The sequence below is a fragment of the Melanostigma gelatinosum genome, assembly GCF_949748355.1.
Source record: "Melanostigma gelatinosum genome assembly, chromosome: 24".
NCBI lineage: Eukaryota > Metazoa > Chordata > Actinopteri > Perciformes > Zoarcidae > Melanostigma > Melanostigma gelatinosum.
The window spans coordinates 4,798,462-4,942,640 of NC_136657.1; the positions used below are offsets into that span (position 1 = coordinate 4,798,462).

Below are 144,179 nucleotides of genomic sequence, written 5' to 3' on the forward strand. Positions count from 1 at the left end.
CCATCTACCAATCTATCGACTGATAATATCTTTTACCAGCGAGATAAAAAATGAAAATGGAAAGGATCGTCTCCAGGATCTACCAAACACTGATGTCGACAGCAGGAAAGGCCAACGTTTCTATGCAGTGGACGTACTGTACAGGAGCTTGAATCACTCGTCTGGTGTTAGTCAGCAGACGAGTGACGAAGCCAAAGTAACAGAAGTGTGATTTTGAAAAAAAAAGAAGCCCGAGTCCCGTTGCAGGCGCATGAATCATGCTGCGTTGCCATGCGGACTGCCCTTTGCCCCCCTCGCTTCCTCTCCTCCTCTCCTCTCCGGTCCATCTCTCCCTCCATCCCCATCTCCCCTCTCCATCCACGCTTAAATCTTCTGAAGCGCAGATGTGGGCTGACAGCGGTTATTTGTCATCACGCCACGACAGCTTTATGCGTCGCAAGCGCTCCATACACATCGGGCAGAAGCGGCACAGGGTCATTCCGAATCCCAGCAGCTTGGAGGGGGCAGACGAGGACCGGGGCCATCCCGGGACCTGTCGATACTGTCATGTTTTATATTCGCCCCCCCCACGCACATCCAGAGTGTGCACATGCGTGTGTGTGTCAGCCAAAGCATTTAGCATGACAGTGTTTACTTTTGCCTCCGCGCTTAAACCCGGACACATTTACATAATATAACTAAGACGGAGGATTCTTCAAGGGAAGTTTGGTTTGGAAAGTCAAATTGAGCGAGTAATTCAATCAATTAAGGCTTCAGCCAGGCAGAAAAAACACCCCCACTTCATTTGGAAAGTAAAAGCAAATGCTACACAGTAGATACACTGTGGGCTGTATGGGACCATGCATTTACCCATATTCATAATTCATATGCTGAACGCTTCAGTGGGAGAGTTTTTATGCTGGAATTGCTCGAAATTTCAGTAAATGTAGTTTATGGGAAAAAAAACATCTGCAACACATTCCAACTTTATCTCCTCTTCAGATAACCGAGTATGTAACCATACTCGTTTTTCTGACCAACAGAGGACATACGTGCACAACTGGGGACATGCTTGTAAACGAGCACACATAAGGTAGAGGTAAGCATGCACACACACACACACACCTACCACTCCGTGATAAGCACACAATATCCTCCCCAGTAAAAGAAACGATCCCTTCACTAAGCCATATACCCAACGGCGCACACAAGTGCACCCAAATGCCCCGATTCCAATTTGGAGCCGCTTCTGCACACGAAGAGACTCTGCTTATGATACACGTCGGCCTCGCCGACCGTGGAGATATAATATCCGCTGTGAGTCATCTTCGGTGGAGGGGAAAACAGCAGCCGTTTTCTTTCTATTTGGCTGCAGGTACATTGAAGTGCATTAAATTCCCATTAGGGGACCTTAGGTCTGTGTTTTCACCCGTGGTGGCTGACTAATGGGAGAAGCAGGCCAAGATGAATCTGTCATGGTTTAGCTGCACCGAGGGTCCGCCGTATATCTCAGCCTTGGCGAATGCAGTCACAATAGGGCCTCTGCTTTGCTCAAAGGCCGCTATTGACCTGCGAATGGCTGGGAATCAGAGGAACGTGGAGGGAATCGTAAGGCTGGCAGGGCAATCTCTGCCTTAGCTCCCCACAACGTCTCCCCTGCAGCGAGAGGGACCCCTGCTTAGTGGTCCGGGCTCCTGCCAGAGGAGCTTCTGTCCCGGAGCCTGGAGGCCTGGAACCCCGCTTTTTGTAATGTGAAACTGGGGTTCTTTTTTTAAACCCAAATCTGCAGATGGCCACGGTGGTCTGGTGTTGATTGGAGCAACACATTGGAGATTTCCTTGATTATGCATTTTTCTAAGCAGGTTGACCAAACTCATATATGGGAAACAGCAACACATTAGTCAGCGTGCTCACCGCAGCCTGGACCACCCGCTCCATCTGTTTTCTTTTCATTCCCATCGCATTTCTCACCCTCCATTAATAATGAGCGAGGATGAGGTGTGTGGTCCTGTCCTCTCGCGGCCGTCTGCGTGTGTGTGTGTGTGTGTGTGTGTGTGCGTGTTGCTAACTGGTTGTCTTGCAGAAATAGGTCCTGAGGACGTCCACCGACTCGAGACAGAAAGTGGAGGTCCAGCATTGTTAGAAGAGCATGTACAAAGAATCGCAAAGGAGGGGCACTTTACGAGTGGGGATGGTCGACAGATAGTAATTATTATTTATTTCAATAATGCAGTAAAAGAATATTTTGGTTCGCAGTGTTTCCTTCAAGGGCATTGTAGCCCCGTCTCTACTCACGTCTTTGTCCAGATGGAGCGGTTGGATAACTCGCCCCCCCCCCCCCCCCGTGTGACAACACAGCCAGGAAAGTGCTGGTGAAAGGGATGCACACTGACACAAAAGCAACCCGAGGAGCCTTATCTCTGCTGTCAGACAGAGCCATTGTCCACGGATGTACTCCTGGAAACAGAAGCAGAGATTCTTGTTCCAAGATGATATTTACGTGGAAGAAAATACACATAAAAGTCGAACAAAAGGGACATTGTATCAAGGGATGCTTCTGACATTTGGAGACTTTCTAAGAGGTTTGTGAAATGGATCAGGGCAGGATGAACTGAGTCATTCAATTTATCATTTGGTTTGACTGATAGCAATTCAGATCGCAATTGTTTTTCTGCCAAATTGCACATATTCGGAACCTGTCATAACTCATAAATCTCATGCAAGGACTCGCTTTCAGCAGTTATCCTTCATTCTCTTCGTCCTAATCACTTTCATTTCCGGGGGTTCCAGCGAGCGATGTTTCAGGAATCAAATCAGCCTGTGAAAACGACAGCAAAAACTTGGACATTTCTTTAAATACGTTCAACTTAATAAAAAGGTACATGTTGATGTCAGAGATAAACGAAACAAACCCTCAACTGACTAAAAGCCTGGGCTGTGTAGTCGTTGAATCCTCAGCATCCACAGATCTTGGCAGAAAGTGAAAATATGTCTGAGTAGAACACGCGCAGTGAATACAGACAGAATAATAATCCATTTCTGTGCTCGCATAAAATCCACTGAATCCTACAGGTGCTTTGATATGTCCTCCAAGTTATTCAGTCTGCAGCCGAAGTTGAAAGAATAGACAAACAAATATGACAGCCAAGGGCGGATTGTGAGGCGATGGACCCCACCACCTGTCCACCTATGGAGCCTCTTTACGTTGTTTTATGCTGCTGACTTGCAATCATGTATCATGTAAAGACAAGTAAAAAGAGATGTTAAGTATCCATTCAGCCCCTGATTGATACCCACAGTAACACACACACACCAGGGAACATATACAACGCCTCACCCACCTTTCCACTCATGCAGCGAGGGAAAAAAGTGGTTCGTCTCTCATGCCAGAGCACTAAATGACTTTCTCTTTCAGGGATTAAACTCGACACGAAGCGTGTTGACAATGGCTGTCATTTTCTGTTGAATTAAAGATAGAAACACCATACCTCTCCATCTCGTCGGTAAAACTACTAAAGACTTCATTGTGTTTCCGTGACAAGCGATGATCTCTTTTGTGCGTCCACGTTCTTTTCAAGAGGACGGTAATGGGACTTGTAATTGTACGTTTAGTTGTCTAAACAAAAGCGCTGGTGTTGGGTGCATTCATCTGTGAAGAGCAATGCAATCAGGTACACTTAAAGAAAAAAAGGCTTGTCATGACGATCCAGCACATGTCTCTGAAGGAAAACTTCTTTTAGCCAATCACATGCCCCTTTGCCTCTATCAAGCCAAACAACGGCAACCACGTTTTGCCAATTTGTCGAACATTGAACACTTTGGGTTTTCATACACTGGAGACAGTTCTTTTTTGTTAACTCCCATCTGTGTTGATTGTAAAATAACTTCCAACTTTCACTTTCCGTCCTGCGCTGATTTCAATTACCGGGAGCTTGCAGCTCACTCAGTAGCTTCTCATTGGTTTTTTTCCCCCTTTCACCCCAAAAGTGTTTCTGTCCGACTGCTGTGTCTTTTTATTTCTCTCTTTCTGATGGTCCTCCGTCTTCGTGATTGCGCTCAATAATGGCTGATTATGGCTGAGTTTTGGGGGCCAGTTTGGGGCCCGTGCTGGGTCGGTGATTGTCACTTCTCCCGCTGGGTCTGCTGATGGCGGGAGAACCCCCTCCGCCCCAGAATCCCTGTCACCTTGCTCGCCCACAGCCCCGTCCCGCCTTAATCCCGGCCCGCGGCTCCAGATTGATTATCCCACGCTGAGTCACGGCTGGTCAGGCCACCGTCCCGCTGAGGCCTCGGCGTCGGACAGTGCGAGGAATAGCTCTACCTGGTTACTGTTTCTCTGAGTGTTTTGAAGCGGGCGTGTGCTTCTGAGGTTCTAACCCTGATTACACTCCGGTCTGGCTTCCATGTCGGGAAAGTTGTTTGGCTTGGCTTGCAGACACGGCCTCACATGGGAAGGACGGAGGCTGGAATAAAGATACGGCGTTCAGCAGCTGCACCAATCAGACGGAGGTTAAAGGAGACGTGCGTGATGTTTGGAGTGGGCACAAAAGAGGACTGTTCTGAAAATGGCGAATAGGAGCTGAAAGCGGGCGCCACGTGAAGTGCGGCAAATTGCAGGTTGAAAATTCTTCCCCAGTTTGTCCAGATTCAAGCATGAATTGTCCTCCGCAGGACCCCGTTTACGGCAATTCAAAGCATGAAACTACTCTTTACACAAAGCCATCTCCTCCCGTATCGGTTAGAAAGTGAACTTCAGGCAAAGAGCATACATCTGCAACCCGTAAAATGCTGTTTTTAAATAAAAGTCTTGCCAGGTAAAAGACAAAATCAACAAAACAAATAAAGTGAGTTTGTTGAGTCAGTGGGAGCCCTATAGGCGCTGTGCTTCTCCCTGCGGCTGTGACACCAGTATTAGGCAGACAGAGTGGAGGCTCGCCGCCCCACTGGGCCCATGTGACAGGGCTCTAACTCCTCCATCCCATTCCAGACCCTACTGTCTAGGCACCCTAATTGAATCCCGGCGCAGAGAGCACGAGGCCCTATACATTAGACTTCTGTCAGCGAGGCCGGGGATAGTGGCCGAGCTGCATCACTGCCTTATAATAGGCCAGTTACCCATGCCAGCCATGATGTGTGTGCGTGCATGTGTGGATGATGCTTACAAGCAAGAGAAAGAGTTATGAATGCATCCAGTGGAGTGAAATATGTGCGTACTGTACACCATCTCTTGGATCCACACTGTTCTTTGCCACACACACACACACAAAACACACAGACAGCAAGGCACCGTTTTGATTGTGCGTAAAGGGTTGCGTCTTATTTCCATCTCTATTACACGTTTCAAAGGCGGGTCCAATCGTTGTTGCGATATAGGCGCACACGCCTGCGGGGTGATGTCACTTCAAAACCTGTAGAGGCGGCATATTCCAGACTCGCACCGAGGGGTATTTCAGAGCGCAGAGGCATGCATTTAAATCAGACATGGTTTTTAATTATTTCGTCGCAGTGTAATTTCCGAGCTGAGGGCAGTCAATTCCTTGCTGAGGTTGCATTTCCATAATTCCCCCGGCATCTCCGAGACGGCACAGTTTCAAAGTCTTCGGATGATACGCGGCATATATTAATTGAAATTGAAATGTCAGCTGTAAAGGCCCCACCTGTGTTCCCGTGTGATGTACAGCACGGCCCCCCCCCCCTTTTTTTGCATTAGAAACAGCAACACCAAATCATAAAAAAATCCAAATAATATTCCAATTAAATCACAAACATCCAATAAACAAAAGAGCGGACGGCTCCAGACGAATGCAGTCTAGAGTTGGAGTTGATGAAATGTAAAGAGATTGCATTGTTATCCACATGATTGTGCTGTTGTGTTCTTTTGAAGGGGGTGCAGCCCAATGGTATTCCCCACTCCCTGTCTTCAGGGTGCTAAGGAGCAGCATGTGTTCGTTTCAGGAGTCTGAATAGAAGTTAGAAGCCCCAGGGTCCTCCTTAATCCTCCTGCATTGATTTCAGATGCTCTTCTACTTATCTCTCCTCCACAGTGAAGTAAAAGACATTATTAGTCATGCTCACAAGCAATGACTCCAAATTAAGACAGCTTGAGAAAAAATTAAATAAAATGGAAGCGGGTCAGAAAACGTCGATGGTGCTCAACGTCTCTCTCAAGGGAAGTCAAGGATTTTACACCAAATGGAATTTTACGGTGGAAAAAGTACCTTGACATAAGGGCTACTAAAGGTTCGGAGCATGAATAACTCGAGGTAGTTAAAGTTTTCTGGCTGGTTAAATCAAGCGCACCCTTCAAGTGGCTCAAATATAGGACATCCATTTTCAGAGCCATAGATTTTTTGGGCCAGGTCTGAGCCGCTACCTCATCATTTTGTGGGAATCACAAGGCTGAGCGAGCGTACTGGCAGTAAACTATACGGCTTTAAAATGCAGGAGAAGGAGCCGGCAAGAGGCTGGCTAATGGGCCGTGTACATAGATGGAAGGTAAAAATGATAATTAAAGAAAAAAAGAAGACGAAAGACACTGCAGTCAGATGAATGTTTGACTAAATACACGACAGACATTTACACATTTTCTGCTTTCTTAACTTAACACAGATTTGTCTTGGGGCCTCTGTGTGTGGGGGTCCCTACCCTGACTCAAAGTGACATCATCTCACAATCTTTAATGTCCAAAAGTCTCATTTTATATTCTAAATTTATACACTTGCTCTGAGAAAAGAACCTTTATAACCTCACTATATTTTACTTCTTTGGATTAAATGGACGATATCAAATACAATTAAGGCCTGGGCGAGCAGCATAGTTTAATATCCCGATTGAATATGAGTGAATTCAACATAGAGCGTTCTGTCGACCAACACTGAAAAGCCAAATGGGTTTTTATGACGTTAACAGTGAGACTAAAGCATCAACTACCAGACGTGAAGTTTCCACTTTCTCACCGTTCTGCTGACAGAAGAGAACCCCCCCTCCCCCCCCCCCCCCCCCACAGTCCTCTAATCTATTGTAGAACGCAATCTCGGGAGGTGTGTTGAAACAGATCAATTTGGCTGAGAGATTTCACCTCCTGATAGGATCCAATAGACTGTGCGACTCTCTGAGCTGCATTCTAATGCGAGTCCGCTTTGACTGCCGTCGGCTGCGCTCTCCGCGGTAGCTTGGTTCACGAGCAGAAGGTAATCATCCAAATAATGGATTTCCTAAGGCAACCAGAGACTTGGAGAGATCTGTATGTTTTAAGTCGATCTAGAGTCCATCTTGTTTCCACACGATATCCCCTCTGTGTTCACGATCTTATCAGAATCCACCTTTTACACAATGATTTAAACCGGGAGAGCTCGTGGGAGTTATACAAAGGTAAAGACGTCACCTAGAGGATCAGAGGCTGGTATGGAAGCCCGTTTGTGCCAAGAAAAGACAAAAAAACAACTGTTAGGAATGAAATGTTGAGAAATAAAAATGACCAATATGAAAAATATCCATTGGGTGCGTTTAAATTACGAGATACTACGTCATACATACAAGGGTCTAGCGTCATGCTAGTGGCTCGGAGCTTAATGCTAACGGCAGAACGCGCTGGTGTTTAGCTGGTACGACGTTCACCATGTTTGCCATAGTTTTGCGTGTTAGCGCGCCAACTTTTTGCAAATCAGCACTAAACATGCAGGGGGAGGCTAACAGGAACACGTTGACCTCCTGGTGGAGCTCTGGATGAAACAGGGGATCCCCCAATGAGATTAGGATTCATCTCGAATATCTAGACGAAATTTAATGACGTCCAGAAGATGAGATATTTCAATCTGAACAAAAGTGGTGGAACGAGCGACCTCGCCAGCCACAGAGCCGGTCAAAAGTATGAATAGCATCTCCTCGTTGTGACCTGTATGAATTTAGATTTTGATCACTCCTGACTTTTCATTCGTTTTGGTCTTTGTCCTCTTTTCTTTTCTGCTTTCCCTCTCCATTGCTGCCGTGACTTCCCTACACGTCCACCAGCCTCACGCCGATGGCCACAATCACAAGCTCGCTAATAGAAATGCCAACAAGGATCGGCGTAGACCCCCGGGTGGCCTGGAGATAAGTGAACGGAGAGGGTGGATGAAGACTGAGGAAGCCAGTGACAGTCCGCCTTGGAGGGACCGGCTTCCACGGGAGGATAGGAGGAAGGCGAAGAGCCTCACTGATCGTGTTTAATCCCAGTTTTTATTGGCTGAAGGAAGCCGTTGTTACACACCGGCTGGTAATCATCACACGGGCAGAAGAAAGGCTGTGCACACAACAGACAGGGACAGTAAATGAGAAATACTACGACAGGCTCGGCTGCACCCTCTCCACATCTCCACCTCCCGCAGTTCTTCTCTCCGTTTCCCTGAAAAGCTATTTCAACAAACTTTATACGCTCAAACTCGGGTGGACAAAACCGACAGGCGTGCATTCAAGTGTTTTGATTTCGGGAGAGCACACAGCACGAAAGCACCTGCGGCAGAATGACACGTTCTGCCTTGAAAAAGGTACATTTCTTTCACTTGTACTTCACCCTACCGTCGAGCGTCATCCAAAGCTTATGGCTGTGTTTGAAACTGTCAATTTGTTTTCAGTAATTCCGTGGCTGAGACCAATCGGAGCAGATCAGATTTGCTCCCAACGGTTTTGTCTGTTTGCAGGTTGGGGAGTACTACTAAACAGGTTGTGTACATACTGTATATTGTGACACATTACATTCCAACCAAACTCTCCTAAAGAACCTGCTGCATGTGACAACTTCGACTCGAATCTGCTTTTTCCATAAACCGATCTCCTCGTGGCTCAATAGGAACTTCCTCTGCCAACGTGTTCATTGTCCATCATCCCATTACAGTGTACGCGACTAGATGCTGCGCACCGATTCATTACGGAGGGCTATGAGCTGACATTTCCCCTCCGGAATGGATCATTTATTTGGAGCACCTTGATGGCAGCAGCAGCAGCCGTTAAAACCGGCGAGGCAATTCACAGACGGGGGAGCAAGTTATTGTGACAGCCAGCCGCCTAATTGTTCATTTGAGGTAATCACCCGACAAGTCAGAGCAATTTGAAGCACAATGCCAGAGACTAATGGAGGCGGATGTGCTCGCTTGATGAGATCAGAAGCAGGGGGCCGCACGCCTGCAGAGTGCCAGGGGCCCCTGAGAGGCCATCTTCCTTGATACTCAGGAAATTATCTGCACCTCTGTGGCATGACTGAGTACTCACTGGGGGGTATTAGCAGGGGGAGCGTCGGAGAGTGATAATATTGGTCTTTTCCAGAACAAAAGGGGCGAAAAATAAAAGAAAGTGCCAGAGATGGAGAAGGGAGAGCCATCTTGTTCTTTTATCGCGGTGGAAAGTCCACTCAAGAGGACCAGAAATACGTCGGCTGCTGCCCAGGCTGAACATTTATATTCACACCCCAATCAAGATGCTTTTGTGGAGCTGCCGGCATGAGCGGCATACCGCCCTCTTAGCATGCAGGAAGACGCTCTCTCTCTGTGTGTGTGTGTGTGTGTGTGTGTGTGTTTGGGGGTGGATGTGATGGATGACCGTGCAGTGCCTGGACGTTCTCGGTTTAATTGTGATGTCAGCGCATGTCTGTGGCAAGCCTCGCGGTGACAGACAGGAGTGTGCAGATGTGCGTCGATACATGCGTGTGTGTGTGTGTGTGTGTGTGTGTGTACATGCAGAGATGGGCAATATTTCTATTACTTGTATTTGAAATACGTATTTCAATTACTTTTGAGTATTTTGTAATTTGTATTTGATAGGGCCGATACAAATCAAACGTAATTTGTAACTAAAATGCTAATGACGCTAGCATGCTGTCTAGGCTAGTGCATGGCCAGTGTTTAGCAAGTTAACTTATCAGTGGAGTAGCTAGCTATAGAAGAGGGAGATTGGGAGCTTGTATGTTCATGATAACCTTATCAAGAGACGTCTGGCCATCTAATCTTGCACTGTAAAGGTTATGCTGTATCTTCTCAATGTGGATGTCATAATGCCATATCAATTACTGGCAGATAATATAGTTCACAGTTAGCCAGGCTATGACAGTAGATGTCCATTTGTTAAAAAAAACTAAAAACATGAAATATCCAATTTATTTTATTTAAAAGGCATATTATGAAAGTATTCTTAATTTCATTATTTCATACATTCTACAGTTGGCCAACATGTCTGAGCAAGATGATGTTCAAGGAGGACCATCAACAAGCACAGATGTGCTGAGTTACACTGACATCCTGTGACTGTTCTTCCTGTGTTCACCAGAGCTTTGTGTACATTGTACATAATTATATTATATTATTATTATTATTATTATAATAGAGCCCAAACCGGAAAATCCAGAAAAAAGTATTTCCTGTATTTGAAATACAAAATACATGGATTGTATTTTGTTACATTTTCTGGCACCAGTATTTTATTTGGATACATTTATTGGAGGGGTATTTTGTATCAAAATACATTTTGATGTATCTTTGCATGCATGTCTCTAGTGCACGGAGGGAGAGCACAGAGGAACTCTTGACGTGATGTTTCTTTTTTCTTTTAAGGCCCTCAAGCGGACTCTCAGGAGACGAGTTTGAGGAGTTTGTTGGGGCGATACCGGCTGATCGGGGAGCGGATCGTGTGTCAGACTTGCTCAGTGGGAAGTGGCAAACTGCCTCCTTGGTGTGTGTTTTTGTGTCTTCTAGCTCCTGGAAACACACGATACTCACCCCGTACTCTCGAGTGAGTACATCGTTATCTTACATTGCCAAAGCTCTGCAGGAAACCGTCAGAAACACCTCCAACATCCCAGAACATCTGAATAGTACAGGCTGTAATGTTTTGCTTTTTTAGCTTGACAGAAAAGCCAAAGCCTCCACACTCAACACTTTCAACTATCACTGATATCACTGATACTTATCCTGGGTGCATAATTTGGTTTATGACTCATACATGGAGACCACCTGCAGCTCCTCCTGGCGGTCAGAGGGTGGTGCTGTTGGACCTGAACTTCCGAACCGTCCCTCCGTTCCCTTAAGAGCAAATAGATAATGCATATTGCATTACATGGGGGGGTCATTATTTACTCTGAGGCTTATTGGGTGGGACACATTGTGTAATTTCAGAAAATATCCCATTTTGCCCAATCTGCTCGTGGAGGTGAGGCTGTGACAACTTACATCTGATGTGTTTGTTCGATTTCTTTGCAAAACCTTTGCAACATTTGCAACAAATGCCAGATCCTCTCAAACGCCAAATACAACGGTAAGCTACCATTTTCTATCATGTGCATCTCCTCCCTTCTTGCTATTCTGCTCAGGTTTTGGGAATCCAGGAGTCCTGTTGTTTGTAAGAGAGCGAGTCGGTCTGTCTCTGGAGCCAGAGTTTCCAGTCAACACAGTGTGGAGTTCTTCAGGGGGAATATGTAATAAGGAACAGAGCTGCAGCTCCTCTCGCTTTCTGGGGACGAAGTTGTTGTCGACGCACAGATAAACAAGCCGGGAAATAGAGCTGACCAACATGTGCTCATCCTGTGCCAATTTAAGATTACGGACATGAAAAAAAAAACAGCAGATGATGCCAGATGTGGAGGGGAGAAGTGTGTCTGATTCCCACCAGACAGCGAAATGAATCTCGGCGTCTTCATGAGTTCATTTGAAACGCAACCCGCCGTCGCTTCAAACAGGGGCTGCGATTTTCTCCGAGAACATTCGCCGACCTGCAGATTTACTGTTGCACAGTCTCTCAGACAGCTGTAGCCCACGGAAGGTCATTTAAATACACAAGAACTGCGGTGACTTTACAGTCACAGAAGTGTCAACGTCTTGATGCTCCAAAGGGGCCAATGGACTCGAATGTGATTTGAACACAAAAGGCCAAACGTAAGAGGCTGAGATGCGGCCCGGAAACCAGGTTAGAGCGTGCCGGCCAAAATCTATCCGACCGTGAATAGTTTGCCTCAATCCATTTACCGCCACGACCCACCCGCTGTGACAGAATGAGGTGTTTGAAAATCCCTCGCGAAGGACCGTGTCCTCTACACGGATTTGTTTTGGTGTGTAGCGACAAAGAGTGGCTTGCACACAGTTGGTTTAGCTCAAGGTGGTTTCATTTCCCGAGTCAGCGACTCGCGCTCGTGGATCTTCGCCGCGGCGCCATGTGCGATCCGTCACTGGCGCGGCTTTGGCACTCGCGGCAACGACTCGGGTGACGAACCGAGCTCCCCGGGGGAAAAGAAAAAGGAAACAGACACAGGAGACGTCGGCTCCTTGCGTCCTCGCGGCCAGCCTGATCCCGCTAATGAATTCGGCCTCACAGTGTCTGGGCCCGGAGTGGCAGCATGGCACTGGTCGCTGAGTGGGCTCAGGGGGATATAGCGAGGGAAGCCATCTGTTGTGCCACCGGGCTCTCCGTTTCCTTTTGCTCCCACTCAACAGGAGAGAAAAAAAAACAAATCAACAATGAAGGACCCCGTGAGCGTGGGTAAGACCTCCTCTGCTTTTGTTGAGCTTCAGAACAACCAGAAAGGAGTTTGCACGTCTGAAAACTGTTTAGCACAGATTTCGGCTGGCAATTCCACTCAACTCCTTTCTGCGCGGGATCAATATGAGCTGCGGACATCGAGTGATTTTCAATAATTGCAGAGACCGCTGGCGATTGTAATTTTGACTCTGTCTGTCATGTCTGTTGTTTGTAAAGCCTCCAGAACAAATGACCTGATTGTGCATTCCTGTGCAGTGTTAGAGTTCCTCCCTAAAATATGAATCCCGCTTGAGTCAGCTTCATTTTGTTTGGAGGTAATTCCTTTTGCCTCATCTAAACAAGCAATTTTCATCTTCTTCCTGTCAGGACGAATACGACTCATCGAGCATTTCTTACACGAACTTTTTGAATGTACTGTTAATGGAAAGCTCAACTTTTCTCTTTTGAATCAGAAACCAAAACACAAGGAAATCATGAAGGTTTTTGTCATTTTTAACAAAGTTCTTCAAACAAAAAGCCTCACTGAATACTTAAGTGGAGAGCTCCAGATTTCAGCTTTCCTGCACAGGTCAGCCGGTAGAGATTGACTAAAACAAAGCAGAACTGTCTGTTGCCGCTGCTCTGCAGGCCTCAAAAGGAAATTCTGGAAAAACAAATAGATGTGGATCCGGTGAAACTGACTTCCGACTGTCAGAGTCCATCCTTAAAAGCTAAACTCACAAAGCCTCTGTATTGACTGGGTGACGAAACCTTATTCAGCCGTTTTTCTTGTCTCGGATAAGTCCGTGTCTCCAGGCAGGTTACTGTAAGAACCTCACTTTCAAATGAAATGTCAGCGTTGCCGAGCGAGTCAACAGCAACAAACGCTGTTCAAAATGAGGCTAACGACTGAATGACTTGCAGAAGTTAAAGAAGCAAGAGCGACATAAAGTACCTGCAAGAAAGAGTTATTGTTGTGGGAAAGGTCTCCAACACCCGCAAGCAATAACATATCAATCAATTTGTAATTATGACGCAATGCAAATCCTCGGAAAAAATCAATTCCACCATCCTTTATCGCTAATTACCGCCACATTTGTGTTCCGAGTCATGGAGCAGGCAGCAGCCTTTGAACTGCTTGTAAGTGTTGCACAGGCTGGGCCGCGGAATGCGCCGAAACTTGGCTGCATTTCAGACGAGCGTGGAGGAGGATGAAGGCTCGCTTGCTTTTTGCCTCTTTCAACCGGAGAGCAAAGGGCCCGGGTGCACTCTCAGCCCACATCTGTAGAAGGGAAGCGAGGCCCAGGCGAGACGCCCACGCGCCGACCGGAGATGGCAGAGGAGGCACCAGACGCGCTGTACTCCAAAGCGTTTGTGGGGGCTATTTGTTTCACAATCAGAGGTTTCTTTTTTTCAGAGAGGTGGAAATTATGTTTCCTTCCCATGATGATTATCTCTGCATTACCTTCAACATTATACCTTTTAATGCATCAAGAGTCCAATCATAAAAGCTGGAAACTGGTCTTGAAAAATCAAATTCCATCTCTGAGCTCAGGCATAACGATGAAACCTAAACATAAGTGTTTCTGTTTGACTTCACAACTTTAACCACGTGTTGACTGGCACCGTGTGGAGCTTCAAAGCGCGGTAGAAAGAGACACCAAGGAGCCTGACAAAGCGTCAGCGTGATGAAAATGTCCAACCGTGCACGCACAACACAGCCGAACGGTTGCCAGTCGAGTTGCATTTTGGGTAATGTGGGTGCCAGGATTTGACAAGGAAGACGACTAAACGGACTGCTCTTTTAATTCAGCAAGGTTTTACAGAATTCAACAAAGCTAACGTGATTAAAAGCCTTTCCTTCATCACTACCAGTTTACCCTTGAGCAAGGCAGTTATCACCCATAGGCTGGTTTGGCTCGTGTTCTTCAGGAACAAAAGAACCATTGTGATTGACTGACCATGAGCTAGCCTGGTTCTACTGCGCCTCTTCCTCTCTTCCTCTCATCTCCTCGGAGTGTTTATTGGCATTAATTACGCCATTAATCAAGTTAATGGAATATCCCTGAACGGACCAACTGCACCGCTCCCTCAGAACAGTCTCACGTTATGAGGTGTTGTGTTGTGGGTTCATTTGCCTGATTTGCAGCAAATCGATTCCTTCCGTCACTCCAGCCGTGCTCGATCAACAACACACGCATTAGAATAAAAAAGAAATGCATTGTAAAAAGAACCCCGTGTTGTGCTTGTGGTTGTCTCACCAGCGTTCTCCCCTCTGGCCATTTCCGTCTCTCTGGAGTATTCCATCCTCTCCTCCGCCAGCCCACCAGAGCTCATCCTGACCTGCCTCCCGAACAAGCTGCGGTGTAATTGCTTGTCAGAGCTGTCTGCATGCCTGTTTTTCTTCCCGCGCCCGCCACGCACCACAGCTGACAAGAAACACATATTTACACAAAAATGAAATTACAGGCAATTTGAGAGCAAGGAGCTTCGGGGGCAACGGCCGCTATCGAGCCGTCCGAGTCGATGAACTCCTCTCAACCCCTTGGATCTAGATCAAGCTGAAACAAAAAGAAAAGAGGAGGAGGAGGAGAAGCTGCACCCGTTAAGACGTTTGATACTGACGCACTTTAAGCGACTTTGATGCAAACTGGAACTAATGCATCACGGCGGTGTGTTTTTGCCGTTATAATGACCTACTTTAACTAATGACAGATGAAGGAGCCGCCTCTGGAGCATTTATTGTAAATACTACAAATCAGCACGAGCTCTCTCATTGACACCCTTTCACTTTTCCCATTGATTTCACATTATGTTTGTTGAATGGATTCATAACCCAATTAAACAGATTTTAAGGACGCTTACTCAGACTACACGAAGCGTAACAGCACAGTGTTCCAGGTCTGTTTGGTGCTTTTCGTCCGTGGAGACGCTCAGACTCCTGTCGATCAGAAACACTTCAGCCCCCACACAAGTGTTTCCACTGATGTGGACTGACTACACCTGTTGTCAGGACTGCTTGGGGGCGTGTAGCAATTATGGTTGATCCGCTTGCGTTGCACCTGTTAGGATCTAATATGATCCACCGTCAGACATCCGTGTGGGTGTTCAGGGACTATTCGAATATTTGAAGGTATTTTGATGAACATTGTGAAATATGTGTAGTATTTGGAGTCAAATAAAAAATGGAATGAAATGACATGGTATGAATATATATATATATATATATGCAGGTGTAAAGCTTTTTTCCCACTTTACTGCATAATGCTGTACTTATTTTTTCTATTTCTATTGCTCAGTTTATTTCCATTCTCATATTTGGTTTCCTACTTATGAATTCCTATCGCCCTTCGTTGCTGCAAGCACTTCATCTTCCCTACAGACAGTAAAAGCTCATTATTTTCTTTTGTCCACAAAGGCTCATCACCTTGTCACAATGAACACACTGTATCTGAACACAACAGCTGGAAACATCTGTAAAAAAAAAACCCAGCAGCAACCGGGCGCCTCGGCTCAGAGGGAAGAATCGCACTCTGTATGGCAGCCGCGTTTGCGGGTGTTTACTCCCGAGTCGAATTGTGTTTGACATTTGTTCCAGACAGATCTGTTCGGGCCGGGTGGTATTTCGGGATGAGAAGTCAAGAGAGGCGAGATGAGCGGCAAAGATGTGAGAAGGGTCGTGATTGGGGAAGCCTATGATTGATATTCCCATTAGCCACCTGACAAGGTGAGGACAAGGCTCCGATAATGAATTGTGACACATTAATGAGCTCGTCTAGCACAGACTATACCTGAGCAGCTCTCTTACCATTTAACCTTTCATACCAATGAGGGAAATTGCAGGCAAATAAGGGTTTTGTGTCACTTGCGAAGACAGAACAGGACTTGTTTGGAGCCGAGGTGGCTGCAAGTTCATGGGGAACTAATTTGATGGCAGTTAAACTCCAGAGTTGTACTTCTTGAAAACTTCTTTCTTGTTTCTGTCTTTTTCCTACGGGACGAATACGACTCTTCGAATTCAGCAGAGATTTTCAAGGCAATTTTACACGTCAAAATGTCTACTCCGACACCTGCTTCACCTTGGTTCAGTTCTCGTGCAAAGGATGTGTTTACAAGTTGTCACGTGACTTAATTAGTGTATCCTTCAACGGATATCCTCCCTCGAGAGAAAAAAGGACAGAACGTATGACTGGTTTGCAATACGAACACGACCCGCTGTCTTCAACTGAACGCAAAGCGGCTCAGCACCAGATTCAGTCGGTCGAGACCCCGATCGGTCAGTTACTGTTCAACCGATTCACTGAAATCCTGTGAAGGATCAAATTAGTTTGTCAGGAAAGTGTCGAAGAATTCGAAACACAACGGTGAAGCTAGCCCACACATACAGTGATACACAGTTTTTCCAGGATAAAGTCAAAAGATTCCTGTGAGGAATCCGAAGGGTGCCGGTACCTTGATGGGAAAACCATACCCCGCATCCGGACGGACGTGCCGAAAAACTATTTTTCTCTATTTTACAGTGGGTAGTGGATACACCTCCCTGTGCTGAGGTGTGTGCAATGTTTGTGCGAGTGTATTGAAATCGCCCCCCCCCCGCCGGTGCCTCATTGGGACGCTGGCCGCCTAAGTCTGATCCCGGGGGAGCTCATTAGAATCAGCGGAGAGGAGAGGGCCCCAGACAGGGTCAGGACAAAGTGCACTGCTGAGCTGCATAGTGATGCCCTCCGCTCTGTCTTCATGTCTGTTCGGTTTGGCTGCATGTCATGTTGATGTGAGCGAACGGGCAGATGAGAAACTGGCCCGCTCAACCATGTTGAACACCCCCACATGCACAGGTAAACACACAGACACGTGCATGAACTCGAACCGTGTGTGTGTGTGTGTATGTTGTTCTCTGAACACGTCTTAAATAGAGACGTGCGATCAGGCACACGCACACTAAGCAGACTTGTCGTGCTGTCATGCTACAGTCAGCAGCTTCCTGTGTGTGACAACAAGAGAGGCGTGTGGGCGAGGACAGACACTCATTAAATGCTTATGAATCTCAAGTGGAGTCCTGCAGATGTGTGCGTTTGCGTTTTTAATTAATTCATGCTTGTGTGTGTCAGTGTGTGTGTGTGTGTGCAACAGATGTGTGATCTGTGAAGCAGTGGCTTGCAGCAAAGTAAAGGGAACTTTTGGTTCAACTAGTAACAACATCTCCAGGGGTCCATGTCAACCCCATTTCTATTGGTATTCAGATCCTTAACTTGAATAGAAGTTGCACGACCACACTTTGCAAGATTTTTTACAAGTTGTATCGTTAGGATAAGGGTGTGTGTTCTTTTTCCTGATTAATGCCGCATTATGAATAGACGAAACAGCAGGACGGGAGGCTTGATTGGATGCAACCGGAACCTGTTTGTTGTTTCAAAAGCCCTCTCTCTCTGTTTATGCCTCTCTCCTCTGCTCTTTCCATCAGTGTGTAATTAGGCTGCTGGCTGGAAGAATGATCAGCTGTCATCCCCAATGGTGGCCTTCCACTGCCTGAATGTCAACACTGTCTGAGACCTCCTGTCTGAGTGAGCAGCACACTCAATTAGAGACACTCAGTCACCGCAGGAGCCGGGCAGGACAAACACACGGACACATTTACAAAGCCTCGAGCGCGCACGCACACACACACACACACACACACACAGCGGGCCACTTTTATGCTCGAAGTGGAGATCCACGTACAGGAAAAAGAAGATCAAACCCACGCACTCGTCACAGGGCCGTCGTAGCCCTTTACATTCATTAAAACGTGGCTTTTCAGGACTTAGAAGTAACTATTGCTTACACTGCTTTTGCTACCCTGAACATGCTCAGGGACACACTTTTGCCCGTTTGGCAAGCCGAGAGCACCAACGTGGTCACTGTAATGAAGGAATGAGTCGTGCTTGTGGGTTAAATATGAAGCTCGGGCCAGCAGGAGGTCAAAATATGCATACTAGCATCTCTAAAGCGCACTATAATCATGTTAAAGTGAAGTATGGGGATTTTCTTCGCCTTTTGACAAAGCCGGGCTTACCGCAATAACTGTTGTTAAGATTAATTAACTTGTCTTCATTTCTTTTCATGGCAATCTCGCATACAAGAAAAAGGTGAAACATTGGCGGCGTTCCACATCAAGTAAAGGGAAGGAGCGCTTTCTGCCGGTAGTTGCTTAATTTCTTACACTGTTCAGCATCTCTTTTTTTTTGGACAAATTATAGAGCTGCTATACGGACCATCTGGACGTCTCCGGGCCTTTTTACATTTAGCTGATGCTGTTATCCACAGCGATGTAGTGAGCAGGTCAGGGGGTTCAGTGCATTCGCTAAAAAAACAAAAAAACCCTGGTTGTGAATCTGTGCACTTACACGTCGAAAGATAAGAGATTTCTCTGCTGAGATCATCTTCATGCATGCTCTCACGAGTGCACGTTTGAGTCTATACTGTATGTGTGATAACTGTTGCGAGCGTGTTTAGCTTCGTGAGAGTGAAAGGGTGGAGATTGAGTTGAGAGTGATGGAAAGACTTTGCGGGCCCGGTGGAAATTACAGCTCTCCATCTCTGGCCTCAGGCTAGAGATGTGTCTGTGTGTTGTTGTGTGGGTGCAAGTGTGTGTGTGTTGCTCAGGGTCACTGGAGGAATAAAGAGAGAAAAGTCAGATACCGCTCACTGAAAATCCTCACTAGGCTGTACAAAAAGAACACTTTCACCAAGCCATCAACTTGCACCTGATCCTGACACACTTAACACGCTTATTTGTTGCTAGAAGCAAAAATAGATGCATTCAAGACCTGATTGGGCAGAGTAATCAACTGCTGAGGAAATATGGATCGTAAAGTGAGTATAAGAACACAACAAATAGCTATTCATTCGAAACAGTTTGTAAAAGGTGTGCCCACACACACGTATCTGACCATTGCAGCCCTGCAATAGGTTGCAGAGTGTATTGCAACCATAATGCACACAGCAACGAGAGCAACAGAGCACATATTTGTGCATTCATGTCACGTTCGCCTCATGGATCTTTGTGAGTAAACAGCTTGTCGCGTGACTAAGACGACTGCCAAACACTTCCTCGCGTAATCTTGCACAGAATGAAGCGTGGACATACTGAATTACGTTTAGATGTGGTGCAAATCTTTTGAAAAACATTTTATAAACTCATCCGGCAACAGCTTTAGTTATCGGAGTTGTTTAGTCGAGCTACAGCATCCGCTCTCTGTCTCCCCTGCTCCTCTCGTCTCCCTCTCACAGGTGGTTTCGTGCATCGCTCTGCCCTCGACAGGCTGCCTCAGGCTGTTGTGCCCAACCATTCGGCCTGTTCTCTCTCTTCCCCCTCACTCTCCTGCCTCCTCAGCCGCCTTCTCAGCCCTGATTACTATGCTGTGTGGAAAAGTTGCCTCACAGGAAGTTCTCGTCTCCTCCTCCTCCTCCTCGGTAATCCTCAGATACAGACTAGACTCCGTGTGTTCATTGGCTGGCTGCAGGTAGGTCCCTTTGGGTCTGCGTCCCCCCCCCCCCCCCCCCCAGACTTTTTGTCCCAGCCTCGGGTTTGGAGATAATGTGCCTCACAAGTTTTGACTCAGGCCAGTGCTGGGAAAGAAAATGTGGACTCTACTTACAAATGGGCTTTCCATTCAACATGTTTAGAAAGTTATTGAAATAACCAGTTGCAGATAGTCAATGCAAATCGTTTCAGGAGATCCACATCACTTAGAGTGTAGATCTTACGACTGCAAAGGTGCTGTGAGTCTGGTGTTAAATGAAGGAGGAAGAGATTAAAAACCCAAACCACGATGACGTGTCAATATATTGGAAATTAGGCATAATGGCTAAATTGTAAGATCTCAGTAAACATCTACACGTAATTATTATCGGGGAGATATAGCCTCATGGGAGGAGATAAGTGTGATTTATGCGTCGTATCTTTAACTACATTACGGAAGCAACATAATGGACACAACTTAATTGCACATTACGGCACCATGGGGGGCATTTTCCATGTTATTAGAATGCAAATATACCGCCTGAAGTGATGTGATATGTTGGAGTAATGATGTCAAATTCGCGATGACACGATGAAGAGAAGTGCAATAAAGCAGCAGATTAAAAAAAAAACGGTTTCCAACAGACAAGACGCTGTCAGCCTCGCTGTCGCAGCTTCAATACGGCAAAGTCCGGTCATTTAGAAAAAAATAAGTGACTAACTGAATACATTCATGGCTAACTCACCCTTTGATGGATGTTTAAATGTTGTGTTTGGAAAAAAGCTGTAAGTGTAATTGCTACAGGCCTCCGGGACGAGGCTGAAACTCATCTTCTGCCGGCGACGGCGGGCGTCTCACGGGAAGATCAGCTATAAAGGAGACTTGTGACACAATGACAAATGGTTATACAGCAGCCGCCAAATTAACAGTGACCCCCCCCCCCCCTTGCTGTCTGGTGAGGACGATAATGTGCAAAGTCCTGTCGGGGAAGTGCGCTTAATGTTGGAGATAATCTGTCTATTATGAGAGTTCTACGTCGGGAAGGGAGTGACCGAGTATCAATTAAATTGCCTTTTACGGAGAAAATAGGAGTCATAATGTTTCTGACAGGATTCAAGCAGGCATGATGATATAGATGTGTAGCTACAGGGATTGTGACTTTGGCGGGAAATAGTTTAAATGGCGCTTCTCTGCAGCGGAAGCCCCCTCTCTACATCACAAAGGTGGAACTCCTTACTAATTGAGCCTCGGAGGAAACCAAAGAGGGAAAGAAAGGAGGGTTTCTGTTCATAAACAATGTTTACTTAAAGCACTTAAAGATGGAGGAGCGCTGCATAGCAAACGATGTTGCCTATGCCAGTTTACAGAACCGACACTTTGGGTAAACAGCGGATTGAGCGCGGCGCGGGGCAGGAGAAAAACGAGAGCAAAGTGTGATACCCACACATTCGCCTCTTCGAAAGGATGACCGGAGGAGCGTTTGATGCAGCATGGTCTTCATCTGCAAGTCCGTTTGAGCATGAAAGCGTGTACACGGCGCAACTTCTGCAATGTTGATCTTTTATAGGCAGTCGGGTCAAAACAAGCGCGCTGGAACTTGAGAGCTCCTCGCCTTAATTAAAGACAGCATCTGTTAAATTGTATTATTAAAGCGCTTCGAGCGAGCAGTCGACGGGGGCCTTTCGTTTCCCGCTCTATTTACGAGCAGCGGGGTGCCATGTCGAGTAAGGGAGTGTAGGTTTAGGGCTCCAATGCTCCCCTGCTGCGGTGTCTTTGAGCAAGACACAGAACCGGGGTTTCAGTCCCTGATGGAGCGGAACTACCCAGATTCACTACTTCGAAGCCTAACAGGGAAAAAAAACATAAAAGGTATTTTTCTAAACATCAGGTATAATCCTTCTCCAAAACTTACTTTGAGGATCATTTTCTCTGCAAGATTTGTGTTTACTCAAGTGTGCGAAAGAACATCCACAACTTTCCCTTTTTTGCAAACTTTCTGCTCGACTAGCAAACCCAAACGTGAGATGTTTTTTTTTAGCTGCAAGACACGCAAGCAAAGCACCACGAAAAACCAACAGATACTGAATCAATCTTTATTTATATTAAATTAAAAATATACTTTTGACAGATTCATGTAACAAACACGAGGAACGGTATTTCTATGATATAAAGCTTTGGGTATGGTTTCAAATAGCTCGGAGAGACGGTCAGCGGTGAGATTCTGGGATTACAGGGGGACACGCTAACGTCGGCGAGGAGGAGTTCCTGCCTTCTCTCTACGATGTCTCCTCTGAAAGCATGCAAAACCATTCAGAAAGGAAGTGACAACAGGGCGTACTGAGACGGCCGTGTCCAGCAGAGAGGAGGAGGTCGGACGTGGCTCTGTGACGTTTCCAGTAGAAAGTCATTTGTTGGCTTGTTCTCATTACTGGAGACTAAATGAAATGGTAGGCATTGGGGACGCGAAAACAAAGAGATCCCCCCCCCTCACCAACCAACCCATCATCACCACCTTTACAGTGAAACAATACGTGAGGACAGCCACAAAGCTCTGGACGGCTTTACAAGAGTTTCACACGAGAGAGGGGTCAACAAGCACTTTTAAAATCAAAGTCCCATTGGTCAAAAATTACACTTACATAAAGCAAATATGTACGGCTCTTTTTGTACAACTCGTCATAAGCGGGAGAAAAAACGGCGCGAAGACCATATGAATTCAAAAGCATCGACCTCCTTATTTACAAATTCACCACGTCGGCCATTTCAGTGCTTTATAAAAATACTATTCACATTTTGTTGTTGAAGTATGTTGGAGAAGTTCTGGAGGGAAAACCCCCAAAAGATTCTCTACATTTAATCTGATCTGAATCATTTAACAACGAAAGCGATGATTTGTGCAATTAACGGCTAAACATGTGCAGCGAGCATGGCAACCATGTTAAATAATGTGCAGGGAACAACAACGAAACAGTGGGAAAATAAATCATACAGATTGAAGTCTTTTTTTTTTTTTTTCCCTTGAAGAAAAACATCCTCGATAATATGGAAAACAACTCAACAATAAAAGACTATATAGGGTACTGTACACAAAAATATCCCATGAAAGATGTCAGAAATAAGGTTTGTGCTACTGAATTCAGTAAAAAAAAGGAATCTCCCACAATGAAAATTGAATATAATACTGTCATCAATGTAGGGATACAAAGGTGGAGGGCGGTAAAACACTCACTTTGGGTACCATGCAAGGTGATATTGTACTATACATTAGACTCTAACGCAGCCTCTATTGTAAGGAGCTGACGATGAAACATCGGAGGATTCACTTCAGTACGACATGGCTACATGCCTCTGCACCGTGGCTCGGAGGAAACAGTAAAAAGTAGAAGTGAAAGACGTGATCAGTGTCTTAACGGTGTGTTCTTGGACTGCCACGAGAGTGTTTAGGGCCGAGACACATCGCGGCAGGTAACAAGGGTCCAATGCCAGATGTGTTTGAAATGAGATATTAGCCAGCATAGAGGAAAATTGATTGCTTCCAAGAAAAAGAAAACGAATTGAGGTTAGTAAAAATAAAAAAGGGCATTTGGATGAAAAAAAAACAAGATTTGCAATGAACTCTCGAGACGATTCAATTAAAAGCGGAGGGTTGCGAAGTGTCTTCGGTTCTCTGAAGTGCTCTCGAGAACATGCAAGGCCAGTCGTCTCGCCAGCGTTTCGGTCGAATCCAGTCTTGATTCAAACACATATTTTGAGTTTTGCGGGTACATTTAGGCCAACGAGAGGACCCGATCTCATGGCCGCCGTCGTGCCTTTCTTTTTTCCTTCCATCTGAAACACAGATTTGCCAGACGCTTCCGTCGCTCAGTACAAACAAGCTCAAATGCTCGATAAACGCTTTCTCTAGTTCATTGAATCAGAGCTCCAAAAAGGGACTACAAAATACTCCATCAAATAATCATGATGTCATCAAAGCAGCATTATGAATAGTGTTTATAGCAAAAACGAGGACATTCTTGAAGCTGGTCAGTAGCACCGACAAGGTGTTTTCCTCCCTCTGACTTTTGCTGGAGATTTTGCCCTCTGAAGTGGTAAATTACCAGATAAACAAGTTGAACATTTTCAGTAAAGAAGAGTGGATATCATCTCTTTGATCAAAGTGCTCCACGGGGAGGACAAACATATACAGCTTACTCCGACGAACACTTTCACACACAGACATTGAAATACACAAAATAAATATCCTAGATAAGAACGCCGCTTGGGGAGGGCTCTGCGACGGCAGAATGACGAAATAATTACATGAATAAAAGATTATGGATGGAAAGAAAAATGTTTTTAAAGGCTAAAAGGTTCAGAAACTAAAAGATTCTGTTCTGAACTAAGATGTGATTCTTGGAAGAGGACCTCTGAGGCAAACCCATCATTACGACATTTTATTCTTCATCTTTGAAGTTTGGCAAAGCGCGGTGGTGTTTTCCCACCCACAGGTCTCCTGTATGGCTCGGGCGGATGAGATAATGGCTGTAACAGCAGCGTTTTCGCAGCGTTGACTGGCAGTTTTGCCTGCAGAGGCATCAGCAGTGAGGGTTAAAGCGATTCTCTTGAGACTGACGGGGCAATCCGCGCTCTATTGGTGATCTCAAGAGTAAAACTCAGGTGGGAAAGAGACGCTAAGCCTCGACGGATCAGGAGCATAGACCAACAGTGGCCAGACTACTAAATCAGTGTCGGGGAAAAGTTACAGCTGCACTGGAAAATAAGAAACAAAGAATAATTCACGAGTACTGATTTGTTGTCCCGGTAATCACTGTATTATGTAAAGAGCAGGACTTTGCCTTGAAACGCATTTGCTGTGGCAAATTAGTTGTAAACATCATTTCAAAGAGACGAGGTTGGCGGGTTGGTAGTTCATGAGTTACGACTTCCGGGCAATAAGGTCCTTCAAGATATGTAACAATTTGGTGCCAACTGAAGCAGCCAAAGTGCAACCGACAGCACCATTACTACAAACACAGATGTGGTCTTGATCTTTGTTGGCGATCCTTTGTCTAAATGAAACAACGTAATGGTTTTAAATTGTGCAGGTCGCTTCGCCACCTTAGACCAAACCAAATAAATCCTTACTGCAGGGCGGTCAGGCTTGCAAAACAGGCTCCTGAGTTACAAGGTGCCACTAATGAATGGAGAAATGATGGAATAAACGACATGGGAATGCATCCATTTCCGTCAGCTGGAGACGATTAGGGTCCAGCAAAAGAGCTCAGGATTGATCACTTCACAAGAACTAGTTCCAAGCGAACAAAACAGTCACGTTTCTTATGATTGAACTGTGACAGAGACAATTCAAGACCTTCAAAGTGTTTTCTACTCGGCAGTAGTCATATGGTGGAAACCTTTGAGGTCGGATCGGTGTTGCCGACCATCTCTTCACCGACTGCTGCCCCATCTCTTATTCCACAGACATCCCTGGCTCGCTAAAATGTGAACGCACACACCCGCTCGTTCCATTCGCACCGACACAAAGTCTGCTTTTACTGTGCTCTGCTGGTGCCGTCTTGTTTATTCCTCGAGGTCTTCATTAGGCGGCTTGTATCAACTTTCCCTCCCCTCTCTGTAGAACCTTTTTGCTCTCTTGCCTCACACTCTTGTCTATATAATCACTATTTTAGTTCAGCTGCTTCATGGATGGTCTTATCGTACTAGTCAGCAGATACAGGAATCTATACTCTTGTGGCAAGACACTCTTTACGCATCTAAGTTAGCTTCATGGTCCGAATGGGAAAACCAGTGTATACAAATCCATTTTCTCAGCACTGCAACCAGTGTTTTTAAAAATGTTTACAGTGTTTTATTCCCTTAGGCTCGGTAAAAAGGCTGCTTTTGATCAGCTCTTCCAAGCAGACGGCAGTCCGCCAAAGAAACAACAGTTGCCTTGTGTGTTTCCAGGCAAGTCCATGGTCGAACTACAAATGTAGCACACTGTAGTTTTGGCCATCACAGTATCACAGTTACAGTAGAAAGATGAGATTCACATATTTGATGGAAAATGCTAGAACGTAGGGTTTAATACTATCGGCAAAAAGATTGAATATGATTGATCGGCTTCCAGTGCTCCGTCTGTTATGTTGCTGGAAGTCTTGACTGAACCATTTTAGTCCTTTTATCCTCGAGTACATATTTGCTGTTGTACTTCACTCCACAAAGTCATTCACAAAACAACATATCTTGACATGTAATAGACTGTATTCGCTCTGTCTGTTTGCTTATTTCAGAAACCCTTAGAAGCGTATTGTTCATCCTCAGACTTTTATACTGGAAAAATAACAAAACATCTTGATCCTCCCATGAATCTGACAACCGCAGTGGCTGGCAGTGAGTTCGGGTCCCCTTAAGCCAAATGCATCTTGTTGAAAGCCATTGTGGCGTCAACACGGTGCGTCCACTGCTGTGTGACAGTCATGTGTCCGCTGCTTGACAAAAACAAAACACACCGTAACCTTCACGTTCTCACTGACGTGGAGCGCAGTCTCTATCTACAGGACAGAAATGGACTGGATTGGATATAGTGAAGGTGCGTGAGTCTGCTTGGCTCAGTCCACCTCCGTGTCGCTACGGTCTAGAGCGGATGGCACGTTGTCTGGAAAGAGTTTGGGGCTCTGGTTGTGGCCGCTCCCCTCAGTGTGGAACAGTGGAACCGGAGAGGATGTCTGGATTGCGGGAGGCGGGGTGTCAGTTTGAGGAACGTTTGTCAAGTGGAACGATTTAGACCACAGTGTTCCGCTGCCGGTAGGGCGGGGGCGGCAAGACGGTACCAGACTTCAGTGAAAACTCAGACATGTATTCGGGATTTTCAGCTACCGCCGGCCGTACGTGTCCGTTCTGTTTATAGAAGAGCGTGGCGTTGGTGGAGCCGCCCTGGGCGCCCTCAGGGGCCGTCTGGTTTGACGATATTGGAGGCAAGCTGTGCTGCCAGTACTCTGGATTGTCAAAGGTCACCTTCAGCTTTTTCCCGCTGACTTTACCCGACGTCAGTCCGTGCTTCAGCAGGCTGGCGGGGTGCATGGTGGCGTGGATCTGGTAGGCTGGCAGGCTGCCGTGCCCGATGGTGGCCGAAGTGGAGAGGGCTCCTGACTGGCACACCTGGGCTTGGGCAGTAGCTCCTGTTTGGCTCTGGCTGGCGGAGCCACCGCCTGGATTGCCAGGTTGTCCTGCAAGTTTGATGGTGTGGTGGGCGTGGAGGACGTGGGTCGGCGGGCCATGGTGGCAAGGCATGCCAGATGGAGAGGGCTGGCCAGTGGGGAGGGGGTAGTGGGGCAGGCTGGTCTGGATGGTAAGCGGGAGGTGGGAGCCTAAAGAAGAGATGGACGAAGGGGGCTGGGTGGGTAGTGGCAGACCATTTCTCCTGAGGACTTCCAGGCCTAGATCGCCGGGGCTGTGGAAGGTGTTGAGGTACAGCGGCTCGTTGATGTACTCATCCTCTTCTTTGGACTGACTGTTGGGTGTGCTGTGGTAGCCCGGGTTATCCAAGGCGTGGACCTCGCCGTTCTTACGTCGGGAGACAAACGGGTTCTCCTCAATGGGACTCAGATATTCTGTAGCACGGGTCAGAAAAGGGAGGGATGGTGGGAAAGCGGAGAACAAGAGAAAAGGAGTTTATGAGAGAATAAGACAGAGAAACAAAAAACCCCACAGAAATCCAATCAAGAGAAGCGCAAACAAAAGAAATGGAAATTGAAAGAGAGAAGGAGAAAGTGATCACTCGCTAATGAGGCGAGAAGATGGAGATGATAATGGCGATAATGGCAGCCACTCAGGACCAGACGGGCAACACGCCAGCAGTTCGTTGGCACTGGAAACTCCATCTGCCAGGGGTGAAAATGCCAGCAAATGACCCCTCTTCGCCGCTTCCAAGCGCTGTAACAGTGGGGTGTGAAACCTATTGATTTTGCCCACTCTTCCGCTCCTTGACATTGCATCAGATGCATTTTGCTGCAGGCTTTGTTATAATTTTGAGCTGCTCAAAAATCAAAGACGGTAGTGCAAGAGCAGGGCTGATGGACTGAATTATGATCAAAGGCAAAACATGACTCTGGAGTAGCTGAGATACACCGGTGACAGAAACTGGGTCGGAATTTGAATCAATGAAATGAAATGAACAGGCTCAATGACAGGCAGAATACAACACTAAAGATCACATATACTCTGATGACAGGAAAGAGGTGCAACTCGAAGTACACACTGTGGAGTATGCGCTTATTTAAATTGTCTTTATTTGTATTTTTCTATTGCACTTATGTTGTGTCGCTTGGTGAGAAATGAATATAATGAGGTGAGGTTATTTCGAATTGTATTATCGACACTGATTGAATACAACTCCTACAATGCGTCATTCCAACAATTAACCTGACTTGTGTTTTACCTAGAGTGCCTGAGGAGCTCTTGTCCTTCATGGGTGTCATGTATCCGTCCTCGTCAGTGTCCCCTCTGGGCGCCCTCTCCCCCAGGAAGATGGTGGGGTCGGCGCTGTACCTCTGGCCCCCGCTGTCCTCTCCTCCAGCCTGGCTCAGGCTCTTCTTATGCAGGCTCCCGTTGCAGCGCTGGTCCTCCAGGGACGGACCCGGTCCGCCCGTGGCTTCCGGGTTCAAGCAGGCTTGGGCACCCGTCGAAGAGGCCTCTGCAGAGTTCGGACCACCGTCTCGATAGCCAAACTGGTTCTGAGGTAAACAGTGGGTCGAGACAGGAAAAGTGGTTTCTGACGTTACTGAGCAAACTGTAGTTTCTTTTATTCTAAGCGACTCAGGGAAACTTTAAAGCATGTTTTGGATGATACTGTGCAACTATTTTGTAATAAAAGAGCTGGAAGATTGTTTAACAAACTAAACTAAAGATGTCAGCAGTTCAATTGAACCACAACACATTTTCAAGAGGCGAATGCGGAAAATCCTAAAGTTTGAGTCAGTTTAAGCCACCTGCGGCGAAGGAAGGGAGACTTTTAACCCGTGCATCTGCCTGTTGAGGGTAAAATTCTCCAACAAAGTTCTGACAGTGGAGTCATCCGCCTTAAGGGACCGTTGAAGGGCAGCCATGCAGAGAGCTGTGATCCAAACACCTGAACCTCAAAAAAAGAACAAAACAAAACCCACAATAAAATACAAAACATGACATGTGAAGCAAAGGGCTTCTTGAGGTGCTGTGTTGGCTTGCCGTGGGCTATTTAACCCAGGCCTACTCCTCGGCACTCTTGCCAACTGCCAGCACTTCGGCAGCAATTACAGGAAAACACAACAGAAAACAAAAAAAGTAAAACGTCCTGAGGTTTTTATCTGTCCACCTACTCCCACCTTCTTCCCTCCATTGCCATCAACTGCACCCCTCCTCCAAAACATCTCTGTTCATCCCTTTTCTTCAAAGCCAGTCATTATCCGCTCCTCTTTTCAAACACGAGCTTGAGAGCAAATCAGCCCAGATTAGACAACCGTCTGTATCGGACTGCGTCTGAAGAACTAACTTCCCGTGGCAAAGTCAGCCAGCCGATGGATTTCAACAACGACTTGTTTCCCCCGTGTGGGAAATCCATCAGGACCCTGAATGGATTGCTGTGTGTGTGTGTGTGTGTGTGTGTGTGTGTTTTGGGGCTACGTGTTAGGGAACAAAGAGTCGCTGGCAAACGGGTAGGTCACGGGGGTAAAGGTGCATACGATGCAGAGCCGTGGGCAAAGCGGCTCGTGGGGCACAGCAAACAGCCGAGCCTGCGCCTTATTGTCTATTAGTAAACGGCTCCGGCATTTTAAGAGAGCGTCTGTTATTTGCTTTTCGAAGCTCTGAGTAATGCAACATGGGGCCTGGGGGAGCTAGCGCACAAAGAGCCCAGGTTTAAGCCACACACGCTGGGCTGGGAATGATGGAGGGGAGCCATTAGCAGAGGAAAACCATCAGTGTATTGGAAGCTCTTAACCACCTTGAGCCCTTATGGAGGACAGAGAGCTGGGCAGTCTTAATATTATATTTTGAGGTTAAAGTTAAATCAGTAAGGGTTTTATGAAAAGATGTTTTGTAATAATAAAGTATTTATTAATAGAAGCGTTCTGCTCAAACACCTGGCGATTTTGAAAGCAGTTTGACACATTGATGAAGACTACTGCAAAATACGTGATTCAAAAATGATGAAATGTGTTTTTGAGCGCGGAAGCCTTACTCGGTTGGAGTCGACGCGAGGCCTGGTGGTGTATGACGGAGGGGCCACGTTGAAACCCCGCGGCACCAGATACTCGTCAGCATCCATCAAGTCATTCAGGTCCTCCTCGTCCAGGAGGCTCTGGAAGAACTTGCTGTCGTTGGGGCTGGGAAGCTTCATGCGGTCGTCTCCCTAAAAGTGGCACAATTCATTGTGGTACATTTCTTTTTAGCGCCTGCTTTGCTGAGGTTATACTCCATAAATATCTTGGACGATGGAATTATTTTCCTTCAGATATGTTAAAAGCCTTATTATCGGGCGCTCCGAGAGTGAGGCTTGTTGAGGCAAACACACCTGGATGACGAGGTATCGCTGGGGGTCCCGGGCCATTCTGCAGAACTCGGCAGCCAGCTCCTTGAACTTCGGCCTGCTGTCTGCGTCAATCATCCAGCCTGGGGAAGAGACAGAGAGAGAGATGGAGCAGAGGAGGGCTTTAAGGGTCGGTACAGCTACAGCAAAGCCCTGCAGGTGAGGTGACAGCCAGGTGGTGTCTCAGCTCAGATTAGACAGCAACGCAAACACAGTTGCTGACTTCAGTGTCTGCATTACATATTCTATAACAGAGAGGCTAAAGTGGGGACTTGGTGCCTCTGGCAATCCTAGAGGGAGGCTCCATGGATCAGCAGCAGAATATACGTGTTTCCATTTACTTTATTTAAAATGTTAGTGGCTACCACAGTGACATATCCTCACTACATTTGTGCAGCCGTTTTCAGAATCTGTGGCCTGATGTATGTTTCCTCCAGTCGATCTGAAGCCGTCTTCGCTCGCTGCCTCTAATTTTCGCTCTAGCGCCACACGCGGGCACATTAACTAAATGAGCTGCAATTACTCCAGCAATCAAACTCTGTCCCATCTTTATTGGGGCGACGCTGAGATGGCAGGGGGGGGGGGGGGTCACGTAAGCGTGACAGCACCAAGTCACAAACAACGGCTCGGAGTCAACGCGCAATTAGATTTAATGCGGCCATTTGCTGAGCTTCCTCGTGGCGTCCGGCGGGGCGGAGCGACCCTCCCGCTAGTCGGACTCGGTGCTTGACCTGCTTTGGACCATTTCTGAAAAAAAAAGCCATTGGCAGTATAGTTTTCTCTTTTGGAAAAAGAACAATTATATCTCATGACATTTCAGATCGGATGGACATTTTTTTTGTCATGGGACTATGTTTTGATATCAAGCTCCAAGCTGGATCACATCATTCTCTTTCAACACGTGTGGCATTTCTGCTGTTCTCCTCATGCAGCTCATAGGGCATGAAGCAGCCAATAATAAGAGGGATATTCATAGTGCAGATACAATATTTGTGCAGATACAATATTTGTGCAACAAAAGAAAGAAGTAAGAACGGCAATGACAAGGGGAAAAAAATAAAAAATCAGTGGAGAAGTTGGAGTTTTATGAGATTTTCAGCCACCACCAGAAGACAGGGAGGGACGGCACCATAGTTGGGTTCAGGGTGGAGCGATGACCAGACTGGTGCGAGGAAAAAGGATAGCCAAGCAGCCGTTAGCTGGCAGATCTCATAGCACGGATTGGCTGGTGCGTCTGGACCGTGTCCTGGAAATATGGGAGGACGGCACCACAACCAGGGTTCTGAATTCTGAATCCAGCCAGGGGGACGGAGCGCAAGATGGCAGAATTTGGGGCAGGATGAAGAGAAGTGCTGGGTTTTTTGGACGAGCTGTGTGGGCTGGAGGGAGGTGTGCTCGTCCAGATGGAGGATGGCACGAACAGGGCTGCAATGCATGCTGCAGACCATAAACCAGCATCTCTTCAATTTCTCTGTCTCTGAATTGTTTTCATCTCTCCGCTTTACATATCAACCCTCTCTTCCAGAATTGGATCGAAAGCCCCTGAGCTCTGAAAAACACCTTACCAGGTGCATATTAAAAGCACCGACGCTTTTATTAAAACTACAGCTCGTCCGTGACACCTCAAGTTGCGTTGGAACGCGGTTTTAAAATAAGGTGGTGTGCGCCACATGCCTCACGTTGGAGTTGGAGTGCTGCTCCGTGACATTGTCTTTAATGTCGCCTCCTGTAGCTGGGGCAATGTGTGATATGTAGCAAGGGACGAGCTTTTTCTATTTCACTGATGACTAACTTTTATGGTTAAATTCTGTGGACGTAAAATTTGGTGATATGTACCCCGAGAAGATTTAACTGTGTTAATATCTCCCTTTAATATCTCTGGGAGTATTTGGCCTTGTCGGCCATGTTTTAAAACAATGAGCAACACTATTGACATTGGCATTGCATTTGTGCATGTTTGCAGTATTTGGATTTGTCAGGTATTTCAATAGCTTCATCTGGTTTTCATCTAGAAAGAGAGTGAGCCGGGAAAGATCAATACCACTCGTTCATCCAATAAACCACATTTTGCACACACACCTTGTTTGTGAGTGCATGCATGTGTGCTCGAGGACTTGTAAGTGTGTCTCCTCACATTTGACCATGACCATGTAGACATCTATGGTGCAAATGGGCGGCTGGGGCAGACGCTCCCCTTTCTCCAGGATGTCTGGGATCTCTCGCGTGGGGATGCCGTCGTACGGTTTGCCTCCGAATGTCATCAGCTCCCAGATGGTCACTCCTGGAGGATAGGGGAGGGGGAGGGGGGGAGTGGGGGGGAGAGCCAAAGAGCCAGAGAACAAGATGAGCAGAAAGATAAGAAAGGATTTCAGGTCAACTGACTTTTTTCAGTGACGTCCACGTGAATCAGTGACGTCCACGTCCACACACACACACACACACACACTGATGAGCGATAATGCACGTATAGCACCCACCATAACTCCACACGTCACTCTGATGAGTGAACTTCCTGTAGTGGATACATTCCAGAGCCATCCATTTAACGGCCATCTGAGGAGAGAGGGACGTGTACGTAAAGACGGGGATTTCCGCATGAACCGAGCAAACAAAGACAGAAAAGACTCAGAATTAGGAAGCTTCACACCTATTACACCTGAGTGGAACACTTTCCCATTGTGCTGTTTTGCTCAACAGCCGCCACGTCTTTTTAAATCAAGCGTTTGTGAAGTATTGGGAAATCGACAGTGCTTTCAAGCACACTTTGCTCAATATTACCCAAGTACCTTGATTGATTCGCTTCAGTCGAGCCCAGGGATCATAGCGAGCGTGCTTTTTAAAAAGGTACTAAATGAGATCGTATTGACCGATTGTCTCACATGATCTCAATGAAGTCGGTTTACAGCGGCCAGTGGGTGAAATTGTAATAAAAACGGGCCCTTTGACATTCCTGACAAGGACAACGGCACACATCGCCATATCCTAACTGCCAAAAGATTTCCATATTGACTGTAGGGGGGGGGGGGGGGGGGTGATTTTCAGCCGTGGAGTCCACTGAACAAGGCAATTATCTGGCCTTTTGCATGTGATTTGCATGTGATTTGCAGAGTACATCTCAAGCGAGGGAAAAAGAAGGGACTCCTGATTAACATGGCCTAGGTCCCCAAACAAAACAAACTGATTGGAACCGTGGCTGCATTATTCCCTTGGATGAATTGCTTCGAAATTGTATACTGTTGAAACTAAGTTCACCGGGCTTTGCCTGACCAGAAAGAGTTTCACAGCTCTTAAACTGGTCGAGATGTCGTTCCATGTCACGTCAAATTCAATCTGTTCTTTTATGTTATTAAAATGATTATTTGAGTCGTTGCATCTTTCAAAAAGAAACAACAATGTATTTTTTGACACATTTCTATGCACACACACACACACATTCAGAGACACACAAATGCTTTTGGCCCTGAAGACCGAACAACCTTCCCTGGACCTTTTGTTTTATTACTTTTTGTACACAGTATTTACTACTTATGTCAACCGTTTTGCTGTAAGCTGTCCCTGTCCTTTGGGTAAGCACTGTACACACACGCAGCAACAAGACACGCTCACGCCTCCACTTACACCAACCTTGCCCCCGTCTGCGTTGTACTCCTTCTCGTTGGCGTCCAGCAGCCGCGCCAGGCCGAAGTCGGTGATCTTGATGTGATTGGGCGACTTCACCAGCACGTTGCGGGCTGCCAGGTCCCTGTGGACCAGCCTCCTCTCCTCCAGGTACATCATCCCCTGAGAGAGAGAGAGAGAGAACAAGAGAGAGAAGGTGAGATGATGAATCATCTCTTGGAGCCGTTAATCATTTCTTATTCCATGATCTGTGCGGTCCGAGATCGTCGATGAGGTAAATGTCACCCTCTTTCAGAAAAACATTGCCATCATCATTAATGGCACGCCCGCCAAACATTTAGATTCAATCTTTCATCGTTATCATACATCACTTTTATACGACTATAGGAGGCAGAGACTCTTTTATAGCATCCCAGATATGTCAGAAAGTCAGAAATTCTAACTTTTGACAATTAAAAATACAGTAGAGATGAGTCAGATTCTAAATTCCTGCATGGTGAAACATACATTTGGAATGTAGCAGTAAGATTGTTAAATATCCATGCAGATTAAAGGACATATTGCAGGGGTGCCTTTCTCTCCACTGTTACTGGACACGGCAGCTCGTACAACTAGAAGATGAAATAAGCTGTGTTTCTCCAAGTGTATACCATCAATATCTACTTCTTGTAACGTGTCCAACTCCAGTGCGATCGTGTTCAGTCATAACTGAGATTGTGTCCCTGCCATGTGGCCTCCTTGTCCCCCCGGTAATTGGGGGCCATTTTCAAGATGGCTCGGCAGAGGGAACAATGGAAGTCCTTCCAATTTGTTAACGTTGATTATGAACACCAAAACGAGCAGAGCACGTATAACGGGGGAAAACAAACAGAGCCTTGGGCGGAGAGAATAGCAACTTTGCTTTGCCGCCTTAATGCACTGCTCAACGGGCTGAATGGAGCACTAACTCTCGACAGTGGCACAAAAAAACCACGATTATATTTCATACGATTTATCCTAAAACACACACGCCGCCACACGAGTCGTCACAGACGCAAACGCACACTCCTCTTTCACGAGCTCAACAAAACAGTCAGACGAGGAGGCAGCCAGACCGGGCAAGGATGGGGCCAATTGAAGTGTATTAGACTGGATGTTAAACAAGTGGATGCCACTTTGCAAGCGGATCAATAAAAACACCTTGATGAGTAGGGAGGCACTCATTGCGCTCAGCAGACAATGGAACAATTCCAACCAATGCCCATGCCTCAGCTGGCGCGAAAGAATAGCTGTCCGTTTGAAATGCTGCGAAAAACACTGTACGTATGTGTGTGTGTGTATCGACGCTCGTTGACCAGCGCCGCCGCCTCCTACCAGACAAATGTGAGGATAAATCGATAGCGCCGACGTCTGGCTCGCCGCCGGCTGAGCCCTCATCCATCATCCGCCGGCCTTCGCGGAGACAGACGCGCAGACAAACGCGCGCTGACAGAGACCACCCGGAGACCACCTATATGTTGAAGCAAGCCATATTTCACAGAGCATACTCGGTCACGCTCGCAATATTTCTATCTGTCAGTCTGTCCGAATGTCTCTCACTCTCTCTTATATCTAGCTCGGGACACTTCCTACCCTCTTATCCTTACAGTCCCTGTGCCTCTGTCCTCGCCAAAGTACTGGGACAAGGCCCCCGAACACCCCCCTTTTGCTGAACGTGTATTTAAAATAGATTACTTCTGGGGGGCTCGGGCAGGCGATCGATAACAATGCTGATTACAATGAGCCTGAAGACGACCGTGCCGCGCAATATTTATCCCCGATGTCAACGTCGAGAGGAATTAGGAATCAATGGCCCACACAGTCCATTAATACACTTCGACTTAAAGTGACAGCACAATGAGGTGAGGCCATCGCACTGACAGGGGGAATGTACAGCAGCTCAAGGAGCCAATTAGTTTCCAGCCACTCCGGGCGGTGAACAGCAGCCTCCCAGAGGAGGATGTGGGGCCAGCGTCGGTTTCAGGCCGAGAGGGTCCCGCTGATTTAACACTGCTTAAGTGTTACACTCCCCGGAGTCCTTGAAAATAGAAGTGGAATTGGATAATTTGTGATTACATAACTTGTATATAGTAGATCATACAGGAACTTGCAGGGAAAGTAATTAAACCTGCCAACTTTGGTGAATAACATTACTGTTGTGCTCTTTTTGTGCACTGCACACGATTACCTGTGTATGATTGACAGGTAGAGATGGCTACCTGTCCTTCCCTGATTGCTTGTGTAGGGTTCAGTTTGTTACAGACACGAATGCATGTTGGTCATCTCATGAATTATGGATGAGGTTTGAGGAAAATCCAAACAAAAGTTTAGTCGCGAACTGCAAGCAGCAACACCAGCTTGAATGAATAGTGAATGTGTGAAGTACCTGCCCGGAAGGCAAATTCACTCTGTGCTCTCTGTCAGCCCTTATTATTGTTGTTTTTTCTGTGGAGAAAGCAAAGCCCTCTGCCTCGGAGGAAGAGCCACACTTGTGCCGTGCACCACTCCAAAAGTTTCCAAGAGTTCAAAGTATATGTTTACGACTGACCTTTGACGGCAAGATGAAGTGTGTTTTGATGGACAAAAATGGAGGGAAAATGCATCCTTGCCTGAGTCTCTTTTCGTTTCCTGACAAGTACAAAAAAAATACTGAAAACGTACAACACCTTAAACACCACACATGAAAATGTATACGTGTGATGCACTGAGCACAGCGGTAACTTATGCTCAAGTTCTTTTCGAAAGTCGGCAGGTTTGCAAACGCTAACTATCTGCACAAAGGCTCCTAAAGTTCACGTCAAGAGCCCTTAAGCACTCGCTGAATTCGCAGCGAGACAGGCCTAAGCCCTTGTGGACTTAACAGAAGTGCATCTGAAAGTCTGTGACACCGTGAGACCGACCGGTGAAATTGCGACATTCAACCTCGGGGGAACGTCACCGGGGGAAAAGAGAAACAAGGCGGCAGTCAGCGCGCGGAGATTTCAAGGGTGTAGCATTGCATTCGACCAGAACTTGTACCTATGAAAGAGACAATTTTTCAAACTTATTGAAGCGAAAACTTTTCTTTCTGTATGACAGCTTGACAGGTCGTGAAAAATGAGCTAAAATACAATGTCAACGCTATAGTTGGTACCTTTGATAAAAAAGTCTTTTGGCATATTCGCTCAAACTGTCACCACATCCTGACAGTAGTATATGAGACAGATAATCAAAAAAAAAGAAAATCCGATTTTTATTCTGTTGCTCTGTTGCCTGTTTCTCACCTCAAATGTTTTCAGAAACATATTCCAGTTACTTTTTAGCCGTAAAATGATGCAAACTTTCACATTTTACAGCTAAGCATCTCACGGAAATATGTTTCTGGAAAACATTTGAGGTGAGACGTATTTGATCAGAGCTGCCGTTTGACAGTTTGATCGGACAGCAGCGTGAGAGAGTCCCCTGCTCTGATTGGTTGTTTTTCTGAATCTTTCAAATGCCGTAAGGAGCACCAAAAAGAGGCCAGAAAGTCGTTTATTTCCGTTTACGCATACCTTGATGCTCCAAAATGGCACATAATCCACCTCGGAAAAAGTAACTGAATCCTGAATTTGGATGGTGGGTTAGCCTGTTTACATGAGTTCAGAATAAAAAGATGCTGCGTTTAAAGGCGAGCAGTTAGACGGTAAGTGGAGAAAGAGGCAGACGGACGTGATGGAGTACAGCAGGTGATAAATTCAACTCAGGTCTTCGGCGGATCTGGTGTTTGTCTGTGATATTGCCAACATGAGCTTCACACTGACATGAAATAGCTATTCAGAAAGACTGTTCGGTTTTTGTTGCCAGGCAACATGCTCTTCCAGGAACCATCGGTGGGTCAATTGTTTGCAGGGCACAACACTTGGGTAGAAACGCCGTATCCATAAGCTATGCAGTTTATTTGCGAATTCATGTCAAGAGAAGGTGGAAATTAAAGGCATGCACACTGAGTTTGGTACAGGAACCAGAGGGGTGAGGTGTCTGTTTCCAGAGGGAGTGATAAGAGCGCCGCATGTGGTGTACCCCCCCCCCCCCCACCCCCACGCTGAAACCCCCAGGCAGCAACAATGTGAGCAATGTGGGACTGTCCGCACGCCGAGAACCGGGACCGGTGCGATAAGGAGCGTGCACAATGGGCCCGCTCAGGTGGTGCAGGTGGTCGTCTGTCACGCGCTGTGTGCCGCGCCGGAGACAGAATTCCCCACCGAGCTGGCGGTCCCCAAAGCATGTGTGTGTGTGTGTGCACGAATGAGCCAGTCAATGTCCAGATGCTGCTCTCTCTAATCAGGTGAATACTCACACAGATTTCATTCTGAAACACATCTCACGTCTCACATCTCGGTTCAGCACGGAGCAATTTGCATAAAGAAAAGAAAGCAATAAGAAAGCAATAAGCTCCAAAGTGCGTCACCGGATGGTTTGGACGGCTAATGGACGACTCAGCTGAACGTGACATAATGTGACATATATAACGACGGCTCCTAGTGGCGCAGCTGTCGGGCTACAGGCCCATTTACTACGCATTCAGCCGTTTGGGAACCACAGAGCAGCAAAAAAAGCAACCTGAGCAGAGTGTGTTTATGAGTGTGTGTGTGTGCGCATCTGTGAGCGATAACGCGAGGTTTGCGACCCCTCTGAGGGAGTTTAAATACAATGTCGCACGACAATGATCAGTGCGTGCTTGCTTTCGTTCTTAATTCCCTCCACCTCAAGAGAGGGAAGCGAATGTAAAATTATCCAAGCTCTGTCGCCATGATCTCAACTCCCCTGCGGGACATACGGATCCATCCGAAATGTCACTGTGCAGGCAATAAAAGACCGCTGCTGGCAAATTTACATGAGCAAATGTCAATCGTTTTTGGGCTGCTGCAGTGGAATTATAAAGGAGGAAACAGCAACTTGATCAGCGAGATGAATTCACGGTCTTTCGAGGAAAGACGCTGATGTAAAGTTGCAATCCCTTAAAAGTTAACCGGGAACCAAAACAAAGCACTTCTGGCCATATCGAGTCGATGATGAGCTCTGACAAAAGAGGACATTTGCAGCGATGCGGCTAAATGTCCTTTTCTGGGTGACGACGCTGTCCCAAGCATCAATTATCTGCGCTCAAGCGAGATCCTGTGAAGTTGGAGGGTGCCTGTGGGTGAGGACGGTAATGATGGGTCTCATCGACAGCTCAGCAGCCTCGGAGGTCGACAGGTGAAGCAAACAGAGAGGAGGGAGAAGAAGAAAAAAAGAAACAAAGAAGAGATCTGATCCTTAGTTCAATCTACTGAGCACCATGGCTATAGGCCTACGCACAACCTTCACGCTGACGCCTGTAATTTGCCCACTACTTGCTGTGACAGTGAGACGCTATGTTAGAATAATATATAATGTTATTATCACGCCGAGAAGCCGTCGGACATGATTCGACCAGCATTCGGGCTCACGATTGCATGTGGGCACACAAAGGAGTATAATTTCCCTTTGTTTGTTCACAACATGTCTGTTATTATGTAGAAAATGGAAGCTTAATTGCACCAAATCAAACCGGAACGCAGGCGGAATTTCTTGTTTTCTGAAAATTACATTTGTAGGACTTGATAATGGAAGAAAAGGCAGTGAGCAGATGACAGAAACCGAGTTGCAGCAGAACCGCCGCGAATTCCCGCCGCCGCTCATCTGCCGCCGTGCATACGTCTGCGGCTAATGAGCCTCGGCTCTCGGCTTCTGGCATCACCGGTAACGGGTGTGTGCGGAGAGAGGTGACCGATCCAATCAGGCCTTCCCACCCAGTGGATCTGGCAGTCAAATCCCTCCCCTTATGCATCCTTGAGCACTGCTGATCCTTCCAGATAATTAGAAAGACCCGGGGGGGGCTTATCCCTCCACCTCAAGCTCTCCTCCTCATCACCTCGCGCTCTTCCTCCACCCTATCTCCTCGTTTTGTTGCATCAGCAGGGACATGTGCGGACTCCTGGGGACTGGTCTGTGTGTGTGTGTGTGTGTGTGTGCGGAGGAATTTGTGAACGTGTTTGGAGAAAGGGGAAAACTGCTCAGGGTGCACATTAGTTGGTTTTGGGGTTTTTTTTTACGACGTAGAATAGTATTATGGGTTGCACTGTTTGGTAATCACGGCGTGATGTGCTCTCCCGACAAGCTCTCAGATGCAAAGAATTGTGGGACTGCATTATTAATGAAGCCCCCGGGAAGTGAAGTGCTGAACATGGATCACTATACCATAGAGCCTGCTGACGGTATTAAATTCACTCTAACTTAGTATTTGTTTTAGTAGAAAATACAGACTGGAATAAAGTGAATGTATAGTGTGGCACTGAACACATCAATCATTCACTGTACTGTATACATCATGGATGCTTACTGTTTAAAAGCACTATATATGTATGCATTACACTCTGTTTCATCCACAGCACTTTCAGGAGTTCTTCTCCGCGTTGGCTTTGCAAGGGTTAATATTAACTATTCCAACCAAAATTATAATGAAACAGTATTGGCCACTGCAGCTTGAAGCAACAGAAAAAAAAGCAAGTAAGAGGGCCATGAGTTGCAACTGTTTTATCAAATGACTAATTCCAAGCTCAAGTATCAACTTGTAAGCCAACACAACAAGAACGTGTCACCTTTCAGCTCCATCTGCTGAAGAAGACCATTCAAAAGGTCTGGAAACAGCTAAGCAGTGCTTGAGTTGGGATTGTTTTTTTTTACACCCAATAGTTGCATTCGACATGAGCACGTGGATAAAGGTATCCATCCTTACACTGAAACGTTGGTTCTCACGTTCTCCAACACACTACACATGTTTCAACCTGTCGACGACAAATAAGGAGGAAAATAGGTTTCACCTCCAGGCTGCATCGCGTTCGCTCATCAACCGCTGTTGACAGGAGTCATGTTATTGTCCCACTCTTAATCATAATTGCCTAATTGCCTTTCAGCGCATGGCAGAATGTTTTCGTCGCTCTTTAGCTAATTGCTCTGTTGCATTCACATTCTCAGGACGACAACAAGCACAGATATCTGCACTACAGTGCGCTGTTTGGAAACAGAAATGTATTCACGGCATCTTTCTGTGAAATCTTTCATATGCAAATACGCATGTGTGCGCCTGACTCTTCTGAGGAGCTCCAAGAGGATCTCTGGGGGTTTCCTGAGCATGCCTCACGGTGTGTCTTCAGGGGGCCCTGGCAGGCAGTTGGCTATAGTGTTTCTCAATGAGGGGCAAAGAGATGCTCTCAAGATGTACGAGGACAATCTATACAAGACAAAGACAAGGAACAATGTGCTGGAGAAAGAGATACATCTTTGGGGTGCCACAAGGAGCAAGGAGGTAGGAACCAAAGTGTTCAGCTCACAGTGGGAGACATGTTTGGAGGTCGGTGTCCAGCGCCATCATTAGCACTGTCGATCTGTAAAACGTCATCCAGGGCCGCCATGACACCGGAGCGCTGCTCTAACTGGAGGGTCTCCCTGCAGGGCATGTCTTGCTAACGTCAGTCCACGAGTTCGCCCGTGGGTATGTTTATACGAGGCGCTCCACTCCCTCACCGCTCGCCGAGCGAATGCCTGAATGTGGCTCAGATTACCAGCCCCCGTCAAGCAGCCACCCGCCCAAAAAAACAAACAATCAAGACCCTCGTCCAGCCCAGACTTCGCTGTCAAAGCCAATCATTTCACCGGCAGGACAGCGACTTGCCGAATCTATTTTACTTTCATTATACTGAGCCGGAGGAGAGAGACTGTGAGAGGGGAGGCAAATTAAAAGACTCCCATAGCCCTGCATACACTCAGTTCCGATCCCATATTTAATTCAGTGATTGATTTGTTCATTAAAATACATCCCAAACCTAATTATACCATTAATAATCCAAAACCTAATGAAAAGAAATACTCTGTACTGTGTGTGTGAGAGAGAGTGAGAGAGGGAAAGAGAGAATCAGTTAGTGAGTGATAAAGAGAAGATGGAGACAAGAGGGAGACGCAGGAAGAGTTGGAGAACGAGGTCATTTCTTTCCCCTAGTTTTCGTCAACTGTGCAAACACACACAACCATTTGAGGATGTGTGGCCTGGAGTGGGTAATGTAGAAGGAGATGTAGGGTGAACTTTGACCTCCGATAAACATGAGCGAGCACATGGCCACCATGGAAACTGAGAAATGGGCAGAGATGGAGACGTAGCATGTGTGGATGGAGGAGAGACGAGGAAAGGATGAGACAGGAAGAAAAGAGAACGGAAGAAGAGAAAAGAAAAAAGAGGAAGAAAACGATATGCTAGGTGAGGAGAGGAAAGGAAAGAAGCGGAATAAAAGGGAAGGGCAGTACAGGCAAAAAGAGGAAAGAAAATGAAAAGACACAACACACCTGACACGACGTAAAGGAAGGGAACAAAAGAAAAAGATAGGAAAGGAGAAAAAACAAAGGAAAGGAAAGATGGAGACGAATAAATTAGAGGCCATTGGCACGGATCCAAAGAGACCTCTGCGTGTGTCCTGTACAATGTGAACGTGTGTGCTGCTATGCGAGCGCCAGTCATTGTGTGTGGCAGTGGGAGTGGGGCAGCCCTGAGTGTGGCTGGAGATTAATGGGGGCCATTATCTCAATGCCCAAAACACTCAGTGATGAAGAGTCACTGCCTGGCGACAGGCCTTGGCCAATCCATTTGCGGCGCAGCGGTCACCTGCCCGGGTCAGAGCCCACACACGGCGGGGTGTTTGTGCTGTTCTGGCGATGGTGGCGGGGGGTGGGGGGTGGGGGGGGGTGGATTGGCAAATTGCCACAACATTATGGCGAAATGGGAAAACGGTTTCCCTTGTCTCGCTACTGAATTGGAGGCTATGGAGCGCAATTATAAACAGCAAAGTAATGATCTCGTCGCAATGGAGAGCAATGATCACGGCAAGGAGGATGTTTCTCTGTGTTTACTGTCGAGTCTCGCCCAAAATTGCGGCGCCATTCTTCAAAGTGCTTGACGTTTCCCTCATTATCGACAATATTTACTGCCGCTGGAGGATGGAGGAGGAAACCCAAGCTGCATTACTCATGAATAGTTTTGGTAATCAAGTACTGTATGCTGTTGAAACCTTTTGAAATTGTAGATTTCCTGACTTTTGTTATCGCGTAATTATGGGATTGCTCCTTTTACTCAAAGGAAAACAATACTTTTTTCAATCTTATTTCTGTCTGTTTAACATGAAGCTGGACCTGACAACCAGTTAGTTTAGCTTTCCTAGCTTAGCATAGCATAAAGTTAAGCTAAAACAGCTAGCCTGTGTCTGAAAGTAACAACATCTGACTGAGCCTGCAGCATTTTGCTATCTTTGGACAGAGCCAGGCTAGCTGTTCCCCCTGTGTCCAGTATCTATGCTAAGCTAAGCTAACTGGGTGCTGGCTCCCAACTATTCCTTTAAATAAAGCCCCTCAATAATTCCTCTACCGGTACTCACAATATACGATATAACATAAAGTACTTTGGTAAATGTATCCACTACAAACCCATGTCCCAGACCTGCTCTTAAAATATGTTTTACATTTTTATTTAATTTTTTATTATTTTATTTTTTATTTTTTACCTTTCTCTGTGTATATAATGTATTGACCCTAGGGTCACATTGTGTTTTTTATGCTTTTAAATGTCTGCTCTGTTAAGCGCAAATAAAATTCATTCATTCATTCAGTCATTCATCATATGGCCCTCAGAATTCTGTAAAGATCTTTTTTTTACTCTCTCTGTGTTATTTAGTTGAATACCTCCTTTATTCTCTCCTCCATCTTAACAACATACTTTTCAAAGCCAACTGAAGACCAAGGGAAAATGATTTCCCCCTTTGCTAGAAAATTGTGTCTCTTCGTAAGGATGCTGTTTATCCTGGAGGACAGGCTCCCTATCATTACCTTGAGAGTGAAAAGATCCCTCAGAGAAGAGGGCTCCGAGTTATTTATTGGGCTCACATGCCCAAACACACACAGGCACGTGTTCGGATACACACCGAGGCGAATGGGGAGACAGGTTACTGCTCACGGACACACCGCAGAGACTGTCTTTTTCTGGCTTGAAAAAAATCGCTCGGGGCCACGTGATGGAAGATCCATGAGGCTAATAAAACAGAAGAAACAAGCTTTCTGGCTTTAATGCTGTGAGCATTTAGCTCGACTCCCGTGTGCTCGGGTTGACCGGTCTGGAGCACATGCTGCTAAATGGACTCCCTGCTGTAACTGGGAACACATGGCTGTATCAGTAAGGAGTGGAATCAGCATTTAATCAAATCCACCCATGAGCAGTTTGGCGCAGTTTCTAGCCCCGCTAGCGACATGGCTCTCAGGATGGCCAGTTGGACTATTGGATTGACTGCCATGGAATTTTGTAAAGCCCTAATAAATACTCTATACTCTAAACAAATGAAAATAATGACGTTACACGTGTAATCCTGAGAGATGCGTCTCCATATTGACAGAAATGGAAGCAATAATGGAAAGGATAGCAGGGAAATAAACCACACAGACTCCACTGATTTGATTCCCAAATCCACTCGATGGAAACTAATCATCAAGTCTTTGATTTCCAATCAATCACTCAAGCACCTTCATCCACACTCTCCACGCAGCCACGAGACGGAACTGCAGTTCTTGCAGTGGATCACAATCAAACTTCTTCAGCGCTGGATGTCGCCGTGCCGTGCGGGGGTCGAGGAAAGGTTGTGAATAATACTCCCTCTTGCTCTTCCTCACTTATGGAACCACTAAGAAACTGACACTTCCCCTCTTGCCGCCACAGGTGAAATCGAATCCAATTACGGCAATAAGTACCAGCTTAAGCAACCTGCTCCCCATGCTCTTGGGAATCATCCATCATGGGGAAATAAAGGGTTAAGACCTCCCACAATAACCCCCCCCCCCCACCCCGTGAAACCACAGCGCTCATCCCCGACTTAGACAGATATATTGCCTTTAACGATGACCAGTATGAATCAATTCCAATAGTCCGACTCACGAAGAGGACATTTTCTGAACGACGGCACAGCGGGTCATTTACGAACACGCAATTTACGGGTTGACTGTTTGTAAGGAGCTCGTCTGAAGTCTTACAAACAGCTGAGATCTCAACACGGTCTTAAACTCCAGATGTGACGCACTACACTTTCTTTTACCGACATCATATATGCATCTCTGTTAAGCTGGTCCCAGCTGATCCAGGGCTCCCTCGCCCACACCTGGTAATTTATCTGATCAGGGATCGGATGAACGCCACAACTGTGTGACTGCATGTTTGGAAAATCCCCGGAGGCAATTTGTCCCAGTCACCTTGAATGTGACGGGGAGTTCTATGCCTCATTTCTGTGTAATTTAGTGTCACTTCAGCGGGGCCGCGATCACAGGAACACAGCATTCCGTGATATCGGGGAGCTATTCAATATGCTCAAGAGGCACAAAGCTATGAATAACTAACACAAGTGAAGCGGCGTCACCTCTGTGCTTCCGTTGCAACGGGGGAAATTGTTTAACATAATGCCGTTGTGGTGAATGGATCAGTGGCCTGCAGGAAAGCAACACACGAAGTATTTGGTTTGACCAGTAAAAAAAATGACTGACTGCAATTGTAGATGCACTGGAAGCAGGGAGCTGAAAGCTCATTGGGAAGAACCGTCCATCTTCACAACACACATTAGCAAAACGGCACGAAAACTAATCTCGTCGAATATTAACAGTTGTTGTTTTGTCTAAAATCCTATCAGGCTGATCAGTGCCAGCGGTAAATCAGCCCGGGGGGGGGGGGGGGTCTCTGTGTCACAGCAGATGCCTGCACATCATGTAATAGCACCCGACTGCCATCCCAGAGTTATAACTCAGCAGTGGAGCAGTCTGGCTGCGTGTAGACTTCGTTTGCAAAGAAAACAGGAATGTTCTTTTTGGGTAAGCAAAAAGCACACACACTATTTCGAGCCCTACTGCTGTTTTCGACGAATCCGGGGCGCAGATTTTTGTTTGTGTGGCAGAGAAGGGGTGTTTAATTAGTTGATTCCTGGCGCCGTCACTCATTCCCCCCCGAGAGAATAATGCGTGTTGATGCTCCTCTAAGACGGAGTTCAAAGCAAACTAGGCATGTTGCTGCGGAACAACGTCAGTGGCCCTCCGTGTCACTGTGAAGGGTTGTGGAAGTGATCAGCATGTCAAGCAGTGAGGATAATTAGGATCAACGGGGGTGAACTGGAGGAGATTATTACTCAGAAGTCAACAACAATAGACCGTATCGCAAAACTGCAGCTCACATTTTGCAGAGATCTTGACACAATGCCACAGAAAAAACAGAAAAAGTGACTGAGATCAGACACATGGTGAAAGCACGACACCGTTTTGAAACGCTGTTGAAATAAGAATTTGGAACGGACAATAATATCACGTCTCTGCAAAATTCTACGTGTCACCATCCGTCACATTCTGGCTTGAGGGGGAAAAGAAAAGCTCACGCAACATTAACACAAATATCTATTACAACCCTCACACCTGCCAACACGTATACGGTGCAGCAGCAGCCACGTCCCCCGTCTCGTCTGACCGGACCGCCGTCTCTTACCTTGGCGATCTGGACACACCAGTTGAGCAGCAGCTGCGAGCCGATGTTGTCCTTGTGCTCGTGCACGTAGTCGAGGAGGCAGCCGTGGGGCATGAGCTGGGTGACCAGCTGGATGGTGGGGCTCAGGCAGACGCCCAGCAGACGCACCAGGTGGGGGTGCTCCATGCTGGCCATGATCAGGGCCTCCTGGGTGAGAGGGGGGGGGGGGGGGGAAGCGGGACAAAGAGGGACTAAGAAGGTTGTTGCATTTCAGTTCGTCCTCTGTTTCCCAAAACATAATTTATCAACTGTGGCAAACAGAGTAATCTGTATAATCAGTGACTGAACTTCAAGCTTGGTGATCGGACGTTCTTGCTAAAATGCGCCTTGGGAGTCTATTGCATCTATTGCCCATGGATACGACTTCCTTCTGCAGCTGGAGTTCGATGCATGAATTTAGACTTGTGGAATGATGACTATATCTGCATGCAAAGCATCTGTCCACAGAGTATTCCCACTGTGCGAGACAATCCTGCAGAAATCCCCTTCAAAGCTGCACAAACGCAGCCCTTTTCATGTATATTTGAACATGCATGAAACACAGAGGTTCTTAGCCGTTACACCGCCGAGCGAGAGTCACCGCGTGTCTGATGTCAAAGGCTTTCTCCCCACTTTGATATGGCGTGCAAAATGCATTTGCCGTCTCATCTCTCTCATCCCTTCCTGCGGCAGATGGCCGAAGAGGTTTTGAACATTTGGGACTCAACGGCGGGTAATTGTTATTGCGGCGCCGCAAGCAGAAGGATGTGTGGTGGTGATGAAGTGTTATGATAGGCGAGGGCTGGTACTCGTGGCCGGCGTGAACGTGCATTATGGCTGAGCAGAAGCTGCAACCCGGAGTCGCTGCTTCAAAACGCTCACTTCAGTCGCTCCCCCCTCGTCTCCTATTGCCTCTCTCGTTCGCACGCTCTCGCATGTGGACACACTCTCTTGGCAGCTCTCCGAAACACTCCACGCTCGCACACTCAAGGACACAGTTGCACTCCCTCTTGCTGTGTCTGCGCGAGGCAAACGGTCGAGGAGGAGGAGGAGGAGGAGGAGGAGGAGGAGGAGGAGGAGGAAGAGGAGGAGGTGGTGTATATCCAGGCTCGGCCCCCGGGGCAGTTGATATATAGATGACGTGCCTTTTTCAAATTCAGGTGCTGAAGAATGAGCTTGGAGGGGAGAGTGGTGGCGGTGTAGGTGTGAGTAGATTAATTCTAAACAGGAGAGAGGGGGGGGGGGGGGCAATAGGCCGTAGAGAGGCTTTTGGCACCATCAGTGGCCTGATTTAAACAGAGTCTCGCAGCCCAAGGTAGTGCCACTACATCTCCACTTCATAAAATGCATACCTCGGGATGAAGGGAGGAAGTAGGCGGGAGGGAGGGGAAGAGCGAAGGAGGACACCTGTGTGTGTGTGTGTGTGTAACAGAAAGGAGAAGAAGCGCTTTTATTCTCGCTGTGATCCCAAAAGACCCGCGACTCGTAACCCATGTCTGGCTATACGTTTGCACCGGCGCTCCACTCCCGGTGCAAACATGACGAGGTCTTGTGTGTGTGTGTGTGTGTGTGTGTTTTGGTTTTGGTCTCCCTGAGCGCTGACCTCCATTACTGCCGGCTGACCCGCCTCTCCAATCTAGCTCACTTGCTTACTCCCCCTCACACACGCATACACACACGTGAAAGTGTGTGTCTGCATCGATATGCACTAATTTAGTGCGCTATATTAGGCTTTTGCATTTCACATGGAATAATCAACCCGCTCACTCAAAATTCACATTTCTGCCAACACAAACAAATCAGCCTGCAGCTCGCGCATACAAGGCCGCCACCACCTGGGGAGCCTTTTGTTGTAAAGTGCTCGCCGTTTGGTGATTGGTGTTTATGTGTGTGGATTTTCGGAGTGTGTTTTGGAGCTGGCACTCCAGTGGCCAGTTTCCCAGCGGCGAGGCGTGAGCCTGCCTTTAGATTGCTGTTTAACAAGCCGGCAGGCCGAGCACATTGGCTCTGGATGGACAGAGGCCCCCCGCTGGGAGAAACAGGGGGAAGAGGAAGGGAGGGAAAGAAGGGAGAGGAGGGAGGTGGAAGGAAGATGCAGGGAGAGAATAGAAGATTAAAAAAAGGGCAGAAAGGGAAATAAAAGATGGAAGCACAGCCATCTTGTTTCAGTCACACGGCAATTCACTGTAATTTATGGCCTATGAAAAAGTCCAAGGCGACATGTTCCATAGGCTTGTTTTGTCTGACCAATGTCTTAACACCCACAGATTTATGTTTCTGAGATGCTGGACCAGAAGCAGAAGCAGCAGAAGCAGAAGTAGAAGCAGAAGCAGAAGAAGAAGAAGAAGAAGAAGAAGAAGAAGAAGAAGAAGAAGAAGAAGAAGAAGAAGAAGAAAAGATGGAGTTGGAAGAAGTTGGATGCAGTGCTGCAGAAGATTTAAACAGATGGGCAAACATCCAAAACAATATTGAGGATGAACTACCATCCTTTTTGCAAAACCTGGTGATAAGTAAACTGCGGTGTGAAAGGAAAGATGGGTAAAAGAGGGAGGAAGAGGGGAAGAAAGGACAGAGGAGAGAGGTGACGAAGATAAGGCAGGAAGAGTTGGAAACTTCCCATGCTTGTTCCCTCCCTCCTCCTCTGTCGCTCCTGGATTCCAATAAAGCCATATCTCATAAACAAGTGCTGTTTTTTAATAGAGTCTCGTTCAATACACGCCTGGCTGTACGGCACAGTGGAGTTAGGGTTATTACCGTCTCCGACTGAGATGGTACTCTCGTAAGGATTTATCGGCGAATGCACAATCAGAGTGACACAGGCTCGGGCAGGTCTCGAACACCGAGCCGCCGCCATATAAACACTCACGTCCATGAACTCCACGTTGGCTTTGGGGCCCGTGGTCTCGTTGAGGATTTTAATAGCCACGGGGATCTTCACCGTCTCACCTTCCGGGACCCAGATGCCCTGAAACACACAAGTAATCCCCCATAAACACAGTCTCAGTCAACACCCACAGCCGAGGCGCTTCATTCCTCAAATTAAAATAAAAGATGAAACACTTCTACTCACCGTATATGGTGCCGGAATAGACCCAAGCGCAGAGCTTTGGATCATAACATGGCGATAAATTCATGTTTCACTATGTATGCAGATTAATTGTATTAAAGTATGGCGATAAAAGCAAATAGGCCCATCAGCACAGTAATAGAGAGGAACGTAAAGCTGGGGGTAGAGAATGCCGGATTTATTCACTGAGTTTGCCGAGTTTCGGGGTGGCGTGAATAAGTCTGCCAAGGGCAGGGAAGTTGGCAAGCGAACAGCCGTTCCTGTTCCAGGCCCTTGAGCCGCCCTCGGCTCATGTCTGTCAGGGAACGCTGCTACAAAGGGACATGTTTACGCTTATCGTCACGCAGGGACGCTTCCACTTGAAAGAAACTTCTCGAGTGTCTTCCTCGCCTTCTAGCTGACTTGCCACTGTTTGAGATAGAATGCGGGCGGCCACATCTGAGTCAGGAGCGTGTGAAGGATGGCGGGTGCTTTGACGCAGACACACACACACACACACACACACACACACTGACCTTGTAGACGGTTCCAAAAGCTCCAGAACCCAGAATCTTGACCCTCTTCAGCTCAGTCTCTTTGAGGATCCGCAGCTGAGCCTGGTTAGGGGCCGTCCCGCTGGGCGTCAAGGGCTCCACCAGCTGACGAAAACACACATGCAAACTGTTATTCGTGTGTTCGTCACCTATTCTAGTGCGAAAAGAGAAAAGCAGAAAAAACATTCCTCTCGTCTTTCGCTGTAGAAGCTGAAAAGCGTGCCTCTGTTTCGCTGAATGCTCAAAACATTTCTTAAGAGCGTGCCTCGGGGTGCGATCGCTCCCTTTTAAAATAATAAGCAAAGAGATCTTGGAAAGAGAAGTGCACACACACAAAACAATTCCAATTCCAATTCAAGGTTATGACGAGCCTCCTCCGCAGGCTGGACGCCGAGCAGCGATCCCAGCAGCTGGCCGGCCACCCACCCGCCTCACCACTAGCCGCTCGGCTACTAAATATAAAAGAGCATGGAGCTGGCACCTGTAACCAAGCAGAGAAAAGACCTGAGCCAGAGGGATGGAAGAGCCACACACACACACACACGCACACACGAATATGGCAGCATGTAGTGCACATCTCTGAACACATGCAGATTACATGCATGTAGTGCAGACAAATATTGACAACACATGCAAATTCACGCTCATCAACATCAAACACTAGGGATGGAAGCACATATCCGACCACAAAACACACACACACCTACACACACACACACAAGAAGTCAATGCCTCCGATCAATACATGTCTTAATGAGCCTATCAGCCTATCGGGGTCCCTCATTCGCCGCGGTTTATCAGCGGCATAATCACCCAGCTCAGCCACGGCCATCAAACAATATAATGAGACGATATATCAGCCGCACACTTACTTAATGCGATATAAAACCATCAGCACAATAGGACCGGGGATCGCAACGCCGGGGCCGCCAGGATGGATGCCATTGCCCGCAAGCTCGGCAATGACATGTCGTTTAATGTCTGTTTGTTATGGCCCCGATGGCCTGGAGGCGCAGCGTAAGGTGTCACCGCAGGAAGGGAGTTAGCGGACGGAGAGCGAGGGATAAATACTGAGGGGAAGTGAATGAGATGACAGGAGGCGCTGTGGCAGTGAGAGCATGACTCAGGGATTGTGTAACAGTGAAAACCTCCATCTTAGTCTGCTGTGTCTTGAAACCGTATTCATCTTGAACACCAACAGTTCTTTGACAATTTGTTGGGCAAACTGTGTGTTTGATCAAAAGCTCCAGAACTGCTGGACCTCGAAGTGAAATCGTCTTTCATCAGATGCTCGATCCATGGTCAGGAATGAACCAATTAACTTGTATGTGTGCTGAAATATAGCACAAAGAAGAAACGAATGATTTTACTGGTCATAGAAAGGATTCGGTCTCGGTGCCACTTTCTAAAAGAAGCGTACTTAAAGCCCCTGAGAACAATCTCAAGTAGATTCAATATTTACAACTAAATAAGCAACAATCAAGAAGAGCTCAGCGCTCAAGAACTCGGCTCATCTGCTTCATCGCTACTCACATTTTTAAATCACATTTGATTGACGGGGACAAAAACCGCCACCGCCAACTGGCCTCACATGCACTTTTTTAAATGCTGCTGAATTCTGATTGGTGTTCTGCGAAACTATGTCTCCGTTATTGATAGATACCCCTGGAGCCCCTGGAGGGGTTTTTAAGCAATTCTCCTTGACATTCCTCTGCAAAGTACATATTGAATCTTAAAAAAGCAACATGATATGTTTAAATAAAGACACAAAGGATACAAACAACATTAACATTGATGATTAAAATGTCAACAATGACGAATGAGCACTGTCGCATAAAAATTGGCAATTAAATGACAATAACTTCTTGCCAGGTTGTGAATGTCGAACATTTAAGGACACTGACTGCAGACTTTATCGACGGCGAGAAGGACAAGCTTTTGCCACATCCATCGCATCAGCGCTGTATTAGGCCAAAGAGCATTATTTGATTTGCTGGCGCATACGCTGAAAACAAGTGAAATGGAGAGATTCAGCAAGAGAGAGGAGGAGAGGAGGTGATGGAGCAGTCCAATGAGCAGATGGCGACAGGCTGTAGCTGTTATTGTTTCATTAGGACGAAGCCGGGCCGGACTGATGAGGGGAGGAGAGGAGAGGTCTATTAACTAAGATGCACACCCATGGCCTGAACAACTCTCTGGAGCTCGTCCTCACTCGCACACACACACACACACACACACACACACACACACACACACACACCACGCCACTTTAGTTACCGGCTAATAATGCACCTTGCCTTTGCCAAATGAGCCTCACCGGTGCGCTGGACTCGGCTGCTTCATTGGACAAATGAGCAGTATGCTCAAGCCGCGAGCAGGAATACATTCACAGAATTATTCCGTATCGAATATGTAAACAACGTCCTCAGACACGCCGTTGCACTGCGAGCCCTCGGGCACAGGCTTTAATGTTGACATCCCCCACACAGAATGCCACATTCGCTGCATCGTGTAATTGAAATCAGGTGACACAAGGCTGATATCCGTTTGTTTTGATTCATATTTTTGACAACCGTTCCTGTCTATTGCAAAATACAGAACTTATGCCAAGTGCCAAATATGGATTTGTTCCTGGAAATGATTAAGTTATGCTCTCCATAGTCGGAATGGCCTGATAGTGGTGAAATTCTCTCATGAGATTTGGTTCTACTGTGTAATAAACAAACGGTACAATGCAGGACAGAAGGATCTGTCTGACGGCGTGTAAGGTCACAGAACCGAACATTTGCACCATCCTTAGTCTCCAATTTGGGATATCTTGATGGCCCAGTAAAATATTCTCGCGGGTTACATTGGACACCACAATGACACAGAGTGAGCTCATTAAGGCCATTTGCACACGATAGCGGGGGAGGCGTGCTTATCAGTATGCAAGGGCATTCATTCTTTGGTATTAGCGAGCCCATCCCAGCGGCACTTTTCCTCCGCTATCTGCATTTGAAGAGCAGCCTTTCACTTCTTAGTTACTACACATGAATTCTTGTGGAAATCTGTTTCTGCGAGACCTGGAATTGAGGACTTGGAGTTGTCTTCTTCTCTCCGAGGCTCTTTTCCTGAAGTATATATAGTCACGGGGCCCGCGACTGAAAATAAAGAGCCCGAGCACTCTCTACTGTGCCTGCACCTGATTAGCTCCCGATTGGCTGGGGCAGACCTGATCCAGCTAACCACGTAGACTCTAGAGCATTACTGGAGCTCTACAGCACCAGGCGGACATCGCTGGAAACAAGCCTGTAATGATAACCCACCATTGCACGGGGAAACTAGAAGCAGGTCAAATGGCCTTTAATGTCCCTGTAAGATTAAATTCCCTGATGCATTTGACTGTTTCATAATAAATGCATATGTTTTGTGTCTGCTTCATTTTTTCGGCTCGTATACCGAACAGAAACGCTCTCTGTGATATCCAACATGCCATTATTTGGTGTCTTTTGAATCTCCGGGACCTTGAATTAAATTTAACATGAGGTTCAGGGTATTTCAACAATGCCCGGCTGTGCTGCATGCATTTGTAATGACATCCCATGCCTCCGTTCAGCCGGGCCCGCCCCTTTGGCGAACAACGGGAGCTGTCCAGCTCCCCTGAATGCTGAAATCCTTCTTGGGGGAAAGCAGAAGAGAAGCGCGTAAGCAGCGTGAGAGCTGTCCACAGCCTGTGGTGCTGAAACACTCGCACGGCCCGTGTCTGTACAAAGCAGCTGGAAGAAGACCTTCCAAGTGCATTAGTCCCGCTTTATTGGGTTGGGGTTAAAGTTCAAGGCCTGGGAGCTGCAACAGTGGGGCGACTCTGCTGTTTGTGCTGTCGCTCCCTGCGAGCAAAGCAATTCATGTTCAGGGGATTCTTTAAGAGGCACCACAGTGTGAGATTGGCTTTTTTTGTTTCCTTTCTTTTTTTTTTTACAAAGTCTATGTTTCTGTCAAGGTGAAAGAGAGAGGGGAAGAAACAACAAAAACAGGATGACAGAGTAAAAAGATAGAAGAATAAAGTGCTTATTCTCAAGGGAGACAGACGGATAAATGGACTTGCAGAGATCAAAATGGAGAACACAAAAGGGAAAAATAGAAGGTGAGGATGCGAGAACAGACAGAGGCAGAGAATATTAAAACAAAGACAACGTTAAAGAAATGAAGTCGTGGCGCATTTTGCGAGTCAACACAGCCTTCACACGTGTCCTTGATATGGAAATGGCGGCTGAGTGCTCAGATCACGTTCTGACAGCGTGCACTGGAGGCATCGCTTTCCTGTCTGACACAAGAGGTGATCTCTCTGTTTAAAAAAGCTATGGCAGATAGGGGGGGGGGGGGGGTGTCCCTGAACCATCGCTGTCCCCAAACCCCCTCATCCAGACAAGCTTGATCTCCGTGCACATTCGCCAGCCGTCCAGAGCATATCGTGAGGTTTCATCAGCCAGAAAGAGGTTTGTGGAAAGTGTGATACAGGCTGCAAGGAGCACAGTTTCTTTTTTTTAAACAGCATTCAGATAGAAAGTAAACGGTTTCTGTGTGTATGCACACGGTGGAAATGCACATATTACAAGATGCAAACGGGGGCGAGAAGATCCTGCACCGCCTCTCCTTCTCTGTGACAGTACATTAGCGAATCTGCTCGGACTGAAGACTTCCCTACCGGTCAAGAGGCTGTCGGAACAGGGCCCGGGTAATTAAGATGGATGTGTGTGGCTGGGATGAGGCAGAGAGTGCCCATGGCCGCCCTCCTGCAACTCCCGTCTCTAGCCTGACAGCTGTCTATAGCACTGTAGCCTCTACCTGTAAATTATCCCAATGCAGACTGACAAGCAGCCTGCCCCACTCCTATAGGCCAGGCCACTCAGCCGACCTGCGGCGATGACATAACCACACAGGAAACATGGCGCGTCGTAGCAGCACAAAGGTGATCCACCGGAGCATCCATAAACCCTGCACTCACCGCGCCACAATCTTTGACTTTCTCCTTTGAATATAAAGTCTACTCCGCTGTCTGATGCTTCCCCACAAATGAACCCCCTTCAAGGCCAGATCGATGGCCGTGCATAACTTTAAAACCCTCTGCGCAATGCGTGGTTTGGCTAAGTACCATGGCCAAGGTTTAAAGTTTCAAGGTTTGCGTGCGAGTCTGGTTTGGTTGGCATCCATCTGGAAAAGTGCACTGCAACTTTGAGATAAAGGATTTCTAACCAACTCAAAGAAAGTGGGACACCCCGCACCCAAAAATAATGAAATATATAAATAATATGATTAGCTTATTAAGCAAACTAAAACTTTGCCTTCTTCAGTTTTTAAAACAGGGGACGATTCTTTGAGGAAGCTATTCCCAACTTCCTCTCTGGGATCAATGAAGTTCATTACACTGCGGTAATTGTCCAAAGCCATTAACCAATTCATCCTGGAGTTGCAAATGGAGCAATTAATTCTCCAATCTCCAAATGTGAAACCTCAAAGAAAAATAAACGAAGAAATAGTAAAAGTGCCGCGACGCGTATGTGCGGCAGAAACTGATTTGTTGTCGTTGTGACCCTCGACCCCTCTCACCTCCGTCTCCAGGAAGCGCCGCAGGGCCCTCTTCTTCTTGATGCTTTTGCGTCGGACAGAAACGGCCACGCTGAGCGCCAGGATGACGATGATGAATAGGCCGCCGATGATGCCAGCTGCTATTAGCGGTGTCCTGCAGAGGCGAGGGAAGAGAAGAAACATTACCATTGCTGAAACGTAAAAACAAAACAAAAGAGGCACTTGGAAAGATGCCGATGAATTCTCCAACCTGCTGTACGAATACAATATCCTCACCACTTCAGATTCAACACTCTGCTTTTAGAATCTGGACTCTTCAGCTCGATAGGCTGCCGCTTTCCTGCTCTCTTCACTCTGCACCCCTCCCTATCGGGCCTCTCTCACACGGTTATTTCCGATACGTTTCGACAGTGTTTCAACAATTCTCATTCTCTCCCGTCTGTAATGAGTACGCGAGACAACAAGGCAAGCTCAGCAACAAAAAGAACGCGACCATGTTGTCACGCTGTAAGTTAGATGTGAAAATCGCTCCAAAGGAATGAGAATGGAAAGGCGTCAACCCTTCACAAGCTGCTTCGTAATCGTCTGGAGTCAAGTCCAGCCTAAAGGTTGGGAGTTAAAAGCTCTAACGAAGGCACTAATGCTTTTGCCATTTACATAGCTCTTGCACTTGTGACTACAGTTGTGGCACCACTCACTCCTTCCATTACTCTCTTTTCCTTTATCCTTCCCCTCCTATCCGTATTCCATTTCACCCTCTCGCCAGAATCTTCACTACATCTTTTGAGAACACAACCGCATAGAAACGAAATAACACCTGCTTCTACCCCGATACCTGAAGTGCGAAGCTCTTTTCTTTGTAAAGGCCATTAGCAGCTAATGGAAGACTCTTGTACCGTGGAGCAAGGTGCCGCAGCTTTTGCCGGATCGATTCTGCCAAAACAGAAGGAGGGGGAGGGCTTGGAATTTACAAAGAGGGCTGCGGGGTCTCGACATAATGAGATATACGGCCATGTGGTGAATAGTAATCCAGCAGTTTGGAATGAATTAAATAGAGAGAGGGGGGGGGGGAATTAAAACAGATGGAATGAAAAGCAAAAAAAAGAAGAAATAGGAGCAAAGAGAAAGGGGACAAGACACAGAGAGTGTGACAGCACCAGGTGAGAGACAAGGGTGAGGACTTCTCCAATTAGGAGGAAAGGGTTTACAGCAGAACAAGCGACGCGAGGTCACCAGACGAGACGGGGGAAATAATGCCACCTTGTGAGCAAAAGGACAACTCTGGGAATAGTGACTCAGCAGAAGCCTACCAGGGGAAAATAACAAAAAGGTCTCATTTCCTCTGTTAAATAGGAGCTCGAGACCCCCTTTTAATGGCTGTGCTGGTTTGGCTGAATTCTAATGAGTTCAACACTCTTTAGAGTTTGCTCCAACTGTAAAGATCACTTGTTTTTATGGGCATTTTTAATAAGTTCTGTTCTGTTTTGCCTTCAGGCTAATTAGGTCTTTCTCTAAATTGACCCTTTGCTGAGCCTGCTAGAAACGGGACGTTTTCGAGATGTTTGTCATTAACCACCGCTCGCGGCAAATCAACTCAAGCTGGAAAAATTGAGAAAATGGGAAAACAATTGCATGAGAGTCTGTGGAGCTGGCCGATGTCACGCTACGATTGGCCAGTCTGTATTCGACGGCTTGGACTTAGCGAAAGGTCAGTACTTGGCTGTTGTTGATTTTCCATTCGTTTATATTATCATAAGAGTAATAGCTTACTTGGTTACTTGTAGTAGTAGAAGTAGTACAGTAATCTAGTAATCGCAGCATTAGAATGACAAAAAAAGCTGAATATTTTCACTCTCTTTCATCATTAAAACGACAGTCCACTGACACATTTGAATAAATGTTACTAGTGGCACAAATTAGGCCACGAGATTCACGCCGGAGCAAAACATTCCATCAATTACAGGATTCAAAAAGTGTCTGCAGTCTGCTTTTAATGAGTATCCTGAGAGAGTTTAATGAGTAGTGGCAGGGTCTGATGCTACTCTCCCAGTCCCACGTCACCAGTGTGTAACCTGAGATCTCTTACCTGTCCATCATCCCGACACAATCTTGGAGTCTTGGCCCGACGCACCTGCAGGGCAGACAAAACCAAAGAGAGATCACCCATTAAATCAGGGACGGGTTATGAGTAAACCTCGCGTTGTCTTTCTTCCACGTCGCTCAGCTGTCACCGGGCGGGGACCTGTGGAAGATTGGATCCACGAGCACGGCTGACCGCTTGTCAATATGACGGGGAGAAGCGTTCCCATGGGGAAGCGTCGTTCTTCTGCCTTTATTGAAGGCACTTCGGCATCAATTGGCAGCGGTTTCCTAAACAAAGTGCTGTGCTTTGGGGAAATGAACAGAAAAACAGTCAATTGTCTGCTTGGCTATCTATTAAAAATTTAAATCCTCTCGAGAAGTGGTGAGAAAAGAAACAAGAGACAGTAAGGATGCTCCTCCATTGAGCATTTGTCCCTCACTTCCCTTCAAGAGCTGAACCACTGAACAATGTGGCTCGATGTCGAGCACAGGGTGTAGCTGTAGTGCCACGTTAGTGGATGATTATATTCAGGCTTCTAAACAGGACTTTACCATTCATAGAAAGACAAATTCTACATGCTATAGCTCTATTGTTTGCTTCTGTGAGCCTTCTATCATTGTACTGCATGGGCAACACTTTTCCTTTTCATTAAAGACGCTATGATCAATGCTTTTTCACTCTAGTAATGAACCGACACAGAAATATCCCCTTACTCTGCAAAATTTCAGTTTTTGGTTTTCAATTGCGACAAATTGGACTTTAACAGCGTCTTTAACATCTTTAACCTCTTTCCAAACACAACGAATACTCTGTGTCTTCTTGCTCTCTCAACAATCAAAGGCACGGGAAAGGAGCGCCGAGGATTTTTTAAACAGTAGGTAAGCAGGAAGTCATTAAAGCAGACTGTTGGCTGCTCATTAATTCTACCTCCTTGAGTGGAGGACAGCAGGAAAGACACAGGGGAACGTTTTTTGAACGCTCCCGTTTGTGTGTGTGTGTGTGTGTGTGTGTGTGCTGCACGAGCACACGAGACGCAACAAATTACACGGCAAATTAGGAGAGCACGGCAACTTCGGAATTAAACCGGTGACAATTGTGGCTCCTCCAAAGTCGCTTGGTTGTCAATTAAATGTTGCACCAAATAGCTAATTAGCGATTAATCAGTGCTGATCCAATGTTGTGTGTGTGTGTGTGCGTGTGCCACATTGTTTCCTTCCTGGAGAACAAAGCAGTGGTCTGACATCAAACATCATGAGGTACAGTACACGTTGTATAATGGCTGCATGTGCCGCTGTGTGTGACCGTGATGACGAGAAGGACAAATCATCCGGTCAAACTACAATAACTAACTTCCTGTTGTTTGTATGCCACTCGCTTTCGCCTCCTGCAGTATCTTTGGCTCACATCTCTCCCCTCTTCTGCTTACCGGCCGTACCGGTGCCGCTCTGTTCCCGACTCTGACCTTTCACCTCTGTAATGTCTCACTTTGGCTCATGGCCTCAAATACCCAGACTCAGCGTCTTGTCCTGATGATAATCCAGAGCACCGGGCTGGAGGGCCGGATAAGACGACAAGGCATGATGGAGGTGTTGGCGTGTCAACGGCAGATTAGTGCTAACAGAGTCAGGGACGCGTGTGCACCTTTGCGAGTGAAAGCCACCATCTGACGAATTAAAACACATCCGCCGTCCTCTTCTTTATCACCTCACACGTCTTTCACTCTGCACTGACTGATTAATTGATTAGTTTCAGCACTGAGACTCCACAGCACCATCTTACCCCTCTACTGACAACCGTCGCTCCAAACAAGGTATGAAACCTTTGTTTTTGACAGCAAGTAGAGCAAGCTTTCCTTTCATTGTTCTGGTAGAAGCAGAATTTCTATGTTTGCTGTGCCACACTGAGAGGACTGTCCCGTAGCTACAAAAACATTCTATAATTAGGTAAATCTGGACCTGCAGTTTCATGCAGACTGGAGAATCATTTCTCTAGAAATGTATGCCCATCTGGAGCTCTTGGGGTGATGTTTCCTCCCTGGCTTACCCCTGGGTGCAGTTGGCATGGCAGGGGTGACACTCGTTGTTGGCCTTGGCGTACTTGAAGATGAAACTGTTGGCCCCCTGCAACCCATCGGGGCATTTCTCCACACAGTTGGGTCCATCTTTGAAGTGGAGGCATTTTACACATTGGTCCGGGCCCTGAAGGGAGAGCAGAACAAGGAGGAGGGAGATGAGAGGATGGGGTTTGGAGGAGGTGGTGTAGAAGGGAGGAATAAAGAAATAAGAGGGCGCAGTAAAGGGATTCGTAAGATGGAAAGAGGGGGAATCAACAGAGAGAGATACATGTTTAAAAATAATGGGCAAGGAGGTGAAGGTAGTAAAGTTAAGGGAAAAAGCAAGACGGAAGAATGGAGGTATAGAAAATATATGAGGAGAGAATAGAATTGAGCAGGATCAAACTCAAACCTGGCGAATCAGGTCAATTTGCTCACTTCCTACCACGGCTAATGTGGCCGGCAGGACCCACATGAATAGCATTCAGGGATTTATAATGTGTTGAGCACAATTGCCAGCAGTGTATTCCGCTGCAGCCCTGTTCAAATTGGCAGAAACGCATCAGGAATCGGGTCGTGTCAAAGCGCGGCGCGTCGAATTCGATGGAGATGACAAGTGGTGACTGAGCACGAGCTCAGCTGCAGCGGGATCATGAATAAGTAAGATGGATGGTGGTGTGTGTGTGTGTGTGTATGAAAGAAGACAAACACTGACTGTGCTCGGTGTGTGTTTACGCGCGGGTTTGAAGCGTCGCCTGTGTTGACTGAAGTGCGATCGCAGTGTGTGAACTCACAATCGCGTACACGTGTGTGTGTGTGTGTGCAAGACTTGTTGTCAAGACGCACTGTTGTATTCTGGGAGTTTCTCGCGCCGCGCACTGTTGCTAATGACGACCACAGTGACCTGATGGACAGCCTCTCACAGTTTGACACATGGAGACACACGCCATCAAAAAACATTATTCTCACTTTGCATGCGAGTGTGTGTGTGTGTGCGCATACAGATGTCTGAACGCACCGGAGTATGTCTGTGTCTGCCGTGTGCATGTGTATTTGTGTGTGAGAGCGCCTGTGGATGATTGACTCCGGTGTTATTTACGACTCAGCTGTGACCAGCAACTCAAAGTCAGCCGCCTCTCTGTGCATCCTTGAGGAGTCTCCCCCCCTCCTCATCCCTTATTCTCTCTCTCTCTCTCTCTCTCGCCCTCTCACTCCAGGGACAGTCATAAAAGGTTACTCACACAATGCTAAATTCCCCAAAGGAAGTCATGCGGCGCATTCCGATACAACTTTCTGGAATGTAGCACTCGTCAGTATTTGTGGCACCAGGTTGAAAATGAACGACATGTTTACCCTTATATGAGAACACGTCAATGCTTTTTTTTCCCTTTTCTTTTTTATCAGATGCAGCTCTTCTAACATTTTAACGGGAATTCCCAACATTTTGGAGGCTTGGTGCGATCACATCCGAGACTCTAAAAGTGACTTTACGGGAAGGTCAGAAACTAATCTCATTTTTTGCTGTTTTGAGTGTATGTATGTGCGCTTGCCAAAAAGCATGCCTCCGAAAGTAGCCACAGTAGTTTATCATTCCTCCCATTAACCTAGCACTCACCTTTGCAAACACAGCACTTATATCTTCTGAGATGCTGTGCGCAAAACAGATAGACAGATAAACAGATAGACTCCCACAAAAATAAGTTGGAAATCCACTTAAGCACGCACAAGATACGGGACTTTATCTTTGAGCAGAAAAATGAGGAGTGGTTTTAATATAAAAGTCAAAAAAAAAAAAAGTGCGAGGGTGTCTGAAGAGGATTCAGGGGTGTCTTACCTGGCCAAGGCATGTCATGGCGTTCCCATCCATCTTCTCACACTGGCCGTCACACTCCAGGCACACAGATCCATTGGAAAACTCACGCATTTCCCTGATTGAGATCGGGAAATGGAGAAAGAGGTACATGTATTATAGATGTGAGAGCGTATCCACATTGAAATATTGATTATGACCCTGCTGAGGGAGGATTTTGAAGCCGTGCGTATATCTTTTGATATTAAACCTACGTGCAACATGAAGAAACGCAAGGTTAAAAGCTTCATTTACTCGTGCCCATCGCCGCGATTCCTAATTGCAGTGACTGCTGGAGTGCCCTCTGGCAGAGGGGCACGCGGGGCAGCTCGGTGCCTAAGACCATTTGATCAAGTTAAAGGCTTAGTGTGGTCAATATGCTGACAGAGAAGGGCCATGAACAATGAACAGATCTTCTTTTTTTTAAATCATGGGCAAACACAAGGGGGGATGCGTGGAGGGAGGGGAAAGTGAGAGGAGAGCTGGTGGGGAGGGAGCGAGACGAGTGGAAGGGTGGCAGCGGAAGCCAGGTGGAGAGGGCATGGACGGAAGCCGGTGGTGGATAAGGCGAAGGGGGAGGTACAGAGAGACAAAGCTTGAGGCAGGCGAGCACAGAGAAAAGAGGGAAAACACAAGTCAGAGATATTTGCTTTTCATCCTCTCATCAAATCCAAGAATCATTCCAGCAACCGGGAGGGGCTCTACCCGACTGTTTATTTAGCAAAGTAGAGCGGTGCACGTAGTTCGTGATGGTTTTGTTTTCCCGCTTAAACATCTGGAGGAATAGAGGCAAACAAAAGAGCTCAATATTGGGTTTGACACTGCAATTACACCGACGGGAGCTGCACAGCGCCCCAGGCCATACCCATGCAGCCCCTATACGTGTGCATGCACCCGATCCATATATTTCTCCCTTTGTTTGTGTCAGTCAGTGCATGATCTTCGTTTTTTTTGAAGCGCAGGCGAGCGAGAGGACGGCCGCTGTCAATAACCGCTGCCGATCAAAACCACTTTTCACATCAGAGGGATCGATCGGCCGATGCGGAGGATGGACACCCTCAGAGGAGGATTCGCCCGCTTACAAACAAGCCTCTTTCCCACAGTGGTGAGATAATGAGAGTGGCTCTCTGTGTGCATTGTTTGTGTCTTTGCATCGGATGCTGGTCGGGTGGAATAAAGATTCAACAGATTCCTCCCTGTGAGCTGTTATGTGATCTTGCACTGAGATATTGCGCTGCGCTGAGGGCACGAGTGCTTTATGCATCTTCATGTGCTGAATATTAGATGAAAACCTTTTAGACTTGGTCGTCGGAAAAGCTACAAAAAAGAAAAGAGTCAAATCCAACACCCTTTTTGCTGAGCCTTAATGCGAGAGCATTATTCGAACGGTCTGAATGGTTGGTGATGTTCACAGCATGTCTCAAACATCCAAACATCGTCTTTTTATTAATAATGTTCTGGTGGACTCAAAAGGAAGCTCCCGTTGCTCTCTATTTACATTTCTCCCTCGTCTTTCTTTCCCTGGTTCCAAAATAAATTACATTTCTCTACTGAAGCTCTGTCTCGGGGAATGCTTTAGAAAAGGGCCCGGGCAGTGGAGAGATCTCTCTTTTGTTGGTTGAGGGGAAAAAAAAAAACGCATTGAGGAGAACGGGTGAGAGACAAAGACCTCGGCAGTGGTGCTCTCCAGGGTCATTTCCATTCCGTTGAAGCCGTTCCTCCCGATTGGCCCCCTTCACGGCTGGAAGTGTGTGCCAAGGCCCACGTCAGGGGATGGCCTGATGAGGGATTAGCCCTGTTTTAGCAGGAATTTAAGCAGTACTGTGGCTACTATTCAGACCTCCAAGCCTCCTGCAAACCAGAGCATGGCCAACCCACCAGAGCAACCTTTTTAATTAAACACTTTCAACGCCTTCCTCCCTCCTCTCCCACCCCGGTGGACACCCTCTCAGCCGTTCTCTTTTCCCCCTCTCGCACTCCACCTTTGTTTTATTCAACAGATGTATGAACTAACGGGAATTAGTGCCTTTCCTCATTAACAATGGAGACATATAATGAGGGTGAGCTGTGGAATCTTAAAAGTTTAAAATCACCAACTTGGCAATGCTGCGGGCACCAGCACTAGTAAATAAATTAACTTGTCGTTTCAAAAGATAGTAAGCATGATCTGTATTTTTTTTTTTTTTACTGTCTTATAAAAAAAGGACGGCGCTGAAACTCATTCTCTGTACTCGAGAGCGATGCTACATTTACACACTATAACATTGAGGTTTTGTATTTGCTTGAGACAAAGAGCATATAGAATATTCACCGGGGGCAAAAAAAAAATACAGGCTATCCAAAGTTTTCATCTCAAAAAAGTTACCCTTCATCTGCCAAAGACGCATATGCTTTGCAGGTGGCGAGGTCTTTAGGTTGTGGACTTTTCGATTGCACGATCCAGGCCAGTGGCGCAAAGCAAGAAGTGAGGCTGTTGAACGCACAATGCATCACAGCGCCGACTGTATTTACAGTCGAGCAAACAAGTGTGCTTCAGCAGCTCCCTGCCACGCACGCCTCGTCAGTCTTCTTCAAAGTCTTCGCTGTGAGCTGTTTTTCCCCGCGGCAACTTCAAAGCCACCCTCCCACAAACGGTGCCCGGGAAAAAGGACCGGCAACAAGTCAACGCGCCCTCTCACACTCCCGTGGACTCGCTCTTCTTTCTCGCCTGGGGAGAACAGAAGCTCGACATCGCTGCTTGCGAGAAAGTCATATTTATCTCGTGGCAGACGCTGCCGGCGCAGTCTTACTTTGGATGGATGCTTTCAAAGTGTTGTGATTCACGCCATCTCCTCGTTCATTCAAGAGCAGCACAGAACAACGGGAGATGCATCTACAAAAAAAACGTGTTTCGCCTCTTGGCGGCATCAAGCAACGACCTGAATGCAATTATTCACGCTGAAAACAGAGCGTCAGTTGATTGTGAGGATACTCAAAGGGCCTTTGTCGCAAATGTCAGTTATTTCACAGCTCAGCGCTGTAAACACCCTTCTCCGTCAGCCCAAATGGGCAATTTGTGATAAAATATAATACCTCAACAATATATTCAAATTGGTTTTGGACAATGGACGTTACAAGCAGCCACATGTTCCTTTAACTGTTCACAGAGACAAATCCCTTCTTGGTTCATCTCATTACATTCAAGCCAATCTGCAATTCGATTTTCCTCCTCCAGAGCTCGTGAGAACTCTTCGACTTCATTCTCAGAGCTATTTGAATTGATTTCATTTCCTCTGCTCGTCATGTATGGCCTCCTGGAAACCGCCACGATCTGACATGCAGGGGAAAATGCTTCGAGTGAGATCAGCTCAAACTTATTGCTGGACAAACATTACATAAAATATATGTGTTTGCGATTTGACTACTGACTCGTCAAAGAGGTTGCAGGACTCCACACAGGCGCGGCCTCGTCTGAAATACCGGCAGGAAAGACACTGGTCGGGCCCCGGGCCCCAGCACCCGTCGTCTGAGCACATCTGATCACACACCATTTGCTGCTGAGCTGTGGAGAGAAAGGACGTAAAGAAACTAATTAGAACACGATACGCAGACACACACACACACACACACACACACACACACACACATAATGTAATTCAAGCATACTGGGAACACGATACAGTGTATATTGCTCTCGATCGACCAATAACACAAGCGGGAGCGAAGTGAAATGTGAAACAACGGTTTATTACGAGCAATTTCATGTAGGGACTGGATGCGAGTGTTTGTGCTCACTTGTTCCAATATGTGTGTGTGTGTGTGTGTCCATTCTGTATTCATACCGTGAGAGCTGCGTGCATCTGCACACGCATGCAGAATTGTGTGTGTAGCCGAGGGCTGCACAGCTGTGCGAGGGAGCATTGGTATTCCCCGCGCCTCGGCCATTAAAGAACGCCCCAATCAGGACCCTGAGCCCCTTTTTTTCCACCGGTCGAACCACAACAATCGATGCCGTTTCATCGGAATTCATCCTCCATCCGGTGAGTGACACCCACGTCCCCCGGGAGTGTCGCCTCTTTTGTCAACAGCCGAGCAGTCAATGGTAGACAGGGGGTTGCGCCTAATGAAGAGGCCTGTGTAAGGCCCCATTGATCGATCGCCAATGCACACACACACACACACACACACCGCACTCATTAGCTGGCTAATGATACCAACCGCAGCCTGGCAGCGTCCATGTTTTCCAGTTATCTCTGTCCCTTTCTAACAGTGAGCTTCGCTGGCACACTCGTTGCCAAAGTGTAACTGGGCCACCAGTTGAACAGCTGAAGCCACATGTGGACCATTCATCATTCCATCAGGTGTCCACGTCCCCGTGGAGGCTTGGGCCTAATCCACCTCTGTGCAGGACCCATTGAAATACTTTCCTCACAGGCAGCTGAATAAGGGCTTTCATCGGCCAAGGAGCGACAGACACCAGTGGCACAGTCGCCTTGGAAACAGGCACGTCTGCGTGCAAGGTTGGGGGTTGGATTTGGAGATACGTGGCGAATCTAAGTTTGTAAATAACTAGAGGGCTGTCAGAAAAATACTGAGAGAAGAGGAGAACTTACAGGTGCTTGGTGACTAATAACTTTCTCCTGCCAATCGTTTTCTGATAACATGGCTGGTAGCATCTTAAGATGCTGCAATATTACCGAGTGTGCAGATTGTTCCAGACGGACTACTCACTGCATTCCTTCGGATCCCGGTTGTTGCGGATGAGGACTTTCTGGCTCGTGGTCCTGAAGAGCGACGTCCAGTTGACGGTGTTGTAGAAGCACAGGCGGCTGTTGTTGAAGATGTAGACGTTCCCCGCGCTGATCTCGCCCAGCGCCTGGAACTGAAGCGAGGAGATCCAGCGCTGCTTCAGGATCAACAGCGAAATACCACTTCCGCTGCAGGAGACGAGACAAAGGTTAAAGAGATGATTGAGGACGTAGAGGTGGAGGTAGAGAGGGGGGAAAGCAAAGAATAAGAGAGAACGTCAAAAAATGAGCAGAACGGGAGCAGGAGAGAGTACGTTTCATAAAAAAACTGGAGGAAACAGAAAGATGACAGCCTTGATTGTATTTGGTGTTGGGCTCTGACCATGTGGCTTAAACATGTGCTGTGGACAAAGAAAATCAGGCCTTAACTTTTTCAAGCAAAGGTCTCATCCTGATTTGTAGTTGATAAGAGCAAAGGGATTTCACACTAAGGTGTGAATTCCCCCCCCCCCAAATAACCATGGTAACCGCGGCAATCTCATTGGCCGAGAGCCAAGAGACCCGAGGACCCCTGTGGTTCAGCCGATGTTCTATAAAACTCTCTGCTGCCCCCACCTCATAGCTTTCCCCCTTCGACCTCGGTTGAGTTAGGAGGCACACACCGCTCTCCTCGCCCGGACCCCCCCCCGCTGTCCAGGCCACAGAGAATCCAGCTTTTTCCCTTCGACCTCCGTCGAACAGGGAGCACACCGCGCTCTCTTCGCCCGGACCCCCCCCCCCCCCCCCCCCGGCCAGGCCACAGAGAGTCCAGCTTGCCCCGCCAGCGCACGAGGCCACGAGGAAGCAAGAGCCCCTCGAACCCTCATCAAACCCTGTCAGGTCACGAGCCATTTCGCTGGACGAAACAGCCCGCGAAACGAATCCGCATCAGCGATCCGTTCTCTGCTTTTTGTTTCTTTTTATTTTGTGCACAAACCGGCACAGAGGAGCCCGACGAAGCCTCGCTCCTCTCGTGACCGAGGATTCCCGGCAAGACGCGCAGACACGTCGTCTCATCCGAAGTTAACTGTTCTCCCTGCAGCGAGTACAGACCGGACCTGCGTTTGCTCCAGAGCCACGCTAACGGACCGAAGCCGCGCCAGCTCACCGCCGCGCGACACACAGCGCCCGCTGCAAAGCCGCGCCGACCCGCAAGCTCCCCCCTGTCCCCCTTCCCGACGAGGAAAACGGACAGCTTTGCCACAAACACTTCCACGTTGCAACGAAGCATCTACAAGTAAGATTCTTGGCATTTGGGCATAGCTTAGCTTAAATTAACGTAAGTTTAATTCAGGCCATTCATTTATATGTTGATATTCCCGTGTTTTTGTGTGTTTAAGACTGTCGCGTGATATTGAGGTATTACGCAATCATTACGGAACTCCTCGCGGACGAGAGAAGCTCCGCTGTATTCGTGTATTAACTGTGACTGTTTGCTTGGATTTATTTGATTTCTTTTCATTGGTTTTACTACCCTTCGTGTAGTATTCTCTGCTCATTAAATCAGCTCTGTGAGTGAAGTGTGGAATCTCGGCTATTGTACATAACTGCTGGCAGTTCTACCGACAACGGCACGTTATGTACGATACGCCAGACACCCCCATTATCACTACAACGCGGACAGCACGCAGAAGCTTGATTCATGACCCCCACCTTTGCTCTCTCTTTCTCCTCTCTGCCCCGGGAGAAACCCCATTGAAACGATCGCCTCACATCACGTGCTGCCCAGGCAAACGTGAATTACATACAGCAGCCCCATTCTGCCATTTTGTCCGGGTCCCTCGACTCCGCCATCTTTGTAGTTTCTAGCTGTAGTTCTTAAGGCCCCTCCCCTTTGGCCAGCGTCACTCGACGCCGCCATCTTTGTAGTCTTTAGCGTAGCTGTAAGACTCCTTCCTGTTCACCCACAGACCCACACACACACACATACACACACACACACAGACATACACCCTCATCCATTTTATTCATTCTTTAGTTTAGGCATATAAAATTGTATGATAACGTTTGTTGGTTGCAATATTAATTGATTTGATCATTTATTATTTTGATTCAATAAACTCTGTTATACTTTCAGGAGCAGTCGTCTGTGATTACTTGTGCATATGTATTTGATAAGACTGTATGTAGTAGCCGGTGCTCGAACTTAAAAACCTTCACTGTCACTGAATGTGTAGTCATACGCAGACTATTGACATTATGAGTGACTACTAATTATGAGACTTAGTTTTATCGTTTGGTTATTGGTCCCTGTTCGCAGGGTGGTGCCCCGTTTATATTAATAATCATTAATAATTGTTACATACATCAATAATTCTATTGATGTCAAGAATTCAGTTTCTTAAAATGCTGATAACCCAAACACGCTCCTTTAGATCCCAACATAATGGTGCCCCGTGTGAGGGTACGTTATTCCAGTTCTGTTACAGTATATATGCACAGTAATCCATAATTATTTTTGAATAATTAATTTTCCAAAACAATATTTTTTCCGAAAAATTATTTTTTTTCTTCTTTTGAATGATCCAAATTCCTGGAACTTATTTCCCAAAATAGGTAGGCTTTGATCTTCAAAATCTTGTCTTATTGTAATTAAATTTTTGATTTTAAATCCAGATTTTTAATCTTAATCTTTAATTCCCTTCTCGAAATTTTATTTCGTTTCCAGGTTTAATTATTTGTTTCATTTCTTAAAACTAACAGCCAGCTGTGTAGTAGATTTGATCGTTTATTTGTAATACCTTGCTTGTTTCTTAAATCCCTCCAAAGAAGTTACACACAGCTGTCACAGGCCCAAAGTGCTAAACCACATTAGCATTTTCGCACCTCTGGCTGCAAAGCAGTAGTGATACCTCAGAGCAGCAACAGTAGAAACGTAAGTCACAGAGCTAGACATTTCACTGTGCGCCTGCATGAACCGTAACACTAACAGTAATTAACATCTAACAGTAGAAATCCTAAGTTACCGAACTAGACATTTCACTGAGAACCGTAACACTAACAGTTTCCGTTCTAACACTAGGGAATTAACAACTACTGGGAGTCGTGCTCATTAGAGAGAATGAGTAACGAGAAACCCCCCATTCCTGGAGCTGTAGCTCCAGAAGACACCGCATTACGAGATGTGGTGGCTGATGTCCTCGGACTCACAGCAAAGGAAAGAGAGTACTTTGCAAAATACACTGCTGTCCTATGCGACGAGCAATTAGAGCAGCTGGTGGCTTATGTAAATAACCCAGCAGGTAACAGAGAGCGCCTGATTCAGGACGTAATCGGCGAAATACTGCTCATCTACCATCAGAAAATGCAGCTGCAAGCTGCCCGAACCCGGGCACAGAGCGACGAGCAGCAACGCGAGATCTGGACACTCCGAACAGAGGTTCAGGAGTTGTCACGTGACTGTAGAGCCCTACAGTCAGAAAATAGTAGCCTGCGCAGTGACCTCAGAGAGGTCAACCTAAAACTCTCTAAAGCATCAGAGAGTGATGACAAACTGAAAGCGCTTCAAGGTGTTCCAGCAACCCCGGTAGGTACTGCTACCCCCTATCGAGCCTTTCAGCCCAGTCATTTCTTGGTCTCGGCTCCCTCATTCCCCGAGACCCGAACCACCTTGCATTTCTTGAAAGCGACATCCCCGACCAGGAGGAGAGAGGACCAACACCAGGTCCTAGTCGGCCCAGGTGGCTTCAAAACCACCTCAGGCGAACGCAATCCTCCACGCAGTTCACGCGCGCGACAAGAACTGACCCCATCCCCCTCAGGGAGGGAGGATGATAGTCGTTACCACCATCGCGAGTATGGAGACTCAGACGACTCGGACGGCCCAGGCCCCATCAACCTTGGAGGCCTGCGTACTCGACAGATTGAGTCTCTGGCAAAAGACGTAGAGCGCTTCAATCCCGATAATCACGACTCGAGCATCGATGACTACCTAAGGGAGATCGATCGCTGCCTCCTCGACCTATCGCGCCCCTCATCGCGCGAAAAGCTAAAGCTAGTGTGGAAAACCACTGCGCGAAGCGTCCACGCTTTCGTGGAAACGCTCCAGCCGAGCATCCGCGACCGCTATTCACCCCTTTGTCACGCCCTTAGGGAGGAGTACTCCCTGTACACCAACCCAGCTTCTGCCACCCTCGGCGCCTTTGCCATTTTCCAGGAAAGGCTAGAGTCTCCGAGAGACTACTTCAGGCGCTTGAGATCTGCGTACTTCCAAGGACGTAACGCCCCAGGTCTAGAAGAAGACCATGCCTTCAAGTCGCTATTCTTGCACAATCTCCACGACAACGTGAGATACGATGTTACCATGCACTGCAGAACGAGTAACCTCACCATGCCAGAGATTAGGAAGTACGCGCAACTTGCATGGAAGACACGCGGACGGCCGACAAATCGGTACGAAGACACCGCCATAGTCTTAGGCATCCAACAGTCGAGCGACTCCGACCTAGCGTCGGAAGACGACGAGAGGACTTGGCCTAGCGAGCCCTGGTCACCCCCGAGGAACAAACGACCCTGGCGGTCGAAAGACCAACGGAACCAGGGGGGTGAAAGACGCCCTCAAGGGCAACCCATCAGGTAACGCTGACTCGCAGCCCACCTGACTAAGCCAAGTGACCTTTCCCCCTGCTGCCAAGTCGACGTGGTAGGGGGGGGGAAGAGAACTCAGCACACTTCCGGAAACGACCACTCCCATTTCGCACCTCGTTCTTCAACCTTCTTGGGCGACCTTGTTTGCAAAGGCAATGCCCGTTATGTATATATCTATACATATTCTTCAGTCCTACTGGGGGGTCATAACACTCTTGCTCTACCCGACTCCGGGTCAGAAACGAGCCTCATGTGTTCCCCCACCTTTTCGCATACACCTCTAGGGTGCCACAACCTTAGAGGCCCTTCGAGCACCCCTTCGAGCACCCTAGCTCGTAAAACCTTTCGTCAACTAAGCCTTCTTCTCCTGCTCTGTCAGCATGATCCACCTCCAGCTTGTTCAACGAAGCCACCGCCTTCTTTCAGCCGAGTCAGCTCCCGGGCCTGTCAAGTCGCCAGTGCCGTAGGTAACTGAACTTGACCTGTGCGCCGGACCTGTCTCCATCTCTAATTAGGAGGGTGGGGGGAGGGAGATATCACTAGCCCGCCATGACACACTCCAGAGTGAAACTGTTCGCGACATTTCCCTGAGTGCTGACGGTAACGTGGGGATATCCGCCCTCGCCACTTGAACAGCGCGAGGGGGGTGGGATCTCTGACAACAGAAACTTAGAGAGATGCACTTCACAGGAAGTACACTCTAATCTCGCCCGTGCCGAAACCAACCGGCAGAATGGTAGCTTACTATTGACTACTAACGTTTAACTGCATGCTCCAACTCACCCTGTAGACATGCACTAACCGCTAACACAGCCAACTTCAACCAGAACAGTTGCATGACCTGACAAACCATTGTGACTGTAAACTGATGCTCCACTCTCATAGAGAACCCTTTGCATGCTTTATAGACTCTACCAGAAGTAACCAAAGAAGACATAACCTCTGCCGTAGCAGTCAGATTTAATCCAGGACCTCATCCGAGAAGGCTCAGCTGTCAACAGCTGGAGCAGCGAGAGACCAGCCTAGCTAGTCACACTAGCTGCGCTAATGAAATCTGTAAATCTGCTACCACTACTGTTATGCAACCCTCACAGGTACCTCTGGCCTATAGTCTTGGCAACGCAACTCCAATATCGATAGATTCTAAAACTTAGACACAGGACTCGCTCTAAATCTACCGATTAGAGAGAGGTAGACGCACATATCATGTACTAATAGATCCAGAAGCGACAGACTAACTGGATTCCCTCCTATTCGTAACACCACGTAGCCAACCTACGACTGCTCCGCCGACGGACTCGAGTCCTGTCTAGGAGTTGAACCAGTAACCACTGTTTGCCCCTCACCTGCTTCTTGTCTTTCTATTCTTTCCTTCTCTCTCTTTTGTGTTTTGTGTTTTGTTTTATTTGGGTTGTTACTTTCTTTGACACTGTGCCGCAATGCTAGATTATCACAACATCATAATAGCGATTGAATTATTTGGGAATAATGTTTTGCTCACCTATGATTTGAATTGTGTATGATAGTAGATGTAGGTAGAAGTAGTTAAAGTCATCTGCCCAGATGCCACCTTAGTCATCTGCCCAGATGCCAATGAACTCTGAACTTGAACACCATGAACTTGACCACTATGCACCTTGAACACCATGAACTTGACCACTATGAACCTTGAACTCTATGAACAATGAACACTGCCTGTTTTAACCACTGCTTTTGGTCTCAGGAACACTTGGACTGTCTCACCTCTTCAGGTTTCCCCACCACATGGATGCACATGCCAGCCCTTGGTTTGCTCTAAAGACCGAAGCCAACATCTCGCTCTTCAGAACAAAGGGGGGATGTTGGGCTCTGACCATGTGGCTTAAACATGTGCTGTGGACAAAGAAAATCAGGCCTTAACTTTTTCAAGCAAAGGTCTCATCCTGATTTGTAGTTGATAAGAGCAAAGGGATTTCACACTAAGGTGTGAATTCCCCCCCCCCCAAATAACCATGGTAACCGCGGCAATCTCATTGGCCGAGAGCCAAGAGACCCGAGGACCCCTGTGGTTCAGCCGATGTTCTATAAAACTCTCTGCTGCCCCCACCTCATAGCTTTCCCCCTTCGACCTCGGTTGAGTTAGGAGGCACACACCGCTCTCCTCGCCCGGACCCCCCCCCGCTGTCCAGGCCACAGAGAATCCAGCTTTTTCCCTTCGACCTCCGTCGAACAGGGAGCACACCGCGCTCTCTTCGCCCGGACCCCCCCCCCCCCCCCCCCCCGGCCAGGCCACAGAGAGTCCAGCTTGCCCCGCCAGCGCACGAGGCCACGAGGAAGCAAGAGCCCCTCGAACCCTCATCAAACCCTGTCAGGTCACGAGCCATTTCGCTGGACGAAACAGCCCGCGAAACGAATCCGCATCAGCGATCCGTTCTCTGCTTTTTGTTTCTTTTTATTTTGTGCACAAACCGGCACAGAGGAGCCCGACGAAGCCTCGCTCCTCTCGTGACCGAGGATTCCCGGCAAGACGCGCAGACACGTCGTCTCATCCGAAGTTAACTGTTCTCCCTGCAGCGAGTACAGACCGGACCTGCGTTTGCTCCAGAGCCACGCTAACGGACCGAAGCCGCGCCAGCTCACCGCCGCGCGACACACAGCGCCCGCTGCAAAGCCGCGCCGACCCGCAAGCTCCCCCCTGTCCCCCTTCCCGACGAGGAAAACGGACAGCTTTGCCACAAACACTTCCACGTTGCAACGAAGCATCTACAAGTAAGATTCTTGGCATTTGGGCATAGCTTAGCTTAAATTAACGTAAGTTTAATTCAGGCCATTCATTTATATGTTGATATTCCCGTGTTTTTGTGTGTTTAAGACTGTCGCGTGATATTGAGGTATTACGCAATCATTACGGAACTCCTCGCGGACGAGAGAAGCTCCGCTGTATTCGTGTATTAACTGTGACTGTTTGCTTGGATTTATTTGATTTCTTTTCATTGGTTTTACTACCCTTCGTGTAGTATTCTCTGCTCATTAAATCAGCTCTGTGAGTGAAGTGTGGAATCTCGGCTATTGTACATAACTGCTGGCAGTTCTACCGACAACGGCACGTTATGTACGATACGCCAGACACCCCCATTATCACTACAACGCGGACAGCACGCAGAAGCTTGATTCATGACCCCCACCTTTGCTCTCTCTTTCTCCTCTCTGCCCCGGGAGAAACCCCATTGAAACGATCGCCTCACATCACGTGCTGCCCAGGCAAACGTGAATTACATACAGCAGCCCCATTCTGCCATTTTGTCCGGGTCCCTCGACTCCGCCATCTTTGTAGTTTCTAGCTGTAGTTCTTAAGGCCCCTCCCCTTTGGCCAGCGTCACTCGACGCCGCCATCTTTGTAGTCTTTAGCGTAGCTGTAAGACTCCTTCCTGTTCACCCACAGACCCACACACACACACATACACACACACACACAGACATACACCCTCATCCATTTTATTCATTCTTTAGTTTAGGCATATAAAATTGTATGATAACGTTTGTTGGTTGCAATATTAATTGATTTGATCATTTATTATTTTGATTCAATAAACTCTGTTATACTTTCAGGAGCAGTCGTCTGTGATTACTTGTGCATATGTATTTGATAAGACTGTATGTAGTAGCCGGTGCTCGAACTTAAAAACCTTCACTGTCACTGAATGTGTAGTCATACGCAGACTATTGACATTATGAGTGACTACTAATTATGAGACTTAGTTTTATCGTTTGGTTATTGGTCCCTGTTCGCAGGGTGGTGCCCCGTTTATATTAATAATCATTAATAATTGTTACATACATCAATAATTCTATTGATGTCAAGAATTCAGTTTCTTAAAATGCTGATAACCCAAACACGCTCCTTTAGATCCCAACATTGGTATGACTTGCACATATCCATCAATAAAATATACAAAGAACTCATCTTAGATTAAATGAATCCTTGTTGGTGCAGTCCAGCTTTCGGACGCTAGGACCGGGAGAGTCAGACGAGGCGACATTAGGACGTACCTGTAAAGAGATCTACCTCCAATGGTTGCCAGGCTCGAAAAAACACTAAGATCTGTCATGTTCTCGGGCCAAGACTGGATGTTGAAGAACCCTACAGAGAAGAACATGTGCCAATTAGTTATTTCAAGTCATCCTCAAGTCCATCTTTTCTGAGGAAAAGGGAACAAGTTTCTAAAGGAAGGAACATAGGAAATAAAAATAATCCTTTTTGTTTGTCTTCATTCATTCATCGTGGAGTTGTGAAGTTCAAGCAAGAACCCATTCTTTGTCCCAAAAAAAAAAAAGAAAAAAAAAAGAGAGAAAAGTGCTTGAAGAGAACAATATCTGCTAATTAAAAGAATGGATTTAATACTCTGCACAATCTGTCCACTTGCACTTGCCTTTAATGACAGATTACATCAAATCGGGATCTGTGGAAATGACATTAAAGGGACGGAGCAGGAAATGGCTGCATAGAGAAGCCATTGCTCTTTCTTATTGCTTGGGTTTTCATTATGAAAATGCAGTTTCACTCCATTAGCTGTTTGGCTCAACTGCAAGTCGCAGTTTAATATGACAAAAAGATTTTGTATACGAGGTATTGCTCATCCCTGAAGGCCTCTAATAGTTAATGAATAAATACACACTCAAGCATTGCACACACACACACACAGCAGCACATTACTGTAAGCATGTACAACTATTAGACACACACATAATATCCACCAGAGCACCTTTAAGAGTTCACGGACAAAAATCTGCTTTACACTTTCTCCTTAAAGCTTTCTTTTACTGCCTCGGAGACGATATCACACACACACACACACACACACACAACGTGATGATATTTCTTCTTTTTTTTTGTCCAAGGTGACTCCGGTGAGGCAGCCTCACCTGTGATCTCTTTCACAGTGCGGAACACGTTGAGGCGTTCAGGGTCCAGAGGTCCAATACCATGGTACATGTCCCTGAAGAAGAACACAGAGACACACAGAAAAGTGGATACTATCTTCATCAAAGATGCTATCCAAATATGAAATGTTCTGTATGATCTGATGACAGTTTACATTGACTAAAACCAGTATTAAAGTAAGTGTGTGTGTGTGTGACTTTTCAAGCTGCCACTTACCCTTTAATGCCCGTGATGAGGAAGATGAGGTTGCCGTTGATTTTGGTGCAGTTGACAAACTTATCAATATTGCTGGCATCCACAGTTTGAGCCGTCTGCAGGCTGCCCGTCCCAATGCCATCGCACACTGACGGGACAAACGCACACAACCACGCGTTGAAAACGACTAAGCTGCCTGAGGTATGAATCACCTACTGTGGTGCGTCTCCAAAGTGCCCTTGTACAGCGGAGAGACCTCATTTTGAGAAACTCCTATTAGCTATTTGTCACGTTGATTCCCTCTTATGGAAATATGCTCCGGCTTTGGTCCATTGGCAAGGCCACGGGCCCCACGGCCCCTCTCCGTGCATTGAAATTCTTTTGATGAAAGCACGGGCCAATCCACAGCCAGTCCCTCCCAACAATGAATTCATTACATCTGCATTAATTACACTTGCGGTCTTGGTGTGACCGCCAAGCATTTCTGACAGAGGCGGAGGGGATGATGAATAAGGCTTGCATTAAGTGGTGTAACCAGTTTTTGATAGTGATTTATACCAGCCAATTCCATATCTGAAATGTTAATTTGTTATCATTTCCCCCAGTTCCTTGGGCTATCCCTCATTAACCCACGCCCTGCTGCGTGACGGTGTAATCAAGAGATTAGCCAATCAATGGAGGCTCCATACGTGGAGCCTGGAGGAAAGCCGCCACCGTCTTCTCTCCAAAGAGAAAGGCCACATCAGTTCGTGGGACCAATATGAGGACGGGGCTAATCCTCCGTATTGAACTGAAGTAACGCTGTTTAGTTTCACATTAAGGCGTTTTAGGCATTTCGCTCACACTCGCGCAAAATGAGTTGTAATTACCGGCGAGCAGGTAACGGCAGTTTCTCCTGACGAGACCATTTCATGTTAATTAAACACGGCGAGCATGCGGCCTTCATTTATTCCATTTTTGTCATCCTCCAATGTGAAATGAGTATGAGAGTTCATAGTCACGGCGGTAATATAAGAAGGGGGCTAAATGCCGTTCATGCCTTTAAATAACGCATCAATACATGCCTCACAAATAAAGAATATGTTGTATGAAGTCATAACTGTACATGCTTGAAAACAACAACATAGAAGAATACTTTAGCCAGTAATAATCTGTCATATATGTCTTTTATGAAGCTGTAGAAATGAGGACACTATTCCTGTACAGAAGCAGGTATTGCATGGCCTTACCCGAAAATGACACAAGATGTTGATATTAAATAATGCGTCTGTAGATTTAGTGTAATATATATATATATATATATATATATATTTATATTAAAAAATAAGCTGACTCCCGTAAATATGAATCACATTTCCTATAAAGCGTTTTAAGTAATTCCCGGGGCCTCTGTTGATCCAGTATCATCACATGAAGCTATTTGATTAAAATGGTTTCACCGCATAAGCTCTAGTGCATCCAGTAAACGCAGTGCAGTAGGCCAGGAAGTGGGGGAAGCAGGAGAACGAAATATCAACCAGAGTAAAACTTCCACATTATGCACCCAAACATCTGTCTGTTGCCGGCGTGTCTCCGCACGAAGACAAACGACAAGGCAACAGCCACCAGCTATGAGTGATGGAGGCACTTCTTAGTTTTATCACAATTGGACCAATGATGAGAGTCTTTGCAGATCAACTTTGTTGTGCTGCGTAGGGCAAACCAAGGAGTGGAGATCTTTGACCCGGCATCCCGTGGTTTACCTTTCGGACAGATGTCGGTACAGGGGATGCATATTTTGATGTGGTTCTCCTCCACTTCCATCTTGTTGCTCGGACACGCTCTGACACAGGAGCTGTGGTCCACCACGAAATTATCTGACAGCGACAGACAGAGAGAGCGTTAGTGGACTTCCGTTGTTGCATCGTCGAGGTGCATACAAGTGTAGCCTTTAGACTCCTCTAAACCGAGGAATTGATTGTATTTTAATCACGTTTGAATAATGATCAGAACTAATGGTGTAGGGGCTACATTGCTCAGGAAAAGTAATGAATCAAATTAGTACTAGGGAGCGGCTGTGGAAAAATGCGACTGGTGTATGCTTATTTGATGATCAGTGGGACTTGAACATACAATCTGTTGACGTAGCTTGACTTTTAAATGAATGCTCGCTGAATCACTGCAGCACTCTGACTCCATATCTATGGGAGAGGAAGAACGACAATTTGCTTTCTTTTCAGCTGCTAGAAGCTGAAACAGATGGCGGAACAACTCTTTGATTGAGATGCGCAATTTATTTACGTTTGAGTAATTCATCGTGACTTGCAGTCATTGTCTGGGATCTTATTTCAGGATAGATAAGAGGCTAAATGCCTCGTCAACTGACATCAGCACAGTCTATCAAACTTAATTATGAGCATCATAATGAGCATCTGTGTTCTTGCAGTGTCGTGGACGTGCGTTATGACTTGAAGCAGACTTACGTGGGCACTTCTTGACACAAAAGGCTCCGTATGTGTACTTGGCTTTGGGGTTGTGCTCTAACTGAAAAGATGTGGGGTTGTACACAAACGGCTGAGGGCACTGGGTCACACATGCGCCGCTGTCGTTGAAATTGGTGCAGGCCTGCAGGGAGCACACGACCACAGTTAGCAGGAAGGCAGAGGATGCTGGTCAGACTTCCCACAGGGGGGGGGGGGGGGGGATGCATGGTGGGAAACGTGGCGAGGTAAGGCGAGGGGAAGGGTTGCGATTTCCTCACATAAGTCACCGGGAGTGAAAGAGTATTACGGCAGCATTTTATTTTTACGCCGGTTCGCGACATCGTCTCTCCCAACGCCAAATGGGAGAAGAATTGGAGCCATCGATCCACGGCCATGATGTAAATGGTGAAATGTTTTCCCCATAAACCTCCGAAATGTCTTGCCGTCCGCGGCGGTAATTGAATTGGATGAGCCTTGCTGTGAATTACAACGACAATATCGTCTCTGTCAGCGGGCGGCCCCTGCGCGACGTGCACGAGTTTGCGAAACAGGAAGAACTTGAGGTGATAAAAGGGCCACTAATTGAAACACTGAATCACCAATTTGTTCTTGTGAAGAGCGCCCGCCGTGGAAGACTTTTACAGCCCCTGTAAAATGACAAACAATTTATCAGCCGGTAAACAAAGTGGATCAGTTTCAGGCGGGATGACGAAGGGGACGAGGTTAGTGCTTTTTGGTCTTTGGGGCAGAAATGAGAGAATGAAAGTTAGGAAAGAAAAGGAGTTATAAACAGGGCGTGTGTGTGTGTGTGTGTGTGTGTGTGTGTGTGTGTGTGTGTGTGTGTGTGTGTGTGTGTGTGACGTACGAAGCAGTCCGTGTCCTTGGGGCCCGAGCAGCCGCCGGCACACTCGCGATGGCAGCAGTCGCTGACGTAAGGCCCGAAGCATCGACCGTCACACTGCTCTGCACACACCGTCTTTGTCACTGCCCCGGGGAAGTGAGAAGACAGAAAAAAAAAAAAAAGGTGTGACATTCTCACTCACACAAAAAAGGGACAATCCCACCACCCCTCGACCTCCCTCCCGTGTTACAGCATGCACGCAAACACCCGTCCGATGTGGAACGCAGGCAGAAACAAACGAGGGCCTTCACAAGCTAAAGGTCAGACAAGTGGGGTTGTGACCACATGGATGCCCAGACGGCACTGTCTCCCTGACAACCGGCAGCTCCCAGGTACGCAGTGGAGGCGAGGACGCTGCTGGAGTGAACTCAATTGGGTTTCCCCGGATAAATGAAGTTTAAAAAAATAAAGTTCATGGACCCCACTGCTTCATCATATCTGTGTTTGTACAATGAGTGTTTTCTGGCCAAAGACTCCTTCCAACTGTGCTGATAACTGAAAACCTGTTACTATGCCAACTTGTGGTATCCAGGGAAAGATGAACTCCTTTTCCTGGATTTGTTTCGCAAAACAGTTTGAAAGGAAGCTGTATTGGTCAGTAGAGTAAAAAACACTTGGATGTGACTCGCACCTATTGCATCAAAGAAGCTCCGATGCTTGTGCTAAAGAACAGCTTCCCACACATTCATCGGTCGAGCACGAGATACAGCAGCCAGCGAGTCAGCAGGAGCTCGAAGCAGAGGCATTTAAAACGGCTGTGCTCACTTCTCTGCTGTGTTGGGAACATAATGATGCAGCAGTGGGAAAAAAACAACAAGGCCCTGTAGTCTATTAGTCTGTGTTATTCTGAGGAAAACAGGCCGGTTCCTCTCTAGGTTCTGATGACACGAGTATAGAACTGCAATTAAACAAGAGGACCAACATTTTCTTCCCCCTCAGCTCCTTCCTCTTTTGTCTATTGTTCACTTTTTTTTTTGTTACGTTCACCGCTGCTGCATAAAGAGCCGTAACGTTAAAGAAAATGAATTTGCTTTCCACATTTATGAGTTGATTTGTTGAATTTAAGGGTGAGTTTGGTCTGTGAGCTCAATAGAAACATATGACATCTGAGTCAACACAGATTAAAGGAGATTATAGATTATTTTAAAGCAGAATGACAGTGTCCTCAATTTTCTCCCACCATTTAGTAAATACAGTGAGATGCACTGGCTTAAACTAACTCGCAGGATTTCACAAGTCTAGATTTCAATTTGAAGAAATAAAAAGACAATTTTCGGGGGAACAGTCATCCTGGCTCTGTCTAAAGTAAAAAAGCGCATTTTTTTATGTCTCGCCGGGGTAACTGTCCGTGTGTGCGTGCATACTCACAGGTTTGACATTGGTCTTCTTGATGGCCCCAGCATCGTCCGTTACATGAGCGATGACAGCGTCTGCCTGCAGAACACACACACAAACACACACACGCACACACAAACTGCGCTTCAGACAACTCCTCAGCAAACTTAAGATGCAGTTTTGACACAAACGCACATGGAAACACAGCCCCCTCACATAACAAACGCCTAAAAGTGTAGTCACGCACACCCTTAAAATGTCCCCGCCTACTGACAGATCTGTTGAATCTCCTACGCTCATTCGACAACAGACCCAGAGCCGCTGTGGCGACTTGTGGCCTGTGGAAAACAGAGGCTTGAAAGACAGGCTTCTACTCCCTTCCATCAAGCGCTGGCACAGGCAAAGTGGGACCTGACAGAGCATTAACAGCCCTCGTCTGCCAGTGGCCCATCATCAACACTTAATTGACTACGGGTTAATTACAGAGTGAGTGGAGTAGTACAGCAGATTGTCACCCGGCCCCGTCAACCACTCCCACTGTGGGGTTGTTAATGTTAAATACTAACTACGACGCTGGCAAAGGGCCCCAATTTGGCAACCTCAACTCCCACGCGCTCTCTCGTTATTGTTTTTGGCCCACATCCTCTGTTCTTTGCTGTTTTTCCATCCTCCTCCTCCTCCTCCTCCTCCTCCTCCACCATCAGAGCCATTTCGTCAACAAAATGGCATTTCTTTTACACATATTGTTCTTAAAGCTGTCTTTTTTAAAACCCTTCATTTTAGAAATCAGCTTCGCACGATGTCTCACCCCCTTTGCTGATGTCGAGAGTCAACACGACGCAGATTCTGTCTGTAAGCAAAGAAAGGGCGTTGCGCCTTCTCGTCAAAGAAACTCAACATCCCCCCCCCCCATTGTCTCGCCTCCGCTGTCCCTATTCACCCCGACACGTTTTGATGCAGAGGGCACGAAGAAACATGGGAAGTGGGCAGCTTCAAACCAGCTGTTGGATTCACTAAGATTTAAAAAGAGCACAGCAGACAGCAGCTCCACGGGCCTCGCTGCAGCGCTGCTACCACACCACTACAATGGAAAGGTTCACACGCTGATCTAACGCTTTGTGATTTCGCTTCCAAATAGCCGGCAGGCAAACGGAATGGATAAAAAGAGAAGGGCCACGACTGCTGCTGGTGGGGCGTGTGCTCCCCACAGCATGTTGGCATGCGGCCTGCCGTCAGAAGAAGCCGTAAAAACAAAAAAAGAAGTAGAACTTGATTTTTCATCCAAAGTTACTGGTTCCACTGGTCTTCCCACACACACACACACACACGGTACTCACATCCGAGGTTGCTGTTGTTGGATGGTACCACCAGCAGCTCAGCCTGGGAATTCTTGATAATGTCACGCCAATGGATGGTGTCCGCATGGCACAGGAATTTGTTCTGGTCAACATAAACACCCCCATTCAGTATCTCTGCACAGAGAGAAAGAAAGAGATACATGGAGAGGAATGAGCACATAGGCATGGATATATAGCACATGTACAAGACGGCAGAAAATCAATACTTCAAGGTGAACTCCCGTCGCTCCTTTGTCTCAAAGTACTGCGCTGCATTAAGTGTTCCCTGAAGTCCATCTGAGCATGAAGATAAATGTTATTGACAAATGCAACACGGTAATTCAATGCCGTGTCCACAGACAATGATGTTCCATGAAGAACTACTGCACAACAAAAAATAATGAAATAAAAAGAGACATGGATCTCACTACATAAACAAAACAGACTCGCTTACCAAAAGAGCTCCAACTGTACGCCGGTGTAAACTCTTAATTATGAATTGGGTATTGTAAGAATTGAATTGAGCTCGATAGTTAATGAGTTTGAATGTCACTTGTTGCGTTAATTAAGTAGTACACTGGAGCGGACACACAGCTTTACATACATCCTCGTTGAGGATGAAATAAGCGTTTCTTAAATGAAGTCTGGTGTGAAGTTTCTCTCGTGCGTAAAGAACAAAAAAAAGAAAAAAGCATTTTGGAACATGTTCAATTTCTGATTGTTGCATCATTATCTTCAAGGGCTCGCTCGCTCTCTCTCTCTCTCTCCTCACAACAGGCCTCATCCTCAATTGGACTCGGAGAAGATCTCTTGACCTACTCCGCACGCCAAAGACAAAGGCAGGATTATCATCCTGCATCTGCTTTAATAGCAAAAATATGTTTCTATTCAAGGACCAGTGCCCTTAACAGATGCCTGCGCGGGGAGTACGATAGGTAATTCTAATCCCTCTCCCTGTTACTAATCCAGGATTTGGACACAGAATGAAATGATGCTGCAGTAATCCCCCCCTCCCAAGCCGTGACCCCTGGCAGAAGGGAAACAACTGCCCCATCAGGCTCTCTCTGGGACACCAGCTGTATTTATTAACCGAGATGAGGGATTTAGATACAATCACCTTGCATCCCCTTCTCATTGAATGTGAAGTAGTGCAAGATTCCATGAAAGTACTTGTCACAATAGATTAAATTTCCTCAAAAAAAAAAGAAATAAAAAAAAGTAACAATGTGGTTTAAATCGGGTCTGGATTAGGCGACGGTAAAGAAGGATATTATCTCCACAGGCAGATTATTAACAGCGTATGAGTTATGCGGGCGAATGCGCGGCAGAGAAGCGCACGCGGGAAGCTAATCATTGCCATCCGACACCCTGATTAAAGAAGTGGGCCTTGGTAGAGACGGGGACATTTATTCAAAGCCCTCTTAGAGGTGACACGGCGCTCCGTCTGCCTGCTGAATGGCCTACAGCCGCGCGGCTTCATGTAATCATGTTCCCGTCACAATGGACGATTTATCAGGGGGTGTTTTACATTCATGGAGGGCGGGAGGGGAAAAAAAAGAGACAGGCCGCGCTTTAGTCAAATAACGTGGACCGCACTGTCAGCATGCTTTGATGCCATTTTGAAATACTGAAGAAATAAGCGTTACGCAAGCGACATCCTGGACTGGACAGATTTCTGACAGTATGAAGAGCAATTTACTGAACAAGCATGTTATGATCTGCAGGAGATGTGACCGTATGTGTGTTTCCTGGCGAGACTCTGCAGACAAAACTGGTTTTTTTCCATGCACTGGTTCATTTTGACAGTTTGGGCGATTTCACTTCCATACCAACACGTCTTCTTTCAGACTAGAGGAAAGAAAACATCCAAAACACACATTTATGTATTTATTCGTCAAATGAGTTTGTTCTCAGACTCTGACCCAGAAATCTTCCCTTCATACACCAAACTTTCCTCTCTGTATTCGGAGGGTTTCTACAGAAGGGGTTTGTTCAAACACGGTGGAATTGATTTTTGTTATGGCTGTTGACAGTATTTTCTGAATAACGGGGTTGATAAAAAGAGATATCGATAATTCCCTCCGCAAAAACCTTTGACTCTAATGCATCAACGAGATGAAAACAAGACTTTTGAAGCTGGCGTTACACAATGCACTGAACACTCGACGATGGATAACACGGGGCTGGACCAATTGTTTTTCCTTTTCTCAAAATTTGAGACGAAACTTTTGAGAGCGACAAAAATGAGACGGCAGACATTTTTCCGAACTTTTTTGAAGTAATAATTTCTGCATTTGAAGATTTGACAGAGAAAATCAATTTTGCTATTTTATTGGGAGCCATCTTTCTGTACAACCCGCCCAGCACTGTCCCAAATGCTCTTTTAAGTGCTTGTGTCCAGATCCCGTCTGCTCGCTGAGAGACAAATTGCCACCTCTGCTGTCCGTCCGGGCCGCTAAGTCTTCCAGCGGGATGACGAGCCAGTCGGCCTATCGGGTGGTCGTTCATTAACGCGGCAACAGTCCTGCGCCACCGCCCACCCCCTCCCCTCTGTACCTCCACCTCCACCTCCACGCTTCGATCTTTCCATCAGGTCGGGAGATCTACAGCCGAACGTACATCCCCCCCCCCCCCGCCGCCCAATCCCCTCCCCCTCCACACGGCTGTGAGTTACGAGGTAGTCATAAAAGCCATTGTCCTGCATCAGAGCAACGGTGGGAGAGAGGAGGTGGAGGGGTGAGATGTAGAGAGGGCAGTAGGGGGAGGGAGGGAGGGGGCAGAGATATGAGGAGAACACGAGGGAGAGAGAGGTTATTGCTAAGGTTAAATCAATTAAATACAATTTAAAATATTCAAAGTAATAACTTCCAAATCTTTTACATAAATAGACTTTTACTGGCGCTGCTCTGTGAGGCGAAGGACATGTGCGAGTCATTTGTTCATGAATGCTATTTCGAGTTGCAGCTCTAAAGACACGGCTTCTGATCAGCCTTGCTTTTCTTAATATTCTTTACTCTGTTATTTGTATTGCTTTATCTGTACCATAAATGCTGCTGCAGCGGAAAAAAAAGTCCCCTAATAAAGTAACTATCTATCCCTCTATCTTAACAGGAAGTGATCTATTCACTGTATTTGTACATGGATTCTGAGGCGTTCCTGAGGGCCTCTTACCAGTTGGACGATACCGGAAAAACTTCTAGAAGCAGGCGTCCAAGAGGCAGATCAGATGCATGAACCGCATCAGAGTTTCGCCCTTATAAGACCAAAGATAACGTATGTGCTTCAAGTCATTCTACATTTTCTACTTTAACTTTCAAGAGACTTGTTGGAAACTTACCACAGATCTCATCACAGTGCCTAGCTCCTCATTGCTTCTTTCAATCCCTGCACTATTGATGCCAAGTATGCTTTCATGAACTCGACAGCCTCTAAAGCGGGCTGATATCACACAAAAAGAAAGCCCTCGTCTTCCCTTTTGATAGTCAGTTCAGCCGGCGACACAGTTCCCAGCGACGCCGGTTTGTGCGTGGCATGCGGCCGCTGAGGGCTCCACCATATGCTCAGGTCATGTTAGGTTCAAGACTGGTTTCTGGTGGAGCGATTTGCTACATCTCTCTTGGCAGTGACACAAAGTGTCTCGCTGTGACGGAGAGAGGAAAAAACCCAGCCAAAGTTAAAGTGTCATGTCAAATCAGAGATTAGGTTTGACGCTGTGCAGCGAGACACGAGGTGATCAGCGGAGGAGAAGATGATGAGATGTTTATCAAATCAAACTGAATATATTTATGAATGACTGTGTCTGTCCTCCACGTCATCAATTATGACTTGCTGCAACACCCCGCCTAAAGGGTGCTGCATGTTATTTGGCGGTGTGAAACATCAAAAGGGTTGTTGCAATGATGCAACAAGGCTTTATTGCCAAAAAAAAAGAATCAATGTCAACCATTTAAAACCAAACTGAAACTGAGAAATGAAACCCAGATACTCACATCAGGCTGCTTCTCCTCATAACAAACAGCAAGTCACATGTTAACCTTTCCAGCCACGTCTAAACGGGAATGTACCATTTGCTTAAGTAAGAAGAGGGGTTCGTTAAACAATGCCAAGCATGCAAAGACCACACAATACCAAGTAATGTTGAATACAAAGTAGATATGCCATATGAGGGTTAACATACTGGTACCCTTGACATCTAAAAGGTATAATGAACACATGAGCAATTCAACTCGACTGTACATCGTGACCATTCTCCCCTTCCTGCAGCGACTTGACAAGAGCCCAATTGCTTGGAATCTGCAAGTTACTCACCTGTTTTCAATGTCGTTAAACGAGCAGATGGACGGTACAGTCAGTACGAACTGACTGTATTTTCCCAGACCTTGATTTGACATACTGTTTACCATTCAAATCAATAAATATCACCAGATATATCTCCAGCCCCAGTAATTCTGAGGGTTTGCCAATTATAGCTTGTGTGTTGCCATTAAGGTTGATACATTAACCAATTAAAGGGCAGAAGAATTGGTGTGAAATGAACGACGCACCGCTTGAGAAAACCTGATTGTGATGCGGAACAGAGTGAGAACGTAACCTCTTCACACCCCTTGTGTTTCCGTTCATATTTCACCTTTTTGCACTGAGCTGTGACTTTAAATCGGAAGGGCTTTCTTCCGACATCACTGACATAAGAAGCACCAAAGAGTGAGGAGTGCAAAGAGAGTCAGAGTGCTCTGATAATACTCCTGTGGCACTTGAATGACTCTGTGGAGCTATAAAAAAAAAAGTAACAAAGGCCACCAATCTGGGCAGGAGTGTTTTTCAAAAGCTCGAGGGTCGGAGCTGCAATGTGGCATGAGATTCCTTGGTAGTATTTATTTGCATTGTGTGCATCACACGCCCTCGAAACAGAGAACAGGCCAATCAGGTCGCAGATTGTTAAGGAAGTAAAAATGATCCCTGTGCCAGGTTGTCTTTGCAAAGCCAATTAAGTTAATTTTACTGTCGTTCAGCAGAGCGAGGAGCCCCTAGTTTGGAGTAGTTTCCAGGCAATGATGGCCCCCGCACCAATCAGTGGCCATAGCTCTATGGGGAGCCCGCTGATGAGCTTTCATCAGTGCTGCTCGCCACTTGTCCCACATCTCTTTCTCTCCCTAATCATGCTGATGAATAAGGCCGTAATGGTGATCCGTCCTCGCCTGATGAGTCCATGCGCTCCCCGTTATTGTCACGTATATATCGGCACGACTCAAGCGTCCACTCTGCTCTTTTTCATTGGGATCATCTTCTCCATCCTTGTCGTCCCCCTGCCCCACACCCACATCCCCGAACCCAGCCACCCCAAGCAGTGTGCTTCCTCACTCCGCTGATGGGCCGACTTGCTGAGCACGGGGAACAGGGAAATCGAGATGATCATTCTTTCTCTCCACAGTCGGATGCCCCTCTTTTTCTTGAGCCACACACACTTACAAAACCATACCAGCTAAGGAAAAGCCCTTAGATGCCCATTGCACATGTAGTCATCTAAAATGAAAAGACATGAAGAACACCTCCAGTCCAACAGCAACAAAGCCTCTCAGAGCTCGGCTGCATCGGGTCGACAAAGCCTCGCATTTGTAGGCAGAGCATGAGAGCTAAGCCGAGGCTTTGCCTTTTAAATGCCAATTAATCTCTCAGTACTTGGGAGAGAGCACCAACGGTTGCCCCCTCCCATTTTTTGTCATTAAAAAAAGAAATTAAAAAAAAAAAAAACCCAAAAAAATAAAAACAAAGTAAGATGAATTTTCTTCATAGAAATTCCAGCAAGAATCCATTGTAGCGCCACAAATGAGAAGTCATTTAAAAAGGTCATGTTCTTCTTTACACGTGTAATTTATGCCATGAATAGATTTTAAAAGATGTTGGCTTTATTTGAGACGAGCTAGCATTAGAGACATGCCTTTGCCTCTGTTGTCGTTGCTCTACATTGCATCATATTTGTTTTCTGATCCGCGACCATTTGAATGAGCAAATTCTGCTCTTAACACAAACTCAACCGCTCCACCATAAATGCAGGACAATGTGCACGTGTGTGAAATAAATCAAATCTTTTTCTCGTCCGTCCTGTTTCCGTCGGCGCTGAGCTTGCCGTCAATAAATCTCCTAACCTCCTGCTCACGTGTTTCACATTAAAAAAGACTTTCAGCGGCTCAGAGGCATGAAGCTCTTTCTGGTGTCCTTTTCAATGTAAATACAGAACAGCACCTCCCCACACACACACACACACTGCGATATCTGTACTCCATTTAATTATGTGCAATCTTTTGGCCATCGAAGACCTTCGTTGGGAATAGGCATAATGAAAGACTTGCATACGTTCCAGTAATCAGCCCCATTGTACAACATCTTTGTCACATGTTCTTATACACTTAAAGGTATGTTTAGTCTTCCAGTGCTCAGCAAAGCCTCTCAGCAAGGTCGAGGGTTGGAAATAGTCGCTCTTAATATTCACAGGAAGTGTTGAGTGTGAGTTGACACAAAATATTGGCAAATTTGAACCAAAAATAATGAATTAAAACATGAAAATGGCATTTTCTTTTGTTAAAAAGGCAAACTCAGAGCAACTGAGCGATGGGTACGGAATACGGTGTTACACTGAAGGAATGAATGCTGAGGAAATGTAGATTGAATCGAATTTACCATATCAGCCGAGTCATTTCACCCCCCCCCCCCCCAACACGTATGTCTTTTTACGCGGCCTTAATTGGGGACCCAGCATTGTTTGAAGAGCTTTTACTTGAGAATGTACAGGATGTGTGTAAGCCCTTTTTGCATGCATCAGCTCCCGGCGCTCCGCATAGCCCGTGACACAGCGCAGACAGCTGGCATGACAGAAGGTGCTGAACTGGAGGGGGGGGGGGATGATACAAATTGCCTTCATTTTCTTAGAGTGCAACCTCTTCAGGGAACACCGATGAAACAAATCGCATGAGAGCCAATGAAGTGAAGTCGGAGAGAGAAAGAGATTGTGTTGAAGTTCTTTATGTCCCGAGTAACATTTTCAATTTCCCTCCCCAGATAATAATGTCTCTCGGAAAACAGTCTGTAGAAAATACAAAGAAGGATGGACGTAAAAACAAAAAGAGGCTAAATAAAGATCACAAAAAACGTCGGCAAAGAAAGAGAGCGGCGATGGGATCAGTCGAAGCGTTCAGTTCCCCCATACTCTTGTAAAAAAAAAAGTCTCTTTCATCTTATGGCTGGAATGCCCACAATGCACCTGTCGTGAATGAACAACACTTCAGCAGGAAGAGAACAAATCGAGCGCAATTCCTGGGTGAGGACGTTTTTTTGTTAATTGGTGCTTTGGGTGCGTTAGGATCTGCGTGCTTGTGTGCCAAAAATCGAAAGCCGTAATTTAAATGAAGTTTCTCTCCTCGGCCAATTGACAGTAAGACTGAGAAACCCTGCGATTTGAGGTACGACTTGAGTGGAAAACAAGCAGTCGGTCTCTCAGGAAACCCACTGTGTGTAATTGTGAAGCATTCCACTGTACAGTGCCTCCAAGCATGTTTACTCTAAAGAGCGGGGAGAAAGAAAAAAACAAAACCACAGAGGCTGCTGAGAAAGTAGCTGCTTAAGTGAAAACGACTTCTCAAATCCCATGAATAAACTGTTCAGTCTCCAGACTGCAAACAAGCCGCTGGTAGATAAATGGCTGCAGATCGCCAAGATAATAGAGACAGAAAATGGCGACTAGTTTGCCTCGAGGCAGGGAAAAAGCAAAGAATCAGCAGAGGGGCTTTGGTTCGGTACACGGCGCGAGTGACCAAAATTAAATGAACTTTCTCAGAGTGCAAAGTGGGTAGCGTGTCTATAAAGACCTGTATTATTCACACACCTAAAAAGCTGTCGAACGGGTGTGCCGCGCTTTAGAAATGGCACAATTCTTGCAAGTCAAATCCACCGTGGCTCGGGGGCCCTCCGACTTGAGGAGAACTTATATCTGATCTTCACAGCAAAGCGGAGGTGGGTCTCCAGAGTCCCGTTTCCCCACTTCTCCATTATTAGCTCTGCCAGCCAAAGAGATATTGTGCTCAGTGACAAATGGGAGAGGAGTGCGAGGGCGCAGACAGTGCGGGGGAGGTCCCCCTCCATCTTCACCGCTGCTTCTCCAACCCCCCCCCCCCTCCCCCAACACTCCACACCCCCTCTCTCGCGATGCGGAGCGATGCCGCCATGTCCTCCCCGATAACCATAATTGTGTTTTAAAGCCCCTGATTAAATTTCCCAGTCTCGAATGATATTGTTTTGCGATGAATCCTTTTGAAAAATGCTTCGCGTTAGGAGATTATGGAGGCTGTGTAGGTGCCGGAGGAGGCAGCCGAAAGGTGGAGGCGGAGATGACATTCATTTTTTCCCTTCTTTTTTTTCTAAAAGATTCAATGGATGCTAAATGGATCCCTGCCATCACTCTTTTCCTCCACCCGTCTGTCACCATCCCTCCCCGTCTGACAAACACACATAGACATAAACACTCCCTTTGCTCCATTTCCTTCTCTTCCCAACAAACACCCACAGCTTACACGGCCATCATGAGGAGCAGAAGTTTGGCTCGGATGTTTTTTAAAAAGTGTCAAAGTCTAAACTTTTGCATGTCTCTTACTCTACCATCATAACGGAAGTCTCCCATCTGAGTGTCACGGTTTTTTTTCTTCCATTTTTTAGAGGTGACACAAAATGCAATCAGGGCGAATGAGAAGCCAGCAAATTCAATAATGGAGGCAAATGAAAATGGAAGTGCAGACTCTTAAGGCGGGATGGGCTCACAGCCCTAATAAGCGCTCTTCTGTCACCGCTTCCCCCTGCATCTAAATGAACCAGAGGTCCTCCAATCAGCGCGGGCAAACAAAAGAGCCAGCCAAAGAGACGAGGGCGCCGCTGAATGCTGAGCAGGGTAACGAGCTGCCGCGGGCGTGTTGGTGGGGAGATTTGTGCGAGAAGTACAATCAAATGTTTCTTTACAAGCGCTTTCATTTCCACTTTTTAAACGTTGGGCCAAAAACCACACAAATCTAAAAGAAAAAGTACTTTTACCGGTCATGTGTTTTTGAAGTTTCATGCTGAGCTTTTAATAGGTCTCAGCGACCCAGAGGTCAAATAAATTGCCAGGTACAGCCTCAAAGTACAAACAACTGCGGAATTGCTGTCCCATGTTGCTTTGGCTGCAGCAGCGGCGACAGGTTGTTTTACAGTGGAGTTACCCTGACGGTCTGCTCTGTTATTGTCCAGGAAAATAGTGTTTTGGTACAAATGCCCAAGCGAAAGAACGTCAAACTCAAAAAATGGTAGAAGGCGCGATGGATGGATCAGAGGGGAGCCATCAGGGCAGTTAAACTGCTGAGGAACTGAGCGCGTAACTTGAAATGTGGGCTGTGATGTCATGTAAATGTCCAGGAATGGTGCGGGTGTGCGGTTGCAGCGAGCACAAGCATACACGCACAAACACGGCGTGCATTTTGCAATTCAAATTCGACTCATTACACATTTCCATGGAGCAAAATGCTTCAGAAGTGTTGAAAACAGAGCAAAGCCCTCTACATTCAAATTGACACCTACAATGGGCTAAATGGGCAATTTGTCACTTTCTGGCACAGAGCTGCAGCACTCATCCCTTCAGTTGGGTAATTTGGGACACACCGACACGGACACACACACACACACACCAGCAAATCAACTATGACCAGCAAATTGCCTCCATCTGGATATACAGTGTATTTAGCGTGCGGTCTGGTGAGCCAGTCCAGCTCCACTCCTCCCCGTTGCCGATGCTCGACTCTCTAATGGATTTGCAGGTTTTTACATTGATGGTATATTCAGTTTATTTCCTTATATATTCATATAAATGATATATTTGATAATGCGTTGCATTTGTCCCCTTTAAGGCCATTTAGGCTGAGACTTTTTATTCCGAAATTTGCTTTTCAGGCAGAACTTCTGCTTCCTCTGCTACATCCTGACCTCCTATCCTCCATCATAAACCTTATGATGGAGGATTCCATTAGACATCCTTCCAGACATGCCTTAGCCACTAATGGGGACAAACCCGAAGCCCCCAGGGTCTTCTCGTCAAAGGATAACGGCAGCGCGGCACTGACAGCACTACACTGATGTAACGTAGCACGGGCATGACAATGACTTCCGGGTGGAAGAGTGTAAAATAAAGAAAAGAAAAGGGAAATAAAGAGATGAGAAAATAAAGCGTGGAGTCAGACATGGCAGCCCACCGTGCGTCTGCATGTCAATGCATGTCACCTTTCTTTAACGAGACGCGCCTCGCTGCGTTTTCCCGTCTGTGTCTTTCAGAGGAAGCCGAGCAACAACAGGTACAGCAGCTTATTTTCTTTGCCTTTGCAACTGGGAGTACCTAGACATGTGCAACAAAGACATAATGGCTTAACATGAAAGTTCATCTTTGGGTTGCATTACATTACTTTCTTAGTTATTTTTGTTTTTTTCAAAAAGGAATGCTGGTGCTTTGGTGTTTCCCGCACTACAGAATAAAAAGGGGGTGAAGATGAGAGAAACAAAACAAAACAAAAAAAGCGAAACTTTATTTCACAAGCAGACTGAGGGGCTCGCTCGCCTCGCACATCCACGACTGCAGCACTTTCTGGAGTAGAAGAGCAGCGTTTGAAGCTGGGAGATATGTTTTAATCATTTGGCGCCTTAATGATGACAGTGAATTCATTATTAATGGGCCCCATGCCTCTCCTCTCCCTCGTCCACATAACAGTCCAGAGCGAGAGTGGGTATGAGCATTAGCCGCCTTTACTCTATTTGATCTTTCTGTAATTACGCCACTTTTTGGAGCTCAGACCACAAGCTTTATGTTCGATAAAGAGGCTCTGGAAGTATTTTTTTCTGCTATACAAATTCCACACACAATTACCATGATTACTTTTTAGCCCCGTCTCTTTTTTACAAGGAGGGAATCTGGAATTCTTCTTTGTTTTTGAATTTTTTTAAATTCAAAACACTTACTTTAGACAATTGGTGGGGATATATAAAACCATGTTGTATGTATGTCCATCTTAATAACTTCATGCCTAGATATCAGTGTGATCTACTCATGAAACATGAAGAAAAACCTCCATTTGTTTCATTGATATCGCTGAGCATCGCAACTGTGAGCCGGTAAATCAATAGTCATGCTCCGAAAATGAGAATGCACATGGGATTAATTATAATGAAGTCCTTTAATCAATTTGTCTCAGCAGCAACTGCTGCTGGTAATTTGGCCTAAATGCATTCAAAATACTCGCAAAAAATCCAGCAATTAGATCGGGGGATGTTTGGGGTCGCTGCCAGGTTGTGAAACCACGGCAGTGTCGCTACAGTCCCAGTGAGCATTAAGGAAAGCAAAACAGGTGAGAGAGAGAGGCCGAGGGGTGATCGGAGAAAAAAATGGGGATGGCAGAGTGGATTTGCGTTCTGCGCACGAGCGTGAGGGTGGGGGTGGTTGGGGGGCACTGCTGCCAGATGGGAAGTTGTAGTCAGAGCTCTCTTTGGGGCCCGCTGAGCCATTTGGCCCCCATCCAAATGGGCAATTTCACAGGGTAGGGAAAAACAAACAAAAAAAAAAAAAAAGCTCACAAACAAAGCAAAAGTTAAGCTAAGAAATAGGGTGAAACTGGATGTGAACACCATTTCATACACGCCACCTCATCAGCGCTGAGAGCCTCGTGGTTCGTGGTTGGTGTTATCGCCACTGCAGCGCAGCATGGGATAATTAGCACTGCAGAGCCCATGTGTTGTGTGTGTGTGTGTGTGTGTTAGGTTATTAAGGCTTACAAAAAGCTGCAGGGGCATCAGAGGGGGGAGGCCGAACAAGTTGATATCAGGGGAATTTCTTGAACAGATTACTATACATCCCATACTATGCTAGACTGCACAGCGGTGTGCATTCTGACTCCACAGCCAAATTTAATTCAATGCATTCGGCGGACTCCCACTGTGGAGTGAATCCACGGAGGGATGAGGCAGCGGGGAAGCTGTGAGCCTATTTAAAAGAGAGAATTCACGATATTTTCTTGTGCAGAGTGCAGGGAAGAGGAACAGCGCTGATCAATATGCACGGTTGCTGGCTTAATTACAGCGTCGGGGTACACTGGTGCTATGGACGAAAGCCTGGCGATGTGAGGCACCCATCCTGAGGATGTGCTCCAACAGGAGATGTGTGGCCAGACAAGCAGGGGGGCCGCGGAGAGTCGCGGCGGTGAAGCGCAAGTGAATTCAGCCAATCACGATCAAAACGGCCTCCAAAAGGCTTCAGGAAAATCAGAGACATTCAGAGATGTAGATTACACGTTGTGGACATTAATGATGCAAGGAATACCAAGATGCCTCACTTATATTCCCCCCCCGCACCTTTCTAGGTGCATACATAAAGAATAATCTTTTCGCAACATTCACAGAATGACGAAGTGCGTCAATGCCTCATTCCCGGAAGCTCTCGAAGGACACTGATCATGCAACATTTGAACCCAAGAGAAAACAAAACACCTTGGAGCACAGATGAGCACAGTCAAGCAAGAAAGGGTTGCACCAAAAACATGGAAACACATCAAGCACGCGAACAACCTCATAAGACATCCATGGAAGAAGGGGAAAAAGAAAGTCGGACAGGAATAAAGATCCTCTTGGGCCTCCCTTACTTTGTAGGAGTAGACCAAGTGGAAGGCGCCCTCCTGCTTTACCAGCTTAGGGTGTCAGCATGCCCTTAAAACTCCCAGGAGTCCTTTATCGGCGTGTTCAGACTCCATAAAACGCTGCTTATTACACTAAATCTGTCATGTGCTTTAGTATGGATCGCAGTTTGATCCCCCGCCATCAATCAGAAAAACACTCCGGCAAAGTTAATGGCGTCAGAGCCCGGGATGAATCTCTGCCGTCCGACTTTCTTAACACTGATGGTTTTAACTCATTGCCGCGTGGACGCCCCAAGATTTTATATGCGCTTGATTCTCTCCCCCCCCCCCCAAAAAATGTACAAAGGGTGGTCAAGGACTGCAAGACACACGACTTTTGTTTTACAGTGAAATTCATTTGGTTCCTCTGTGAAACATTTGACACAAAATTGGCCGCAGGAGGAGGGCAGGATGGATGTAGGATGGATTGCAATGCCCACCGGAGAGCGGTGTAAAGCGGGCAGATCGATGCCAGAGAAGACGCCTCGGGCATAAATACAACAAAGGGGGGGGGAGGCAGCCGAGGCGTTCTGGTGCCTTGGCAGTTTAGGACACATGCAGTCCCACGCGGTGGGTCCACGGCGGGATTGAGCCCGGTTTGTTACCTTTTCCTTGTCTCATCCTGTGACAGTCTCCTCTGCAAAATCAGAACAAATTATAAAAGGTGCTACATGGAGCAGTTTTCACCTCACTAAACAATCACAAGCGAACAAATTACTTCCGGCACCTTGGTATGAGCAAATTGTCAGGAGGATTGGCAGCTTCTCGAGCATTCGTCTGTGTTCTTTGGCTGTGCTTTTACGCGTTGGACATGATTTTTTTTTTTTTCCCCATTGGCCATTTTGTGAGATGCTCTAAAAGATTAAGCTCCATTCGTGCTGGAAGAACAGAGCCCTGTTCTTCCAGCACGAATAAATCCAGCACGTGTCCCTCCAAAATCCGACAAAAGGCTGTGGACAAGTAATGAACAAACATGTCCAATGTGGGAAGTAATGAGAGGAGTAGAGGGATATGGCATGAAAACGAGGTGATTGAGACAACACGCTTTCTTATCCTCCACATCCAAAAGCTCTTCCTAGACTCTCTCTCTCTCAGTGATGTTCAAACATTCATACATCCCTTCAAGTGCTGACACCGTCTCATACAGCCTTGGACACGTCAACTTTTCATATCACAGCTTCTTCCCTGCCACTCCAAGACAGCATGGCATCAAATAAAACCGTGTGAGAAAAAGAGTGACCCTGACCGAGCGCCACTGCTTCTCCTCAAGATTGCATGTGACAGTTGTCCCTCAGCCAGAGCTCCTCTTACGACAGGCTTGTGTTTTTCTCCCGGAGCGATGGTAATGCTGCCGCCCAGACGGGGACCCAAAAAAAAAGGCAACACCTGACTCCTGACGGGTAGGAGGAGTGAGCCTGTTAAGCGTTTGAATCTGTGAGAATTACATGTAGGATTTATCCAGTTATCTCGAGATAGCAGAGCGAGGAGATAGGATTCAGCAGGAAGACAGTGAAGCAGTGCACTCGAAAGGAAGATTTGAAAGCCTGCAACAGATGATAGTGTGTGCTGCTGTTATTCTGACAGGAGCCGGAAGGTTACTCCACCACTGGGTAACGGCAAAAATGCCAAAGGTCCACTGATGCAGAGGCCACGACTCAGAGGTCTGATACCAAGATAAAGTTAACGCAGACAAAAGCCCCCCTTTACAAATGTAACCCACTTCAGCTTATTCCCTCTCCCATGATAAGCTGTTACATAAAACACAGCACAGCCACTTTCAAAATCTTACTCCATGAAGAAAGATTATTTGGTGAGTGTGTAAACAAAAATGTAATTAATGGGGAAAACAGGCCTCTTTTTCATTTGATCTCTCTATATAGCAACACAGACTATTCATTTGCCGGAGTAGCGGATACGTGGCTTCAAAAAGTTGAGTTCCAATTTTGTGACTTAATTAAAAAGGCTCTATTAACGCTGTACATGTGGGTGTGAAAACAAGTCAAACACAAGCATTTTTCGGGAAGGAAATGGCAATGCTTTTTTTTTTGCAGGGTGCTGAAGAAATGGATCTCGAATTCACAAAAAGACACGACTGAAATGAAACATTGCTGCATTTTCCCCTCATAATTAACACAAACACTATTGCGACTATCACTCTAACCTGTGAGGTTGCGCAGGCCCAGCTGCCTCAGGCCGTAGTACCCGTCCCGCCTGTAGTTGAGGAAGATGGCCAGGGAGTAGCGACCCTCGTACAGCTTGGTGCCGCGGACGATCCGCAGGTTCTCCAGCGGCAGGTAGTCGAACTGGTTGAGAGCCACCAACACGTAGCCGGTCACTTCTCTGATTGACTGCATGACAAAAAAAACACAGCAGAACATATTGAATCTGTAAAGTGAGGCTCAGATTCCTGATGTTGAGGCAAGTAAATATTATAAACAATGGGAAAAAAGATGTAGAAAGCAACGCCCCTTCAATTAATGTCCGCCTTTGTGTTAACCGTCAGTCTTTACCAGTTACTTGCTAAAACCACAATCATTCCATACTTTGACCACTCTACTGTTGTTGCAAAGGGATAATTATGGAGCAACCCAAACGTAAGCCGTGGTTTTGCAGAACAGTCGAACATGGACCTTATTGTCTGGTAATAAAATAAACAAAACAAACCAAAACACTTTGTGGGAAATGATGATGTAACTTCAGTCTGGCATCTAAATAGTGGGTTTGAACGAAACTGAATACTTTATCCACCACCACCTCCAACTCTTCCTTTTTCAATGACAAACCGCCTGTTTTCTTTTGGTCGGTGATTCATTCCTCTCAGCTTCTGTGCATGGAGCATGTTATTTGCATTTTTTTAAATGTCAAGCTCATGAAAGATTTGGACATGGAGCCCAAAGTGGTTCAAATGTCAATCGCAGACTGATTGCACTCCTCTGATTACGTTCTCTCGGCTGTTTGTTTTTTAAGGCTCGAGAGGTCCGTGATACGAGCAAATATGACATTTGTAGAGCCAATAAGCAATCCCACCTTTCAGAACAATATTTTTAAATCCAAATGAAGTACATTCGTGTTTGATTTTATGCCCTGTAGGTGTTAAAGGGAAACTCTCAGTCAGGTGTGAATGGATTCCTCAGAGATCTAAAACTAAGAGAAGAAAGATAATTTGGCGGAAGTTCAAGCTTAAAGGGCTTGGCTGAATGCCTGACTCACTCACACACACACACAAAAAACACAGAAATAGAGAGCTTGAGTGTGCCGAGTGCCTTGCTGAAGAACATGGCAGACCACAGCTGTCTGCCTCATTGTGCATCAATTGACCTTCTCAAAAGCCACAAAATAATCTGGCTGATTACTTCGGTGTCATTCACTTGATGCGGCCAATGAATTCAACCGCAGAGTCGGGCTGAAGGACGGGGGCCAGGCAGAGAACTCTTTGAACGTCTTTTGTCAGAATTCTCAAGAAAAAGTATTCGTCCTCATGTCGCGGCCATCGCTTATTAATAAGAAATGAAAAATACACAGCAGCGTGTCGTTACGTCAACGGATAACAGTCCAACAGAAGAAAGCAGAGAAAGAAGCTCTTTTAGCCGACAGCCACATCCATCATTCTGGCATCGTTGCCACATAGCTTGATGTGTGTGTGTCCATGTGTGTGTGTGTGTCTTCTAAAACATAACTTATTCCCTTACTGCAACAACACCCTCCATGTGGCCATGCAATATTCATCGGAGTGCCTCAAACAGCAGCCTGAGTTTCCTTACAAAGACTCACAAACACACGTGCGGCATTTGTTAAATGTCACACTTCCACATTTTACCGACCATCACTGACAGGCCTAATTACAACTCTACATTTAAAAGTGTGTGTGTGTGTTGGGGGGGGGGAGATATGATTACATGGTTGTACAATGGCAGGCTTGGTTGGAAGTGGTTTGCTCTTTCTTTTTCTTCAGGTTTCGGCGGCACACACACACTGTCGACCGCCACTTGTTTTCACGTGTGCAGGCAAGAGGTGTGACACCAGGAAGGTGTCGAATATAGTATAGCTTCCTGTTTCCTCTGCACACAACCCTGTCTCCTGCACAATGTCGTTCCCATTCCACTAAACTTCACTCTCAATTACGTTTCAAGGGAGATGTTTTCCTCCCAGAATACAGTCATAAACAAGTGGTTTCGGTTGTGAGGGAGGGGCCTCCAACAGCAAATATGTTATCCATGAAATGACATGGATGTATGGTAGCGTAATTATCAGGAGACAGGGCTGCTGGACAGGTGGGAAGACCAACCAGTCTTCATTCGTGCAGCAACAAGGATATGATCCCTCACCGGCTTCCCACAAGTGAACGCAACAGAGTTTTGGGTTTTGTTGCGTAAAGCAGAAACAGTGTCATGCCTTCAAACACCGTTGGACATATTATTAAAGTTCAGGGTACAAATGGAAAGGCTTATGAAGCAGCTACAGAGACTTCCTAATGACCAGAGACAGGCCAGATGATTGGTTGGGAGGGAGGGAGGGAATGAGCAGCGTGGGGTTGGATTGGCTGCTGACCCCCGGGGGACGCTTAGTGGAGACTGACAGTCAGGCCACCGCATGTAGAGGGCCTGCGTTTCAGGATAATAGCAGGTAACCGAGATTCGCTTCTATATTGAGCGCTCTGCACCTGCTGAGTTGGCGTATTGTAGCGCTAACACAATAGGAAGGAAAGAGACACTGGAGGTGCTTATTGGCATGATTACAATGTGTCAATCACCTGTGGAGTGAAGGAACAACATAATAAAAGAGGAGTCGGATTCATTTCAGCCGAGGCTTTGATTAGCATACTTATTGCAAAGAGGGTTTCTATTGTGAGGAACTCCACCGCCTGTCAAAACCCCCTCGGTGAAAACACTCTGTCATATGTTTTGTGGTTTCTTTTTTTTTGTCACGTTTGTTTGAGAGTTTGCAGGTTGTGCAACTGTATGCAACTCCGTGCAACTTGTGACTCAGCCTCTAAAAATAAAGTGCACAGAACAGGCCTCCTTCTCCTTCTTCTCCGGGGTGCCTCGATATATATCATTAGCTCCGTCATAACCCCGGGGAGCCTGCCAGGGGCGCTATGACTGGGAATGGGGGGGGGGGGGGGGGGGGGCTTCTCCGCAGCCCGACCCAGCTGTAGGCATGCACTCGGCTGCTGGCAGACTCCACAGTGCTTCCACTGTGCCCCCTTCTCCCTGCCAACCTCCGGGACCCGCTGGCAAAAGCAAAGAAACACTGTTTCCTTGTTGCTTAGCGACCGAAGGAAAGCCTTCCAGCGGGAGCGAGGGAGAGAGCAGGCAGAAGAAAGAGGAGGGAAAAGAAAAAACAAGTCTTAGAAAGTCTTTGTTGTAATTTACCTAATTAAATTAAAGGATTACTCTGCCCTTTCTCCGTCCTTTTCTTTCCCTTTTACACTATTTCATTTCCCTCCGTTGCCATCAAATTGGTTTTTTTTTTCTTCTTTCTCTGAAAGCTCTCTAAATCAATATTTATGTGCATTCCTCTGTACTGGAGGAGGAGGGAGGAAGCAGGGAGACGAGAAGGGAGGCGAGGTCCGGAGGGACGTGCACACAGACACCTGCATTTCCCCTCCGCGTGGACTGCCCTCCGTTTCAGAATCACAAATGCAGAAGCTGAAGGATGCCGCTCGGAGAAGCTGCCCACCGCTGACTTGTGGGTGTTGTGCTCTGACTTAACAAGGGGGACAGTCCCCCTTGAATTTCCTCCAAAAATACACTCCTAACAAGGTGATCGTGAGGACTAAAGGTGCAGGAACCATCGATCGCTCAAACACACACCTCATTCCCATCATCCTCTAAAAATGACCCTTAGCTTGTGACATTAAAGTCCGAAAGTGGCTCAAAAAGGAATCTTTCCATTGCAGCTTGATTGTTTTCTCTCTTGTGAGAGCCACAAAGGGTTTGTGCAGAACTTCACTCACACATTTTACACAATCTCCACACACACACACACACACACGCAAAGCCTCAGATATTCCGATAACCCCCACCTACGCAGGGAAGAGAACACCGCCACGAGGCACAGACAAGAGTCGGTCGACGTCGGTCAACTACCCGTGATGCATTGCAAGTTCAACGTTTCCTCTCGCGCTTTTCTCCATCAATCGCAGGCAATTAGCGGCCTAGCGTGGCGCACTCAGTCAAGCAGAATGCTATGCGGTTCCCGACAGGCTTGTTTCCCTTTCTTGTTGAACGCTTCACCTCAGGGCGATGCGTGAGTTTCACATGTTGGGGGAATTGCTCTTTGCATTTGTGGGATACATCGCATCGAGGCCGGCTGGGGAGCCAAAAGTGCTTTATCTACTCCACACAACATAATCAAGATAGAAGGCGGCTGTGCTGTCTTGGAAACAGAAAAGAAGCTGCGAGTTGCAGCGCTCGGGCACCTGTAACCCTTCCAGATATGTGGAAATGTTTTCGGAGTCTCGCAGAGACACACTCGCTTGGCAATTCTGACTACGAAGGAGGAATATTTGTGTTGAAATGAACCATAAATTATCTCGCAAAGTAAAGAGTTATGAATCGAGACCTAATTCAGCACCAGATGGTGAGAGTAGAAGAAGCATAAGAGGTGAATACTAAAGCCGGATTAAAGATGTTGAAAACACAGTGACTAGTGGCTCGCCAGCATTCAGGATCCTCCAATTATCCTCAAATACGCCTCAACAGACACTTATGTGAGCTAATTCACCAAACTGCGTGATGTTTTTAGGCTAATAGCCTGTGTGTCTAACATCATTTTTTCATTCAACTTACTTTGCAGATACTCGGGGAAACCTTGCCAACGCAGCCGATAGATTTGCATACAAATTTCGTAATTTCCCCCCAAGATTCGCCTTTGGGCTTCATCCCAGATTCAGAAGGAAAAAACGCTGATTAGAGAATTTAAGAGAGATTTGCTGCACGTTCTGAATCTCGATACCTGAATGTTACATGTATTATGAATCACCTTTTATTTCACAGACTGGAAAAACCTAATTTGATCTTTTTGTTCCCGCTCTTAATGCGGCCCGTTGGTCAACATTCAAGAGGATCACGGTGAAGACATTCAAAAACGAATCTAAAATGAATAAGATGGTGAGGAAAAAAAGTCATCTTTGAGGCCACGAAACCCAAAACCTCAGTTATTTACAAGATAGAAAAGATTATTGTGCATAAAGAGCAGCAACGGTTGCTCATCCAGCGGTCTGGACCCCCTCCAAAGGTCCCCATGTAGATACGACGGGCTCATTCTCAGCCGAAAACACAACAATTCTTCATTTCAGATGATTATTGACTTAATGAAAACATAATATCATATTCCATTTCTGCTAATAGATCCCCAGACTCCCTACAGTCTACACTGTACCTTTAAGCACCGAGTAAACCTTTACATCCATTTTGCTCGAGCTGTAAAACGGACAGATGGGTAAAACAAATGAAAAGGTAAACCTGAAGGAAAAGATGGAGAATGAAAGCAGACTGAATTGGACAATCTATGACAAGAAGCACTGCAGCTCAAAACCTCATATTGATTTAATTTGGCACCCATCTGTACGTCGCACTACCACGACTGAAATAAATCATTTTGTCTAGATTTGAACTTTGCTGTGATCCAACGCGATGCTACCGAGGGCTCCATCCAAGTGGGTTTGTATCCGCCGCAGAGTTAATTCTCTCTTATTTATTTTCTAAAATGTAATCTACTCTGGTCTCTCCCTCTGACAGTTCGCTTTCATCAGGCTAAGCCGATTTGGTTCGACTCTTAAACAACTTCAGTGGGGTGAAGCCGCGATATCTTAAAGAAGACACGCCTTTGTTATCTCAAAATAATGAGGCTTTTAAGTCACGCTCATGAGAAAACAACGTTTGATACCTCGAGATAACGATGTAATTCAATTGTTATCTCGGGATAGCAAACATAAGCACTACAAACGGCTAAGTTGAGATCATGAGATGGTTAGGACATGGACCATGTGAAAACAGTTTGATATCTGGAGGTAATGACACAGATAAGTCGCAATCTCAACACAGCACGCCCCAAAAAAATTGTGGGAGGCAAATACTAGACAGCGAGAGTAAAAAAGAAAAACTGCACCATGGACGGAGGACGTTTGGAAAGTATAAAAGGACGGAGAAGAACAAGAGAGGAGTTTAGGAGGTGCAGTGTAGTGGGGGCACTTTGCAGGAAGTGCACAATGATAAGGGGGAAGGGAAGTGGAGCACAGAGGAGATTCATTTCAAAGCATAATTAATAGTGCACCTGTTCCTGTCATCTGGATGAGTGAGAGCCTAAATCAGGTGGATGGCATGAGAAGGAGGAAGGAGGAAGAACGGGGGGGGGGGGGGTGGAGAGAGGAGGGCATAGCATAGAGGAAGGGGGGGAGGCATAATGCAAGGTAAAAGTATAATGACACTATTATAAAATACAAGAGATGGGACACATATTATGGTGATTATGGCTCATTTCCATACATATCGAGCACTCTGCCAGTGAGTCAAGGAGAGTGCAGCGGCGCATGTCAGCGGCAACACCGTGCGGCTCTCAACAGTGTAGATCCGACCGGAGCGCCGGCGCAATCTGACTCCACGCGGCAGCAAAGTTAATGGGCGGGCAGGGACCTGTTTACCAACTCGCTTCAATGGGCTCCATAAGAGCGGTATGCACTCCTTCACCTCGTGCGACTGTTTGGCTGCTAAGTATGCCGAGAGCACTCGGGTATGACATTCAAGATTTTGAGAAATCCTGTTTCAAAAAAAATCAAGGCCTTTGAGAGAAGGGCCATTGACTTTGAAATAAATGAAAATCCAGCGGCAGGAAATGTCACCGTGGAGATGACTGAGTCATTCAGCAGGTATTTGTGCAGAGCACGGGAGATTTCTTTTTTGTGCGAAACGTCTCGAGTTCTGTTGAAGGCACCCTGAGGTACTCCGCTGAGATGAATCAACAGGGTGAAAAGTGTGCAGGTGCGTGTGTGTGCGTGCGTGTGGGGCTCACATCAAAAACGGCACATCAAATGGGAATGAGCGAGCGTTTTGAACCCCCACACCACTTTTCATGTCGGTGGCGCGCATGCGGTTTGAAATCCACTCCCTTTAAAGGTATTTCAGCTTCTCCACCGGCACTTTAGGGAGAAGGGGAAAGTTAATTTCTTGCTCGGCTCAATCAAAAGACTTCAGTCGGACGGGCTTTCAGTGGAGGAGCATCGACTCTCGCTGTTAAACCGGGATTGTGAAAAAAATACTCGTTTTCATCTAAGAAGGTTAAGTTTAGTGATTTTTATTATTCATTAAATAATAAAAGTCTGGAACTCACTCATCTTCAAGTATTTTTATTCTTCATTTTCTTATTTTAGATGTTAAGTGAAGAGAGAGGAGACCAAATGTGATGATAGGAAAGGAAAGGAAATTAACTTTCCAAGTGCAATTACCTGAAGTAATTACATTTTTATACATATGTAATTACATGCAATGAAGTCTGAGAAAAACACAAGTTATATATCTCTATTTGTTCTTCTTATGTTGGATCACAAAGTTGCTACTGGACATGTTGAAAGGCAAGTTTTCAGAGTATACACTGACATGTTTCAGTTTCAATACTGCCAGCTAGCGTTGACAATGACTTTGGGATGACACAGTGGTATGTGTGTGTGTGTGTGTGTGTGTGGATATCCAGGGGTGTGCTTCCAGCAGCTGCTGTGCTACTGGCTCTCGGCGCTGATATTTATTGTCTTGGACAGCCCGACAATCTCATATGAGCCCGTTTCATGAGCGGCGTCCGTGAGGCGTCTGCGTTGTCAAGACGCATTTACAGTAAAGACCCTGACTCTGAAATTGAAATTACCAAAGGGGAAAGTTTGCCGCACATTAGCCGGCCAAACTACAACAGTGACAGCGTGGTACAGTATCTCATCCTTAAGCCGCAGTGAAAACATTAATACATAACTCATGAGGCAGGGCTGTTGTAGCATCCCAGCAACAGTCGCGTGGCGTATCGCATCATGCTGTAGCCTTTGGGGACCCTACATAATGCAGTTATGTGACAAAGCTAGTGCACGTCAGCCACAGGCTGACTTCTGCTCGCTTGACAGTAGCTATAGTGGGGGGAAAAGAAAAGTGAGCGGCATGTTATCTCCTATAGCACCTAGCTCCTGTATCTCATGGTTAAGACGCTCATTATTCACGGTCATCCCAGTTTAGGACAGAGATTTTGAGAGCTGACAGGGTCCCTGAGGGGAGAGGAGGGGCCCCGACGACTCCAGGGAGAGCGGAAGGAAGGGGGGGGGGGGGGGAAAGGTGCTGAAAAGGTGCTGAGCGGCCCCGTCCAAGTGATTGATGATCGGGCCCCGGCGCAGAGCTGGGATGCAGCCATTGGGAGACAACGCGAGACTTTGCTCGGACGATCAATTAATGGCGATGGGAAAGACGACAAATACATATGAATTCAAACACATGCTTTTCTTTCTCACACACACCACACGGTACTGCAGATGTAGTGCAGCCAGGTAACCAGGCAGCTGTGGGACTGATTACAACCATGTCAGATTTGATCCGTCTCGTCTCTTTATAAAGCGTGGGCATGTGTGTGTGTGTGTGTGTGTGTGTATTGGTTAGGGAGTGTATTTGTCAGCCATTTTGCCTCAGTAGAAAATGATGGCAGTGGCATCATCAGCAGTTATGAAGCACACCACTTTCCGGCGCGAAACTACTTCATTACCCTGGAATCAAATTCCCCTAATCAGAGATGGATGTCCTGATTTGTGGCAGCACGAGGTGTGTGTGTGTGTGTGTGTGTGTGTGTGTGTGTACCTTACAGGCGCATCCATGCATGCACACGCGGGTGGGTTTTGCAATATAAATCAATTTGACGACATAATGAAATCACACCTGAAAGATGACAGTTACAACACAAAGATGGCTCAGTTTGGTTGCATCACGCAGCGAGGTTGAGGCCCGATACACCCGGCCGAGTGAGAAGACGGAATGCGACCTTTACAATCGTCTGCAGCCACGGGGCTTCTGCTTCCCAGCCCGGGCATATGCGATGATATCTTAGCCCATCAGCAATTATAAAAAATGATTTCCTTTCTCCGCAGGGGGGGTTAAAGCTCATCACTATGGCGGCCATTTTTACTTTTTATAGCTTCATTCAGACATATTCAGGATCTCCCGATGGATGCTCGGAGTACGGTGACATAACACTTCAGTCCTACGCAGATTTACTCTGTTTCCTACAGACTTCTATTAAAGACAGCATGGTGTAATATTTGCGCTTTGTGTTATACATTCATTGTTCCCTTTTTTTAACTATAGATATGCAATCTTATGTTTTCAGGCTCGTTGTGGCTTCTCTCTCAATAACTTATTGAAGAGCTGAGTGATACATGTCGGCAGTGTTCTGTTCTGTTCAGCTCTCGGGCTTTTTCGGTTGCAATCCCAGCTGGATCAGAAGCATAGAGAGAGAAAAGCCGCCGCGCAAAAAAACAAATACAACGGCACTAAAATGTAATATTATCTGTAAAATAATGTTTTCAAACAGCAGAGCGGATTACTGGATACGTTTTCTCACAGTATATACGTAACCAACTCCTGAGATGAGTGCGTTCTGTCTGCATATTTCTAGAACGTACGATACAGGTGATAATAAAAGGTGTGGACTTGACAGTATAACAGTCATTTCAAGTTTCTGCAAGTATCTCTCATTTTGTGATGATTTTGGCAGCCAGTGTGGACAGTAGGGCTGGGCGATAAATCGATTTAATCGATTAATTCGAATGTGTGCTTTAAGGCGATGTGTTTTATTGAAAATCGAGAAAATCGCCCCCACCCCTCCCCCCGTTGGGTTCCCGTAGTTGAGTGCGCGCGCATTGTTTACAAACGAAAACAATGGCGGCCAGCAGTGAAGCTCTCGTTCTTAAGAGAGGGAAGAATGTGTCTTCGGTGGTCTGGAAATGGTTCGGGTTCGTGTCATCTGACACAGAACAAACAGCCTCAAACAGAGGCATGCCGCCGAGTGGGAGAAGCGTTGCACCCTGAGGAGGAAGCAGGACCGCGGGAGCACAAGCGACGCTGTCTTCCTGGCAAAAAATATTTAGAAAAAACATGCACTACTGTTTAATACTGTTGGTTATGTTGTGAATGCACTTGATTTTGTTTACATGCACTTATTTACTGTGCACAATATGTTATGTTGATGTTAGATCAGATGTTGGACTTTTGAAAATGTGAATGGTAAAGGGTCACATACATTTTATTTCATGCTGTGTTTGTATCAGTGTATTCAGTTAGAAAAGCTTACTGTCAAAAGTTACATTTGCACAGTTGTTTACAATGGAAGGCTACTATTTAATGCCATTTAATGTTATCTTTAATTTAATTTTATATTTAAATGATTCAGGCAAACAAAAGAGTGACCAAATACTTTTTGTATACTACAGGCACCTTTCTACAATGTTCAGGTTTTGTTTGCACTTTATTTTTATCAACCTACGAGGGAAAATCATCACAAAATAAAATAAAAAATTGTTTTCAACAGCTTCTGTCATCTGCAAAAATTTGTGGGGGAAAAAATCGATTTAAATCGTGAATCGGATTTTTTGTAAAAAAATCGGAGATTTTATTTTTAGGCCATATCGCCCAGCCCTAGTGGACAGGAATGTCTCTGTGTGTGTGTCTCCATGAGTTCCACCGACACGTGTGCTAAAGATCTGCAGCTGTCCCCGCTCAGTCCTGGTTCTGCTGTGCCTCCCTTCCCTCCAACTGGCCCCGGCTATGACCTGGGCCTCCAGCAGCGTGGTGTTTTGGCTCCCAGGAAGCGGGCGGTTATAGCTCCAGGCCCCCGCAGCCACAGATGGACCCCTTGCTGCCCAGCTTTAGCATCCCTCCGTCTGACTTTCTTCTTCATGCAAATATATTTGATAGTTGTTGAGATATTTCAGGCTGGACCGATAGACTCAAAGACTGACAGAACCTTCAGACATTTATTACAGTATGCTTTGAAAAAACAAGCCCACGGAGAAAGGCTCACGAAGACGTCATGTGTGGCATAGTATCGCACATACACGCGCTCAAATGTCGTTGAGGAACGCAATCTGCTCCCTCCGCTCAGCAAACTGGAGCAGGAGCTGTTCACACACAACCGTGAATTAAGCCGCTGCAAAGATGCATTTATGGCATACTTGGAAATGATGCCAAGAGGGGGGGGGGGGGGGGGGGGGAGGCCGGGCGCTCGGAAATGGCACGACCGGGTGACGCACACCACATGCACTGGGAGTAACTTTGAATCGCATGGCTGCACAACACCAGGCTGAATAAGAAGCACCAACGGAGGCCCCCTCACATTTGGGGTCTTCAGCACTTCAGTGCGCGTTCAAGCGCCACCTGGTCGGAAAGGCAAACGCGTCCCACTTCTGAAAAATGCCAACACGCCGCAACACATGACCCGCACTTGATGCTCACTCCTCCTAATGCCATTTAGCAGTGGCATTTAGAGCGCCATCAAAGTCTGCTGCGGTCCAGCTGTCGGTGGCTGTGCTCGCAGGAGCTGGTTTATATAAGCACGGTGAAGCCATGAACACGAGTGGAGGATTTCTCATTTTATCATGTGTGATATGTATTATTGGATTGTTCTTATAACGTGTAAGCAGCATTCTGATGTTGCAGCTGGTTTTGCGGTGGTAATAACTGGTATTAACTGATGACACAGTGATGCCGGTGTGGCTGTTTCACGCTCAGAGAGCGGGAAACTAACTGGATTGCTTGTAGAGGAGGGAAAGAACGACACCGCAAGCGTTTCTTATCCGTTCCTCTCGGCCCGTGCATCTGCCACCATAATTTGTGATAATGACGGCGTCCCAGCAGGGCCACTCTGCACAGAGTGATTCTGAATTGATTCAGTGCATTAATTACGCCCCTGTTACGCCGGTGTCATGGACAATATTTTACAATTTGATAAGCAAAAAGACGAGCCGTGGGATCATGTTGATGAATTGAGAGGGTTTCCGGCCGCGGCGCGCTTTTATGGCCGTACCTTTTAATTTAACGGTAATCACTTTCCCCCCGACCGCGCCGTGGAGGCAGCAAGACTTTAATTTCACCTCAGAGACCTCTGCTCTGCTTTGATCAGGCTGACAAAAAAAAAATGGCGTGCAGCCGTCCGCACACACCGACGCGCAACATGCAGACAGGAATGGGCAGGACAACCGGATCCCGGATACAAGATGGCAGGTGGTGAGAGCATGCATGTTTTAAAGTATGTGCTTGTGTGTAAATGCATATGTTTACATAATATGTAAGAATATGTGAGTGTACAGGTATTCTGCTGCTCCGGCATCTCTGGACAGTTCTCTGGTGGAGCCGCAGAGACACACAGGAGCCCACTAATGAGCAGGAACCAGCCCCCCCCTTGAGGCCAAAAGACACCCCAACATCCAAACTGTGGGGCCGCAGCTCCCACAGGAGTCAGGTCTGCAGCAGCACAGAAGAAAGGCAGCCCTTTTGCTGCTTGGATGCCGATGCTAGCTGGTGTTTAGATGACAGATCCGTCTGGGTTCATCTGTCAGCCATCCGGATGTTTTCGGTTGTTTGTCTTTGTCCCTCTGTATGGCTTGAGGGAAGACGGTGGTGGCTGCGCAAACAGACGCACAAGTTGCAGCAGAAATGGACGAATCTCTAAAAGGAAGTTTGTAACAATATCCTTATATATATTTAATTTGCCTTAGAAATAAATATGCTTCGATATAAACAATCATCTAAAAACATTTGGACTGTTTGAGGTTTTTTTTCTTTTCCTCCTATCTAATAAAACACACAAGTTACCTCACTTCCCTTCTGATGAACAAATAACTCAGCTGCTGATGCAAAATCAAAAGAAAAACAAACGCAACAATGCAAAATGTTAAGTGGTACGTCTCTCGGATTTGGACGCCTCCATTACCCCACAATTAACAGTATATGAGATACATCAGCGTTGTGCCACTGTGATCTGGCAGGGTTGCTGGCTGGAGCGAGCAGGGTGCTAATTTTCCCAGCGTTAAGAGCTGTAATTATGCAGACGCTGCAGGGCGCCCGCGAGGCGCGAACAGCCTCCCGTTCCAGGCGACAGTCCCAACCTTTTACGAGCTCCTCAACTGGTTCAGAGGCTAATGAAACTGTATGATTCACCCGGATCGCACGCCCCTCTCCAACCGCCGCTCGGGATCACGGGGTCATTATTTTTGAAGAGGCCCCGTGACGGCAATTGTGCCGGGTGGAGCACAATTGTGCGCAGCCTTTCTGGAGAGCAGGAACAGAGGGAGGGAGAGGAGCACTCGACCTCCTTGCTGGACTTGTCCTCTATACCTCTCTTTTTGTCTCCTGCAGCACAGAGCCAGACACAGAGACGGGCTCAGATCGTCACGGGGAACTAACAGGGAATATTCAAATACAATCAGAATCATGCAAAAGCAATCTGGCTTTAAAACACCACGTTCCAATACACTACATGGCGAAAAGTACACGACCACTGGGCCGTTAGGAGCCAGTCCAGGGGGACTGTTTAGTGGGCACGTTAATATGGTTCCTAGTTCCGCTAGTCCACCTCGGGGACATTCTTCTGAAACCAAAATGGGGCTTCATTTGCTGCCACAACAGCCTCCGGTCTACTTCCCACAAGATGTTGGACATTGTCTGCGGGGATTCTGCTCCCATTCAGCCACAAGAGCCTAAATGAGGCCCAACACTAATGTTGGCTGACAAGGCCTGGCTCGCATTTGGCCGGCCCAAATCCTCCCAGAGGTGTTTGGTGGGGTTGAAGAGTCTTCATGCATAGACTGCATGAACAGCGGGTGAATGAAAAAACCCTGAAGGACAGACACGGTGCAGGACGTGTGACAGAGTGGAGTCTGAATTACTGCCCCGCAATAAATGAATAGCACGGAGTCTACTCTCTGAGGCAGAGAGAGGAGCCATCGGATGAGTGCTGAATAATGACGCACGGGGAAGAAGCGGTAATCTCTGACTAACACACTGATTCCAGCAGGTTAGAGCAAGGACACGGGAGAAGAGTAAAGATTGCACGCTGGAGCTGAGGAAGTCATGGATGAAAAGTTTTGCCATGATATATGAACACAGATAAGCAACCGTCACCGTCTGTCAGTGCATCCTGTAACGTAATATAACGTCTCGGCGGCACGCTACAAGTAGAGGCGCACTGGTAACTCGCGAAGGCGGGTGAGGCAGCCGAAAGCGCGCGGCTCGCACGGCAGATTTCTGAGGATGTGCGCTTTGAGAATCGCTGAGCCGCAAGAATCACTCAGCAGTTTCACTTGCAGCCGAAATACAGCCCAAGGAAAACGGGAAAGCCTTTGGTGTGAGGAGCCTCGTCTTCCCATCTCTGTTGCCTGGCTGTGCTCTGAACTGAACTCGCGGAGCCACGCTACCAAGAAGGGTTGGAAATGAGTGCTTGTTAAAAAAAGAAAAAAAGCAGCATCTCTCTTTCTCTCTCCCGTCTCCCTGGGCTGGTGTTTGAAGGAGATACGCTTTGTAAAGAGTGTCTCTGTCTGCATGTCGACACAGAGCATACACCACAGTGACCGCGTCGTTCATCTCTCTTTATTGCTGCGTGTGTGCTTCTGTCCCAAACTTGTGACATAGATTCGGCAGATTGATCCGGCTGTAATGAAGAGTCCTTCAGCCTAGGTGACACCCTTAGCTGGTTGTGGGCCACTGCAGGCCACTACCTGCTTCACTTCTGGGAAAATGGGTCATTCTGGCTGACAGACAGATAGTGGCCAGGGGAGCCGGCCAGCAGAGTAGACAGAGGGGGGCAGGGGGTGGGGGTGGGGTGGGATGCCAGGAGACAGCGCAGTGATGCCCTTCACACACCTGTGCCTGCATTCACAAAACATTTCATCTCTCAACCAAAAGTACTTCTGAGGAGCCCTGAACACTTCTAAAAACTAAAATCCCAACATGGATTCGTTCCCTTCCCTGGCTCAAATAGAGATGGAGACCTCCTTCTCTGTGACCTCTGACCTCCGCGAGTGTGTCGATTGAATTATTTGGCTGTGAACATGAACATAAAAAGCCACAGACTGTGTTGGTCACATGTCATAAGTCATTTCTAAATGTGTCAAAGGAAAGCAGCGAACGGCGCCGGTCAACTCAGGTCAGTCGAGGTGAAATAATGCAACCAGACCCAACGGGGCAAGATCCATCCATGCGGTCCTCATAGCTGGATAAAAGAAACGCTCTGATTTATTTGAGGATATAAATTGAACCAGATCTGATACAGACTGGGCTATAAAACTAACTTTATCACACCTCTGGTCCTCTTGCACTGCGCTGAAGAGAGGCAGAGAATAAGGGAAAGTCACGTGCTTCGGAAGAAAGCTGGACCTCAGGAGGCTGCGGAGCCACCTCATCCATCTAACTGTCAGCATCTCACCAGGCAAAAGTCCTCCTGCGTGTCCGTGTCCCTGCCCCCCCCCCCCCTCCTCCATCCTTGCCCTGTGTCGTGCCCTATCCCTGCTCCCTTCCTTATACACACAAATATATGCAGACACAAACACACAGCCCTGCGGCACGGTAGCTAAACATTGTAATTTTAGCACAGCTGTTTTTGCCTGCCATAAAAGCGACAACCCTCTAGCTCTTCTTCTTCACCCTCCCCCCCACCCCCCTCTCTATTCTCCCCTCCTTCCACATCGCCTCAGCCAATCCCCAGCCAGCCTGCAGCTCAGAGTGCATGAGTCTACCTGGTGTGTCTGTTGAAATGTGGAGAAGATATGTGTGCATGCTGACGTTGAACTTTGCATGAACCACTGTGTTGCAGACAATGCAATATAGTTGCAGAATGAATTAAAAAGCCATTACAAAATGATGGCTTCAGTGAGGTGCCTCTAAATTGAATCTCAAGTTTTATTTTAGAGAGCTAATTTTAATTGAGATTAATGTAATTTTTTTCACACACTTTCGAATCGCCCAAAATTAAATGGTTTCATCATCAAACTATCCACCCTCACAGTGTGGCACTCCCAGCTTAAGCAAGTGGGCGGGTCTCTCTGTTTTCTTGTGACCAATAGCATGATAGCCACAGAGTTTCCATGGCAACCGGATGACTCCCGAATCCTGACCCCCCCCCCCCCCCCCTCACATCCACTTAACAATTCTCCAGATGCCTAATTGTTTCCCTAATGATGCCAGGCCTAATGGGACTGTTTATGATATTCATTTGATAGCGCTGGCCCAGTAATTAGACTACACCTCACTTCATTAAACAGCAGGGAGGAGGGACGGCCCCGCGCCTCTGGCGGCAGGTACAGTATGTGAACATACAGGACGGGTGAATTTTAAAGCACTGTCCCCGATGACGGGCACACACACGCGCACCCGGAGACACATTCAGAGAGCAGCTACGCACCCAAGAGAGCACTGTGTTCGAGCGGAATGGCACTTTACATTCACAGTGCTCATTTGCCTGCAACGACTCAAGGACATTTCTACCGTGGTAGTTCCTACCTGTACTTCTAATCATTAGCTCCACTGTACATGGTTTAGTGGTGTATTGCTGTGCTGGAAAAAGAGCTTCAATCAATACCTCACAGTTTTCTGAATGAGAATCTGTACTCATCGCTGGTTACACCCTGCAGATCAGCTCCCTTGAATGCAAATATTGCAACATGCATGCGTAAATGCTGACAACAGATTTGTTGGATTGGAATGAGAATATGTCTGTTAATTCCGACAACTTCACAATGTGCTTGACCGAGCTTACAGTGGGTGCATACAAACATGATTCTGATAAGGTCCTTAACCGTTTCCTTGTAACTTTAGCAGAGATCCTGAAACACCATAACTGTTTGTGTCTCTGTCCATGGTGCATGTGAACATGCATGTGAACTATGTATAAAAATAGGGAATAAGTGATGGAGCATTTGTCTCTGCCCATGGTGCTGAAACATGTGAATTATGTATACAAATAGGGAATAAGTGGTGGAACCTTTGTCTCTGTCCATGGTGCTGAAACATGTGAACTATGTAGAAAAATAGGGAATAAGTGATGGAGCCTTTGTCTCTGTCCATGGTGCTGAAACATGTGAACTATGTATAAAAATAGGGAATAAGTGATGGAGCCTTTGTCTCTGTCCATGGTGCTGAAACATGTGAACTATGTATAAAAATAGGGAATAAGTGATTGAGCCTTTGTCTCTGTCCATGGTGCTGAAACATGTGAACTATGTATAAAAATAGGGAATGAGTGATGGAGCCTTTGTCTCTGTCCATGGTGCTGAAACATGTGAACTATGTATAAAAATAGGGAATGAGTGATGGAGCCTTTGTCTCTGTCCATGGTGCTGAAACATGTGAACTATGTATAAAAATAGGGAATAAGTGATTGAGCCTTTGTCTCTGTCCATGGTGCTGAAACATGTGAACTATGTATAAAAATAGGGAATAAGTGATTGAGCCTTTGTCTCTGTCCATGGTGCTGAAACATGTGAACTATGTATAAAAATAGGGAATGAGTGATGGAGCCTTTGTCTCTGTCCATGGTGCTGAAACATGTGAACTATGTATAAAAATAGGGAATGAGTGATGGAGCCTTTGTCTCTGTCCATGGTGCTGAAACATGTGAACTATGTATACAAATAGGGAATGAGCGATGGAGCCTTTGTCTCTGTCCATGGTGCTGAAACAACAAACAGGTAAACAAACCAGAGAGGGTTTGTTGTTCATACCTTGAGGAAGGAGAGGTTGCGGTTCCGATCGATGCTGGTAATCTCCAAATTGCCCATGACGACCTCACAGTTCTCGTAGAGCTTCTTCAGGGTGCGGTACTGCTGCTCCAGGTCAGACAGAGTGCTCAGCTTGTTCTCCGTGCCGGGACAAACTGGAGACAAGAGACGGGAACGTTGTGTCACTTTAGAGGCAATTTGTCGTATATGCAGCGAGTGGGCACGGTAAATTATGATGACACATTCAAAAAAAGTGCAACCTCAACGGGCCGAGCCAAAGAACAGCAGATGTCCAGAATATGGAATTAAAATTCAAGTACTTGTGTGACACGACATTACTTTTTCAGTCATAAAATGAATGGAAGAAACAACTCTTTTCCCCGGGGTTATTTTGACAGGAAAACTCTGACTCTTTGACGGCACTAACCAGTTCTTTGAGCTCTTTTAACTAAAACACCAGCGTGTAGATGCATGGTTCAATGATCCTCTGAAATATGGAAGAATCTGTGAGATAATGAATAAAGGATCAGAGAAGGAGGGCAGAGAAGACAGAAGAAGGGACATTCAGGCGGGATTTACGGATTAAAACAAAGCATTGTGTGAAGAAACAGAGGGAAGGATTGAAGGACAGAGGGAATATTGGGGGAGAAAGAACGGGTCATGAGATTACGTAAATTGCTAAAAAGAGTGCAGCCTTGACAATGAGGGAGCTGCCAGCGTCGAGACTTTGGGGAGGGACAAGTGGGGTGAGAGGGGTGGATATCATTTCTCCGAGGCAGTGACCTACAGTCTGGGTCTGGCACCGGCACACCGTTGAATCAAAGACATTCAAATTGCATTGGTTGACCTTTACAGAGGGTTTCACTTGGAGACTTTACTCCACTGACGAGATTACAAGACTTTATAGTGAGTAGAAACGGCTCTATTGGTGTGCGGGAACGGCGGGCAATTAGAAAGTAGCAGATTCCCGCCGCACACACACAACAACAACCATGAAAACGGCGACGTTAAAACATACAGACCCTGTAAATCATTTTGTTTGTCCGCAGCGCTAATGATGAATGCATGGCAACGGAGGAATGCAGCGGCTACCACTGTAATTAGTTTGTCTCGTTCCCACCCATCAAGCACTCTTTCCGTCCCTGCCAGCCTTTCCACCAGTCAGTCAGTCAGTCAGTCAGTCAGTCAGCCTCCCCGGCCTCAGCCCTGCTACCATCTGCTCCGTTCAGCTGGCGCCATCGCCGCGTTACCGCGGGCACGACTGGAGGTTTGTGTGTGGTAGGCACCGGAATGGAGTTTTGGCTCCATGTAATTAAACCGCTCATTAAAGTTTGTCAGCGGCTCAACTTTGAACGGGTCTCACTTTTAAATGTGAATTTTATTTTTGCCAACGTCCAGCGGTTTGGTCTGTTGATGGCAGCGGGGGCATATACAACACTAAACTCAAATACATTTTTTTGCATTTTCCAAGAGTTTCCTCTTGTGGTTGTGCAACTGCTCAGAAATGCAACATTATAGCCTGGAGACCTGGGTTTGTACTTGAAACAAGAGAAGTAGCTTATTTTTAGTATTAGATGAAAGAAATACTTTGACTGTTCACTGCATACTGCTCACCTTTGTGTTTACGTCACATCACTCTACAAAGTCGCTAGAAGTTGCAGATTGGTTGATGGATGTCATGTTGGATATCGGTTCGTTGTAAGGCATTTTTCATTTAAGGCTTCTTAGGTGTGTATATTGTATCTTTTCATGAATAGTTATGGACATTTGTTTTTTTCTGCAGTAGCCTGACATGTCCTTAAAATAAACCTGCTGTAGATTTAGATGTCAAAGCCTGTATCCCAAGAATCCCTGTGTAACAAGAATTTCAGAAAGAGAGAACAGAAAGAGGAAAATAACTAACGGGCTATTGCACAGTTGAACTTGCCCCGATATTGAACAACATTGAGAGCTCATAAACGCCCATATTGCTTTATGGATCGTTGGCTGTGCAAAGACGAGTGCGCTCCCTCTCCTCGCGTGATCCTCCATATTGCTGTGGGTGCACGCTGTGTGCGACACAATGGCAGTGAGGGGACCTGAGCTATGGTGATAAATGAGATCTGCTGACCACACACAGATGACTTACTCGATGAAATGATTCCAGAGCGGCCTCAAACTCAAAGGAAGTCTGTGCGGATCTAAAATTGGTGGGATCGATAGTGTGTGTGTGCAAAGATAAAAGGTTAGCGGGTGTCTGTAATAATCTGTTATTGAAACCTCCTCGCTGGTGTGTGTGTGTGTGTGTGTGACTTTATGTCTGTGTGTGGTGATAAAAGATCAGAGGGGAGAGGTGAAAAGTTAGGGGGAAAACAACTCTCAAAAGCCAATATCAGCCGGCAGCACACACACACACACACACACACACACACACACACAAACACAGAAATGGCACTCCTTCAGGGTGAGTAAGCAAGGTAAAGCGAGGCAAGGGAAATAGAACTGAAAGAGAGGGAGGGAGAGACAGAGAGATAGACAGAGAGAGAGAAACAATCTTGTATTTGTGAGAGTGGGAATGACGTCCAGGAGCATTAGCATTCATATCGACATGCTCTACTGTAAATGCTCTTTTCTCTGGGCTCATTTTGAAAGTGTCTGGATCCATCTGCTCTACCTCTCTCTCTCTCTCTTTTCCTAATTTCCCTTTCTCTGCCCTTAGCCATCTATTCCTCCTTCCATTCTTCTCTCTCTCTCTCTCTCTGTCTGGCTCAGCGGAGGACAAAGTATTGAGCCGTTGCCTTTTTTCCCCCGTTAATGCATCGGGTGACACAGGGCCATGTCCACTTGACAGTACCGGAGTGTGTGTGTGTGTGTGTGTGTGTGGTTGGGGGCAGCACACCTGAAGCTCAAAGATCACCATTGGTGGTTTGTATTGCATTTTATGTCTTTGCCCGTGTGCGCCAGTCTATGTGTGTGCTGGCTCCATGAGGCATGTGTGTGTGTGTGTGTGTGTGTGTGTGTGTGTGTGTGTGTGTGTGCGTGTGTGTGTGTGTGTGTGTGTGTGTGCGTGCGTGCACATGCATTGAATTCTAAGCTGTATAAACCAGTTTTGCTGCTGGTGTTGTCGCCTTTCTAGCTGAAACCGACTGCATTGAAGCTCCCTAAATTGAATTACAACTTAATCCGGTCTCACTCCATTCTTCCTGGAAAAGAGTTTCGCAACAACGAGGGAGCAGCCTCGCAGAGCAGGTATATGGCGCAGAGCCACGTGCGCGACCGTGTGCGGCATATTCACGGTGGGGTTTTGGCTGTAGAGCCTGTTTTTCTGATCCATCTGTGGAGTGAGAGACGAAGGCAGACAGTTACCTCCCCGCTTCCTCTCGCCGACATATTGAGCTGCGTTTTTCGTTCTCATTTCTCACGTCGTCTCTTCTCCCTCACGCTTTCTTTGGCTTCTCATTCGCCGCTGCGCTCGTATCGTGTTTCTGTCCACCTGTTTACAAACTCGGTCTCCATCCTTCCTCCTGTCTTGTCCTTCAACTTCTGATCCTTTTTTTTTTCCTCCATTTGCATTAGCAGTAACTTCATACAAAGATGCATCGTTTTCAATCAAAAGTCTGACCTCTTCCGTCTTTTATTTCTGCTCAAGACTGTGAGCTACTAGAAGTCGGGGGGGGGGGGGGAGTATATTTGATCAGAGGAAAAAGGCTGTAATCTTTGGGTTTCGAGCCGTAATGGCTGAGTGAGTGTTCGGCGTGGTAACTGCAGGGGTCAGCAAAACGACATGAGACATGAGACCGGATGGTGGTGTGTTTCCAGCATTGACACACTATCTTATCTGCCCTTTTGCTCTGTTTGTTTCCCACTGGCAGGGCATCCCAGAGGGCACTTTGGTTATTATCAACTACAGAGACACACACAAAATACTGCAGAAGACAATCATGCACTTAAAACATATAAAAACGCCCAGAATCTTGGATTTCATGGGTTTACAGTACGTGACTGAAAACTCCTCCACTGTGAGCTGCAGTTACATCCAATGGAAGCCACTATCCATCCCTTAATCACAACCCCCACACACACACGCCTGGCTTCAAACAGCCGGGAGCCTGGATCCCATCAGTGGTGGATGGTTATTACTGGGCCTTCATTTCGCTCATCACTCACTACTACTACCACCATCATCATCACCATCATCTCCTCTGCTGCTCAGAAGTCACACACAGTCCTGAGGTGGGGCTGACGAGGCAGCCAGAGAGCTTATAGGCTCAGCTCTAACTTTAGCTTCCTGTACATGAAATTAAGTCTCATTCCAACCACGAAAAAAAGAAAAATCACCGTCTCTTTCAAAATGACTGATGTATCAAATTAAACTTACTTTTTTAAGCGGCCAGCAGGTCGCCCTTGGTTAATAAAATGGCAATTATGTATTACAGCATTTCAAACACACACAAAGGGTCAGTGTGGCCCAGTGTGAGCGTTTTTATGCGCTGAGGTGAAACAATTCAAGGAAATTAAGCTCATGCTCAGCTATTTCGGCGTGACTGGTTTCATGGATTACCAGTTTTACAAGCAATTACTACTGTGTGAAGCAAAACAATAATGTCACAGAATGATTGCTGAGTAAACTGAAAAAAGTACACGCACGTTGTCGTTTTAACGTAGCCGTCGTCCCGACATCCTCATCCCTAAAAGTGTTGCCTGAGGAGACGGTGTGTTCATCCAGGACAACTGAGCACCTGGAGCCTGTTTTTTGCCCTTTTTTTGTTTTTGTTTACGTGTGTCTCTGTTAGTGCAGGCCAAGAAGAACACACATGCCTCTGAAAAGAAGAGTCTTTGAAAGGAGCTTATTCAATTAGCAAAGCACAAAGTCCATCTGCCGCCTCTTTTGGACTCACTTCTGTTCCATTCTGTTGAGCCAATCAGAGGGCGAGGCAAGTCCGGATGTAAAAATGCCCAATTTTAAATTTTAAAACAGTAAAAAATACAATGAAGATTGGTGGAAAGAACCTGATATCGACCACAGAGTCCATTCTGACAGAAACTAGGCCAACGCATGAGAGGAATTGTCCTTAGTCTTTGCTTATTAGGGCGTCCCCACTTCCCTGTGAACTTCAAATTGTCCCAGACAGCTCTAGGCGGCTGATCAGGGGGCCAGCGGGGGTCCAGGGCCCTCAATCATATCGCAGCAGGGTCTCTTCCCCTCCACGCTCACCGACTGCGACCCTGTATCACCTCCTTTTCCTCTTTGTCCTTCACTGATATCTTTTCACCACCATGTCTGCCTCTCCTCCTGTCCTTTCCCTCCACTCCGCTCACACTTCCTCACCGTTCGCCCCACTCTTTCCGATCTCCCACGGGGGGGCATATCCCGTGCATCTTAATCCTCTTCCCCGGCAGTAAACATCAATTGCCATGCATGTCTGCAACAGGTGCGCGAAATGCATCGTGAAATGCACTCAAAGGCACTCAGGCACGAGTGTCAAGACTCACAGATGCACGCGCACATTTGTACAGCACACATGGTAACTGGCCCCCCTCCATCAAAAGGGCAATCATTTCTCAGCGGGCGCTGGGATATCACCTGCTACACTGACACGGGTGTGTGCGGGGTGTGTGGGGTGGGGGGTCATTTGTATAACAGATGAATGTGTGTCTCTGTGTGTGTGTATGTGCGTGTGTGTGTCAGACACAGGTTTAATGACTCGTCCCAGCCAATTTTCAGCCGGTGGCTTCTCTTTGTGGGGAAATGAGGTTTGTAGTTAATGTAGCACAGAAGGGCTGCCTGTGATCATGTGTGTGTGTGTGTGTGTGTGTGTGCGTGCGTGTGTGTGTGTGTACGTGTCAGCTCCAGTGAGTTGGCTCCGAGCAGAATATTAGTATAAACCATATGGGAGAAATCATTATGAAGGAAGGTTCGAGAACATTTACGCCGTGAGGCCTGTGAGTTTCGATACCGGCGCTATGAGAGGAGAGACATGCATGCATGCAGTGTGTGTGTGTGTGTTTAGCTTTCTCTCTCCGTTTGGAAAACCACATTATTTGTGTGTGCGCGTGTCTGTCCACGTTGTGCACAATTCCCAAACATAGCAGTTGCCGTCAAAATTGTGCACGAAATGAAGCGGCGTGTCACGAACGCAAGGCGCCGGAGAGATAATGGAAGTCACGCACCACGCACCGCAGATGTACCGTCCACAGTGTCACCACCACACATGCGAACACATCCTGAACACACACATACAACTAAGAGTCTGAGCACCCGGGGGAGGGTTGGGGGGGGGGGGGGGGGAGGGGCAGTGGGAATAAGTTTGGGTTGGAGGTAATGAGCGACTGAAAGGCAAATGAGCCCTTCAGTGTGACGCCCTCTATCTAAACCCAGACAGCCTGTGTCTAGGGACACTTTATTGCTGAGAGAATCCAAAATGTCATTCATCTACCCACGCTCTGGCCTCCCTCCCTCCCTCCGTCCCTCCACCACCTCATTCCACCTGTCATCTGTTTTGTTTTTTTACACTCTTCCACTTCCAATCCAGTTTTCTTTTTCTATTTTTCCCAACCTTGCTGTTCGGTCCTACTCGGTCCTAGTGCGTTCTTCATTAAAAGCCTCTTCTCTCACTCCATCCCTCACTTTTTTCAAAGCCCCTATTCCACTGCTGCATTTCAAAAATCAAATGTGGAGCACACCTGAGTCCGGGTTGTAGGTCCCCGCATGAGTCCGGGTTGACAGACTAAACAGTAAGATGTCAGAAAACACTGAAAAATGGTTAAACGCAAAGAAGAGCAGCATATCCAACGCTAGAAGTGGGAACAAGCGAGGGAAACACTGGCTTGCATGATTATTAATAAATGATCATGGCCGTTTCACTTCATGTCACATCCAAAGGATGGAAGCTAACATTCACAATCAGTTGGAAAACAGTGCAATGTGCCCATTTTAAAGGGGATATATAATCAAGTCAGTTCATGCTGGTATGTTTTCAGTGCTTTGATTAACGCTTAATGTCAGGCTTTGTTATCACTGATACTCAAAGGTTATGAAACCAAAGTGTTTGTTTTCACATTGAGCACTTTTGTCCAAATGTTCAGCAACAATACAGGAAAAACAATCCACTTGAAAATAATCGGCGACACAAACCTCTTTGGGTTAGAAACCGCAGAGAAAAATGGAAATATGATCATCAACGGATCGTGTGAAACGACTGAAACAGCTGACGGACCTTGTGTTGAGTTAAGTTCTGGATCTCAGCATACCTGCAAAAGCTGATATGACATGATATGTTTGGAAAATACAAAAGAGCATGACCCAAAATACCCTGGACACACGAGAACCTTTGAGACAAAACTTAGGGAAGAGGTAGACGAGACGGCAGGTTCATCACATCATTTCATTGAAAAATAACTCCTGTGACGCTTTCAACATCACCGATTGAGAGTATATGAGCGGCGTCATTTTTTTTTTCCCCTTTCAAAGAGAAATATGAAGGCTTTGGAACAGAGAGAGCTGCAGTCTGGCTCTTGACCACGGATCGTAGCCGTAGGCGCAAGAATTCAACGGAGACAACGGGCCCGAAAAACATGGCAACAGCATCAAACAGCCCGCCGCGTCTTGGAACTGAGTCCATCGAAAAAACTCCTTGAAAAAGCGGAGCCGGGAGCGAAAAATGGAACTATTTTGTTTACAGAGCCGCCCAAGATGGACGCCCAACAGAGGCACTAAAAGCCTTGCGCGTGGAAAACTCATCCAAAGCAAAGTGTGTGCTCAGTGATCGCTGCTTTGGGACATCGCTTGATGTTTTTTCTTGCTGTAGTACGGATTTAAAGACACTGAGCCAAGTCAAAATGCAGGTTTTTAGAAATTTGACATCCCTGCTCTAAATCCTGTCCTTACTCCAAAGAAATCCTCAATTTCTCCCTTGCCCCAACCTTCCCCCTCCTCTTCTCACCCCCTTTTTTCTGTCTTTTTTGTTTTTAATTCCACACCCATTCATCTCGAGCAAAATCAATAGCCAGTCACTGGCGTGCAGGAGTTGAGGGATGTAAATAGCAGAAATCTGACATTCGCGGGATATAAAACAACAGGCTTTCAATATAATCAACGCCGGTGCCGGTGCCATTCCTCAAACAATCCATAGCCTTATTAAAACGGGGCCAATAATTTAGCCCCGTGTACTGCCGACGGTAGGTGCATGACAATAGTGTCTGATGAGTCAGGAATTGTGTGTGTACTCTCATATTCTTCTGTTACTGGATTCATTTACATTCATTGACAGGCTTTTTTAGTCGTTTTAGCCCACGAGTCGCCTTAGAGGACAGCAGTCAGTTGTAAAAGTCGACAAAAACCAAAAAAGATTGCCTCTCTATCCTTCTTTAAAGCCTTTTTTTTTTTTTTTACTAACAATGGGAGTAGCAGCCTCCATTCTCCATCCACAGACAAATGAGAAATGGACAGCGTGAAGTGAGGAGAAAAGAAGCCGACAGTGAGATGAAGATAGAGCTGCTGCAACGCCTGATAAAAATGATTACGTACAGGCATGAAAAAGAAGCGCTCTCTTCGTGTCCGTACATGTAAGTTTGATTTTATTGGCTGGTTATGTGTGTTTGGTACACGTGGATTCCACGTATGTGTGTGTGTGTGTCTCCATCACCAATCAGCCGGCCAGTTGTCAGACGCTCAGCGGGAGAGTCTCTCTGTGTAAGTCTGTCTTTCCCTCTCTTCCTTCAACTCACCCTGCTCTCACATCCTCCAACTGAGCAAAAAGAAAGAAAAATAAAACTCGTCTTGACCTTTCGGTGTGGCTATCAAAGGCGATCGATAATTATGAAATGAAATGGGTTCGCAGCATAAAAATGGACGACTTAAATATATTACAAGTTCAAAAAAACTGTATGAAAGCAGCAGTTAAACATTCCTGGAAATTATTGAGTGCATTTTGCTGCGTAAGAAAAGGTGAAATGTCCCTTTATCCCTCCCTCGCATTTGACTTGAAAGCAGGACCTCACACGCTGAGGCTTAATTGCTTCCGACGCTTCAGTGGCAGAGTTAAGAAATGAACCGCGACCTTTCTCTAGGCAAGTGACAATGTGAAAGCAATCAGTGCGAAAAGGAAACATCACTGTGTGATGAGTAGCTTTTACGCTATGTTAAAGTCGTCACTGTTGCATATCTTACAGGACGTTAAATGAAGTGTATCGCCTCAGAGCTAGAAAGCGGTTCGGGCTTTAATACTAATATTTTCTCGACAGGCACTTTGAGTCGGTGTATGTTTTCCTACTTGAGACACATATACTGTCCTTGTCAGATGAAATTCATGTCGTTTTTCACAAAAGGCCACTGAACTTATGTGACTGCAAGCATTTTAAGCTTGGTCTCAGATGAGTCGAGAAGTAGAACTCGCTCCCAGCTGAAGAAATATGAATCAATTTTACATTTCTTTGACTAAAGAGAAACACAAAGAATTAGCTTAAGGATGTCTGACGATGTTTGAGTTAGACGTGAGAGGTTCTGAACTTGAAAGGAACCGACAGCTCTTTCACAAAACTTTCTTCTTGAATCTCCAAATGAAAACCTCAATTGATTGAGAGTATTTTCATACGCCGCCACAGTGTCTAGTCGTCCTTTTTATGTGCCGCAAAAGTCTTCGCTCGAATATAGTAATTGGAAGTGGACCAGGAAAAACCAAATCCGTCACATATGCTGGGATGAAACAGAAGCTCGGAGATATTTTAACACGCAAACAAATCACAATGTGCTTGAGTCGACTTTTCAGGGATTAGTTGGTTTTCCTGTATGACAGACTGGCAGAAATAAGCTGCGACAATCTCGAGCCTTCAAATGTTCTTTTTCGTCAAGATTCTTCAAAGTAGAATTGTGAAACCCCTTTTTTTGTGAGTTTGTTCTAAATCAGTCAAGTTGCATCATTAGGAAGCGGTTGCGGTGACTTGAATGTATAACCAAGGAAGGGTTTCCTGCTCAGTTTTCCACCGTGATGTGACAGTTTTCTTACACCGTCTAAGCGATGGAAACTGTCACATGACTCAGTTAGTCTGGCTGCTCCGCTTAAGTCGGAGGTGATACTGAGGGCTGAGGCACTGCCTACTCCGGTGTGGTGGGATTTGACATAAAGAAGCGAGAGTGGGCGTGAGGCAGCTAGCGAGGGAAGGTTTCTTCCATCCGAGCTGACAGTGTTGACAAATGACATGGGAGTGAGTGTGTGTCTCCGAGGGTGTGTCTTTTCTGTGTAAGTTAGCACACAAGTGAGAGAGCGAGTAAGAGACACGGAGGAATGAGAGAGAGCAGGGGGAGCTCGAGAAAGAGCTTAGTCTGCCTTCAGGGGGAATATGAAGTGGGGGGGGGGGGGTGAAAGTTAGACGTTTTCACAGGTGGGCTAGAGGGAGGAGGAAGAGGATGAGTGAGAAGAGGAAAGGACAGAAGATGGAGAGAAGAAAAGTGCAAAATAGAGGAAAGCTTAATTAAACATACTCAGACGTTTTGGCCAGAAGCTGGATGAGAAGATCCTGATGTCTGTACAGTGAATATGAACCAGGAGAAGGTTAGCTTAGCATAGTAGAAAGAGCCAGGCGGGATGGTTCCCCATGAATTTGTGCTAAGCTAAGTTAGCTGTTTAAAAAACTGTTTAAAAAGTCAATTCTAGACCGTTTTAACATAAATACACTACGTTTTTACTTGATTTCTTACTTGAAGCTGGAACTTCCCCGCACAATATATAAGAATGAGACAAAAGACCAAGTCAATTTCCTCATGACAGACAATGACCTGCCGCTGGTTTCATTAAAGTAAGACTGGGGGATTCTCCAGATTCCCTGGTCCATCCCTGGTTCCACCGCAGCTTAATTAAACCTCCGATCGTTAAAACGGGCTCTCGAACCTTTAATGCCAAACTCAAACGGCGGACAATGCATGAATATTTGATATTCTCAGCCATCTCAAAAGAACAGCCAGAGTTCAAGTCTTCGTCACGGAATATTCAACACAAAGAAGTTATTTCCGAGGATCCTAATTCCCTTTGCCTCGCCGGCCTAACACCTTGTCCTTCAGCAAACACACACAAACAAGCACAGATGGACGCGAGAGCCCAGACACACGCGCTGTTTGAGGTGCAACATCCCCCCCCGTGCTGCAGTTCTGCAGCTTAGCCAGGGCACATTCTTTTCGTTTACATCTTTACCTTAAGTGACAAAGCCCCAGTAGTCTTCTCAATTATGTTGTGCAGGTGCAGTCAGCAAGAAAGAGTAATTGCACTGGGTGTTTGGAGCTCCCTGAGATGGATTGGAAGCTCAGGGCAGAGCTGTCAGGGGCTCCCGAAGGACTCACCGGGTTGCGTGTGTTTCTATAGTGTTTGTGTGTGTGTTCCTGTCGCGCCGCAAGAATAACATTATGTTTTAATTTTGCATGTCCAACACGCCGCCATGCACCCATGCAAGCTGCGCGTTTGCATATGCGGAAAAACGTGGGGAACGATGTGCATCTATATACCAAGGGCCGAATGTTTGCGTTTCCTCGCCTGGCGTCTGACAAGTGCATCGAGGCGACCCGTTGGCTCCCTGACAGCTACAGTCGGGTCCCCAGGAGATGTCAGCTCCCATCACACATGGCCCCCGGGCTCCTGGAGCCTCCAAGATGCCGGGGCAATAACGGCGCAATAAGCTCCTTGTTACGGGCACATCAGCGGGCCTCAGGGGGACAGGCTGTGAAGGCTGCAGGGTCACCAGGAATTACCCAAATAGGAAGTCATTTGAAAACAAAATCCCATAACAATTTCGTCGAGAATAGGAGATAATAAAGTGTGCTGCAGGGGAATCATGGGACGTGTGAATTCAGATTACGGCTGAATATTAACGACATCAAAAGTGAGGCTTGTGGGAAGTTTAAATGACCTTATTGGTTTAAAAAAAAGCTATTTTTGTTCACACAATCATAATCATGAAGGCATGGCAATAAAGACACTCGAGTCTTTTTTTGTGTTTGCCCAGGAGAGTGCTGTAATTGAACACTGGCTTTGATTCAGCGGCGTCCACCACCCCCGTCTCACTGTCTCACCGATCCCCACCGGCCGATTGAGACTTTGGATCTGTCTTTAAAAGGGGATTTGGCTTTGAGAGGTTCGCTTTTGTGTCACAATTCAGCGGAGGCGAGGCCAGAAAGGGAGGAGGCGACAACGGAGGGAAGAGGACGGCTTTCAGAGTTCTCAGGAAAAGTTTGTTGATGAAGTATAATATCACTGTATCTGAGAGTGGGGAGGTAATGAATTCTCTGGTGAGTTAAATTAGTCTCCGGATACTTTTCCTTGGGCTGAAAAACCCGGATGTGCACAGGAGAGGCAGGGCACGAGCTAAAAGCGGAAATCAACTTTCAACTATCAACTAAAAAGACCTTGCGGTCGCCATTGTTTAGCCACGCGGCAACGAGGTATAGCGGCGGCGGAGATGGGAGGAGCGCGGGTCTGCAGGCGACGCCGCCACCTGCTCCAGATGTGGGATGAGGCACAGATGTGTGCTGGTTTAATTAGCCTTGCTAGAGGTGCTGCGGCATGATTACCCCCCCGAGAGAACGCCTGTCTCAACGCGTGTGTTTGCGTTTCCCAGTCGAGTTTGACGGCAGAGTGGAAGGAGGGGGGAAAGAATAACCATGTGTGTGGCTGCCGCTTGTGTTTGATTGAGAGCAGTGGCGCCGACAGAGACAATTTTTTTTTTGGAAGGGGCGAAGCAGGACAACGAGGGGTAGCGTGCGCGCGTCTCTTTCATGAGGACGGACTAGAAGACGGACTGTGTGTGCGCATCATTACGTCTCCATGCTGCTCAGGCTATTCCATCTGCCGAGCAAACCTGAATGACCTAGTTGGGAGTGAAATGTGCCATAAAGGAGCGCTGATGGACGAGGGAGAACATGGCGCTAATGACACGGCGGCATCCACGCGGCTAACGAAGGCCCTCTCGCTGCGAGCAGACACTATTAATGGGGTTTGCCGTGGAGAGGCAACACGTCGCTCACGCCCGTCAACATCGGAAAAAGCGACTTTATGAAAAGTGCGGCAGACGACCGCACGTCCGATCGGGGAAGCGGAAAAGTTCAGGAAAATGTCAGCTTTTGGAGATTTGATGCAAAGAATGTCAAATGGGCTGGGTGATATTCGGGTTTTATTCATGCATCTTCAAGTATCTGGGTTAGTCCTGTCATCATGAAATCTCTTTGTGGGGAGAGTTGGTCTCACCAAGCGAATGTCTGCGAGAACGCACGAGCGTACACAAAGCACAGAGGTGCACAGGCGACAACACACAAACTGTGTCAAACTCCGGCAGTTGTACCCAAGTTAGACGAGTTAGCCGGGATGAAGGATGAGGGCTCACAAATAATACATTTAATGGATGGATGGATGGATGGATAGATATTGAGGTGAGAGCTGAGTGTGAGGCTTCAACAGAGGCGAGAGCATCCAGGAGCGGCTGTGGAAGTAGTACGGTAACTGAAAAAGACTGTTTGTGCAAAGAACATAGTGTATACCTCTGTGTGTCTGTGGGTGTTTTTCCAAGCTATACTTGTGTGTATATTGTACCTTCTGATGCCTGAGTCCCCCGAGTACGCACGAGAACCACTCGATCGGTCAGTATGCGCAGAAACACACATAAAAAAAGCATGCGTGTCTGAGCAGGTATGAACACACACACACACACGTAGCTTGAATAATATTAATCGGTTAAAGTGAGACGTCATTCGCCACAAACTGCATGTGGTTTTGCCTTTAGTTTGCCAGCACAAATCATGTTTGGGGTCAGGAAGCCAGTGAGGGATCATGTCCGAGTTCTCATAATAGAACAATTGTGTATTTTTATTCCATTCAAAAGTTCTTTCAATGCCATTCATTCATTTACCAAAACTTTTGAGGTCGTTTCATGGCTCTTAAAGGCTACTAGAGACCCTGACAGGCTCCTTGAGATCGGTTGCCTTAACTGCTCTTCCATCTCAACAGCGCGAGCAGAAACTGCCCCCAAAAACTGCCTCCGTGGACGCAAAGCCGACCCTGAACACAAGGCCGGAGAACTGAAAAGAGCGGCTTCTTTTTGCGCGTCACAGTGTCATAATTCTAAAATGAATGTGAGAGTTTGTCTATTTCCAAACAGGGATTCTGATGAAATGGCCCCATAAAGACTGAAAAATGGCTTCTCAAAACAGTTTGCGTGAGCACAACTGCCCGCCGTAGGTAAATGGATCCCCTCCTCTGCACGGAGAGCAGCCCAGCATGCGTGCCTTTTCAAAACAAAGGAGTGAAACTGCTCTTGCATCTCGGCAAAGGGCCGACTCCCAGCCCCAAATATCCCAGACGGACAACAAACACTATAGTAGGTGTATCGTCTAACGCGTGCATGGGAATCCAAGCTGTATTGATCTGCGGGAAGAACCCTTGAATACTGATGGCGACATAAATCAATAGCATGAAGCACCGGGGTCCTTCGGGAGATGAATTAAATGAAAGTTGATCTCACAGCAGTGGCATTTGATTTGCATGCCAGCCTTCCATTGCAACACTACCTCGTTTTGAAGGCGCCGTCCATTACATCCTCTGTGAAATTTACGGCCGTCGATATGATTTCAACATGTTTTCAATTGAGGAGCCAAAATTAAATTGACGCCCAAATGAAATATGAGCACATCTGTTTACATCCACGAGACACAGGCACACACGCACACGCACACGCACACACACACACACACACACACACACTCACAAACAGCCATTTGTGCTAATGATGCCATTACTTCAGTAAATTAATGTATAATTAGCAAATGCTTCGACGTCAACATACTTGTCTTCACATAACATATGGGCGGTATCAATGTCTGCATCTTAACACAATAGTGTTTTTGGGGAAATCAATTGATCTTCCTTGCTATATGCAAATTGGTGGTTGAAAGGCAAATTCATCTATGAAGTGCTTAGCATGATGACGCAAAGTCCTGCATATCTAGGGTTAAATACAAGTCGACAGTTCTGTCCCCTCAACTCTGTCATTTGTGTCTTTTCATCCCACGGGCCAAACTTTTGCCTTTTCGTCTTTGGTCAAGTCAACTGAAACAGTATCTCCGTCTTCACCTGGACGATTTACGATCCCCTCGCCTCCGTTCATTTAGTGGTCTGATCTTCTTGTCATAAAGCATGTGTGAAGCCAGCGGTGGGACGGAGGGACGGGGGGGGGGGGGGGGGGGGGATACCAATTTATGAGGGTGGGCAGTGTAGACAGAACCAGTTTTACAGCTCTGAGATTTATACCGAGCCCGCTCAGTTGCCGCTTTTTTCCTTTTCATTTTTTCCGGAGGGATGGTGGGGGCCGCTCTGTCATCCGACGGCTGCGTCAACCTTCACCTGTGACCCCCCCCCCCCTTTCCCACCTCTACTTAAAGGTAATCTGTGTTTGCAGCCAAGCCTCGGGGGGGGGCTCGGCTTGTATCATTTAGGCAAACAGCGCTCGGCGTATCGTGTGCCAGGGAACACGCGGGCTGTAAAGGGGAAGGTCAAGTTAATTTGAATTCAACGGAGGACAGATTAACTTTCAAAGCCCTGCGAGGGGATGTCAAAAGGCTAAGAGTCTTTTTAATTTTATGTTTCACTGATCCGCGCTGCCGACATGACCTGTTGAAGGAGGATGGAGATCGGGCTCGGCGGGCATGTAATGAAAAGCTGGCGCTTCCACAAAGACTACACCTGTCGGCCTGTATACCTTTCTGACTCCGTCCTCCATGACGCCTGAGAACATTTGGACTCATCTTCCGTTTTCGATTGCAGAAGTTTCTCTATTCCACCTCCAGTTAAAAGACTTTCTGTATCACAGCTGGTAACAGCAGCGAGTGAGACAGAGGCCACAGAAGGGTAAATCAATCCACTTCCACCAAAACATAGAAAGTGGCTTACCGTTTCACCCCCAGCAGGATGCACAAATCCATTCCCACTCTTTCTGTTGTGCACCCACCCTCACTTTCTTTTCGCCAGCACATTCTCTCTCTCTCTCTCTCTCTCCATGCCCTTCCTCCTTACATCTCAGAAAAATCTGCACCTGGGAGTGTTTCGACAGCGCCTCACTCCTGTGAAGTTCAAAAGAGAAGTGTGTACCATCTCCCACGCTCGTTTCCACCTCCTCCCTGGGTATCTGGGGGCACAGGTACGGAGGCAGAGAGGGCAGCGGTAGATAGAAATCCACTCTCTCATCATCCCTCCCTTAAAAGATATAAATCACCATAAATGCATTGGGGGAACTACAAAGCACCACACTCCCTGGTTAAAAAAATGCCCATTATTATAATAGCAATAATGGGCAGCTACGGCCGAATACTTTCTGCTGGGGAAAACATCCCCTCCGATAATAACAGTTATTAGACGAAGCCATGATGCAGAGCTGCAAAGTTATTAAAAGAAGTACAATCACAAGATACATTTATTAATTCACCAAATCCCCTCCTTTAAACTGTTAAATGCAACATCAACATGATGAAAAAGTTTTCCGAAATTGTTGCATCCAAATTGCTACTTACTTAGTAGTGATATCAACTTTGTTGCCAGTTTATTAGGTACGAATAGCTATTGCTAAAACCATCGCAGTCTTATACAACAGTCCTAGAATACGTCCTTTTCAATGGGCTTTATTTATCATTCAGAATTATCACTGATGAATCCAATATGCGCCCAAACCAACGTATGAAAGTCCAGCAACACGTGTCAATTCCCCATCGTTACATGCATGCAGTCTTTTCAAAATAAATGTCCATTCGGTTCGGTTCAGGCAACAATAAGATACGATCGTATTTAGCAAAACGGAGCAGAAAAAAACAACATGTTTCCCTCCTAGCTCTCATTGAGATTAAGAGCACAAAGCAACAAAAAATATATTTTGGAAGTAAGTTTCCACTCCAGAGGTGTAATAAAGTGGTTTATTCAGCATATATCACATTCTCACACACACACACACACACACACACACACACAGAAATACACACATCCAAGCACTCAGTCAAACAAGCAGGCAATTATATTCGAAGTCACCCACCAAGTGGAGCATCATCCGGCCCGACTGTGCACATTCACACACAGCGATGTGCAGCGGGGTGAGCTGAGGCCGCGCTGCAACCGATACAGAAAAACACACCCGAGACAGATGCATGCTCGCGTTCACTCCGTGACCTTTGGAGTGAAAAAGAGAGACAGAGGGAGACTTTGCAAGGCTCCCTCATTCTCCCTCATTCTCTCTGCATTCGTGTTGGTCTTGCAGTAGAGATTGAGTAGAAAGAGTTGAGAGAAATAAGGTAATAAAAGGTCTCAAGGAGGTGCTCTCTGGCTGCCAGACCCCTCAGTCTCTTTGTGTTTCCTTCTGTCTCTCTTCCTCTTATACTCACAGACAAAAAGTCATCCAATCCCTGAGAGCATTGAGCCTGACAAAAAAAAGAAAGAAGAAAAGAGGATAAAAAACACTTATTTTTGATGGCTGCTTCAAAGACCATTACTGGCGCCTTTGAAAAGTCACCAAAGAGTCCTTCCAAGTGTTGAAGAGCACAGTGAACAGGTTGCAAAGGGGTGAGGTAGCCACCCTCTTTCTTCTTCTCCCCCTTTTTTTCCTGCTTGCTCATTTATCTTGTTTCTGAGTACAATGTTCGAGTAAGGTCTCTTTGCTCCAATTCACGGAATGCTACATTGGAAAAGGCTCTTTCCTGTTTCAGCATCAAAATGCCACCATGCACAAAGCCAGTTGGTTTTCTGGAACGCCGATGGCCCAACATCAGTGACCAACGTCCCCGATGCTCTTCTGGCCAATGGGAGCAATTCCCTGCAGCCAGGTTCCAAAGTCTTGTGAAGAGCCTCGTCAGGGCAGGAGATTGATGCCCATGGTTTGGCATGACGATCATATGTACCAACATACCAAAACTTCATAAAGGTCCCATAACTTTACCTGCAAACGTCTTTTAGGAAAATGATGAACATCTGATTCATGGAAAGAACTCCTTCAATCCGACTTTAGCTAATTGAAGAAATGTGCCAAAGAGCTGGCAAAGCTAGCTTCAAACCCAGGTGGTAGCTCCCTCTCATTAGCAGGAAACCTAATTATCGTCCTAGTTGAATACATTAAAATGTAAAAATCTATACTGTGTGATGCCAAGATCAGGGGACTCATGGTTTTCAGTGACTTGGGAGAGTAAGCCCGTGTTGCTAATGTGGGTACATTGCTATTTTTGTACCGTCTGTTTGGCAGATCTTGAAAGTCATGCGAGTCATGTCCAAACAATAACATTTCGCCGGGGGCCCTGACCGCTAAACATTGTTCCCGCCGAGCAGCCTCACAAGCCCCCCATGCCCACAGCTGAAGCCTGCCATGGCGGGTCCGCTGTGGGCCGAGGGCCTCGCTTGGCAAAGCCACAATGTAGGGTTGACTGGACCCACCTGTCAACACAGTCGGGGATTAGTGGACATATCAATCGGTGGCCGCACAGATCCCCTTACCTGCTTTGTGGATCTTTCATTTTCAAACCTTTACCTTCCAACCGTCTGCTCTCTATCATGCCAGCCTTTCCTCTCTGCCTGCCAACTTTCTCCTTCTGTGATCAGTCCAGCTCTGCTTGACCATTGCCTTTCCAGAGTGGGATGTTTCACTGGTGCAGGCCTTTTACTGCTCAACTGAGGACACACTGTTTGGTCTCTGCTACTATATAAGCAGCCAAATGCTCGCTCCTTCTCGTCCTTGGGCTCCTGCACAATGGACATAGTTAGCACAATGTGCTCAGGGTCCCAACGATCAGCCTTGAATGAAGTCTTGAGCACGCAAAGAGTGGTGGTGACGTCATAATCCCCTCCACCCACACAGACACACACACAGATCTTTTATAGTGCACAGACTAACAACGGCATGAAAGGCATGGGATCCTGCAGCCTTTGTAGGAAGCAGTGCGTGTTGATGGGATAGTGCAGCACTCTTTTTAATTGAATACGGTCTAACCATGGTTCGGTCTTGACAAGGTTGTGTTTCTTTTGGAGGCTGAAGCCATTGATCACAACACAGAGTTTGACACTATACACACACACTGCACCAGGCTTTGTGCATCATAAATGTCCAAGAGACCCATAGGAGAGGTGTCGAAATAATACATGAATGTGCATCCACTGGTTATGACTCGTGTCTGTGTAACACAGCAGAGGGAGGTCACCTAACACACACACACACACACCCAAAGGATTTTAGTCGGAGTGTGTGCGTGTGTAAGGTGTATTATTTGGCAAAATGGAGAGCTCAGGCAGGCAGATGAAGAGAAGTCACTGCGCTCCTTCATCTCTCTGGACACTTCACCCACTTTTCACGCATTGTTTACACAAAATCTGTCAGGAAGGAGAGAGCGAGAGAGAGCGAGAGAGCGAGAGAGAGGAGGGAGGTGATGGGAGGGTGTGAGTGTAGAAGCGCATGTGGGGAGGAAAATCGTACAAGCTTTTAGGAGCTTGTAAGCCTGTCATTGCGAATGCTTTACATGTGCAATGGCTGTTTGGTGTTCCCAGTGAGGGATAGTTTCCTCTCCAACGCAGATCGAGTCTTACCAAATGAAGACAAATGAAGGTGCTTTCAAAAGCTGGAACATGCCCCCAGATTTAAATGCCAAAAACACTCGCAAGGTCAAGTGCCTTTAAATGGCGGTCATGGCGGTTTTGTCCTCACCTCGGGTATAATGACTCCCCTGTTTTGGATTTTGAGAGGCTCTTCGGTTTAGTGGATGTCTTGTTTGGATTTTTTAAATTTGAATTCCTGTGAAACTCCTTTCCGTCCATGAAACAACTTCATAACTGGAAAACTGCATTTTTTTTAACAGCAGCTTCGCTAAATGAGTCTCAGACTTTATTCTTTTACATCTTTTCGCCAAGGTTTAATTAACTCAATGAGGGCTCCGTGTCCTCTGGATGATATCACCCACAGGAAGAATTTCACAGTGAAATGTTCAGAATGTCTCTTTAACTGCATACTAGTATGATCTATCCATCCATCCATCCATCCATCCATCCATCTACCTACTCTGAGAGCACACAAGCTCATGCACACAGCCTGAAGGTGTGTACATTAACTTTTCATTATCATAAGTAATGGGAGTGGTTCCCCACCCTTAAAATGGCATTAGCCCCTGCTTACTCCCCTCCCCCAACCCCTCTCTCTCTCTCTCGCTCCCCTCTTCCCGATCCGAAGCCCGAGCACTGTGATTAGCTTTATGGAGCCGAGGCTGAAGGCAGAGAGGAAAACGCTACAAATGACATTAATTTGAGCCTGAATAAGCATACGACACATGACATTATCATCACGGCGGATGGAGACGCTAGGGAGCCTATCAACCGCTGGCCCAATCCCCCCCCCCCGGGACAATTGGACAAGGCCTGGCTGACTCGGTGAAAGAGGCTCCCTTAGTGTCACGTCAGCAGTTCAGTTCACTGGACGAGCACCTGCAGGTTTGTCACGGAAACGCGCGTGAAATCAAATTACATGTCGACGGAGCAGCAAGCAGTCGTGCGCGGCGGGCAGCGCCAGATCTGTGAAGCGCCGAGTGCCCCTTCATGAGCGAGGCAGAAAGCCGTGGGGGCAATTCAACTTTGAATCTCAGGAGAGAAATGTCTGTATGTTGTCACTGTGACAGTGACTTTGACGGAGCACAACCAAAGGAACAGTTGAAATTCAAAACTTGTCTTTTGAGAGAGAGTGTCTTTAAACATCTTGAAGTCCGGTACCCGGTTCTCATCGTGCATCCACTGTTGTATGTTGTTTCTTGAGCCAGGCAAACTGTTTCACCCTGTATCCAGTGCGTGACGCTATGCTAAGATAGAATGTCCTTTAAATCTAAACTTCTGACATGTTTTCTGTTAGTTTAAACCCAATTTTTGCTGTCCAAGCTTCTTAAGATACATGTTTTGTACCAACACCATTTTCTCACAGGAGACATGTCTTTCAGTGTATGTACATACATATGTACTGTGTGTACATTTACTTTCCTCCCCATGTGTTCATGTGCAAATGTTTGTGTTTGCTTTTCATGATCCATGCATGCACATTCCCCGCCGCATTGCTGGTTTTTATCCGTCCAATTGAGTGAGAGTGTGTGTGTGTGTGTGTGTTTCATCCCTCGCACGGGGGAGCATGTGTGTCCGTGCATGTAAACATCCTGCCGCGTAAACGCCCTAATCTGTTCCCCTTCCTTGGTAATTACACTGACTAACGAGCAAAGCATGGCGACACAAACAGAGAAGGGGAGCGAGAAGGACAGGGGGAGGACGAGAGAGGGACGGAGAGAAGAGGCACGGGGAGACGGGGGACAGACGGTGAAAGAGAAAAGTTTTGATTTGAGCATCCTCATCTTTGAAGAGCACACACGTGTGGGTGCGAATGCCTTTACGCTGCCCATAGAGAGCGTGCGAGTGTGTGTGTGTGTGTTTCAGGGCCAGATGCCGGCATCTAACAGCCCATCTGTGAGGAGAGCCCTGCCAGACCACTAATCAGGCAATCCATCACCTCTCTACCTGCCACTGGCCATTACTGGTGAGCCACTCACACACATGTGGGCTGGTGGGGTGTGCATTGGTAGGTAAAGGAGAGAGAGAGAGCGAGCGAGAGAGAAAGAGAGAGCGAGAGCGAGAGAGACGCTCCTGAAAGCTGATGATAAACAAACTAATTAGCAAAAAAATTACCATTTTGGTCCTTGCACATCAAGGTCACATGCACTCAAACATATGCTCATAAGAATTATGGTGTAATTATGTACATTCACATCAGCAAATACTCACACATCATGCCCTGGGCACTTTGTCATCGACTTAGAGGCTAAAATACTCCTCAAACACATCACGGACGCAACCAAATTGTGCCAAAAGTACACTTTCCGTGATGTCAGCGGCCCTGAAGGAAGCAAAGTTACAAACTTTTTTCACACTTTTTAGAGAGAGACAAGCTGACAGCGGGTGTCGAGAAGACGGATCTCTTGTGAACCGCCGCTGGTTATGAATATAATATTATATATGAATGGAAAAAAACGAGTTCATTCCATTTTAAAGTTGGATGGAATAATGTTTAACATGCAGGGCTGCACCACGGGTGTATCAAGAGAACTGGATTCAGCGTTTGGGCTCCCGTACATTCCTATGAGAGATGCTCAGCGGCGCATCAAGCCCGAATGGCTCAAGTAAAAAATGTCCCGGATCTTCCGCACTGCTTCCATTGGGCGTATACAAGCGTTTCCTTTAACCCTGCCTTGAATATAACTTTGGATTCAGCTATTGGTATGTTTTAAAACTTAAAAAAGGGCTATTCATGAGTTTGTTCTGGCAAGTTGATTTAGCCAATGTTAGTCAATGGGAAAAAAGTATTTTCGGGTCCGATGGCGTCACGTGACCCTGAAGCTTTAATTCCACGTGTTTAGCATTAAGAGGTGTGAACATGTGCTCCACTGACAGTTACCCAGAACACCCTGCTCTACACACATCCTGCATCTAGAATAGACACATTTGCCAAAGGGAATTTTGAGCACTGAAGTCAAATTGATTTGTTCTTCACCTCATTGTTGTCTTTAATTTCCAGAACGGTGCAAACTCGTGCGATAATACTTCTTTGGTAAAAGACAAATCTGCTAACTTACCTGCCTCATTGGTCTGAAAGTAGATAATGATTCAATTTAAATATCTTTATTCTCTCTCAGTCCTTAATTCTGTCTCCTTATCTGTCTCCTTCAGTCCTTCATATGCTTTTTCTCCGAGACAAGACGACTCTCTCGAAAGCAGAGGGAGCTGGGGATATGCAACGAGCTCCACAGCCATAATACTGACGACACACACACACCCACACACAGATAAAGAGTAAAATCTACCTGTGTGTGCGTGAGTGCCTGCAGCGACGACTGCATGATACGCCATCTGATCGCTGCCGTAAAGGCAGGAGGGATTTCATTTGGCTCTGAATGAAACACTGTTTAAACTAAAGGCAGTAGGAGGCTGCCAAAACACACACACACACACACACATAACCAAGACTACAAATGCACACAGACAAGTAAGATAACAAAAAGCAAACAGAAATTTCACATGAGACACAAAGAGAAGCCTGTACCTAAACATCAGCACCCCTACACATGATATCAAGCTTCAAAAAATAGTCTCACACTGTGAAATGGCGACGATGGGAACAAACATCATCACACGTGAATCCACAAGAGTCTGAGCTTTCCAGTCGTAGCCAAATTATGCAATTCCATGCCTGTTTTGGGACCCCAGTATGCAGAAATATGCCAAACACCATTTTTTAGAACAGGTGAAAAGAATACAATTATACTACATGCTAAATAAATGCACGGGTCTCACAGGGTTAAACTTGTGTGGCGCCCCGACGGTCACCTTTCAGTCGGACTGATTTGGCTCACACAAGCGCACAATACCTGCCAGGTCTTTGCAGCCACAATAACATCCATTGACAAACTAAACATTTTAATGAACACATTGTTTCTCGGAATAAGAATAAGAGAAGAGTTCCCCTTCTGGCACCAAAACACCCAGGGCCACCACGACTCATATTAGCTCATAGCGAGGTGAATATAAAAATAAGAAAATAAAAAAAAAAAGATATTCCGTTTATTCTTCCTGAGGCAATAATCGGAAGTTAATGTCAAGTCGCGGTGCAGGCAATGTGACGCACAGATTTGTGCTTGTGGCGAGAATGTGCACGTGCTCCCTCCTGTGTAGGACAGATGCAAGACCTCTACTAGCAAATAAGCATCAAGCAGAGAAAGTGATATGAGATATGCAACCTGTGTGTGTGTGTGTGTGTGTCTGAGAGGGAAGGAAATGCTGTGTGTGGCGGTTGGGGCGTTAAGCTGCAACTCCCGTGGCGTCGCAGTGGTGTGGAGGTGGAGCGATACAGCGCTCACACTGAGCTAAAACACCACCCACGGGTGCCACGTCCCTCAACAGACCTTGACTCTCGCGCGCATTGCAATGCGCGCACACAAGCCAAAGTCAGGGCGTCGTGCAGAACGTCACAGTTTCCCAAAGCAAGGGTCCAGTGCAATAACTTTGCATAACATGATTCATTTCTTGTGTGTGTGTGTGGGGGTGGGGGGGTAGTTGTAATATGAAAGTTTGTTGTGTGTGTGTACGTCAGGGACACCCGGGGAACCAAGGCGAGACAGAGCATTCGCTGCCAACTGTTTTCCAGCCTGACAATTAGGACAAAGTCTGAGCAGCAGAAGCCAAGTTTGCCCTAATGCAATAGTCTGCCTGACACACGCGCGCACACGCACGCGCACACGCACGCGCACGCACGCGCACGCACGCGCGCACGCGCGCACACACACGCGCGCACACACACACATATCGTCCCCTGATGTGGCGGCTGTCGATCGATGCCGTGCCTTGTCTGCCACTCTCTCGCCGGACTGTAAATCACATAGATAAGCCAAGACCTATAAAGTACATGACCTGAAGTCCTCTTGAGCACTCACACACACTTTCTCGCACACACAGGATGGATGGGTTGCCAAAGGGAGCTGGGGAGACAGAATATTTTAAAAAAAAGGACACCTGCCGCATTAATCTCAATGCTGGGGATCAACCTTAAAAAACGATGTACACCTCTTAACGTAAGTTAATGAGCGTAAAGTACCAATAGTGGATACATATTTAATGGCACACAACAACATAGGCAACATAGCAACAAGGCAGAAACGATCTCCAGCATAATTAGACTTTAATTGTATTTACGAGGGCAAGAGAGATGCTGTGAGGTAATTTAACTGCAATAATGCGGTATTCTGCCGTAGCTTCAGCACGAGGCTGAACTTTGAAGGAAAGGAATGTTTTTCCCCCGTGTATGATAGGGATACCTTTGATATTTTTCCTTCAATGAGATGTGCCCAGAAAAATGCAGGAACAGGTTTAATGTATGTCTTTAGATCTAAAATTCTTCTTGTTGTCTTTCTCCAGACCAACGCTTGAGGTAATGCTGCTTTATAATGCATCCGAATCCTGCATCCTGACTGCAAACCTTTGCAACATGGAACATTTCTATTCAGCCTGAGAATACCACAGAAAACTGAATAACATAAAAGATATGTTTTGAGCTGAACACTACAGCCGCCCCCTTGCAAAGTCAAAACAGCTTGCCAGCAGTACAAATTCGGTTGAACTCAATCTGAAAGTGGCAGCGTTCCCATTCCAACGAATTGAATTAGGTGCACAAATCATAAATGCTGGTGTGACCAGCCTGCTAAAGCTGGTAAGAGGGGTGCATTTACTCGGATCCTTTCCGATATCTCCTTGTGCTCTCTCAAACCTCTCAATAAAAGAGAAGAAAGAAAGAGAGGAAGTTAGGGAGCGACTGCAAATGAAGGCTGAAAAGAGATGAGATTAGAGTAAATGAGAAGGTGGGATAGCATGTGAAAGACAAGAAAAGAGAGCATGGATGGATGGATGGATGGATGGATGGATGGATGGAGGGAATAAGGGACAGGGTGTGACCGGCCTGGACTCGCCTATAGCAGCTTGTGTGGCAGCAGGACGACTGTCACCGCTGCTTGCCAAATGTGGCCACGCTGGCGCCGCAAAGCCTCCACCTGCCACTCAAAACCGTGTTTGTTTTTAAAGTCGCTTCCAGACTGATTGTTGAGAACGAGGACGGAGATCCACCAGATGACAGATCTCTAAATTGACCGGCTCTGAGGGGAATTGCATCATTTAGTTTCCCGTCTTTTCTTCATATCTATTTGGAATTAATGAACTCCTGCATATCCACGGTAATATGAACACCCCAGAGATGGAAAAAAAAAAAATACGCTGAGAAATTCTGACATCCAATGTTGTATCTACCTGCGGTACAACTCACTGACCAGAGAACAGCATCTTCCCACCGCTTCTACACGAGTCACAATAATTTGCCTGTCGGAGAGCAGAGTGGGAGTGGAGCCGGCCTGGCTGTTAGCACACAAAGCAACAGTGGACGGGTCTGTGCGCGTGTGAATGTAGTGTGTGAACAGCGAGGGGCACCATTCCTCGCAGCCTGTTCTGACCGAGCCCCACCATCTGCGGGCATGCCGGGTGCCCGCCTGTTGGCCCTCCTATGCCAGGCACTCTGACGCGGTTGCATGGTAACAGGTCTGAGAGCGCGGCTAGAAGCCGGTCTGGCCAAATGGCTTCAGCAGAGCACTGATTTCCGCCTGGAGGTCGTAAAAAGACATGTATTTCCACCGTTTGAATCTTACATTTGATGTGGAAAGCCGGACCTAAACAATTGCCCATAAACTAACATTCATTTGACTAAACTAACTGGCTTGAATCCAGCAGGCACGATAGGCAGCGTAGGAGCCTTTCACACCAACAGCAGCACTACAATTCCTCTACCGTTCTATGCTGCAATGCAACATCCATTATTGATGCATAGCACTGACCAATCACGTGCTTGCAAGTGCACGAGGTGGAATACATTGCAACATGTACACAGTGGGGTTGTATGTGCTGTTTTGCACAGTGCTATCTGGCAACCCGCGCACATCATCATTCTATTAGAAGGTCTAAAGGATAAAACGACGATCTGACTGTCGATACCAATTCATGGGTGTCACCAGTACTGCTTTGGAACATAACATACCAAAAAGCCAATATACTGGAGGTGCTGTTATGTTTGTCTTATTTGAGACAAATCATCCTTTGATCAAATCAAGGTAGGACTGGTAATCTTGAGAGATGAGCAAGATCTTTAGCAGTGAAAGTGGCAAGCAGCTTACCAAGATTACCAACCTTTATTCTTCTCCTTTGTATCTTTATTTTTTAGATCATCGGAGTAAATCAACCTCTCACAGAGACTGTCCATATCGCTCCCATGCGTACACTTTTGTAATTCAGTGCAGACTAAATCAGTCGTGAACAGCATCAGCTTAGAAGACAGAAGGCAAGAAAAAGCTAGTCGTGTGCGGTGAACATGCAGGAACACAATTTTCTTCTTCCGGTCAAACAAAATGAGACTCTCAGAGAAAAAAGAAAAGAAAAAATCCCTCCTCCCTCACACATTAAAGATGCACGTACGGTATATACACGCAGGGCAGCCGCCTAAAAATAAAAGAAGATCGCGAAACGGTGGCTCAATCATCTGTGACTCCATTTTGCTCAGCGGCGCCACAGGAAAATTAATTGCACTAATTGAGTAACAGAGTTCATCAAACTGGTATTCTCATTTTCCACATTCATTAGGCACTCTGTTTTTTACAGCCCTTTAAAAGCTGATTGTTGCCTAAAATTAGCATGTGAATGTAAACATCTGTGATGTTTTTTTTAACTTTTCCTCCCATTACACAATCTGAACCACGCACGCATTGACATGCTGCGAGGCTGCGGCTCACCTCATTATTACAAGCCGTTGAAGTGAGTTGCAGTTTATGCCTCCTGTCAGTTTGCTCAGAGGCTTTCCTTTTGCAATGGCTTTTCACACAATGGCGGCGTGTTTGTGTTTGGGCCTGTGCAGCTCTGCATGTGTGAATGACGCAGCAGCAGCCAACTAGAAACTGAATTAGAACAGCGAGCAGACGAAACAACGCCGACGAGACCGTGGAGACTGATGAACAAGGGTTTCCCCGCCGCTGGTGTTTGGAAGCTATAGCGTGTTTGTGTTTGGGCCTGTGCAGCTCTGCATGTGTGAATGACGCAGCAGCAGCCAACTAGAAACAACGAAATAACGCAGACGAGACCGTGGAGACTGATAAACAACGGTCCCCCGCCCCCCCCCCCCCCCTCCCACTGGTGTTTGGAAGCTATAGCGTGTTTGTGTGCGTACGGATGCAAGTATTTGCATGCGTTTGCATGCGTTTGTCACTGTGGGGCAAACGTGAGTCCGATGCCGTAGTTAATCTCTGTTGGGGCTCACGCCACAAAACACACGCTGCCGTCTGCAGCAGCCATCTGTGAGCCGGGGCTGAGTATACAATGGAGAAAGGGAAAGATGTGAGAGCAGCGAGTCGCTATTTCATTTGATTAACTGGGCAGAATTGAACATATCAGAATAAAACAGTCTGTCAGAAATACATGACTAAGTGGCACCAACAGCTGGAAGCAGACTTCCTTTCACTTTGCAAGTGGATATTTGCTTTTGCGTAGCTCCGGGTAAGAGATTTGAGTATGCATTATGCCGACCAACCATCAAGATTTATGACCATATAACACCTGTTTGATCAGCCTCAATCATAAAGTGAGGGCGGCAACACTCAACAGCATTGCCGAATTTAGTTGCGTAATCTTCTCCCTGATCTTTAGAAATGAGTTATTTACCGGAATAAATATTTGCCTTTTGGGAATACGGTTCATCTGCTTGTATATGAATTGATCCAGCTTATCTTATATCACAGCCTTCTACTGTGTATGGCCATGCAGAATAGGCTAACTCAATGCATGGGGTATATGCCAAAACACAAAACACAATTTCAGTGGGTTTGCTCACAGCAGCAAAGTAAATTATTGACCTTAAAGGGAAGGGAGACGAGGAGTTTGTCACAAACTAAACTGCAAGCCGATGGAGGCAAAACACGACCTTTTACATAAGAGTGTGCAAATACCTTTTTCTATGCTGGACACTAACCGTGCTTGTATCCTGTACTTGCTGGCGTACTGATATGTACCCCATGAAGTATACAGTTTGCTGATTCAGATTTTGACATACCTATGAATTAAAAAGGTGCAACCCCCTCCCTCCCCTTCAGCTAACACACTCGATTGGCTCTGCACGCTACGAACACATACGGCATAATGGCTCGGTGTCTGTGTGTGTTTGGAGGTGACAGAGGGCAAGAGGGAGTACATGTGAGGATAAGAGCAAGAAAAAGAGCGAGAGACTTAGCAGCTCCTCTCCGTGATTCTCGTCCGGCCTTATATGGAGGATCTGAGCTTGAAGTAACTTTCCCACATCAACTGCGCACAAAGCTGCCCGACCCTGTCACTCATCCTGTGTGTGTGTCCTTGTGAAAACAGTATAGTTTTATGAAATATGTCTGTGTGTGTGTGCATACCTGCACTTTATGTGCGTAACTGTGTGTGTATCCGTCCACATATCATCTGCTGCCAATTATAAGGGTTCTTCAGCCGCCTTCCTCCGGCATGCCTCCTTCCTGTGGGAGGACGGACTGATGACACGGGTGAGTCCACTGCAGACGGACCGTCTCGCTGGACCCTGTGTCAACTGTCACTCAAAAAAGCCGGGCGGTCGTACATCTGGACACCCCTCCCTGCCCCCTTCTGTAATCCGTCATGCCCAAGTGGGGTCGGATGTTCTCTGGCTAATTGCTCTGAGGCCGAAGCTCGCCACAGAAG

General features: G+C 46.6%; 1 protein-coding gene across 1 annotated transcript; it reads right to left on the reverse strand.

Annotated features, from left to right (window-relative positions):
- Positions 1–22,115: 22,115 nt before the first annotated feature.
- Positions 22,116–114,976, reverse strand: LOC306797144 (receptor tyrosine-protein kinase erbB-4-like). Its single transcript, XM_079296343.1, has 26 exons — positions 114,856–114,976; positions 97,285–97,471; positions 82,399–82,533; positions 81,095–81,160; positions 79,691–79,809; positions 78,826–78,967; positions 78,106–78,219; positions 76,385–76,511; positions 76,150–76,223; positions 75,277–75,367; positions 66,605–66,810; positions 65,303–65,435; positions 61,880–61,973; positions 60,036–60,190; positions 57,996–58,040; positions 55,931–56,063; positions 50,324–50,446; positions 49,608–49,706; positions 46,724–46,909; positions 34,120–34,281; positions 32,979–33,054; positions 32,636–32,782; positions 30,487–30,584; positions 30,154–30,324; positions 28,378–28,672; positions 22,116–27,550 (listed from the first exon to the last, which is right to left on the reverse strand). The coding sequence occupies exons 1-26, from the start codon at positions 114,910–114,912 to the stop codon at positions 26,721–26,723; spliced, it is 4,065 nt and encodes a 1,354-aa protein (XP_079152469.1). The 5' UTR covers positions 114,913–114,976; the 3' UTR covers positions 22,116–26,720.
- Between the last annotated feature and the right edge of the window lie 29,203 nt (positions 114,977–144,179).

Excerpts from the sequence above, each read along its gene's own strand:
- LOC306797144 (XM_079296343.1), bottom strand. The coding sequence starts at position 114,912 with ATGGGCAATTTGGAGATTACCAGCATCGATCGGAACCGCAACCTCTCC. Across the intron at positions 82,534-97,284 it reads GGGCCTGCGCAACCTCACAG|AGATACTGAATGGGGGTGTT; the intron begins GTTAGAGTGATA and ends CTCTCTGTGCAG. Across the intron at positions 34,282-46,723 it reads GGTGTGTCCAGATCGCCAAG|GGGATGATGTACCTGGAGGA; the intron begins GTAAGAGACGGC and ends TCTCTCTCTCAG.